The sequence below is a fragment of the Gavia stellata genome, chromosome 13 (assembly GCF_030936135.1).
Source record: "Gavia stellata isolate bGavSte3 chromosome 13, bGavSte3.hap2, whole genome shotgun sequence".
Classification (NCBI taxonomy): domain Eukaryota; kingdom Metazoa; phylum Chordata; class Aves; order Gaviiformes; family Gaviidae; genus Gavia; species Gavia stellata.
The window spans coordinates 4,060,177-4,170,516 of record NC_082606.1 but is presented as its reverse complement, the minus strand read 5'-3'; the positions used below and the strand labels follow the sequence as shown (position 1 = coordinate 4,170,516).

At 42.2% G+C, this 110,340-nt stretch overlaps 2 protein-coding genes across 2 annotated transcripts; both read left to right on the top strand.

Annotated features, from left to right (window-relative positions):
• Positions 1–14,797: 14,797 nt before the first annotated feature.
• RCN2 (reticulocalbin 2) lies at positions 14,798–28,317 on the top strand. Its single transcript, XM_059824109.1, has 7 exons — positions 14,798–14,914; positions 15,095–15,200; positions 18,058–18,254; positions 20,797–20,898; positions 22,065–22,161; positions 24,432–24,574; positions 27,530–28,317. Exons 1-7 carry the CDS (start codon positions 14,798–14,800, stop codon positions 27,680–27,682), a joined length of 915 nt encoding a protein of 304 aa, XP_059680092.1. The 3' UTR covers positions 27,683–28,317.
• Positions 28,318–38,919: 10,602 nt separating this feature from the next.
• PSTPIP1 (proline-serine-threonine phosphatase interacting protein 1) lies at positions 38,920–95,644 on the top strand. The gene is made up of 15 exons (XM_059824010.1): positions 38,920–38,952; positions 58,617–58,717; positions 62,306–62,380; positions 76,354–76,388; positions 77,479–77,585; positions 79,476–79,538; positions 80,552–80,650; positions 82,403–82,448; positions 83,302–83,381; positions 86,154–86,252; positions 86,904–87,000; positions 90,116–90,200; positions 91,744–91,814; positions 93,421–93,521; positions 95,513–95,644. The coding sequence occupies exons 1-15, from the start codon at positions 38,920–38,922 to the stop codon at positions 95,642–95,644; spliced, it is 1,224 nt and encodes a 407-aa protein (XP_059679993.1).
• The last annotated feature ends 14,696 nt before the right edge of the window (positions 95,645–110,340 follow it).

Below are 110,340 nucleotides of genomic sequence, written 5' to 3'. Positions count from 1 at the left end.
CGAGATGCATAGGAACTCAATGACAGATGAAGGGCATTACCTGCTAGGAATTTACTGAACTTTAGAAAAGAACAATAGTGACCAAAGATGATCATCTCATTAGCTATTAAGTTGCCAATATGAAATATATAAAGTAGCAAAGTTTTGCAGCATTCAGGGAGCTGCAGTTATATTTTACACTTGAAGTCCATTTCCTCTCTGTCTGGTAATTAAATATGAAGCATGCAGGGTTTATGATTTGTGAAGACTTCCTGTCACAAAAAGCTGAGGTGCTAATATCTCAAAAAAAAAAAAGCCATTGATAAACTATTTTCAAAAGTTATTTTTTATACTAACAATTTCTCTCTTTTGGATAGTTTTGTTGATATAAGAAATGTGGGAATCACCTTTAAATTTAGGAATTAATAGCAGCCCTCATGTCTGTTCTCACTATGGCAGAGATCAACTGCGTATGTTGTTTCAGTGCCTTTGACACTTCATCATCAGACCTTCAGCAGGAATGATAACAATTTTCAATTGTATTTCTTTTCATCTCCTTGAATCAATGTGAGGATACAACCAGGTAAGCATTCTGTTGTTTTCCTCCAGTTCTTATACAGTGTGAGAAATCTACTCTGTCACCTCTCTTCTTCCATGCACCTATAAAACCTGTAAGACAGTCAGTCTACATGATAGTGCCACTGCTACCTACAATCAGTCTGTACTCCAGAATCTACCTTACCAGTCTGGCTGGTGCAGTTGTCCATCTTAAGAAACACTTTTGCAAAAATGAGGCTTGGATAAGACCGCGTTGCCTGAATCTCATTTAAAGTAAGGCAGAGGCATCTGAGGAACCATATGAGACTGGTTATTTTTGACCTCTTAATTGAGGAAGCATATTGAAGTTTCTACTATTATTATAAACCGTACCTTTTTTTTGAAGTTTGTAGAGCAGTAGTAGATACGATTTTTCTAACCGTACAGTGCTAAGGATCTGGAGAAATTACTGCCTTCAAGCATGGATATAACCAAAATTCTCCATGTTTTTCCACCTCCGGATTGAATTACAGCAATGTATTTTGTACAAAATTACTTTTGCAAATCACTGTCACTGCCTCATCCAGAATATAATGGCCCTGTATTCACCTACCAGCACCAGACTGGATTCCCATTCATCTCAGTGAAATTCAAGGTTTGAAACTTATGAGCCTTAAAGAATATCCTTCTCTTCACGTTATATTCTGCCAGTTACAATCCGAGCCAATGTTTCTAGGGCTTAGACACAATGTTCTCAGTCATGACTCTTACAACTTCCTTACTTGGCCAAAGAGAGCCAAGTTTCATGACTTTCATCACATACTGCAAAACCTATTTACTCCATCAGGCTCTTGCTAAAGCAGTAGATATACTGCAGGCTGCCCAAAGGGTGCCAGGTAACCTTCAACCAATAAAATATGTTTCCTTACCCTGAAACACTTAATCTACAAATGAATTCTACATGGTGAGAGCCCAAATGTTTTTAAACAAATAGGAAATAAGAACAGTTACAAATAACAAGTTTTTCCAATTTTTTGACACATCTCAAAGTTCCAAAGATACCTGACCTTCTATTAATATTTAAATGTCAAACCTCTGGGATGTTTTAACTGTTGCTAATATCATCGCTTAGATTTTGTAATTAAATTTGTGTGTAGTGCTTATCTGCATGCAGTGCCTCAAATTCCACGCTAGGCATATAAAATCATTGCAAAGGAAAAAATTCTGAAATCCTTTATTAGAATGATCACAGCTTTCCAAGGTGGGCAAGATCTTAGTGACTGCACCAGGCGATTGGTGGCCATAGGTTTGGAATGCAAATTTAATTCTGGAGACAGAACATCAGACTAGTGAATTTTTCACGGTTATAAGACTCTCCTCCTAAGACACAAAGTCAACTGTACTGTTACTTAGTCTCTCCAGGAGAATCTGCTGCATATTAATGAATTCTGTGAAGGAGTATTTTAATTTCAATAGTTGAAATGTGTTAACAGTCACTATCTCTTCTAGACCATTGCCACCATGTTTTGGATTTTCTCATGTCATTGATCTGCATTCACAACTAGAATTTCAAATCTGACATAACAAGGGTGCATGCTGCTCTAAAACATGTAACAGAAGTGCCATCTACCATTCCAGAAATCTCTCTCCTTTTTAATGAAATATTTCTTATTGACAGGAACTATATATTTCCATTAAGGAATGAGAAGGTTTTGACCACAGTTCTTTTCATTATTGTTCTTTTACTCATGTCCTCTATATAAAATAGTATTTCAGAGGAAAAGTTAAATGGTAAGAAGGACACAAGCACACAATTTTTAAAGGAAATAGAAAAAGAAAGGATACAAACTGAAAAAAATGAGTGCAGCATTTTAATTTATCAACCCTCTATAACACTACCACTAGTAATAGCAAATGCCCATAGCCTCACTGTTTCTGCAGTAAAATAAATAAATCTTATAATGAATAACAGTATATAATATAAAATGCTAAATCACACACTGTTACTGCCAAAGCAATACCTCTGAACATAACGAGCAGAAGAAACTGCTCAAAGACAAAATTCTGCTTTGTACAGAAGAGTTGCAGGATTGGCTCAGGCAACACGAGCCTTTGGCCTGATTTACACAACCCCTGAACGAGTTAGAACTGTCCTAATTCATAATATTGCTGTATCATTCCTCAGGGACAAAATACATATTGAAAGATCAGCACAAAATGAATCAGAGCTCACTGACACCAACATATATGCCCTCTATGCCAAGACAAGGGTCAAGAGATAAAGGACCTGGCTCTGCCAGACTTTCATTAGCCACAAGTTCCTTTCCACAGGGAAATTTTCCATCAGGCAATTATTATCAGATCCTTTGCATTGTGCAAAAAGGTCAGCCTATGATTTAATGAAGAAATTTTAAAAAGAAGAAAGCACCAGTGACAAAAAGTTTAAAAATTACAATGGCGTTAATACAACCAAAAGAAGGAAATTAATATAGCTACTTGGATTTTAATTATCATACATAACAACTATTCAATGAAGGCTAAAAATTCACTTTTACATTCATTCTTCATGTTTTGGCAGAAAATGTTAGAGCAAATATTCATCTACAATTCACATACACTCATTTTTAAGGAAAAAGCCTTACCTGAAAGTTTCAAAAAGAGTATTACAAGCCAGGTAGTATTAGAAAATAACAGACTCCTTAAACAGAAACTGAATCAACTCACAAGTAGCTCAAAAATACTGTTAGAAATACATTCCATGTTCCTTTCGCTTATACTCACTCATATGACTACCTTCCCCAAAAGTGTAATTCAGAATCTATAAATACTTTGGGCCCCAATTCTGTGCTGCTTAAATGACGTATGTGACCAGTCCAATAATATCAATGGATCTACTAACATACTCAAGAACATGCAGGCAAATGTAAGACTAGCAAATAGATAAACACATCTTCTGGAGACAGATGTAAGTGAAGCTGCCACAAGAACACCAAACCAGCCCACTTAAAAATCCACATATTCATGATAATAAACTGAGTTGCTGCTACATGTGATCCAAAGCTGGGAGGTACGCATTCTACTTGGTCACTTTATGCTCAAGTCTTAAATTATTTCCATTTTCTCTTCCTACATGTAGCTAACAAAGATTCACAGTACATGTTTTTCTGCTGACTAGTTAGTGCTTACTAAAAATGCCACTACACAAAACGTACTCAGATAGCTGGGACAACACTGAAGTAAAAGGGTCAGAACCTGAAACCAAAGCTTGTAAATGTGGACACTTGTAATTAGGTTTAGGGTGTTTAGCTGACAAACATAAGTTAACGGTCATTCTGCCTGTCACTGTTCAACAGGTACAGCTATGCTTTCTGCACTGAATGACATTTCCTTAATGAAACATATACAAATGTCCACGTACAAACATCTAAATAGGTTTTCAAGCAACTCATTGTCTTCTGTGACTTTAGACTTTTCAGCTTTAAAAAAAAAAAAAAAAAAATCACAAATACACCTTAATGCATAAAGCAAGCCGAAGACAGTTGAAACTTTGCTTCAGACACAGGGTTAATTATCTTGTAACTTAGACATAACTTTTCATAGAAATATCTTTTCCACTGGCAGAATCACAGAACAGCTGAGGTCGGAAGGAACCTCTACAGATCATCTAGTCCAACCTCCCCGCTTAAAGCAACATCAGCTAGAGCAGGCTGCCCAGGACTACGGCCAGTCAGGTTTTGAGTGTCTCCAAGGACCAAGATTGCCCACAGTTTCTCCAAACAACTTGTTCCAGCATTCAACCACATTCACAGTAAAAAAAAAAAAATTTACTTTTAGACACTCTTGCCTAAGTCTCAAAAGCAGCAGCACCTGCACAAGGACGTGAGAGCTACAAAAATACTTGAAATGAAGTCCTCAAAAACATCATTCTGACATCTGGAACAGCTTGAGCAGTATAAAAATGAAAGTCAATTCCTGGCTCCTTAAGTCTTCATACCTCAAGAGAATATTACAACAGTAACAAAACTGTTCTGAAGACTTGCGTTACGGGAAACAGTCCCCGCATATCCTCTTCCTTAAAGATTCTTCACAGATGTTTACCAAAGACTGAAGTGATACCAAAAGAAACTTCCAAACTTATTTGTTTTAGCGCATAGAGAGCAATTTGTTGGATTGTTCTAAGCCATCCCTACAATTCTGAATTCCCAAGTTACAAGAGATCAATTTAAGACAACATTATTATATTACACAAGTGTCTTGATAATATCAGCAAAAGAGAACAGTCTTAGACATTGTTTACAGGCAAAATGAAAACAGTTTTTAATTTGTCACTGTGAAGGTTTTATAACATGATCTGTCAACTGCAGTGTGCATTTTGGAAAAAAGCTTTAAAATTAAACTATATACGCTAAACATAACCGTTTCTTTTTTTATAGAGAAATCCTATATAAGAAATATGTTTCCAGGTGAGCAACTCCAGTGACAAAGGGATGGAAGTGGAAATAGCTGGTGGGAAACTGTTGAATACATACCATCATCTTCTTTATTTTCCAGTGGAACACTCCATGCAATTAGGTTCCTTGCTGTACGTCCCTCTTCTGCAACTATTTTCCTCACTTTGTCATGGCTATTAGACCGTTGGAAAGAAGCCTGAAAACAAGAAATACAGGGATGGAAAAAAAATATAATTTGTTTGTTTGATATGTTAATTTCATCCAATATGTGGTTAAACCATGCAAAGTGGGGCGCGTGGGTACTGAATTTTCCCCAAATATCCGAAACAGGTGTACTTTCTCATTTTCACAACCATTTTTGTGCATGATAAGCAGGCTGATTCATCAACATGACATTAGAGTTACTACCCAGTCCTCAGTATGGGTATGTCTACACCATACATTTTTAAACTCCAACTGTCAACGCTGCTAGAGCATCACAGTAGACTTCACAAACATTTTAGTTACCTTGTGTTAATCGGAACTAATTATTCAAGATAAAAGCTGCATGACACCAAAATACATGTGTTAGCTGACTGGAGAGAGTCTGGAGAAAGGCACGAGATTTATAGGAACTATCTGAAACATGTAAAAAACCCACCTCTCTTTCACTGAGAAGAGAAGAACCTGGAAAGTATTTCCTGGCAACTAAAGTAGGCTGTTATTTACTAGAAAGCATCAGCTGTTCAAAGACAGAATGAGGGACACTGAGGATGAACTTCATTCACCTAATAAACATATTTCTTTGCACTTGCAAAATACACCATCGCAAGACCTTTGAAACTAAATATATTAAGAAATATTTGTATCAAGTGACAGATGTCAACTAGATAAACTCTTGCCTCTTCCACAGTGTATCAAGTTATTCCTCAGAAAATAATGTGAAACAAAGCCAAACTACATACTGTAATGCTAAATTTATGTACCGTGATAGCACAAAACTGCTGACCAAGTTATCTTTAAACACTGACAAACTTAACCACAAAGAAGTTACATAAATCTAAACCTTATTTTAGGCATGAACAGACTGATTTTCTACAGCATTAATCTGAAGATGCATTTTTCCTCTTTTCGTTCTTACCGTCATATGACTAAGCCTGCAACCACTTTGTTTTATAGTACTAGTACATCTTTAGAAAGAAAATATAGTAGAAATGGACATAGCAGATGAGTGGCTATAATTTATTCAGGTAGTAGGAAAGGCAACACAAATGAGAAACTGCTTTTACTTCAATGCTTATATAACAGTATTTAACTTAGGTTTCTCTCATGCAGATGTTCTCAACTGCTTGTTTCAAAGCCGCAGTGTGCCATCTAGTGCTCTGCAGACCTACCTAAGTATATCACCATGTAATACAATGAAAACAAAGAAAAAAATAGCACTGCTATAGAAATGAACTTTTGGAACACCTAATGAAATAAAGCAAATTATATATTTTGGCCCAAAGAAACCCAAGCAAAGCATGTAAAAAAACAGGATCTGTACTAAACTGGTTCTAGTCTTTCCTTATTCTATATAATTAATTGCCTATTCTTGTTAGGAATTTTTAGTGAGAGTGACCATTTCTGCTGAGTCAAGTTTGCTTCGGATTTTTAATCCCTTGTTGCTTAACAACACACTTTCCATCATCGATCTAAGAGTTAAAGATCCATGATTGTCACATAACTGTTTTAAAATCACTTTAAACTATTGGATAAACTCCCAACGTAAATACTTGTGGTAGCTTACTTCAGAACAGAGTCAACTTAATCGCCTTTAACTTAATTGCCTCTGAAATATGTCTGTCTTAAACGAAAAGAAGAATGTTCAGACTGCATTTTGCACTAATTTATTCTCAAATCTTAAAAAAAGACCCAAACACTCACCTTAGCTGGAAGTAAAGCTTATCTACGGCATCCCCAACTGCCAAAAATGAAATAAGTAAACAAATAAATCTTTCCTCATTTATTCCATCTTTTCTTTCAAATCCTCCACCAGTAAACAGCGTTCACTTGGCACAACGCACGTAATATTTAGCCATGGCTTTCCTACAGCATAAGCCCACTCATTCTTGCCATACACAGAGGTCTTGGAAACTATCTGAATTTTTGTCTTTCCTATTATTTTTTATGCTTTTATGTTCCATTTCATCCTTCGTTGGTCCTCCTGTCTTCCAGGCTTACCATCCCTGTTCCTTTAATCTTTTTTCTCATGTTTTCCAGATCTAAAGTTTTCTGAATCTGAGCACTTACGGTTTTCTCTTCCAGATTGTCTCCAACTGATTCACATTTGTCTTTGAAATACAATGTCCAATAGCAGATACGAATACTTCAGTGAAGACTTTCACAATGCTGAACACTGTGGACAGGTTATTCACATCTTACAGATGATACTCCCAATTAGTCATCTCAGAATGATGCATGGAGGTTTTTTGCAGTATGATATTACCTTTTCATCACTTATGATATAATCCTAACACATACGTCATGACATATCACACATAAACTAGCACAGCTTACACAGTCACAGAATAACAAAGCCTGGAAGGGACCTCTGCAGGTCCAGTCCAATCCCCAAGTCCCCGTCCCCTGGTCAAAACAGACCCTACTCTTCCTAACACATAAGCAGAACCTCTCCTGTTGCACATACGACCTTCTATAATCCCAAGGTTCCTTTCTGCACAACTGCAGCCAAGACAGTTGTTTTCCGTCTTTATTTCTGGAGATCATTACTCCCATGTAAGTGTGAAACTTCGCATTAGTCCACACCAAACTGACTTTTTAAATTATTTTATTCATTTTTTTATAAGCCAGAAAGGAAAGCAGAAGTATCTCAACATGACATTTCCAAGTACTTTGTATCATGAAACTAGAGCCTGTCTTGAAACTCTAGTCTCCGTAACTTAGATGTCAGCCAAAAGAAAACAACAAACCCTTAAAGGAGGTCTTAACGGGACAGTTAGCAATAACGAAGTGTACAGCCACAAAGAAGTGTAAACTATTGTGCCAAAGGCCATAGCGGGTATCGACAAGGTCTTTTCATTTGACTAGACAAGAGCAAGCTTTAATACCCTCCTTCATACAAGTGAAGTTGTACTGATGCATAGGTTTTTGACCGCTTCCTCAACATGAACCCCTCCTATTTGCCACTTAACTATGCAAAGAATTTACATGCTTCAAAGTGCTCTAGATACAATCATCTGTTAGGCAAAAGGAGTGACTAGAAATTTGTTTAGCCTTAAATAGCAGATTTTTGTTACTTAGTCTGTACCGCTTCTTTGCATGGCTATGAATATTAAAAGACCTTTTATGAGGATTCTTGTTTTAATGGTGTTCATATATATAAATACATTGCTGTAAACAAAACCACCAGTTTCATCCATTGCATTCTCAAAGAAAATGACTTCAGCTCTAACCTCAGCTACTTCAAAGAACACCACTCTGTTAGTGTAACCAACCATTATGGTCTTACACTACAGCAAAGGTGGTTTGAAAGCAGTTTAAAATGGGAATCAGCTGAAAAGAAATCTTAAAGTCCAAAAAAAGGATATACTAACATAACTAGAAATTATGCAAAACCAGAAGAACTACTCAGATTTCTTCTACAGTAAAATTCATTTCTGAAAGTATCTCATCGTGGTGTTAATAAATTAAACTGATTCAGTTTCTAGAATCAATACGTTCAGAGAAGGTACAAATGAACTGATTTATCAGTGAATCCCAACATGCAAATTTAGTTTTTCCTGCAGTAGGAAAAATCCTACCACACTGTTACAGTAGCTGAATGTCTTACCATCATGTTATAGCCTTCCTCCGCATCAACAGGCTCACTTATTACATTTTTGGACGACCCCATTGAGTTTTCATACCTGTGTCAAAATAAATGCAATTAATCATTTCCACCTAAACCACTTCTAAAATTAATTTCAGCTTCTTAGCAGCATTTATGTCATGGACATCAGATGAACACAGTAAAGTTTTCAGAAGATAGTTTTATTTGTGAAGTGTTTGCATTGCTCCTTATTAAAAGTAGCCAAAGGCCCAAGAAGGAAACAAAAAGAGAATGACCCTACAGAAAAATGTAAATGTATACGTAGTAGGATAGTAAACAGTGCAAAGACTATTAAAACTTCAAAACAAATCATTGCATGGACTGCTCTAGAATAGTGAAAGGCAAGAAGAATAATCTTTCCTGTGATAGAGGACCGAGCAAGTTGGTTATTAGCTCAGAAAGAAAAATGAATCAGAGAGATACTAAGAATTCAGTATCAGATAATTAGTGGCGAAGCAAAATAAAATGGAAAACTTCTCATTATAAAAAAAAAAAAGCATGTGACAGTGCCTGTAGAAGCCGACTCTGAGAAAGTGAATACTTTTATCCAGTTTTGAACTACAGAACCATTGCCACAAATGCAGAAGTGCACAGGACTAAATATTTATAGGTTTACCAAGAACTTCCTGAACAGTGATAGCAATTCAACCCTTGGCTTCAGGGTTGAAATAAATTCTAGCCAGCTACTGATTAGAGTGCAAAAACTCTCCTGCAACAGTTCTTGTTCTTCTGAGAAATCAGGCGTTAACCAGAAGTTAAAGACACTTGTACATTATCAGAAATTAGGTAACAGAACAAGATTAACCTTTAATCAGATCCAAAGTGGGATTTTGTTGGTCTCTATCATTAAGGATACTGCTTGAAGTAGGCTGTTCCCTTATTCACATGTTACATCTTGTACTCCTCATAAATTACTCATTTTTCTAAAATCAAATATCCAAAACCTATGTCACCAACTGGCAGTTGTTAAGATTTGCACTTGTTTGTATGCTTTATGACGACCTACTGAGCTTATGAAAACTGAAACATTCTGCAGCTGGTTGAAGGAAGCTGAGTTTTTGAAAACAAAGTAGGATTGTATTTCAGCATCACTTCAGACATCAGGATAGGCCCAGCATGAGGAGACTTCAAACACCGAGGTATCTTAGAAAACTGTGCTTTTGCCTACCAAATTAACTTGATTATAATCAAGGTGTAAGAAAAGGTCATTAAATTGACATCTATATTTGAGGAAAAAAACTGAGGGACCAAGTATTTTCCCAGTACTGCAGGCATTTGGAAATAATTTAGAAACAAGAATCTGTATTTAGAAAAAAGCGTAGAGAAGGCAAACCCCACCCGAGCACGCTGCAAGACCTACTGTACTGTCAGCTTTTGTAACTGTGATTTTTCTCTCCGACAGCGAAGGAATGCCGTCAGTTTAAACTATGAACATCATCAACAGTTTTTAAATGCAAATACTCATACACCTCATGGCAGTTTTTCAGCGTTTACAGTGGTTTTTCTCAGTAGGCATGCCTCTCCCTTCCGTACAACTTTCACACCGCAAGAAAGGTGGGCCTGCGCAACCCAAAGCAACAGCGAGGTGTACGACAAGCTCAGGACCCTCCCTCAGCCTGAGCCATTCCAAGTTTCCTCACAGACTTTCTTCACGACGGCGGGCTCGGGCAGGAGGGACGGGGAAGAGACTTATTGGGAAGGGACGGGCCCCTCCCACCGCCAGGCTGAGGCAGGGCTGCCGCGGGGCACACCGGGGGCTGCGGAGCCCCGCTCCTCGGCAAGGCGCCCGGCCGAGCTCCCCCACACGGCAAGGCCTAACCGACACCCACCGGGCCCGCTCACCGCCACGGGCTTCCCGGTTGCCTGTAGCAACCGGCCTCACTCCCTCACCCGGGCCCGCGCTGCGCAGGGCAGGGCAGGGCCGCCCGGGAAGGCCGAGGGCCCGGAGCCTCCCTCAGGGGCAGCGGCTGGGGGCTCGGCGGGGCGGAGGAGGGCTGGCCCGCCGCCATCTTGCCCCGCCGCCGCGCCCCGCGCCGCTCTGCCGCCGCGCCCCTCCCCCGCGCCGGGGCGCGCGGGGCGGCCACTCACGCTCTCCGCCGCGCCGCGCCGCACCGTCCCGCCCGCGCGCGTCCCGCCGCGGTGATGTCATCGCATCCCGCCGCCAGCGGCCGCCCGCCGGCCCGCGCTGCGCTTGTTCCCCCCTCCCGGCCCGGCGAGCCGCGCATGCGCCGCCCGCGCCGGTGAAGGCATTGCCCTCACCTTGCCCACCCACCTCCCGCCTGCCGCGCGGGCTGGGCGCTGAGGCGGCCGCGGGCGCTCCGCCTCTGACATAGGGCTGGAAGGGGTTCCCAAACTGCGTACCGGAGGCACCTGCAGCTCCCCGGGCTGTGCCAGGCCGTCCGTCGCTTGGGGCTGCCTTGTCAGCCCTGTGAGAAAGCCCCGAGGTGCCTCTCTTCGGGCTTCCCGGGCTGACGGGACAGGTGAGGTGATGGCGGTCAGCCCCTCAGCATCGAGCCCTTTCCCTAGCAGCGGGGAGCTGGAAAAAGGAGAACATCGAGTATGTGCCAGCCAATAAATAATTGTGTACAATACAGTGGGTGTATGTGCAGGCAAATAGCAAAACAGGACCTAATCCCGGCGTTTTTAACGCTGGTGAGGCCTGAGTTAGGGTACTGCATCCAGCTTGGACACTGCACTTGGAGAAAGATGGGGCTCCTGTGGAGAGGCCAGCCCATTTCGTGGGATCTGAGGCCTGGAAAACATGATTTCTGAGGAAATACTGGACAAGTTGAATCTATTTAGCCAAAAGGGGATGTGGTAGGAGTGTTCAAGCATGTAAAAGCACGGTTGTGAAGAGAAAGAGAATAATCCACTTCCCCCACAGTGACAGGAATGATGGGAAGTAAGAGGCCTAAATTGTAACCAGGACAATTTAGGTTGCCATCTCTAAAACATTAAAAATAATACAAGGATTGGAATAGATGGCTTGGGAGATTATATAACCTTCAGCTGAAGTCTCCAGGAACAGCAGCACCAACATCACTCAGAAACGACGCATATACTTGACTCTGGTTCGGAGCACTGAGCCAGGTGGCCCCTGAAGGTCCCATCCAATCCCTTGTACTGTCATTGTTCGATAACAAGCTTGTTTATTATTTATCAGGCAGTTGTCTGAGTTTCCACAACTGCCTCTCTGGTCTGCGGCTGAGCTGAGCACTGCGGTACTGTGCCTCGCATCAAATCCTGCTATTCTGGTTCGATGCCAAATCAGATACTGCATCAGGAGAGGGTCATTTTATAACCTAATTCCTCAGATATTAATAACTGCACTAAATGTAAAGAAGTAGAAAAACAGGTCGGTAATGTCTGCGGAGTCTGAAATACTTCAGGATACTTTGTGCAAGGTGTTATGAAGCAATTAATTAGAACACTCAGAAAGTCGTATTCGGGTACTAATAAAGCAAATGACTGCCATTTTGAAATCCAAACACGGGGTACTTGAACCCGATTATAAGTAAATTGTTGCTCATTTTTTTCCCTTACTTAAACCCACATGCCAAAATCCAACAACCTTTATAATGGAAGAAGGAAGGATAATCTTTGCATGCAGGTCTTAGATGCACTTAACTGTCTCGTATGCAGCTTAAAATGTTTACATGTGATAAAAACAAAATTAGGAGAATGTGTCAAAATGGAAGCCGATCTAAATAAAACTACTGTAAATCCATTTATTGTGAAAATGTATAAATGTCATGCATTAGAGTAAAGAAAATTAAGGCTTATTCAAGTTGGGCAGTGATTTATAAAACTAAAATGTAAAAATGTCAAAAAACTGTAGTAAACACCAGATGGATAACTTCGCTTGCTAGAAATAACTGTTAAGAAACTGCTGTGTTTGTTGCTGGACAACTGATCTCATGCTGACAGTTTAACAGGAACAGATTCACATTTGGAGATCTCATAGAGAAGAAGTCGTGTTGAACATGACCTTCTAACATTAATTCCTTTGTGTCTGAAAGAACAGCTCCAAACAGATTTGTGAAAGACTGTATGCAATTTGGCTTGAGGGAAGGAGGGATTTTCTGGAAAAGGCAGAAAGTTCAGCACATAAAAAAGTTTTTATATAGCATGACTTGTATTCTGATTTAAAAATAGCTTCACTAATACGCTCTTTTTACTTACAAGTCACAATAGTGATGCATTTGCTGTGCACTTGGTTAAAAATATCGAGGGAATATGAAAGCCTCTCTCTTTTTTTTCTTTCCCCACCCTGCATCCTTACCAGAATGATCTTGAATTTTATTATATGACTGATTAACTGCGTGCTGGGAAGTGTCTGGATTGTATTTCGACACAGGCTAACTACCAAGAGAAGAATATGATTTCCTATGCTTTCCCTCTTGCTGAGCTTTAGATTTTTTTCCTAACATATAGGATACGATGACTTTTGGGTTATGCTTGCTTTATTGTTCCAGCTATTTGTATTTCCTCCTCCTTCTATCTTCAGTCATCTTGGCATATCAACGTATTGTTAATAAACTTGCTCTTCGCACATCTATGTTGCATTTGTTATTTGGAAGCTATTACAGTTGTTCAGGCATCAAAATGTATAATCCGATACACTTGTCAACCCTTGAGGTATGCAGCAAAGAGGTTTTGTGGAGTGTTAGTAATGCATTTGATAAAGAAGACAAAGCATTTTCAGTAGTATTTCAGAAACCAATCAAATCTGATTTCTGTTTTGATTGCTTGTAGGATTTGCTTTGTCTACACACGCCACGAGTAGTATGACTTAATTCACATTTTGTGTTTGTGATTTATAGAAATACTGATGGGAAATTTGACATTTAAACCAATAAAAGATATTAGACTTAACTCACTATTAGATTTTTTAATAGAAAGACCTTTCATACACAGGCAGGAAATTGCAATAACACATTTACTGATTTATTGCAATATTTTACTCTCAGATCTTCAAAATGAACTGTCGTAGCTCTTCACAGTTAATAGAATTTGAGGTTAACTGGGGAGCAGTACATCGCTATCGCCACGGAAGGGACAGGACAGCACAGCACAGCACAGCAGATAACCTCCATTAATTGAGGGCCCTGCTTAAACCTGGCAACAATTGCGTTTCTGGAAATCCAGGTGGGTTAATCTCACTCCTTTCTGTTTAAAAGAGGAGTTCCAGAAATACACTAATATTGAAAGGAGCAATAACAAATCTAACGACGGCCTTACGTAAATCTCAATTAATCCAGTAAGAATGATTAATTTGACCTCGGGATCAGAGCAATCCCAATTTCACGTGACAGCTCTTACGAATGGTATTCCTGGGGAGGCCCCCTGCTCATTCGCTCGATGCATTTTTAGTTTGAGTGGTCAGTGATGTTAAATTTATTTTACAGCTTTCTTTTCTATTATCTGTGTTGAACAGTTACGAAAATTTGTATCGATCCACCTTGTTAACTCATTTATAAAGCATTGCTTCTCTTTGTCTTAGAAGTGTTGTTTGTGAGTTGGGTCCTCAACCAAGGGAAACGTTTGTTCCTTTTTGGTGCAAAACTTTTATACTGCTCGTTTCCTGATAATCTTCCCTCATGCCAGGGTTTGCTGGTGCTTGTCTGAAGTTCTGGGTTACCAGAACCGGGTTACCAGTCACTTCAGCCTGCCAGGCTTCGCTGATGCTTCAGATTATCTCTGTGTCTCGATAGTATTTGGTATCTTCCAAAGGGAAGGACTGGGCAAGAGAGGAGGATAAACTTTCCTGTCCCTAACGAAGCTGGACGTGTTTCGCGCAGCACAGACCCAGGGCCGGGTGCACCCCGCGGGCCGCGGCGACCCCGCCCGCCGCCTCCGAGGGGCGCGGGGCCCACCCTCCGCGCAGGCGGCGCCCCCGAGCCCCCCGCCGCCGCTCGGCCCGCCCTCCGCCGCCCCGCCCTCCGCCCCGCGCCGCCGCTCCCCTCCTCGGCAGGGCGAGATGCGGCGGCGGCGGCTGCTGCTGGCGCTGGGCCTGGCCCTGGCCCTGGCGGCGCTGGGCGCGGCGCAGGGGCAGCACCGCGCCGACTACGACCGGGAGGCGCTGCTCGGCGGGCAGGTGGGCGGCGGCGGTCCCCGGCCCGCGGGGACGGGAGGCCGCGGGGGCGGGCGGGAGCGGGCCGATCGCGCCCCTTCCCGCCGGCGAGGCCGCGGGGTGGGCGCTTTCCCCCGCGGCGGGCGCCGCCGGGCTGGGAAGGCTCCGAGGCGGCGGGGTGACGCGCGGTTCCCTCTGCCGCAGGAGGAGGCGGAGGAGTACGCGTGGCTCAGCCCGGAAGAGCAGCAGCGGCGGCTGAGGGCCGTTGTGAGGAAGATCGACTCGGACGCGGACGGCCTCCTCACCAAGGGTAACGGCGGGCGGCGGCCCGGGGGCCGCGGGGCTTGCTGCCCCGGAGCCGAGTTGGCAGCACGCGTGGGGGCTTAACCGGGCGGGGACTGGGCTTTGTCCGTGCCCCGGGTCTGGCCCAGTGCCCTCAGAGAAGGAAAAGATAACGCTCTGCCCGTGACACAGCCGATGGCTCTTACGCTGAGGAGAATCTCCATGAAAAACGTAACGACCCTCTTGCACAGTGCGCCAGAAATACCAAAAGACTGTACAGAGGATACCCCAGTCCCTGCGGTTTCTGTTTTACATGGTGAAAGAAGTGAGGGCCATCAGGAGCACGCAGGAGTGAGTTAACATGAGAGCAATGCTCACTTGCAAATACCAGCTTTGCACTTGTACCTGCTCCTTGCACGTTTGAAGCCACTTTGAATCAAATGGATTTCTGTGTTTGAAATCCTGTCTGTGCAACTCAGAGAGCAAGTTTAAGAGGCAAAGAAAGTACGCTGCAGCCATAATACTACGTATATGCGCTTCAATACCTGGTGACACTTAAGTGACACTGAGGGATCATACATTCATTTCATCACAATATAGTATCAAATGTCTCTTCCCAGACGGGTTTTCGTCAGTCAAACTTGTGAACTCCACAGTAAACTCAGGCCCTTCCTTTCAGCACATCATCATGACACTTACTTAATTTAGTTTTTCAACTCATGATGAAAATGTATTTTTGTTGTTTTGCTGTGATTTCAACAAAAAATCAAGTTTCTCACGTGCACACACGCAGAGCAAGTAGAATCCTTGTTCAAATACCAGAACGGTGATGTTAATATGATATTAAACATGCAGGAAGCTTTCTAGGTGGGAGAACATGGTTTTAAAGAGGAGATCAACAGCATCTCTTGAAATGTCTTTCACTTTGTATGCTGAAACTAATTGACTGCTCACTTATTTCAGTGTTCCTGCATCTGACTCTGTAGAGGTGAGATAGTATATAACTGAAGCATGATGGTTAATCCCTGTAATAAACATCACGCAGTTCACAACGTGAAGGCTATAAGGGAAGAGGTCTATTTTGAAGTATAGACATTCCACCCGTACTTCATCTTCATGGTATATATTGCATCTGGTTCTCAGTCTAATGGAAACTTGCCTTCCCCTCACTTCCGAAAGGAAAACTCACAGTGGAATGTGTTTGTACACTAAGAAACTTAGGGTATTTAAGCTTTTTCAGCTCAGTCTTTTCTCAGTGTATTGCAAAATACTCTGAGAACTTTTTCCTTAGTGGTGCCTCCGTTTGCAGCCTAACAGTGAAAGAAGATGTGGTATATTAATACCACACTTCTCTAATGTCAGAGCATTAAGTATTTCTGATTAATGGCACTGGACATTATCTGTTCAGATGGCTGTGCCTCGTGCTAGGGAAATGCTGGGAAATAAACCATGCTATAAATTATATGTTGCCTGTCTTTAAGAAATCAGAGATTCTTGCAGATTCTTGTAAGGCAATGCTGGTTTTGTGCACAAGCCTTGGTGCTTACAAAATGTGGCGTGCATGCTTCCATACGTTCAGTCGATTCACAGAATCTGGTATAAAGTTGGTTCCTTTGATATTGCAAATTCAGTATTAAAAAATGTATTTTTAAAAATCTCTTTCTGCTTTTCAAAGATACTTAAGTAAACCTAGAAAGTTGTATTGACACGTCTGCCAAGAAGGATAGCATGACATACTTCAGTATTTAAAAAATGCTATAAGATTTTTCTACACCAGAGTAGTAATTTCTGTAGGATTTTTTTATTAGTGATGAGTCTTCAGAGCAGGATTTCAGTTGAGTTCATTTAGGTATATAATTCTGCAATGCAGAGAAAGTTGTCTTCCCCTTCTGGGCACCTGAAAATAACAGGATGATACTGAGAGAATACATTCTCCCAATCTTCTTTAAATTCAGTAACTTTAATGTATTTGTGTGAATTCATCTGTATATTAAGCTTTATTTCTTTTAGCCACGTTTCTATAAAAACAAGTAGCTTAAAAGCATTTCCAAAATATATAAGGCTTGATTGCAGCCCCAAGTAAAGGGAAGGAAGGTATCTGTTAATATTTTGTTTTGGGTAATTAAGGCAGTGGCAGTGAATTTAGTTTCAAAAGAAATCCAAAACTGATAGGAACAATGGGGTTTGTTGGGTACAAAGTTATGTTTAGTGTTGTCTGTATAAACCATATTCAGCATCATTTTCATAAAGCTCTGAAGAAAAAAAAAAAGGTGAAAGGATGCTACAGTGTTGGTCGGCTCCAGCTTTGAAAAGGCACACCACATAATCATTTCAAGCTGACATTAATGTGTCAGTGGGCACCAAAAGAGGCAGGCTTCTTGCTTCCATTGTTCAGGTCCCAGTGAGCTAAATAAGGATACTTTCTCAGCTGAAAACTAGGAATCTTCCTTCTTAGGGGATAAGTTTTCAGTGATCCAGTTCGCTGTGCAGCTGTATGAAGGCTACGTGTAATCAGTTTTTCCTACCACTTCCCATGTGTATCAGAGCGGGATGCATCACACTTTTTCTGGCAGCACCAATATAAGCCGGATTAAAGTAACCACGTAACTCTAGCCTAAGGGTATCAATGGAGAACTGGTACTACGAAAGAAAAACAGAAGGCTGTAGCTGTGATCTATTCTCTCATTCAGTTAACTTGAAGAAAGCCATAGCATAAAGGAAACAGATTGTTTTGCTTTAACTAACCTCTTGCCTATATGCTCACATGTGAATTGCAGAGTATATTCCAGACTGAATAGACCTGTGGTATCTTTACAGTTTTTATAGTGCAGATGATTGTGATTTTTTTTTTTTAAATTTTATTATTTTTTTAATGATTTTCACAGATGAGCTGAGTTCCTGGATACAGCAGTCTTTTAAACGTTATGTTACGCTAGAAGCTAAGCAACACTTCAACAACTATGACAAAGATGGTGATGGATTAGTGTCTTGGAAGGAGTATAATATGCAAATCTATGATCGTGTAATTGATTTCGATGAGAACACTGTTCTGGAGGATCAAGAAGAAGAATCATTTCGACAGGTAAAATGTTTCAGCATCAGTTTCTGTAAGCTGTTGGCAAAAGGCAGCAATGTTTGCTTATTGTGACGGAACAAGATGGGTAGAGAAACCCGAGCAGCTGGCACATGTTTTAACACTTTCTTCTATCTGAGATAGGGGAGTAATTAAAGGAAAGTAATGGAGTATTAAAGCTGCTATCAACAAAACAAAGACAGAATGAAATCGTACCTCCTGAGTATGTGGTGCTAGCTGAGTGGAGTTTTTAAGTCTATTGACAGTCTTAGGGCACAGTCTCCAGCCTTCGTCTTAAAACAAGAGGGCAATCTGTTAGATCGGGTCTGTAGCCTAACTAGTGTCCTGCCTTCGGCGGGGGCCAGTACCACTGGTGTGGAGGTAAAGAAAACCCTTGTACTCCTTAACCCCCTTTTTTGCACTGTTCTGTCTACTTTTTCAGTTATTTCTCAAGTACCCAGTGTGGGGTGTCAGCATTGCCTGCTTTAACATATTCTGTCTATTAGAGACCCACAGAGAAAGCAATAGCAATTCAGACATTTTTAGCAATCAAAATGCAACTCTGATAGCTAAAACTGGATGTATAAACAATGGAAGTTATGGATTAATTTCATATATGAAAGCAAATACTTAAAAGTGGAAAGGAAAGAGGCAAGAGAAGCAGGGAGGGAAGGTTCACCAAGAATTGCCATGTAGCAAAACTTGTTCTCTCTCAATTAACACTTTTGTAAATACATGTAAATATTTCCCAAAAAGAGAAGAAGTGAGTTTTTAGGCTATTCTGACCTGAGTTTTGTTTTTTTTTTTTCTGTGAGGATTGCTTTTAGTAAAGTAGTAGTAGATCATATAGGATGTTGGCAGAAGTGAAGCTAAAATAGACAATGAGCAGGGGATTTTACACACTGAAGAAACAAACTGTAAAGCTTTGGAGGTCACTTAACTGAATAATTACATAGCTTTTAAATAAAACAAGACTTCAAATGGAACTACCGGTCAAAATACTGATCCCATATTTGAAATGTTGCCATCATAGATATATATGCTGAGCTAGAACTCCTACTCACTTATTTATGCTATAGTTTGTTTGACTGGTTGCTAGGTTTTCCTGCTTTCTGACTTCTTTAAAATATATTGTAAAGAGGAAAATGAGCAGCATTGTACAAGCATCATACGTCAGCCATCTTCAGCATTTTTAGTACTTTTGGAAATTAGTGATCCTTCTCTAATCCAAACGGAAGAGTTAGGGTATCGATTTAGAATTGACATCAAGTAAACATACGAGTTTACCAGAAGGTGGCAGCCTTGTTCATCACTTCTCAGAAAAGCACTGAAGAACAGACTTTTTCCCTCAATAGTTCAAGTTTATGTTGCAGTCTAGTACTTTCTGTAGTCAGTCGTTCTGAACTGCCTTCCTATTTAAACTCTCAGCTAAGGTCATCTTTTCTTTAAGAGTACATTTAATAATTTTGCACAATAGTTAAGATCTTATACTTTATTTGTTACATGTTACGCTCTGTATTAATCAGCTTAGCCTGATTTTGAGAGAAGCATCAATAGATAGGATATAAACCAAGAAGTACAATTTCAAATGGTTATTTTTAAAGTATTTGTGATCTCTGGTTTGCTGGCCACTCCCTTATCCAGATCAGACTCACGCTGATAGCACAACACACTTGATCATGGGATTCCAAAATTTTTATAGCTCACATCTCATGCAGTTTGAGTAGAGATCAGTTATCAATGGTGTGGTTCTTTATTTTGTCTAAAGAGACTGTACAAAATGAAACAAGAAAAAAATACAAAAATTTTTGTGCATTTGGAATACAGAAAGAGGAAGTGCAAGACATTGAGAAATAAGAACTTGCCTGCTTATTGTGGATAGTATTTATTTTTAAAAGGCATGCTAATATTTATATTTAAAACAGGTTAGAGAAGTGACTTTGCTCTGAAATATGTTCAGATGTAATGGACAACAGTGCATTATTAAAGGAATCGGTCTAATCCTTCAGCACTTAAAATGGCTTCAGAAAAGACATTTTACATATATGATATTTCAAGACCTTCTTTGAACTACAAATAGCCCTTGATATAAATGAGATATAGCTCCAGAAGGTTGAATATCCTTAAAATATAAATTTGGGAATTTGCAATGGCTGCCATTAATTAGAATCATTGTACTCCACTAGGTTAGTTTGGGAATTGGTGACGTATAGAAGAGAAAGCATATGTGTAAAGACAAGTATTCTTGGTCTTTTAATTATTTCCCTTTTGTGTTTTTGAAGCCTTGGCTAAGAGCGTGTTTTAAATGTCTCCTTAAATTAAAAAACTGGAAGTTTTTATGCAATTCTTAGAATAAAACTACCTCAATTAAAAGTGCTGTTCTTGTGGCTCTGGATGAGCTCTTTTTAGCGAAAATATAACATCAGTATAATACGAGTAGGTAATGTGAAACAGTTAATATTCTAATGAGCTTACAGCCAGCTACTATAATGTTGTTTTTCCTTTTCATTAAGTGCTCTGACTAAATCTATTTTCTAAGCTTCATTTAAAGGAGAAAAAGCGTTTTGAAAAAGCTAATAGAGATGATAATCCTGATCTAAATGTGGATGAATTTGTTGCTTTTGAACATCCTGAAGAAGTGGAATATATGACGGTAAGATTTAGGAGGGTATCTTTATCAGCCTGTCTGTATAGATGCAACATCTTTTTAATGCATGGGCTTAGCCCCAGTACTACAGGAAGTGTGCTTTTGAGCAGTTATGTGTATTGCTTTTACACACCAAATTAAAAATCAGATAACGTGTTATGGATCCAGTAGTTCAGTGCGTTTCTTCGAAATCTGTTTCAAGAACTATTATTGCACAACTGTCCCAAACTTGTGGGATTGGGCTGACATAGCTCTCTCTAAACTCTGTTCAGTTGGAAATATATCAGTGAGATTTTAGCTTGAGGAAGTTTCATGCCTAGTTCACAGTTCAATTCTAGTTAGGGGGACCTACAGGGAAGATTTCTTTGTGCAGGGAAAGGTCAAGTGCTGGTTACTCTCACTTTGCTTAAAGTGACACAATAGTCACTTTTCTGGCCAAAAAAGAGCATTCAAGCCCATCTGAAGCTTTAATATTGCCTGTACTACAGTCAGAGTTTGGGGGGAGCACTTTGTCCCTGGTCATCGATTTCATCCCTGCTGTGACTGTTGGTGTCATTCCAGCTCAGTATCGACAGTCGACACCAGTTAAAAGTACCTTGGTGCTTTTCTACAACAGAGCCTTCAGTTTTGGCTATCTGATGCTGCAGAGCCAACAGCCAGGAGGAGCGCCATGCAAACAGAGCCTCTGTTTGTGTTGACGTAACCATTGACTATGGACAAACAAGAAAAGACTGAACTAGCAAGAACAGGCACACTGGCTTCACAGGACCGAAAGACCAACCAGTTGTCCTAACAATTTCATAAAGTTGCAGAAATGCAAATTAGCGAATACATCACATGAAAAAAGAAAAGTGAAACGAGATGACACAGCTTGGTACAAATTCATGTTTCTCAGCTACCTGTGTAGTTTTGAATTACGTTGAAGGATTCACCTTTCAGATTTGGTTTTCATAAAACCTGACATCCTAAACTCTTCAGAACAGGTCTATTTTGTGGCACAGGAACCAATTTTTGCACTAGTCTGCATGAAACAGAAAAGCAGATTTGAAATGAGTGAGTCTTTACTTTAAAGAATGCCTTACTGCTCTAAAACAATTTATTGCTGTTTCTCCTGATTACAAGATGCCAATTTTTCACAAATTGATACTTTGCTTTTTGTATGTATGCAAAAGGACTTTGTCATTCAGGAAGCGTTAGAAGAAAACGATAAAGATGGTGATGGATTTGTTAGCCTGGAAGAATTCCTTGGTGATTACAGAAGAGACCCAAGTAAGGAAAAAGGGCAGGGGCATGAAAGAAGGAACTGAACAAAAGCTTTTGCAGTGGGGTGAATTGTATGCACATTTATTTTCAGCTTTTTACATCTCCACCTACAGGTTCTGAGTAACGTTATCCTGTCTTTTAGCATAATTCAGTTTCCTGGTACTGGGCATAGTAGGTCATTATTTCAGTCTGCCCTGTACGTATTTGGCAGTAGTTTGTGTATAGCCCATTTTCTCTGCTTCCTCGCAAGTTGCTTCTTGTTTTCCTGAAGACTGAAGCATATTCCTCATCACTAGGTACGCAGCTGAAATAAGATGCAGATTTGCTAACTGAACATATCTGCAAAACCAGCCAGCGTGAATGTAAGGTTAAACTTTCCTGGTCTTTATCAGCTGAAGAAGGCAGCTGTCAGCCTTGCTTTAGAAGGATTGAAGCTGCGTGTGTTTTAAGAGAGGTGGAGGGAAGTGTAAGGAGTTCCTTCACTGTACCAGAAAGCAAAAGCCTATCTGCTTTCACTTTTTGTGGGTTTTTTTTCACTCTTGCCCTTCCTTAAACTTGCTCTATTCCTTCTATAACAAGAAAAAGGACACTCACCTGGTGTTTATCAATGCTTTTCCCTGGCTATGTTGCTAATTGATAAATATTTTATATGCTCTAATTGATTTGCTACAAGATAGGGCAAATAACTCCTCCAGTTCCAAAAAGACCAGTAGCTTGAGGCATGTGGGAAGTCTGCTTGGTCCTAAGGAGTGCTAATTCTTAAGTGTGGACTAGCATCCTAGCTGGGGAAAATGTTTAAGCTGCATGAGGATATGGAGAAAGAGGGGAATAATCAGTTTTTCTTCACTCCAATCAACCATCTGGAATTTCGCCTTTTATTACCACCTTTGTTTGCCAGATCCAGTAAAAACAATAAATCTCCCATGCAACTACAGGGTTCTTTGTCTTTTTCCTGCTCTGACTTGAAAAAAGCTTTTCCAAGCCAGTCTATTCGAAGTTGTTAGAAAGGAGTAAAATTGTCGCTAGGGTCCCTGCAGTAATAGAGAAGATAACAGCTTTATCATTAAAAGTTTTTAGCAAGAATTCAGGATCAGCTATAATTGCAGAAACTACTTCAACTTTTCTCCAAATGGCCATCTCTTCTGCAGACAGTGTTCCTGCAGCACACTTTAAAATGACTAATAAACTACCTGGTGGGTCTGGTTTCATAATTGTCTTGTAGTTTTGGGCAACAGTGTATGGTGAACTGTGACATTAAGGGATAATCTACTTGTAAACTGGATGTCAGAAAGGAAGGAGAGACACTTCACTCTCTTTCTTCTTTTAGACTAGAAACCTAATTATTTTTAAACTGTTATTTATCTGCTTGGGATGTCAACTACTTTTGACTTCCATAAGGTTTAGGCAGTCTTAATATCTGTTCATGCTTATCTGCAATGTTTATCAGTGGTGAAAGATTAGTTTGATGAATTGCTTCTAAATTTCTTGAAGAGTTAGAGACAAGTTTAAGATGGCTGGCTAGGTTGCAGGATGCAATACCAGTGCATAGGGTAAGTATAAGTCAAGTATACAAATAAACAAATAAATAAAAACAGCAAATGGAATTGCTTTGGATATATTCCAGGTATTTTAGAAAACAAATAAAAAATTAGACAGTAAGCTTTTCCCTACTTTTCTCTGTTAAGTGCTGAGGTGACCAATGTCTGAGGCCTTTAGTATTGCTCATACTGCTGTCGTATGATACTCTCAATGGGGTGTCTGCAACATGATTGCTATACATTAATGGGAGAGAGTAATCTTAACTCAGTCAAGGTAAATACTGCAAATGTAAGATATCTCTGTCATCCACTTCAACGTTTTCCTACTGATAGGTCAGCTGTCCCAGGAAGTAGGAAACCATCTACTGGGCAGCACATTCAATATAAAGTATGCTTTCTCCACCGTCAGTCTGGGTAATTGTGGATATATTAAAATAAACAGTTCAGCTGATGATAACCCTTGACTTTCATGTCCACTTAGTTGAACTGTAAATCTACAACCTTAATATTACCTCAACTTTAAATTCTGTTTTAATCTCTACAAGTATTTTTTTTCATATGTAGACAGATGCAGTTATTTAATCTATTGGGACTGGTCTGTAAGGCTTGTCTTTGTTTAGTGAAATCACTTTTATGTTAAGTTTTGTTGAGATTAAGTGAATTGGCTTAGGAGAACAGGTGAAAACATCTGCTTTAAGGTAAAGAGTGTCTTTAAACTTGACAAATATGTCTTACTAGCTGCAAGGGAAGATCCAGAATGGATACTTGTTGAGAAGGATCGGTTTGTGAATGACTATGACAAGGATAATGATGGAAAACTCGACCCTCAAGAGCTGTTGTCTTGGATAGTACCTAATCATCAGGGTATTGCACAGGAGGAGGTATGTGTTTTGACTGCTGTTTAGATTTTAATCAGTAGAATTCTGAAGGTATCACAACAAAATGATAGATGCATTCAAATTTACCATGTCTTAGGAGTTGAAAAAGAATGCTTGGTAGATCTTTGCATGTATTTTTAACCTTTTTTTCAGTTTGACAAAGAATGCAGGTCCTCTAACTGGATTAGGCAAATTTGAAGTTCCTGTTAATTGTGTGAATGTTTGTAAATTAACAAAGTGCTTTTCTACATGTTTAAATAGCTTATCTGGTTTGACTTAAGGGTACAGAATTTTAATCAGTTATTTTTTAGTTATTGTAGGGAAATCTAATAGATACACTGCTCAAAGAAGCTGTAATGTACTGACAGCATAATTCTGAAAACAAAAGTCGATCGTGATTCTTCTAACTGGATAAATCACCATAATTTGTAGAACTAAAAACTTGTCTCTTCATAAGTACAAGAAAATGGAAGTATTCTATGATTCAAGATGCTGTAATGCAAACTTTGATGATAATTGAAATGGTTTAATCAGGGGTAGAATGCCATGATAGGTTTAAGTGGATTCCCATTTTAGCTGTCTTTAGTTTATTTTTTTGTAGCAGGCAGTAGAAGCACTGAGTGTTCCAGAACAATCTATTTTAGTAAGCAGACTTTACAGTTGCCGACTGCAGTAGAGAGGATTTCTGCCTTTCCGCTAGTAACCTTTTATCTTAATTCGTCCAAATCTCTTTCCTTTGCACTGGAGGATTTTGGTGTTCAGATTGGCAGGAACGACAGGTCTTCCCATCCCTCCGTAATTCCTGGTGAAGACAGGAGACGCCTTGTGTCAAACAGCATAGCCCATCTGCTGTGTTGGACCATCTCATCACTGAGGTCGCACCTCTTTCTTTTTCAGCTCTGTTGGTGACAAAAAAAGCACCGTGGCTAGCAGGGAGCACTGAGTGCTCACGTAGCTAACCTTGTAGGAAGCTAAGCTGTTAAATTGCTCTGGTATTTTTGTAAATGTGGATCTGTGCCTTTGCACAGACTTTTTTTAACACCTGACTCTTGAGGGTGGTTGGTTCTTATTTCACAGAACCAATACTGTTCTAACTGACATGAATTCTGTGTGGTGTTGAGTCTATTCATACCTGTGCTGGTTTGCTTGGTTGGGTTGGGTTTTTTTTAGCAGTTCTTTATTTGTTCAGATTTTAGCTTTCAGCAAGGCCATGCTGTAATAATAGCTCACTTCTGCAAGAAATGGGGTTTTTTTATTTGTTTCTTTAATGTGCTGCTTTTTTCCTTCAGTTAATATAAGGGCTTAGCAAAGTCATCAGTCCTAAAGAGACTGACTTAAGTTATAAACTGCTGCTTGAAAGCTGAATATTGCCGTTTCATTTTGGCATTGCAAAACGACTTGAGAAACCTGGTAGCTAAATAACATAAAACTAGAAAAATTACTATACATTCCATTTCCAGGTATTGATACGTGTTTACCAAGATGTTTGTCTGAATAATCCTTTAGCTTTTGCCACGCAGAGTGCTTTTAATACCTGCTTGGCTGACGTTAGTCCCTGTTATTTTCTTCAGTCCTTTTTGGTGATGTAGTCAGCTTAAATGTAAGTAATACTTAATTTAAAAAAAAAGTCAGTAAGCAGTTATATTGAGCCAAACCAATCAGAAAAAGTAGGAACAGAAGGATTCTCTAAATGATTGTATTTGTAGATGTTTAGCAAATAATGACAAAAACCTGGTAATACTAGTACTCCTGTATTTCTGAGAAAAAATAGGTGCAATGGAGTGACTGTACTAGCTTGTTCACTTTGAGCTATGTAATACTTGTGAATAAGCTACGACTAAAATATTCTGCAATTGTTTTTTTGTTTTACTGCTGAACCCTCCTTTTATAATACATAAATAAGCAAAAATCTGAGAATTGTTTTAACTTGCAGTTTCATTTGACATTGTCATGACTCGGTATTTAAAAAGTTTTTCAGAAAAGCAAGGTTTTGCTTTCAGGAAATGAGGGAAAACATTAATCGCTACCCAAAGTTGAAGTCCCTATGCACAGATGGCTTATCTTGTCCACTGCTGAAGGTAGAAAACCCTTTTTCACAGTGCACCTCAAATACTTCCCAGTTAACATTTTAATCATGTATTACAGCCATGGCGCATTTTTTTGCAAATCATAAATAGAGACAGACTATCCAGCTGCAAATCTCTATCCCTGCTTACTTTTTTTTTTTTTTTTAATATGCACGTATGATGGAAAAGTCAGTGTCCACAGGTTCAGGAAATAAAAAATGGCGCAGCGCAGTAGACACATCCAGGGTTGAAAGCAAGCGTGCCTACAGCTTAACCTGAGAGCTGTAAACGATGCTTATCTTGTCAGGCACAGGGTAAATACCTGACTGAGAGGTAACGGGTGCACACTGCTGAAAGAGAATGCTCGACTTGAAGACTGTATTGGCGCAAATCCTGGTGGAGGTCCCACACATCAAGGGCTTGCTAGTGTAGCTGTCATTCAGCGGCTGAACGTCCAGAGGCGCTCTCTGAAAACACAGGCTCTCTAGCTGACGTGCCAAGCTTGCATTTTCTGCAGATCGTGCACTAAAGACGTGTACTGTGCTCGCCTGTGGATTTCAAGGAGTACGGGTACTTCCAGGAAGATGATTAATCTGTGCTGGTGTAATACTGTCTTCTGCCCTCAAAGTAAAGCTATGGGTTTGACACTGATGTGTTGCTTTAGAATTGGTAGTGAGGGTAGAGATTTGGTATTATGATTTTGCTACCAAATGAAAGAGGCAAAGGGAAACAAACAGAGGAAAGAAAGGCTCTGTTCAGAATGTAAACGTCTTGTCTAGCTTGTTACAAATAATGGTGTTGTGGCAGGACTTTGACAAAGCCAATCCAAAAGCTTTATTTATAAATGTTCATATCTATTAACTGTGCACTTAGTGTTCCATTTATTTTAAAGGCTCTTCACCTTATTGAAGAAATGGATTTGAATGATGATAAAAAGCTTTCTGAAGCAGAAATTCTTAAGAACCAGGATTTGTTTCTTAACAGTGAAGCAACGGATTACGGTAGGCAGCTTCATGATGAACATTTCTACCACGAAGAACTTTAGATTATTTATTTTGTAATCATTTGGAGCTTTTGTTAAAAGCACCCATCAGCTATGTTGCAAGTTTTTTGCTGTAATTACAGTACACTAATGTTTGTGTAAATAATTTGCATTCAAAATTTAATTGCCCTCCTGCAGACTTCCTTGGGCCTCTTCTAGCCTTCAAAATTAATCTTAAATACTTTCTTCCCAAATTCTATAGCGTTGGGAAATAAATTACTTCAGGGGTAGTACTGTATGGTGAAGAGTTGTTCTACAGTACTTGAAGAAAATGGAGAATCTAAATGATTCTGAAAGAATGCAAAACATAGTAACTGAGAGACTACTATTTTTTCTAATCAGTTTAATTAGGGCGGGGAGTGGGGAAGGTGGGAGGATGTTTAGAGTCAGTATTAACTGTGTTTTATTTAATACGTTTGGAGAAACACTTAGATTAATGCCTCAATTGTTTAAGAGGTTTCTACTTAATTTTAAATGGTTTCTATACTGTGTTTTATTGTATCCTAAAACTTGCTATTTTTACATCTATAGACAATAATTGTTTTTAACGTACAATTCTACAGCGTTAGCAATACGATGGTATTTTACAGTGTTAAGACCCTCTTCATTTGTTGGAATAAAACTTAAAATATCCTGTCTATCTGTGTTTTGTCCATTTATTGCCTACCGCGGGTCACCCACAGCAACTCCCTGAGATGTGAACAATGTATACAACGTACATAATGCACAATGGCAACATTCTTAGCTTTTATAAAGCGAGGACACGTCATCTCATCTAGATGCTAAAGAAGATTCAAAAAAAGCAAAGTGTGCATTTAGCATTTTCTGGACAAGTTTGCAAAAGCAATTGTGTTTGGTTTTTTTTAATTTGCGATATATGGAACTCTATAAAGCATCAAGGCATTACATAATATTTGTAGTAATAACCTCTGGAAGTTAACTTTGGTTGAAAGCTCCACAATTACCATTCATAAAAGTGAGTACTGGCCCATTATGTGATTATTTGAAATAGTCTGAAAGGTTAATGGCACGACAGATTCAGTTTAGGAAAGTACATATATTCGCGTGTTATCTCCTAGAAAGTCACAGATACTAGCCAAGTGTTCTAAACAAAGACAAAACTTCCAGAACAGCTTGTGTAGGGTGCATTAGGGTTTTTTTAATTCCTACATAACTAACTCCTGCAATGCTCCTGCACTGTTCTCCTTGACTAACGTTTTCCTTCCTCCCAACTCTCCTTTTATTGAGTAAAAGCAACTTGTTCTGCCTTGGTTTTTTCCCAATATGCCATCTCTTAATTATTCACAGAACAAACAGGAAATTCCTTTTGACATAAGTGCTGAAGTATCACCATCAGAAGGCTAGCACTTTTGATTCAGAACACAACTACATATACTTTTACTGTATTTTTTTAGATATCAGAGTGATAAAAATTCCAAATGCTTTTTCAATTTTAGTGGTTGCGTTTTTTCCTACCCATATTTGTTCATTTTGGTTCCTGGGTATGTGAGTACAACTATTGCCATGTTGGTGTGGGATCTGATTTAAAAAAAAAATAAAGTATAATTAAACCCAGCGTGTCCAGGAATATTAAAACAGCTGTTGGCATCTTTGTTGGTTTGAAATATACCCAAAGTTGCCCATTTGTTATTATCCTTTATGGCATTTTTTAACAAGTCTTAATGAGAGGTTCAACTGCATACTCCGTATTAAAAATGTCATCATCAGCTTGGAAAGTCCAGCTTCCAAAAGGAGGAGAAACAAGAAAGAATGCCTTTGGAAGGATGCTGCTGCCCTTTGCTCTTTGACTCGGCTCAAAGTGATTTGCTGGATTGCAGTAATTTGTGTAATCCAAGAATGAGAAGAGGTATAGCAAGGCTAGTAAAATACCGAAGAGCGCAGCACTGACATGGCCCGCGTCCTGGAGCCTGTGCCAAACAGCCAATTTATCGCTTATTTTAACATTTCTGTAAGCAAATCCTGTCGGGTATTATTAGAGCTTAGCTCACTGTAAGACAGCAATAGAACTACAGCTTTCCTCACTTTGCAGCTCTTAATGTAATTTTATGGGCACAGAAGCCCAGTACTTCAAAAGGAAACAATATAATTGTTAATGTAACTGAAATGCGGATTTGGAGAAGTGCTAAACTCAATCCTTTAATATTGTTGTTGTATTCTGTTCAGCGTTTCTGTAATTCCTAGAGTAAATTAACGTGGACCTCTTGATAATGTTTCTAAAATCGGGCTTCTTTCACTTCAGGATTAGAAGCTTAATAGTGCTTTCACAATCTTAGAAAGATTTGTGGTTTTTGATAGTTTAATCCAGCGTTTAGGCTGCCCAAATTGGCAATCCACCACTTGCATTCAGTGCTGTCTGTGCAAGTACTCTATGTGAGAGTAGCTCCAGTATTTTCAGGGTTATGCATTGACAGAGTCCCTTACCTCACATTTTTTTAACTATACTGAGAAAAAGTGCAATGAAGCAAAAGTGTCTCTTAGAACTTATACCTATTTCACTGTAGATAGAAATTAAGTAGAAACTTTAGTTCTAATGAGACAGAGCAGAGATTTTCAGCACTCCAGCGTGGCATAATTTGTTCTATATAGTTACAGAAGGAGCTACTGGTACTGAATCAGGGATTACCAGAGCCTGCAGAAGTCATACGCAAAGTAAACCAGGTTAGCCTGGTCTTTATGCTTCCTCTTGGCCCTATTCATTGTAGAAAAATCAGAGTTTCTCTGTTTGGTGAAGGCTGAGAGCAGCGCCTGGTGGCTCCCTCCCCCCTGCCAGGTTTTACAGAAGTTTTGGCGCAACACCCAAACTTTAGCTATAACCACATGTGCTCAAACATGAAGATGTTTTGGAACAAAGGATTGTGTCTTGTGCTGTTGTTCTGTCATGCAAAACTGAGGCTTTGTTTTGAAAAAGCCTCCAACCGCTGTATCCTGCAGACCAAACAGACCTCGTAATGGCCTACTAAAGAATCCTGTTCTTCCTTAGGCATCTCCATGCCTCCTCCAGCGACACACACCGCAGAGACTACTGTGATAGCCAAGAAGACAGACTTTGAGAAACTAGGGGACTCTTTGTGCCTTCTTTCGTAGGGACATAATACTTTGGCAGTCTCTCTCTGTTCCTGTCTGTCTCACCGCTATCGGAGCTTTGATTCTTCTCTCATTTTCTCACTGATCACAAACCTCACCAAACAAACACGAACAGGCTGCAGGGATATTTTAGAAAGCAAGAGCAGATTCAGCTAATGTGACGTTTCATCCCAGAATCCCCTTTTTTTATTTTTTATTCAATTAAGCTGCGCAACTTCTACCTGCAGAAGTTTTAGGAGCACGGTTCAGGTTATGGTCAGCGGGAACAGCTCAAAACAGCCAATCCGAAAAAACCCAAAAAGATCAAACTCAGAATTGAAACCTTAGCTGTGACTTACAGGAAGAATAAAAAGAGAGATGGTGAAGGTGAAGGCGGTTTGAGGTGAAGAGGCATCCTACTTCAGCACGTTGCACTGAAGGTCTCTGGCCTGTTAATCTGATCTCACTTTGTAAGCAGCACGGGCAGAATATTCCCAATTCAAATATCAAAGCTAGTAAAAGCACTTTGTCTCCATGTAATAACCACCCAGGTTTCTTAGAGAGAGGCTGAGGAGCATTCTTGTTGGCAAGGTAACCTTGTTCTCATCCTCAAAATTAGATAACCCTAATTCAGAGGCAGTCCCCAGCTCTGTAGGAATATGCATTAGGATGATTCTCTGAATGATGTCTAAGTGAGAGAGACTTTCAGAGGAACAAATACAAGCTAAACTCAATAAAGAGAACAGAATTCCTCTGCTTATTCCAAAATCCTTCCATTTATAAAATCAAGGATCTAGCAGAATTTGATTTCTAAACAAATATTGCATATAAAAATGTCAGGTGAACTGGGGACAGGGAGAATAATATGATGGCAAGTAGATGAAGTTATCAATATTAGGGAGCTTAGATTTGCAGAGTTTTCCAGACCACGAAGCAGCTCATACATGTAGTATCTACAAAAACACATCTTAGCAAAAGCACAGCTTATCTCAGGGGAAGTGGATGGGTGACAGAACAAGCAAAATTACATTGCTGCTATAAAGAAGCCAGACTTCTCAGAGGTGCACAACGGAGCAACAAGAGGCCACAGTGACAAGTTCCAGCAAGGGGAATTCTGACTAGAGGAAGATTTCACAGTAGTGGTCGTTAAGCAGTGAAACGGGCCCAGAGAGGCAGTGGAAGGATTTCCACCCTGGAGGGAGACAGCTCAAAAAGGTCCTGGGCAATGTGATCCAACTTTGAAGCTAGCCCAGCCTAGAGCAGGAGGTTGAAGGGGAGACCTGCCTTGCACAGACCAGGAGGCACAAATAATCCTGTTCAAAGTGATCTATCTAAACCATTTGGCAAGGTGTGTTTATTTCTCTGTATAAGGTATTTTGAGCATGCAGCATTTCCAACTCCAAGCTACCCTCACCTCCTCTGTCTTAAAAAAACCCAGAGCTTGCTAGAAGTAACAAGAAAAACCTCTCAGAAGGTGACCACTGATCTTAATGTTGGTTTTAAGGTAGAAGTTATTCTTGTTATAACATGTATATTAACACATATATACAAATATACCTTCTTAGTGCCCCACGTGAAGTGCTTTGTGCCCTTCTCACAAGAAGAAAAGTCACATTAAAGGGTAATCCCACAAGAATTTGGTCCTTAAAGCAGAATCCTTTGTGCTGCATAAATGTTGCTCACATGGATGTGTACCAACGTCTCTGAATGGAGGCGTAAGAAATACTTCATGAAGAATGTTATTTTACCAGCCCTGCTGATCTATCAAAGCAAAAAGGAAGAAGCTGAATAAACAATCCACAAGGAATTCTCTATAAGCAAAGAAAAAGTTAAATTGTTCTGAGAAAGCCCGTAATAAACCTTTCTTTCGATAGTAACAACAGTGGAAAAACAAGACTGAGCAATGTTAAACATCGGCATAATCACTTAGCTAGCTGAAGTGTGCGTGGGCTTCAGCTGACCAGTGTTTCTGGCACTTCAGGTCTGCAAAAAGCACAAACGCTACAAATGCTTTTAGCGGTTCCCTGTTCCTCTTTCTAGCTATTGTGGTAGGAGTATGCGGCAAAATATCTGAGTACGCGTTTTCTCAAACAGGTGGAGGATTACAGTGCTAATTGAGACTAAACAACTCATTTGTCTGGAAATTAAAACAGCTACACTTTAATATTTCACACTGTTTACAATAATAAACATGCAAACAATTTATCTAGGAAAGTTTTCCTTTTTAAAGATTTTTGAAAAGATCTTTCAGACGTTTGCTGTTGACTTGCTAGTTTTGCATTCGTACTCAGAAAAACATTTATAAAACAATTGGTGATGTTTCTAAATGAGCAAATATTCAGCATACCTGCTAAAATATGCTGAAGGCATCTAAACTGTTGCCGCCCCCGATGCTAAACAATTCACTGTGTTACGAAAGAAGGGACATTTTGTACAGAGGTGGACCTGCTGGAGATGCAACATTTTGGACAGAGGTCCAGTGGTTTGAGATTAACTAAAAATGCCACGATTTTTCACAAAACATGAAGTCTTTGCGAACGCCAGTCTGAGCAGCTGTTGCCTGTGTGTGTACCCCCTGCAGTCGCAATCAGGTAAGATTGCTTTTTTGCAAAGCATACCCTAAACTTCTGTCTAATGTTTCTGTGAACTTGAAGCCTGCTTTCTTTCCCGAACCGCAGTATTCAAAGAGTCCTTTCCGAGAAGAGGAAACCTCTTCAGCACTGCAGGCATTGCCTACTTGGCTAATGAATATGCAATACGTGCAAATGAATAGCGATTTCCTTTGAATTAATGGGATGGAGAAAGCGTGTTGGTAAAACATACAAAAGATGTCAGAGAAATAAAAAGCATCTTTCTGCAGGCACCTGAAGTTATGACAAGAAGGGGAGACAGAAACCCCAATCTTTTCATTTTCCCTTTCACAAAGTGGTTATACTTCTCTCTGAAGAACTACCAGATACTGTTCGTGTTAATCGAGCCTCCTGTGACACTGCACTTTCCCACAGTTCCTCTTCTCCCTTTTTTGTCTTTGAAACGCTTTCAGGGGTAAGGATGGTAGCTAACCATGTTTAAACACGTACCAAGCACAAAAAGACCCCACATTTCTGTGATACGAACAGTAATTTTAGGGTATACAGAGTATCATGATGTTAATTTTAGAGGAAATCTATTCATGTTCTCATAATTATGGTGAAGACTACAATTATCTCTCTCTTAGGTAAAAGATCAGGGACTGGGTCCACCTTTCAGTGAAAAGGAAACTGCTATGAAATGCTAGATATCAGTTAAGAACGTAGTCTATGCAATTAATCTTTAGCTTAGTTGTCAATTTTACTGAAGCAAAATGCCAGCAGGACCGTCTTGCACTGTGAAACAGTGCTTTTGGAAGGGTGTTCAAATAGTTCCTGCTAAAAGAAGGAAAGGGAGCATGTTTCAGGACCAAACAGAGCTGATGTCGTAGGGTCTGGAGCACCCTGAATCAGCTTTCAGCCGGCAGCCATAGATGGGTTCAGAGGAGTTGTAACAAACCGAGCCGATGCTCGATGCTCGGCGGCTGCTGTTTCTGTTTCCATGGGAACAGAGACTGGCTCCTCACAGAAGGCAAGGTGATTTAAAAATTTTTAAATTGGCACCATTGTGGATAATTTGAAAGCCCCTAACATTTCACGCATTGAAATTCGGATAGCCGTTTGTATGGAAATAGAAACGGCAGGCGCAGCTAACCAGCTAAAACGCTTGTATATGTTAGCTGCGGTTTTCCTCTGGAGGTGGTTTCATTGCTGTTGGTGTCTCCAGGCTTTAGGATCAGTAAGACACCAGAGGCTGGACTGGTTTAATTTTGAACATGACTGTATAACAGCAATCGTCATGAAGCCGTATCTCTTAGATGTCATTGTTAGAGGGGCTTTGAAGGACTGCAGAAGTGCCTTCTATTCTCCGTTTACATTTCACAAACAATGATTCCAAGGGACCACAACATACCTGAGGAGATTTGAAAAATACAACCAGCTTAATACCTGAATTATCTGAGTATTCAGCATCTCTTTATATACTGCCTTAATACTTTTCATAGACTCCCTTACCCTGTTCCTGTGTAGACTAAAAGCTTTACTGTCCACTCCATCAGACTACCCAAAAGCAGAAACATTAACTGTGAAGAATGTCTTGCTTGAAGCCCCGGATGAGCATGACCCTGTTTGTAGACGCTATTTTCATATTTTAACTACTGTCAGGTGCAAAACTGCCACCCAAACCCCTAATAAAAAGTTTTGCACAAGTCAGTATATAGTTAATAAAAATGAAATGAAACTTCCATTCTGATGCACGTCAAAATTTGAGGGGTTTTAATATGAACTGTTTTTAAAAAAAAAAATCAGACTTTTCATCACTTTCCACTACAGAACAGATTCCAATGGTACATTCTGCTGCCAAACAATTTAATTACTGGGAAAACCCCCCTGGCCTGAAGACCGATTCTTGGACTTATCAAACAGAAAACCTGATTTTTAACCTTTCAGAGCAGCGGTGGGAAGGGAGCTGCAGTGGCTGTCGGGGAAGTGTTCCACTTAAGGCTTCTTACTGACACTTCGGAATTTCTGAGTGGAGCTGTATGCAAAGATTAGACGAAAAGCCACGTTAAAAGGCTGAGGAAGGGGAGATGAGAGGCCCTGCAGGTTTCCAAAGCATCCAGCCTGTCAATAACCAAATAGATGAACAACTGGCTGATGATCACTTGTCATTGCCACCCTAGTCCCACTCGCTATGATGACAATAGCCTAAACCCCTCCCTCACCCACTGAAAATGCTTCTGTTTGGCACAAATGTATCTATATAATTATTTCGTAGGGGAAAATTCCATCAAGTTCAAGGTGGTTTCGGTAGATAGCATTATAACAGACAGTAGCGTAGCAAGGTTCCTTGATTTTACTCCCCTTCCCTCAGCCCCGCAGAGCTCCCTCCCGGGCTCAGCCTTTCTGGCCTTGAGCCGCTCACATCAAAATAATTACCCAATCATGAGATACAGCATTGAAGAACTGAGCGCCGTGTTGTCTTGCTCCTATTCCACGCGCAGCATTCATTGTGAGAGTTTTGTAAAAGACTCACAGGACTACCCCGATACATTTGGTTGGGAAAGGGACAAAGATGAGCTTCTGGAGCGGTCAGGAGGCTGGTGTGTCTTATAAGTAAGACAGCTAGCGGGAACTGCTATTTCTGGATGCTATTTCTGGGTATTATTTCAAGCTCTGCTAAATGATACAAGCTTACAACAAGTAATTGCATCCTACAAACCAGCAGTTGTAGTAGACCAGCTCAGCATAAATTTAGTAGATGCCCACTGCAAGGTATCTAGGTATTCTTTGGTGCTTCAGCTTATGGGAGAAAAGGAAAATAATCCTATACCAGTTTCCTTGACCCCAGTCACGGCCAGTGCAGCAGGGAGATTCACGCAAGGCTCTGCAGAGAGCTATTTACCAGCTGCAGAGACAATGCTTTTATACCTTGGCCAAGCAGAGGTGGTGTGGCTGCGTGCAGAGAGCGTGCAGCTGTGGATTCTGTGCCCGATGCCGGCACGGCTGGCTGACAACGCATTACTCGCGCCTCGGCAGCTGCGAAGCACAACCACCCGGAGAAGGCTCCCTCGTCAGCATCCCACTAACCCCGTCCCGGGCCTTCACCTCTACCACTGACATATTTGCCAGGACTGTTTGCTGTAAGTTTCAGTTTCTTCAGCTGCAAAATTGAGGTAATTTTCTCCCTCTTCCAGAGCCCTGCAAAGCCTGACTACCCCTGCAAGGCACAGCACCCTCTGGACATAATCCAGCAACACTGGGACGCGTGAGCAGTGACGGCTCCACATCAAGTGTCTGCCCAACAGCTCTGCTTCGTCAGAGCCAGGGGCTACCACTCACACCAGCTAATTTCCAACAGCTCATCAAAATACCTGAACTAGGAACACAGGCTCTTCTGCAGCCAACAGTAAGAGATAAACGCATCCACAGCGCAAAGCTAACTGCCCGTGCTTATGGTGTATAGAGGCATCCCTGGCTGCTCCCAAGGGAAGTGACTGTGCTACCCCCAGTGCTGTTGGGTGGGACAGTTGCAGGCACAGAGCTCAGCGTGAGATTCAATCAAATCATTGGCTTTTTGGTTGGAGGCCAAACTAAAAATAATGAGAAAGTAGCGTATCATTCTGGAGGGCCAAAATGCACGCAATGCATTTTTATGAACCCCAACAGCAGCAAAGCTCTCTGTTTCAAAACAAAGCTGTAATTTGGAAATAGTAAGAGGAAACGTTTAGTTTTAGAAAGACTGAGATAAAACATTCTTAAAAAGATTCTGGTTTTTTGCTTACAGATCAAGTATTATGACTAGTGCCCATGCCCTCAAAATACATTTTTTCAGAGAATTTTCCCTTCTTGAAGAAAGCTTCACTCATTCCTCCTCAGCCCCCTCTGCGAGTGAATCCTCACATTTCTCCCTCTCCCGCTCTCACGCAGTGATGCTTTTTTCCTGCTGCTCATGACAATCAAAGCAGTTTCACACCCCTGGCCCTGCAAACTCTCTCTTTTGCCCTCCTTTGCTCGCATTTCATTTTCCCTTTCAAAGTCTGCACATTCCCTGTCTTCTTCAGACCACCAGGAAGGAAATTTGCCAATTCTGTAAAATACCAGCTACAAACTGCTCATGGCGTGACTACTGATAACTCTAGCCCCCAGCTGCTGCAGATCTCACTGTGCAGATCTCGGAGCTCAGTGCAGTTGTGAGACTTCCTCACCACTAAATAATCTGCCCGTGTGGCTGGTACTGCTGGGACAGTTAGAAAAAGCAACAACCAGGCATCAGGAGCAACGTTAGTTAGTTATAGCTAAGTAAGTCCTGATGCGTTCTTGGTGTGGAAGGAAACATTTTTGCATAGGCAATCACGGCAGGAGTTTTTTTCTTTTCTTTTTTTCCTATCCTCTGAAAATGCCAGTGAGCATTTAAAAACACATATTTAAGAATCCTAAAAACATCCTAAGGAGGTGAACAGAGGCAACCTCACCCGTAGGACAGGTATTTTGAAAAGGGTTTCATGGAAGCATTAGACATATTACCTTATTATCGATTATTTGCAGCTGCGCTGTAACAGATGGGTTAGCTTATTTAACTAGCTGTCGGAAACACTCGATGTCGGCGGTGTGCTGGGTGTGGTGCTGGGCGCACTGCCGGTTCAGTTGTTTGTGAAGCTTCACTTCAGGGCCTGGTGCGTACAAACTCTTAGCTCTCCTATCACTAGTTTTTTCAAGGGTTTAGATTTTACTTCTAGATTTCACATATCTTGCTTATTCATATAATCTTTCACATGAGGGCATGCAAATGAGAAATTTTCTCTATATAGTCATACAGGTATCTAAAAGCGTGCAGACACCTGCACGCTCGACAGTGTTCTTCATTTAACTGGAGTCCCGAAAAGCCTTTTCAGTTGCAAAATGCAACTTTGAGCTACGCTTCCCACATGCAAATACATGGGCCTCTGCCAACCCCAGAAGGGACTGGAGAAATGTGGCACATACATTTCTTTTGCTTCTTTCTCTTTGTAAGACCACAGCGTTATAGGATAATTTGACTCTAATTTCCTCCACAGCTTATCTCTGTATTGTGCTGGTTTCCTGTGCATTTTAGTTGCTCTCTCTCCTCCTGTAGCTGGTCAAATAGTATCACTGAATTTTACTACTTTTTTTTCTCTCTTTTTTCCCTCTCTTTTTTTTTTTTTCCCCTCTCTCTTTTTTTTTTATTTGCCAGCCGCTCACATGCAGGCACGGCAAGGAGCAGCCTGACATCATTTGACATCTCCTTGCTTCCTCATTTCAATATTAACTGTTTACCAGAAGAGAAACAGGTTTGGGGTTAGGGTGCTGAGTGCATGCATGTCTCTGTGTGTGAGCAAGAGCTTTTTTTCCCCTCTGTCCCTTCGCAGCCATAGGTCATCATTGCTGCCTGGAACTGCCCAATGCTATTTTTCACCAGCTTGGCTTCCGAAGAGACAGGTCTGTGGATGTGCTTCGCTTTCTGCCCTGGCTGGGGTATAGCAACGAGGCTCAGTGCTGTGGCTGCTGCTGCTCTCATCCGAGAACGAACTTGCTGAAGGATTCCTCCCCCTCCACAGAGTGATAATAATGACACAGCTGCAGTTTAAAGATGCATTTTGGGTAAGTGAGCATTTCCTATGTGTTTCCTATATTCAATATAATTGTATTTAAAAATATTTTCAAATACAGATTGGTTCTATATATAGTTTAAAACTAATTTAATCCTGTTCTGTGTTCTAAATTTACTTTAGTAAAAACCCGAATTTGTCTCCAAGCGAAAACATGCTGTTTGGTAGTATAAGCCTTTGATCCTAGGCAGAAGGATGCATTGTAAAGAATACATCCAGTCCACACAAAACGATTGACATTCCCAATTCCTGCACTAGGTCCAGAAACCACTTCTGAAAGGGACATGGGTTTGTCTGTCTCATAGTCCTAAGAGCACTTGCTTGCAGTGAGTGTCCTCAGTTTTAGGAGTGGCTCCCCTCAGCAGGTGAACTGTTGCTAATGGCAGTCTGAATTCTCTCGTGTTTGCTCGTAGAGCAAAGCCAGCCAGCTGCCTGCAAAACGCTATTGCTCAGCCACCTGCAGAGTCCATGCCCGCTTTTAGGTGCAGAAGGGCATGCACGAGGAGTGCAGGCCCCCAGGGGTCATACAGCAGCACAGGTAGAAAGAACGAGCAGTGACTCTCGAGAACTAAGCCTGAACACTCACAGCTGGCTTAAAAACAGGGAATACTAAAACAAGTAGTTCTTGTTACCTGACTTTTGGTTGAAGAACCTTTTGGTGTCTTGTTTTCAAAGCTCTTTCTCCACAGTTACAAGGTAAAAAGACCCTAGTCATTTCTCCCTCAAGGGTAATCTGAGGTTCCCTTGCAATTGCTTCTGGAGTGGAGGTTTTAAGGAAAAAAAACCAAAAACCAATGACAAAATTCTAACATTGCAAAGTTGGGTAAACAGGATGTTACATGGTTGCCTCTTGTCTGGGCAATCTTTTTTCCAGCATTGACTTAAAGAAAGACATGAAGACATATGAATTCTTCCTGCCATTTTCCTATCAGGCTGAGTAGAACAGCCCCTTCACGGCATATTTGCTGCTTGTGCTTTCTTTCTATCCACCCGCCCTTCACGGTAAACCCTTTCTTGGTATGAAATAGATGGGCAGATGCAGGAACACATTTCAGTGAACGACCTTCCTCCCGACACTTCCAGGAAGCCCTCCCCACCCCCACTCTAGTACCAGATTTGAACAGTTAAAATAAGAAAAAGTAATGAGGAAATACACAGTTAATTATGATGTTAATGCTAACTGTGCCCGACCACACCTACACGAGATTCTCCGTGCCTCCTCTTGTATACAGCTACTAACTGTATAGTCTAATGCACAGGGTGCGACACAACTGCGAGCCAGTGCTGCCCTGGGAGCTTCAGCTTTTGCATTTCTGGGCTTCCTTCAGAACCGTGCCATCTGACTTTTAAAACTGGTATTCGGTTCTACCGAATTCGGTATCTTTACTTTTCAAGGTCTTGGTCTTCAGCAAGAATAAATCAGGCGTACTCCACAGACTCGAGTAGCGTTAAGGCAATTAACAATCTGGCCAGGTCAGTTCTTTGCGGCTCTTCTTCCCTAAACTTCTCTCCTGCGCTTAGTCACGTTACCAAGACTATAATCCTTGCTTAGCTTTGAAGCGAACACCTTCCTTGAAGGAAAGCATCTTTGTTTTTTATATTGTTTGGCTGGCAACATTGTATCACCAAACTTGATTAACAGGGCAGAAATATATCCGGTTGCAGGATGGTAGTTTTAGCTCTGCAATAAGAAGTCTTGTAAAATGAAAACTTACAGGATATTGCACAATGCGGCAAAAGCGTACAGCTTGCCCCCCAAATGACAAGATCAGCAATTATTTTTGCATTCATAAGGCTCTGTCATGCCCATTAGCGAGAGGGAAATGCATTTGAGCTGTTTGCTTCAGTGAGCAAGCACCTCCTTTATATTCCCTTTGTACTCTGAATGGAAACTGTCCTTATGATTAAAACCCAAAAACTATATTTGCACCATAGCAGATCACTCAGTACAGATCCCTGATCTCTAAGACCTGCCTGCGGACACCGCTGCACCCCCTCCCTGTAACTCACCCGGACGAGGTACACCCTAAACAACACCTCCCTGCTCTTACCATCAGTAAACTTATGGATAGGCAGAAGGTTCTTCAGTACCTATCGCAATGTAAAATATGTAAAGAAACCCTAAAAGCAGCAGATCTTCCCCAACAAGCAGAGAAAGAGCACCATTCATTCCTCCCCAAAGTTCCTCAAACTTCATAAGAACAGGGTGTCTTTCAGGAAAACGCAAACTGTTCCTCATAACAGGTATAAGTTTTAATTTCTCTTTTCTCCTATTAAATGTAGCATTGACTTAATCTCTCTTTTCTCTTATTAAATGTAGCAGTGATAGTACTATACTTAAAGTTTCACGCTTGTGCTATTTTTTTAATTTTCTTTGTAGCATGGCCTGGGCTAAAACCAGTATCTTTTTAAATTAAAATTTTTGGTTTTATATCCTCCACACACTCTGTAATGGTTTAAGGCAAAGTTGCTCAAAGCCTCCATTAAAATGAGCTTCTTCACAGAAGTTTTCTAGCCTCTGATAATATCTTTTGGAAAATATTAGTGAGATGAAAGTACAAAGAGGTTTTGGTAGCCAGCGCAGGCCAGTTGCTAATGGATTAATATTCTGCTGGGTTGCTGTACAAATGTAACAGACGTTACCTGTCTTCTCTAGCACCACATTAGACAGGTAGGTAAACTCCCATGTTGATGGGGAGCACGTCTGCGATACCAGCTGAGTTTCATGTTAACAGGGTTATGTTAATAGACAGAGATCTGAGCAACATTAACTTTTTTTGTTACAAAAACCCACCAACCAAGAAAATCTTTCCCCATCTGTCACAAATACGGAGTCACTTCTATGTTCCAGTACTCATCATTTGCTTTTCCTCTGCAATTCTTGTTATTGCCTTTTCCTTCTATTTTGTTTTTCTCCAACACGCTGCTCTACACTCCAGTTGCAACCTTGTAAAATGCAGCTATTTCAGTAGGTAGGTGCTTACTGGCACCATTTCCTGGCTTTGCCTCTCCCACCTGGGAGAGGGGAATGAGGAAGACTTTCAAAGGAGGTGTTTGGTTTTGAGGCAGGCTCCACAGTGCCCAGAATTGAGTGGGAGCAAATCTACTCCCTCGGGCAGCTTTGACTCAAACTCAAAATTCTGAAAATGTGTCATGGGCTCCTAAGGTGCTTAGGATTTAAAAAAAAATAATGCTGTAAAGTGTGAAGTGCTTGTTCGATCTTAGCTGTGGGATGAGCTCAGGGCTTGTGGATTCTCACCGCTCAGATTTAAAAGTGTGAGTGAGCTGGAGATACGGGCCAGCAAATACAGTGCAGGCCTTGACCATGAGAGAGCAAGACTTGCCTCCCTGCCCTGCTGTGGACTTCTCGTGAGCCACATTCCTGCCTATGCCGTACCTGTGATTAAGATCAGACACTACAGCAGTTCGAGCCACGGAAGTGCTTAAGATAAAAAGCCTGTTACAAACAAAATGCTTTCTTAATCTTGTTTTGACTTCAGGCTATATTCTACATCAGGTTCAAAGCAAAGTTGACTTCGTAGGTGAACCTCTCAGCTGTTACTGTAGCTTTTTCACACAATGGTGTATTATATATGCCAAAAAGATGTAATTAGTTTCATAAATAATTTAACTCCTGATGAGACTCTTAACTGCAGTACAAGGGTGCAGAGATGATCATAAAAGTCACAGTAAAACTGTTTCCTAGACTTACTAGGCAATGTACTGAAGAAATACAGTATCAACTGTTCTACTCAAAAAGGGAAGTCTTTTTTATACCGGGAGCTACCCTGCTTTCCTGTAGAGGTTAAGTTTTGCAGGGCCTGTTGTTTTGAAGCAGGTCCGTGGGAAGGAAGTGAGCGTGGGCAGGTTTGCCAGGAGGGAGGAACCTGGGCTGGGGAGGGCTCCTGCCAGCCCCTGCGCCCGAGGCACGGCTGAGCTCGGGCAGGGAAGGATGTGGCTGCCATACCTTTCGTGCTGGCATCTCAGCTTTGCAAGTGGTTCCCCACCGAGTTTCATTTGAATTGGATTGCGCCAGTTGCATCTGTATCTACTGACACAAGGCAAATTAAAATAAATAATCTCACCGCACGCGGGCGCACAGCCAGCCAGGCTCTGTTGTCGGTAGGTACTGCATCCCTCTGGACTGCAGAAAGCGTGACTTGAGGCAGATGTATGGCTGTGGCCCTGCTTACATCCAGGGCAAGTCATCACTGGTGGATGTGTGTGGAAATGGGGAATAAAGGGGAAACCAACTTGGAAAAGTTGAACCGATTGCCCAGCTGATGTCTCTGTTTGTTGCGAGGTCAACTTCACCTCCACGGAAGCGGCTGCACTATTCTTTTTTTACATGTAATTTCTTCCTATGTTCCCCTAGCCTATCTGGGAAAGACACTTAGCTCACTGGGGCAGTGAGAAGCACCTGTGAAGGGGAGTGCAATCTCACGACAGTCATTGAAACCATAGGAAATCACAAGTAGAAAACCTCATGAATTGTGGCTAAGGAAACACTGGTGCTTCACAAATCATTTGTGAGCAGAGCACAACAGCTAAAATGAAGCTCAAATGAACTAGCACTCCCAGCAGATATTGATAGCGAGGCAAACACATCAATGTTTTCCTAAAATAGCACCTAGGAGGGTCTGTGAGGAACCAAGTACAGCATTTTCGAGGTGGTTCATTTCCTTGGTGAGGAGCTCAAGTGGAAGGACTAGACTTTTACGTTCACAACTTCTGGTTATATGCTCAGCTATTGCCTGCATGTGGCACATCAGGCTGAACATCTTCCCTACAAGGAGGAAGAGTATCTGGGGGAGGTTTAAACACAGTGGGCTGGTCCTAAGGCCACAGAAGGCTTTCCAGACCAGGCAGATTAATGGGTTTCCAGAAAGCTCATTTTAGGTCAGTGATTGAAAATAATTAGGCAGGTAAGTAATCACTTTTTATTAAAATTTTCTGATGACCATTCTGCAACTAAGTCCCTTATCTAGGGGTTTTGATTGCTTAAACTGACTGATTGATGAAGTCACTGTGACAATTTCGTTAATATTTTTTACACAGATATGTCTGGTTTGTTTTGATCTGTCCTGCTCTGCAAAAGTTGTTTGGTTTCACTTGGGCTCAGAGAAAGGAGGATTCTTATTTATGCCAACTTTAACTGTGCCATGAGTACGCATTTTAAATATGGAATAGGTGAGTCATCGACTCTCTTTTCACCCGCACGTACACAGACACGTCTAATGAACACCACCTAGAGTTAAACGAGTATTTGTCATACACGGCTTGAAGCGGATCCTGTGGATCTGTAACAGCACTTCACGCAAAGATCAAAGAGGGTGTCCTCTGGTTTGCTAAAGCAGCCTGTTGAGGTGCATTTTCTGATGGTAGAGTCACAAAATAGCTGAGGCTGGCAGGGGCCTCTGGAGATGGTCCAGCCAACCCCCTGGTTGGCACAGGGCCAGCTCCAGCAGCTCACCCAGCACCAGGTTTTGAGGATCTCCAAAGATGGAGACACCACAACCTCCCTGGCCAACCTGTTCCAGTGTCTCACCACCCTTACAGCAAAAAACCGCCTTCTTATGCTTAAAGAGAACTTGAATTTCTATTTGTGCCCATTGCCTCTTGCCCTGTCACTGGGTACCACTGAGAAGTCCTGGCCCCGTCTCCCCTACTACCTCCTACCAGGTATTGATACACGTTTAGCCATGGCTTCTGCAGGCTGAGCATCCCAGCTCTCTCAGCCTCTCCTCCCACAACAGATTCTCCAGGGTGAATTTCAGATTCTCCCTGTGAATATTACTTCAACATATTTTTTCCCTTGCAGGACTGGGTGATTCACGACCCATCCCTTTCCTCCCACAAGGCTTGCGCTCCTGCAATGCATCAGAGCAGAGCTGCACCGCTTCTCTTTCTTCAAAGTTTACAGTCACTGACTGGGGACACTGACCTTGCGCTGCTTTGCAGGCACAGTGGAAGACTCTGAATTTCAATCCAGTTACACTCACTGCATACTTGTATGGAAGGCAAATTAGGCTGCTTCATAAACAGATTTTTTGTTGTTGTTGTTGTTGTTATTGTTCAGCTCCTTTTAGCTCAAAAGGACCCTTTTCTGGTTTTGTTTTCATGCCATACTGCAGCAAGGTAGATTCTGGCTGGCAGATGGTACAGAAAATATTTGTTTCATCTCCCGTTTAATGTAGGTTTTGTTAATACAACTTTTCTCGGCAAACACAGTTCAATAACATACAAAGTTCACTGTGTTGTTCAGTAAGAATTTGGGGATTTGAGGCTGGGATGAGGTGAGGGCTGAGCCGCATGGCTCTGCACAGGGATCACTCAGTGTTGCTCAGGGTGTCAAGGTTAAGAAAAAATAATGAAATGTTGAAAATATGCATCTAGAGCCCAACAGCTTTTCAGTTCCCCAAAGAATTGCTCCCTTACTATAAATGGAGTTAGTACTTCTTCAAAGTGGTGGAAAAACATCACTGAATAAGATTGAGGAATTGAAAAGTTCCATAGCTCTTGGTAAAACACTCTTGGTGCAACTTCATTTTTGCTTGCCATGAAAGGCAACAGTTATTTACTCTTAGTCTTAAGCGAAAACTGACCAGCTCAGGCTAGCTTAGAGATACCACTTCTCTTCCCTTCAGAGCAAATAAATAAATAAACACAAATGATTTTTTTTTTCTTTAAAGTAACAACTTTTCAAACCAAGATGCTATTTGGTGCTGCTCTCAATTTGTCCAGGCCTAATTAATTCCTTAAAGGGGGGAAAAAAAAAAAAAAAAAGGGTGGGGGCAAAGGAAAAAAGAAAATAGGTGGTCAACAACACTGAGGTCTGAGTCTCATCGCTTCATCCTATTTGCAATAGGTGCTGTAATTACTGAAGGGTTATTAACAAGCCAGGACTGACAAACAGCCCTGGGGGCTGCTGCTCAGCAGGATGGAAATCCCCAGGAGCACCAGAAGGAAAGGAGGCACCTGCCATTGAAAGATCCCAGCCCCACATTTGGTTAGGACTCATGTTTTTGACAAAACCTTTTCTGTGGGAAAACACAGTTTTACTGGAAGTAGGGGAGGTGTTTCGGAAGATAAAGCTGGGTTTTGATGAAAAAAGTTCACATCTGGTGAAGGCTTCCTCTGGAGATAGAGGTTTAAGGTGAAATTTCTAACCAAAGAGGGGAAGAGGAGACCAGACTCATAAACCGCAGCCCTTGGCGGGGCTGGGAGCTCGACAGAGTCTGGAACAGGAGCTGGAGATTTCATTGCCCTACCTCCAGTCCAGGAATGCCTTCCCTCCCCTCCAGTAGATTCATCCACAAGTAAAACAGCTAGAGAAAGGAGAGATGAAAATAAAATTCCTCTTCCCTCTATAGACAGCAGATGGTGGATAGCATGCCAGCTTAGGCAGCGGAATGTCTCAATCGGATCCGCCTGATTCAGAGCAAGTTTCTTCTTTATATCAATGTGAATGTCTTTTTTGGTTGTTTTCTGTTGCTGTTGTTGTCAAGAGGTGAAACGCAGACTTTTAAAATCTTATATAAATTTGCAGGGCAGCAAAACTATTTCCCACCCCCTGCTCTAGCAGTTCATTTCCTAAGAAAGAAGCTCATGAGAGCATAAAACGCTCCTAAGGCAGATAATGCTGAGGCTCTTTGTGAGTGGAACATGAATTTTATTCTTGCTGGTTAAAAGACAAGGCAGTTTCGAGTGAACGGACGCTTTGTGCATGACAGTTGGGCTGATGCAACAGTTCTAACAACTCAGAGGGCTCAAAAGTAGCTACGCTGGTACAATCCCTTAGTGTGCACCCACTTACATAAAACTTGCCCGTTTCCTATACCCTAAGAGCTGGCAGCAGAAAGGGGGTAAATCCAGCTAAAGACCTCATTGATTCAGCAATTCCTAAAAACCACAGAATTAATCCATTTTTAATTAGTTTTATGTATGGCAGGAGAGACATTTATGCAAGTGGGAGCAAACACAGAGAAATGTCTCCCAGAAGGAAATGTAATACTAGCACGGTCGTCCCACCTGGACAAACTGCTTGACTTTACTTAAATGAAACCCCCACTTTTAAGAATTTCTAAAAGCCTGAAGTTGATTTTCTTCTGTTCTTCTGTTGGATTTCCCAATTCCCCAGGACTTTGTGATACACCATACTAACGGAGTGTAAGAACGTGTTGCATCGTATTGAGTAACAGGATATGTTGAAAATTATTATTTAAGTGGTGAAGATCTCTTGTAAAATGGAAATGGTAATATGCAGCTTTCAGAATAATCCTCACTAAGAAATGAAGTAAATCTTTAACTCATTCCCCTTGTACAGCAAGACTCTGGGAAGATTTCCTGAAGCTTTACCCTTCCCTACATGCCAGGAAAGACCACCAACAAAATGCCTGGCTCATCTTACAGAGGAAGCAGAGAGCATAGGTGCAGCAGTGTGTTGTATTTAGTGCCTTTTTCAGGACTAACAGGAAAGGATTCTAAGTTTTCTAAGACAGGCAGGAGAAAGACATAGTTTTTTTTAATAAATTAATGTACCAGCTAAGCAGGTGAGGTTCCAGTGGCTCTATATGACTTCTGAATCCTGAGCAAGTCAGGATTGTTTCACATTGCTCCGCTCACAGCGGTCTGGGACTGAGCCCACAGCGTTTGCAGGAGGAGAGGAGGTCTCTTATGAAAGAGGAGAGACCTGGAAGTGGGTGAACTAAAGAGGAATAGAAACCAAAATAAACTCTGACCATTATTTTGTATAAAACAGAAGTATCCTCTACTTTAAAGATTCTATTTCTCTTTATTTTACTTCCAGTTTCTCTTGGGTAGCTCATATTATTCAGTAAGAAACTGAAGCAACATCTGATTTCACTACTGATACATTTATCTATCGGACTCCGGAAGGCACGGTGGCAAAACAGTGCTGTGCCTTATGAAAGGCAGGTGCAAATGCTCACATCAGGCCTCTCTGTTGGCTCCCAGGAAGAAGCCACCTTACTTTATGGATTTAGCTGTTGTCTAAAGTCACCATGTGGAGAAAATATAAAGGGATGCCGCCACCTCAAGCCTGTGTCATAGAGCCACATCAAGCTCTGATTTAAAACTAGTGAGGGATTTTGCTTCCTCCTGTCCCATTTCTCACTATCCCCATCACAAAGGTGTTCCAGAAGTTTGCTATATCCAAATTTCCTGAATGGATTCCGAGCTTTTTGTCACACTATTTCTTGTGACACACATCTGTCTGCTGGCCCCTTTCTCCTTTTCCTAGCACAGAAGCATCAGGGGTGTGAACTGCTGCGCAGCAGGAGCATGCCACGTCCCGAAGGTGGTCAGAAACATCCTGAGACCCCCACCTGCAGGAACTTCAGGTCAAGGCTGAAATCAGTGAAAACTAGTGGAAATGGGCAAATAAAAGCATGATCTCAACCTGGTAGAATATGTGCAATTCAAGAGAAGGTGCATTGTTTTCCTTGGCTGCTTTAACAAGACAAGACACTTGGGATAAAACAATAAATGACAGCATCTCAAAATTAAGAGAGATGCTTTTCTCCTACTCAGTACAAAGAAGGTGGTGCTGTGAAAAAGGACGGCACAAGGTTTCCATTTCCTGACTTTGCTCGTGCCCTTTGTGGAAGGTTCCTGAACTGAGGCATTATGAGAGACAGGCAGATGGGCAGCTGAAAGGTGGTGATACTGTGGCACATCTCCAAAGCTCTATTTCTGCCTTCCAATAGGCAAAGCTCCTTCCATGTAATGTTTGAAAGAAGCTGAAAGTGCAGAGATCACTGTCACATTCTCCAGTCCTCTGGGTAAAGCTTGGAGGACTGATTTTGTGATTAATCATGTTATGAGATGTAAAAACACTGCTACGCAAAGAAAAAAAGAACAAAACAAAGCCATCATAAAATCTTGCACTCTTTACAAAGACAGCACAAATTACGTTACAGGTTTTCTTCCCTAGGAAATGCTGCGCATTCTCAGAATATTATTTAATTAAAGTGTGAAGAAGGGAAGCTAAAATGGAGGTAATAAGTACAGATTCCTTTTATTAGACTATAATCGAGACTTTCCAAGTCTGTTCCCTGTGTACCATTAGCCTGGCAGCCAACAAACCACCTGCGAAAGTTAAGAAGGCTTTTGTGCAGCCATCACTTTGTAGCTATGCAAATCATGGGGTGATTAAAACCTGAAGAGAGCCAAACAACATGCCGTGACTATAAGAATGCTTAATACGTAACACATGAGCAGTCCAGGACGCCAGTGAGGAGGGCGAGGGCTCAGGAAGCTGAGGAGCAAATTCCTCTCGTCAGCAGAACTCTATAACAACCATTTCCTTCTCGGAGAAAACCCACAATGTCACAGGGAGCAAAAGACCACTGGGAAGCTACTGGTTTGCTCAATGTCACCAATTTTGCAATGCTACCATGAAGTTTGTGAAATCTCCATTTCAATTTATTTCTGACTATCCTAGCTGCTGCAGAATTGAAGTCTGCTGAGAATCTCTGCTTTCATTTGAAGTTCTCTAGCCTACCTCATTACAGGGGGAAGCGCAAGACGGCAATCTAGCAGCTCAACACTTGGAATGCTACAAATGCGATTTTTTTTTCCTTCTGATTTTTGAAGGTCCCATTCAAGGTTCACATCTATACTATGTCTGGTAATAAATACTGTTTGGTCCCCATGAAAAGTACTGCATCGCAGATTTAGGTAACAGGCTGCAGTGAAATTGCAAACTAAACCTCAGGTTGAAAATGCCCGAGTCAACTTCTGAAATTATCACAAAAAAGTCCCAAGGTAGCCACCTACACCCTTAGCAAACATTTATGTTTCTAATGTGCGAAGAGTGAATTTACAAGAAATGACAGAAATGTTACACAGCCAGCTTGCTTGCTTTTTTCTGCTTATGGGGAAAACCCATATAATTAAAAAAAAAAATTGTTTTTTTTAAGTTCATATAAATTCTGTAGTCAGTTCAATCTTGGAAAGCACAAGCAACCATTGCATTCCCGTCCATTCCAACCAGTTCCAGCCAGTAAAAAAAGGAGCTTTTACACAGTACAGGAGTATGCAGCACGGATGTACGCTTTTAAACTCATTGACCAGTTTGTTATCACTTGAAAATTTATAGAAGAGGACTCATATCACACCAAGCATTAGTCAAAGGAGACTGTTTTGGTTAGAGGCTTCCGCTGCAATGCCGCTCTGTTCTGGACACCGAGAGCCTTCCCCCGTTTATGTGCTCACCTCTTCATTAGGTTGCACAGCTGGGTTTTCAGCTGCTAACACATTTCCAGGACAAGGCAGCAGAGGGTCAGGTTGAGAACTGGGGTATTGTTTTGAAAAAAGGCTCTTTCATGTCTCACTGGTGTAGAGCAGAACTCGGACAGCATTTCATGTAACGTGAAGCAATACCTAACTGCTTCTCATCGCACCAGGGCCGTGTAAAGCCCAGGCACCCTTTCTCAGTATCACAGCTGAGCTGGAGTGGGGATTTAAACAGTCACTTGGACACCAGATACACAAATCAGTGGTGCTTACCGCTAGCCTATTTTATTTCACTATTTCAGTATAGCTTGAGCGGCACAGAAAAAAGCAGTAAACTTCCTAAAACACCTGTTACAATGTGAATACGTTCCTAGCAATACTAGGAAATTTTAAAGCATCCCAGGGGGAAAAAAAATACCAAAACCCACAACACAAAGCAAGTGATTCACTTAACAGTGAAAGACCATGACATGACAGAAAACATCCAGCCCAGTCAAATGTACTTTGAGATTATAAACCTTGTTTAACTGTTGGCTATTAAATCTATTTTGTTGCTCACCTACAGTAAATACTCAGCCCTTGATAGAGTGCTTGACAAGAAGACTAGCAGATCAAGAGATCAAGATGGAGAAACACTCTTTTAAAGCAGGGCCAATACACAGTGGTATGATAAAATGATACAATTCATTGATATAACTCAGTCAGAACAACCTACTTTCAATCCAGGACTGAGATACCATGTATGATACAACTGTGGAGAGAAAGGATTTCTTTCTGACAGCTGAAAAATATATTGGCAGAATGATGCTTGTTCAAAACTCACTATCCCCCGTTCTCTCTAAAGTCCCTCCTCACACCAGTAGTTATTTCATTTTTGAACCTGGAAGAATGAATCTTTTCTTTGATTGACTAAAATTGTCAAGGGCTTACCTTAACTAAACAGGATCAGCAATGATGGAAAAAAGTTTGATTTTAAAAAAGTTCCAAAGAGACTCGTAATGAATTCAGTTTCAATTTTTTTCCTCTTTTGAAAATCTGTATGAATACTTTATTTAGGTGATTTAGCAACATTTGCCATTTTCAGTCCAAAACCCATCTTGATAATACTTCTGATAAAAGCCTTGGGAAAATACCATTAAGAACAAAGACAAGGAAAGCACTTTTATACCTAAATATTGTCAAACTTAAGAGAAAGTGGGTTTTTTAAAAGGTTTTTTGAATATTTACAGAGAATACATTTCAAATAATTCCTAAATGAAGGATCATTAGGCTAAAAGAATGCCTGATAGCTCTGCTATAACTGTCAGTGCTCATAGCACTACTGCTTGCAGTCAGGCCCACCTTAGATGTGCAAACCAGCTGACGTGCAGGTTTTGATACTATCCTTATCCCCAGGGTAGCTCAGCACCATCCCGCCGTGTACCAAGCAATGCACCAGATGTCTGCTACATAGCTTTTTCTTTTCCAGCCCTTCTTCCCCTGTCAGGGTAGCGTTGTTGCCGTGCTGTATCCTGGGGGTTACTCTCCCTGTGTACCACCTAGGATGTAGTTCCTTGCAAAAAGCAGGTGAGCAGGCTTTGCAGCTGGAGGCACTGGGGAAGAGGCCTTTTTTGCTGACAGCCAGAACTGCAGCTCCCCTGAACAACGCAGCAAGCTGCAGCGGCACTTACCAAACAGGACATACAACTTCAGCTGCAAAGAAGCTGAGATGCTAAGCCGCTGACAAGCCAGCTCATCCTGCAGGAGCAGGTAGAGGTATGAATTGTGGTAGGTAAACTAACTCTAAAAAAAGTTCTGGGTGGGCAAGCCAGGTCCCAGGATGGTGTTAGAAATGCTCCAAGAAAACCAGCCACAACAGAAGAGCTCACAGTTCCTACAGCACAGCCGGGATGACTTGATCAATTCACATCACTTTCTGAATATTAGTAGGTGGACATGCAAGGGCATACAGTTTAGCGAGCGCTTTGGACACAAGCCTGGATAATTTTGCTTCATTTCAGACCATTGTAATAGCTATTTACCAAAACCATGCTTCAGTAACTAATAAAGCGTTTTAGTCTTTCCTACCTGACATTATTGCAATAGTACCCTCATGACTTCAAAACGGAGACGCTTGCTTTTCAAAAAGCCTTGCAGTACCCTCTGAGCACCCAGCAGCACACGGCTCAGAGAAGAGTTGTGCTGTAAGGCTGATTCTCAGCTAGTTAAAGACACAAGACTTCGCACAAGGTTATTCAGCTTTGTGCCACCAGGAGGTAAGAAGAAATGATGTCACCCCCCAGCTATCTTCGTGCTGAACTTTCTGCCCCCTGGACAGGGAACTGACACCATCAGTCTCCCCGCTTGCAGCCGTTGGTTACCAAACCAAAATCCTCCGAGCCTCTCCCTCACGGCTGCAGAAACCATCTCAGAACCAGCCGTGAATAATCTCTTCCACAATGGACTCCTGATGTTTACCTGCGTGATTGCCTACGGAGAAACTTCCACCAGATGGAAAAGTGCAGTCCCAAGGCACCTATCTCTTTAGAAAAGTGCTAATGTGAGGGAGCAGCATCATTAAGCCTCGGAGGAAAAAAGAAATGGAAAGAAGAAAGCGCATCCCAGTGTGCTTACTGTCAACACCTCTGCTTGCAGTCTTCCATGCTATTCTGTCTGGTTAAACGAGAGCATAAAATCTGTGGTTTTCAGTCATATAGTCCCTTTCACATTTCTTTCATCTCTGGAGGAACAGTGTTGCTCATTTCACTGGAGGGAAGAAACTTTTGTAAATGGGAAGAGGAGAGGAGATGCTGCCTCTCCATTAGCTGTGATTTTCCCCATGAGAAGAAAAACCCCAGGCTCCAGGGCAGAGACCAATATGCATGTGAAGTGTTAATGGAAGAATCTCAGGACAATACGAATCTGCCTGCAACACTGAAATCCCTTTGTCAAGCACTTTCGTACTAGTGATTATAGGTCTGCTGGACAACGCAGATTAACTAATCTTTTTTATTAAACTAACAAGTAAATCCTCCTTCACAGCCACACACGCTTTGACTAAGTGGAATCACTTTCTTGGCAATGAGACAAATTACTGGTGGTGATTCAAATCACCCTCTTCCAGGCAACTACCTAGATTTTTGTTATAAACAAATGATGTTTTACACATTTAATGAATATATTTATTATCTAATTAAAACATTTTTTCTAATTTCTATTAAAAAAAATAGTTCTTTGACTATTCATTAGTTCTTATAATCACCACAAAGTCCCAGCTGAGAGGTGCCCAAGCACTAGCTGAATAGTGTGACTTCAACAGCCTTTGCAAAACCATTCGATGGGAATGCTAATTATAACACAAAACAGTAAATGGAAAATAGAATAAAGGCAAGACAGCTTATCAAGGCTAGACAGTTGTTTAACGTGATACAATCTTGCTGTCTTGATTGTCTTCACAAAGAAAATGTGGGGTCTGTTATGGTGCTACACAGGAAATCCTTAAGAAACTAGAGAAGAAAACCAAAACAGGACTGAACGGACACAGCAGGAGAAGAAGAACTGTAAAGAGGGCAAAGACACTGTTCTGGGGCAGACGCTGGTGGCTTGTGCCGAAATGGAAATGCCTGAGCTGGAGGAAGGGATCTCGAGAGCTGGTCTCAGGATTAATTTCATTCAATATATTCATTGGAGATACTGGCATAAGACATTAAGAATGGGATGGCAATAGCTTTTGTTGAAACAAATAGGTAGAGTGAAATGTTGTACAGGAGGTATTTGATAATGTTCATGCCTGGGGTAACAGAAAGCAGATAAAGTTTAAAAGTGCAAAATGAGAGCAAGAGATCAGTAGCAAAATGGTCCAATACGCTCTGGGACCTTGTTAAATAAAATTGCAGGAGAGGAGAAGATTGCAAGTATATCAATAAATTGTAGCTCAATTAGGTGCCACTGGTATGATTTGATAGTGGGAGAAGTCAAATACGATCCTCTGATGTACCAGAAGTGTTTTTAGAGAGCAGACATTAATGCCACGGTACAAAGCATCAGTTAGTCTTTACTGGAGTAGTAGAGCATCATCCCTGTCCAACAGGGATTTATTCAGCCTTGAACAGGTACACACGGGAATCAATGGAATGAAAAAACAGTATCTCGGGAAAGGGCAAAGGAGGTTTGTTTGGATTCAGGAAAAGGTTGAGAAAGGACGCAGTTGTACAACACATGAAAAAAGAAAAAGAGCTGTTGAAATGAGAGAGAAACGTTTGTGTAAGTAAATTTAGGCGGCTATATTGTGTTTGGAAATTAAGAAGCAATGTTGCAGGGTGAGTGACCATAGCAGCCTAAACTTGTCTAAACCTGGGCTGTCACCTGGTTACATTTCCTCTCCCTCCTTCCTGTAGCCTGTGACACGTTAGTGGCACATGTTATTTGGACCACAGCCAGATCTGCTGCCTGGGAGGCTGCGGCAGCCCTGGTTCATATTTCAGATGCTGTGGTTTCTGAAATATGGCTTCCACATTCTTCAGGAACACATAGTGAGGACAATAAAGCAAAATTTGAGATGGATCCCCCCAAAATGAAGAAAGATTAAACGAGTGCCTGTGGTAGGAAGTCCTTTTTAGACCTGCATTTAGCTGGAGCCAAATCCCTCTACAAGAGTCAGGCACAGGGACAAAACCCAGATGAATCTAGCAGGCAGGAACTGATGCCTCCATCAGAGCAGATTCCAGCTCTCCTTCAGATGCAGCTGCAGTGGCTCCATTTCTAACAAGTTCAAGTCTTACTTGTGTTATCAGGCAACAGACAGAAGGCAAAACTGTTGGGTAAGGCACTGGCTGTTTGCACTTGGCGTACACATGTGCGCAGAAGCGCACAGAATGAACGATGAGAACACTACTCCCATACCCTGCTTGGTAGAAAGACTGCAATCTAGGAATGTGCAAGTGCTGTTATAGATTTCACATTTAAACAGGTATCTTGCCATATGCATTAAAGGGCTAAAATATTCCTATAGTTATAATGGGCAAAGTTTGGCTTTTGCACTTCTAAATTCACTGAAGTAAGGAAGTAGGAATGCGAAAAGACGGAGCACAGAATCTGTCATGAGCAGTGGGGAGCAGCACTAACCTGTTCCCTTTGCATTAGTGCCAGTAAAAATGCTGGTGCATGTCCTGGAGGCAAGCCTGTCTGCAGAGCTCCAACAAGACTGCACGGCTGTGCTGCCCAGGGCAGCGTAGCTTACAAAGGCTCCTTTAACTCAGACTGTGAGAGTATCTTCTTAGATGTGCTGCAAAATTAATTCTCTTGGTCACCAAGGCAGAGTGAACCTTGATGCAGTTTTTAATACGGCATTGCTTCTTCCCCTTGCATTTTTATGGCTTAGAGCAAGACATCCAAATGGCTGAATCGAGTCCATTACGTAGTTTTATCAGGTCCCTAGAAGGGTCGCTGGTCAGCAGGTTGACACCCAGCACACTGTTGTGTTTGTGTGAGTGCTTTTGGGTTGATAACGAGTTGGTGCTGCATTCTCCATTTAGGGAATTTAATAAGCAGTTCTCTCAGACGTACAGAATTTGCCATCCTTTCATTACAGCAAGCAACAGCATCCGTTTAAGAGAGGTGGGGGAAGACACTAAGTGAGTTTTAGTATTTACTAAACAGATTATGTTAAACAGAAACAGTGGAGTAACTTCACAGTGTGCTTACCATTTGTTGCTTGTGGCAGTATGCCTGACTGCTGGGGTGATACAAACCCATACGATATTTTCCCTAACCTCTGGGCAGCATTTCTGGGACAAGAAAGCTGTGTACACAGCTATGGGATGTAGTTAATTGCATCTGGAAATATACAGTCAAAATTTTTAGGCTGTAAGTTGGTTGTGGAGCATCTCACCAGAGTGGTTTCTGCCAGGCAGATGGAGTAATTTATTGGAGTTTTTTACAGCAGCAATGCCTTCTGCCATTGAGATGTCCTCAAAAAAAAAAAGGGAGAGGGGGAAGTGACAGTCCGTTGCCAGGGTATCAAGAAGAACCTTTTCTACTTTCCTCTACGAATGGCAAAAAACTGCTTCTTTTCATTTATTTCACAGCAGGATCCCTTCCTGGGATGCGTGTGTGTAACCTGCCGTTGGAAACATTAGGAAAACTGACATTTTGGTTTTGAGATCCTGTTTCTTAAGGGGTGATCACGTGCATCAGCATATGTAATCCTATCATTTTCCTGTGGTTGCAACAGTGGTAACAGTGGATCCATGGCACTCTCTCAATCTTCTTTTATCTACATTATTACCTTGTCCGGCTCTATTGTGCGGACACTTTGCTGGTAGAGGCATTTGTCTATGTCTCTTGTGAACCATTATCCTACTGTCTTTCCTTTCTCTCTACTGCTCACGATAAGAGTGTCCGTTAAGGAAGAAGGAATTACTGCTGTCAAGAAACTGTAGCACTGGAAATGTTACTACAACCTGTAGGTTTACAAAGATTGTCTGCAGAAATTTATCCTTGCTCTTGAAGAAGCAAAAAAACCTGCTCCCAGGTCTGCACATCTCCACAGAAGCTGTGGGGCCTGAGGGAGCAGCACAGAGGCTGCCATCGGCCAGCACCATTCAGCCCCAGAGCTCACCCCATTCCTCTCAGGTCCCAGCAATAAGGAGGCAAAGCCACAAGCTCAAGTGTCCAACAGTTGCTTGCTAGAGGATCCTTCCCAAGTCCCAAAACTTAAACAGCTGTCTTCTTCACAGTCATAGTGGAAAGCAATAAACTAAGGCATTTATTAAATGGTAACGGCTTTGGGGACGGTGGATAGATGTATAAGCTATATTCAGTTTGTATATAAGCACTTGTATTGTACATAAACTGCTTGAGGGAAGGAACATATTCATTCTCTTTATGGTTACACAGTCCGTGATTTTACCATAATGCTATAACATAAAGCTCAGATAACATTCACCACTACGTTTTCCATAACCTTATCAGTATGTACTGGTTAACTGAGACTCTCAAAGTAAAAATGGCTTGTCCTGATGGTGTTGTGAGTCAGAGGGAAGACCAGGAGTAGAACCCAGAAATTCTCTCCCAGGGCCACTCTCAGAGCACATTGCAACTTTAATCCCTTCCCTTTCTCCCAGGGCTCCCAGCACTTCCTCAGCAGCACTGGCTTCATTGTGACTCTGATTTACCATTGCTGCAGTGCAATCTGGAAGTTGGTAAAAAAATGGAAGAAGTGCAAGACTAATTGTTTTTCTTCTCATTAGTCAGCTATTTTTGTCTGAGATGCATGGGGGGGTGCTCTGATGGATCACGTGGACAGGGATAAGACTGACGCATGGACTGGTGTGATGGGGAGGGAACCACAGTCCTAGACCAGAGCAGAGGAACATGGCCCTGAGCCGCAGAGCCCTGGTAGGAGATAAGAGCCCTGGCTTTGGGGCAGCAAACTCCACCCAGCTCCATGACCTCACCTGCCTAGTGTGGCTGGCTGGAAATCACAGATCGCCTTGGCTGGCTCCATTTGCCACGTGGGGTCATGGAGTAGGACAGGCTGCAAAAATACCCAAAGGCACAAGTGAACCCTCTGTATTGCAGAGGAGACTGGGTGGTGAATGCAAAAGCAAGGGAAGCAGCACTCATTGGCAAGCGTCTCAGAAACACAGACTTTCAATTTCCTGCAGATCCAATGTCCACATTCCTAAGCTCTCCACGTGCCTGTCTTCTACTTTTTAAAAAAAAACACCTCTGTCATGTTGAATTTACACCAGAGACAGACCGATTCAAACAATGAGAAGGTTTGTTACAGCAATCCCACAGGAAAACCTAACAGCACACCAAAACCCAAGTATCGTCTAACGGCAAGCTGTCCCCCTGTGCTACGAATCCTCCCATTAAAACACCCACTACTAGCTGGGTGGCACAACCACCACCCTGTGTATCGATATTCATACAAGCACAAAATTTCTTCACTTCTCCACCTGCATCTAGACAGCGGGTCACTGTCTTACCAAGAGTCCAGCAGCCGTGAGTTGACTCTGACCATTCTTTTTAGGAAACATAAGGGAAGAGGAGCTGTTGTCCTTAAGAGCTACTATACACCTCTGCTCTGCAAACATCCCACACCCAATGCTAAATGTGACTTCCCCAAAAAGATAGCTAGCGCTGCTTTCCACACAGCAAAAGTTGCAACCCATTTCACTTTTCAGTATTAAAAACCGAACCTGATTTAATAAAAACTTTTACAGATTTTCACTTTGGAGAAACCTCACCCATACCTCCACCCTTAGCCCTGCCTCAGCTGCCATTGCTCTAGGCAAATCTAAAGGTCCATTTGGATTTTCCAGAAAGTTAATTTGCTCCATATGACTGACAGTAGGTGTCTGGTAAACTATGCACAGAAATCAGCTCAACTCTTTATCTTTCTGTCTTCAGTGCAAGGAGTTCACCTTCCACACTGGCTACGAGGTACTCATACAGCGGCTGTTGGATGGGAGGAAGATGTGCAAAGATGTGGAGGATTTGCTCAAGCAGAGGTAAGAAAATCAGAGTGAAAAAAGTGTGAACAGCCTCCATTTTCCCTCCTGTTTGGCATCTGGAAAGGACCAGTAGCCTGTTTCCAAATTTGGTAGTGATACTAGTTTACATAGAAAAGCCCGAGTGATTTGAATCCTAGCCTTTTACCATCGTTTGTGAAGGTAGATAACAAATAGAAATTTCAAAGGTTTGGGAAGAGAAGAGAGAGGTGAAAGAATCAGAAACCCAAAGCTCTGTTGAGCCTCAGGTAGTTATTGGTCCAGAACCACGCGGTAGCACATACATCCACAAGTAGCATTACCAAGTTTCCCCTTTCACAGGGAGCATTTTTCTTTCTCTTTGAACGTACTTTTGCCACAGGCACTGTTTCAGTTTCCTGCAACTACCAAAAATGAGCCGTTTTTCAAATACAGACAAAGCTACATAAGATATTACCAAATGCCTTTCCCAGACACCCAAGACAGCCCACATTATTCACTGACCATACTAGACTGTGAATAACAATGTTGTGGTTTATGTCCATCCTTTACATGCTTCTTGGGGGGCCCTCAGCAACAGCTATGGACAGCTGACACTTTCGTGGGTGAGAAAATACATATTACACAGCTGCTCTGACTCCTTTGCCATTCATTTTTGTACTTCTGACTTTAGAAAAAAAATCTGAAATTGGTTCTGTTTTTAAGTGGCTGGGTTTCAACAGTTTCACCATGTAGCATGAGGCACATACATGCTCATGCATGACCTGTAGGAAAGACGACACAATACGGATTATATATTCAGCAGGTAACCCTAGAGCAGTTCATGTCAGAACTGTCTCCTTATGAATATTGCTCTACCTTCCTCACTCACAGCCTGCTTTTCTTCTCATGCTGTCCCCTTCTAGTTTTCTGGTTTTACGTTGGTTTTCTGAAGGCTACTTTTCAAGCACTGGGACTTACAAGGGGGCTGTGAGCTGTCAAACTGAAAGTTAACTATTTCACAGAGTGCGAAGCCTCCTGTCAAAATCTGAAGCTATTTTAATTGCTTTTCTTGACCACCGGTGGAAGCGTATTTTATCACCGCATGTCACACAGTCCTGAAGTCACATCTGTCTGATGGTAGCTTAGCTTTAACTGTTTAAAATAGCTCCTTTGTGACTCATAACTTACAGAGATCAGAATTACATTTCAGGCTTCAGGCAGGCTCTGCACTGCAGCATGCATCTGATGCTATATATGCTTGTCTTTCTTTCCAAAACATATTAGAGAGGTTTCTGCAAGTTGCAGGATAAGGTTCTTCCTGGTTTGTGGCGGAGGCACAGAGGACTTTCCACAAAGAAGAAAAAAAATACACGTACAGTCATTTTGCAGATCTGAAAGCTACAAGAACAAATGTTTCCATGAACTTTTGCAAACCGTCAAAAGATTCCAGTGAGCATGCATATGTGCGTATGCTTGTGTGCGTACATGCATGCTGGGGGAGGAGGAAGAGGAGAAAAGACAGCGGGCACTGAGTTGCAGAAAGAAGATATGATTTGCAGTTTATTTCTGGAAGATGTTTGTTTCAGCTTGTCCTTATGCTGTTCACGGGAATGACCTAGGAGGAGATCAAAGCATGGGATGAATCTCTGTTCCTAGAGGCTGCCCATGAAATCCTGGCATCAAGCCCATGACAATAAGGACTCCTGCAGCAGCTGCCCTGAGTCCTGAAACCAGCTGCCCTGGCTACACTAACACTTTCATCAGTTTTCCACCCAGGTCAATTACTTTTGCTCACAAATAACTCTGCCTGGTCCAGAGGAGGGCCTGAGAGACTGGGGAGTGAGAAAGCAGTTGTATTCCAGAACAAAGCCCCAGATTTAAAACACAAAATATGTTCCAGCTCTTGATGGCTGCAGGGAAACCTAGAAGCTGTGTGCAAGAGTACCAGAAAGCGGGAAAGGCAGCACCAAGATGTGAAAAGCAAAGTCTCTGACGCAAAAATGTTTCTCGTCATTAAAATCAGAAGAAAAATAATTTATTCTGCTTCTGCAGCATTATGTGTGTCTGGAGTATATTTCCATTTTGATGAAATTTCATTCCTCTAACATGAAAATGAAGTAGTACCTCTTTGTGGCTTGTCACCATATTTTGCACCCCGTTCTTCTAGGAGGAATCCCAAAGCAGTGACGTAGGAACGCCCCACTAAAACGCAGCAATTTCTAGTGCAGGATGATAGCAATTAGCCAACCACATGTGCAGCGTTAGACACATGGGAGAGGCCAAGAACAGCCTCCACTCCTGGCTGCGGCGACTGTACGCTGCTGTACGACCAGCAGTGATATTCCACCAGTCTGACAGGTCTCCTTGGACTGGGGGAAAGTCCCCAGGCTGAGCCTGCCTCAGATCACAGAAGATGGTTGCAGACCAGTTAAATTGCACCGGAGCCACCGGTACGGGCTAGCTACAATGCAAGGTGCTCACAGCTATCAGACGCAGAGGAACAGTCGAAAGGGCGGTCAGATAGTCTCAAACAGAGACCCACCCCAACAACTGCTGTCAAACCGCTGGAACTCAGCAAAGAGCAATAATAAAGCACGGCGTGGCCGAGTGGGAAGACGGATGTAAGAACAAACCAGCCTCGCACCCGCATCAAAATTCCTTTCTTGAACAAAGAATATGTTTCTCTAAGGTGCCAAGTCTCAGGCTCAAACCTGTTTGAAATACTCTGAAACCCCTCTTGAGAACTGGACTTAGCCCAGACAAAATCCTCCCCCCTAAATCCTAGCACCAGTCTACCTGTTCATTATTTATTATTGACCGTTCAATAGTTTTTAGCAGCTACTCAAAGGCTGAAAACTCAGTTCTGCCCTGGTCTTGCACTCAGGAGAAAGGAAGTAACATATTTAATACAAATACTTTTTTTTTTTTTTAAAAAACAGAGAATAGAAATTTCTTCCAGAGCTGGGGGAGGGGAAAACAGCAAAGAAATAATTGTATTTCTTTATTAACCATAGAAACAGAACTACTTTCCTGAGTCACTAGTTACAGTTCCCTATTAGGTGAGACATTGCATGATATTGTCCCCTCACCTTACAAATAGCAAGGCTCCTTCCTCCTCCGCCTCCACTGCAGCTGTTCAAGCAGCACTTCATGTTTCTAATGGATAGAAAATTTCCTGCTATTCCCGGCTCCCATTTTTTCACAACCTCTCTTAAATGGATCCTTTGGAACTTAGTGTTGACTCCCCTCCCAGCCTTCATTGTGATGGATCAGGTCAGCCGTCATCTTTTAGGTTTCTTTTGCAAAAGAGGCTCTCGGTTTCTGAGCATCTTCACTGCACTTCTGTACACCTCTTCTTCTAATTGAATCCCATTTTTGGGGACATAGTTGTACGTAGCACTCCACAGTAATCAAAGCCACGGAGATGGGCTTCATTTTCCCTCATTTTTTCCAGACATAGCTCACCCAAAATATTTTAGAGGTAACTAATAGCACTAGGATGGAGGAGATAGAGAAATTGAAGAAATTGTGTTTCTCACGTTTTGTACCTCGGATGTAATTACAAGATTTGTGTAAACTTGATCCTGCTACCACTAAGAGAAATTGAATAAGTTTTTCTTTTAACAGAGCACAAGCAGAAGAGAGATATGGGAAAGAACTGATTCAAATCGCCCGAAAAGCAGGAGGTCAAACAGAAATCAAGTAAGGAATTCTTTTATTCTTAGTGCAAATGAAAGTGCTTTAGAAGCAATATCAGACTCCCCTGTTTTGCCTATGAATGGGGTCATAAGCTGCTCTCTTGAGTGCGTTACACAGCACTTCACAATATACAGGGAAAATGGGGAAAAACCATAGTCCTTCAAAGCAGGACTCACAAAATCGCTATTTGAGAATCGCCAGCAGGTCTTTACTGAGAACTTTTTAATTTCAGGATTCCTCACAATGTCTAATATTTGCTTCCAAAAGCAAACTAAGTGATGGGGAAAAAAAGGGCAAGGAAAAGGTTGTAAAATGTTCAGGATGGTGGCTTGGCAATTCTGAGAAGCTGGTGGACACTGAGAGACTGGGACAGAACAAACGCAAAGTGCAAAGACACCAAAAATTAGCTTCTGCACCAGGAAAAAGGCTTAGCTTAGGAATACAAACTTTAAACCTCTTTGAAGGGACTTCATCTGAAACAAATCAATGGGGCTACTGAAATACACTAAAATGACATATATTTTTCTCTGTCTCCTCTACTACTATCTTAGATCACGTATAAATTGTGTTGGGAGGGGAAGATATATGTTGGCATGGAGTTTAACTCAATAAACACTGCTGATAAACTGCTGCTATTATTGATGGTAGCAGCAATAATGAGACATTCTGTCATTATTGTAACAAGTAATAATACAGTAATAAGGTGGCAGAGGATGAAGATTTGGGGTCACAGAAGACAAGTCTGAAACAGAAGACCTCAATCTAAACACAAAACAGCTCTATTGATCCCTGGGGCCTGCTACCCTCATCCATCCCATATCTCATTTCTTAATTGCAGTCTTCTTTTGACGTCGATTTATCACTCTCAGGGTGAGTGTCATTTCCTGTTGATATTTTATGGGAAAACTTGACCTGAAACCCTTGCACCACCGTGGCATGCAAGTGCCAGGCAATCACCTGTAGCACTTGCTATTGATTCGGTGGTGGCACATCCAGGCTGACAGGGAAACTGATGCGTTAACCCAAGCACCTGATGGTGCGGGGAGCACTGAGGCTCGCTCCAGAGAACGTGCAAGCCTCTCCTCCCCTAGTGCTCCATCTCTCCCTTGCCCCTGAGCAATGCAGTAAGGCTCCTAGCAAAGGCTGCTGGAGATGGCTTCTACCTTCCTGGTGTCTCAATTCACAGACCTAATCAGAGAAAAGGAAGGAGAAGAAAAATTATTTTGAAATTAACCTAGCAGATTAAGGATGGATGGCTTCTTCCCAAACCAAAGGCTAAGATCAGCATTCCAGGATTAATGAAAGGCTCCATCTAAACTTCTTTACTGGCAATGCAGGGCAAGCAGAGCAAATGTGTTCAGAAACAGACAGCTCTGGCTGCCCTTCTGTGACTTAGTGGATAATTCATGGGTCTGACTTTTCCTAAGAGGTTATAAGAGCTTGATTCAGAGGCAGAGCCAAGTCCCAGAGTCAGGATATGGATCCAAGTTCCCCTCAAGTTGGGGGAAGTTTGGACTCAGGCCCAGCTCCACTTTGATCCAGCAATTTTATAGCTTGGCATAGAGAGAAAGCTGAATATACCAACAAAGCATGCTGCAGAGCTGATTTACTGTTTCCATAAACCCACGCCTGGTCTGGGTAGCAACCAGCTTTGCGCTGATATTTTTATCGGAGCAAATATCTCACTGTAACTGTTCCGAAGCAGAGACAGGACACTTTGCTTTCTGTCATTCAGCATCCTCTGGTTGTTTAAGGAGTTACACAGATGGGCAGTGAAGGGCACTTGTCCAGAGCGAACACTTTAAAAATCAGAGAAAACTAGAGTCTATTCAGGGCTGGAACAACTCACAAAAATGAAATATTTGGTTTTAATGCCTTAAAATTTTTGACACAGTGTGAAGTTTCTGTTTATATGACATTGATTGCTGACAGCAAGCAGTTCTGCTCCCAAGGTCAGTCCTTTAGAGAGACCGGAGGGAAGGAACCTATGTACTACCTATAACAAGAAAAGCTTGAAAGGACTATGCTACAACTATCCCCATGCATTACTCCAAGTGCTTCCTCTTCATAGGACTCCCTATTATCGACTAGCACCCTGAGTCCTAACAGTATTACAAACACTTGACAGGCTGAACAACGCTGTTCACCTCTTTGAATGCAGCTTTGGGTAGCAATATTTCTCAAATGAAGTCTAGGAAAGGTGTTGTGCAGGGATTTGTACCTCAAACTTGCATTTGACACTCGCCAGAAAAAAAGTAGATTCCCGGTTTTTTTGCAGAACATTTTACAGAACTTCCCGTGCCATGCTACGTATTGCAGAGGAGCAAGAATGACTAGTTTTAGATCACTCACTCATCTTCTTGCTAATGCAAAATTATCCTCTGGTCTTAAATTCAGTCATCTTAAACATCTCAGGTACTAAGGCTTTCTGTCACTTCTCCTGGGAAATTATTTCATACCCAATAGTTCTCAATATCAGGAAGGTACCTGATACCCTTTCAAAAAGTTGATAAAAAGAACAAAGAAAATCCATCTGCAACAACCACCTAAAAACTTCCAGTGTCAGAAAATATCCAGAAGACGTTAAGAGAAAGAACTTCAAGGCCAATTAATTTTGCTTAGCACATTATAAACAACTTCCAAAACTAATGAATTGGCTGCAAAAACCTCCCATCACTCCATCAGGTCAAAGCGATGGTCTCTCACTGCTATGGAAAGCAGAGCAGGAGAGAAGCAGCACAAAGCCGGAGCGAGCAGCAGTCCCCGTGCCGGGGCCTGTTGGCAAAGCATCTGTGGCAAACCCACACCGCAGCCAGCACCAAATCTGCCGAACTGGAGAGGGTGGCACCACTACCTGCGATGAGCCCAGCAGGGCCTCACGTGCTTATATCCTCACAGTAGCAGAGTGAACAGCTCTCTCCAACCCCAGAAATGCAGGCCCTGGCAGCCGCTCAGCTCTCCTAATCTCAAATCTTTGGTGGTAAAAAAAACGTAGAGAAAAAACCCACCACCTTTCTGTTGCTTCCTGTGCTTGGAGAGAAGAGAGTCTGCTCAAGGGAGAAATTAGGCAGCGGTGGGGAGGTACTGCCCAGGTTGTTATTTCAGCACAATCAGGACCGGCATGAAACAAGGCAAAGAGAATAAACACGATGAGTAAATACAAGCAAAGAGGGAGAAGCCTGGAGAAGTCTATGGCACACTGCACCAGGCAGTGGCCATCACTGTAGAAAACGGTTCTTTCCCAAGCTTTCCCCCTCTTTTAAAAGTTTTTAGTTTTGAATCAAAGAAAAGAACAATTTCAACATTTTTTCAGGCTCTTCCCTTCTCCCCCAAACTTTTGCTTCAGCTGGAACAAATTGCTGAACTTGGCTAAATGTATAAATAGATTCAACTGCCCATTTTTATCTACTGACAGACACAGATGAAGAAATATGCTACTGACTTGAAAGAAAGATAGCAGGGAAGGCTCACTGAAACGTAACAGCACTTCTGGGACCACTCTCCATCGCTTTGAGAAAAATCTAGATGACAGCAGCCATCAGGTTTCCACCCTGTATGCTGTCCAGTGCTTGTCCCCTCAGCATGGTTACAGCTCCTCTGATGGAGAGCTGACCCCTCAGGGCCTGGCACTGCTCCTGCTTGGCAGACAGCTACAAGCCAAGACTCTACTAGGACACGTCACTACTGAGTGTCAGCATTAATATAACATCATGAGCTGGGGAAAGAGGACAATGTTGTGTCTCCACCTGCAGACTCCTTAGCACCAGAAATGTGAGAAATCACTTTGACCTGAGAGCTAGCAGGGGACAAGGTTTCAGCACTGCTACTAGAGGTGTGAGGACTTCAGTGAGGTCCTCGCTGTTCTTTTTCAAACCAGTATTGGCCACGGCCAGCATACAGCTGTAGAAAAATTTCTAACAAAACTAAAATCAGAGAGGCAGACATGCCGCAGAGGGAGGTGTGCTGCAACAACTTTTAATTTTATTTTTTAAAAAAAGCAAAGACAGGGTTTCTAAAAGAAGCTGGTGCTGGTTACCATGGGCATAGCAAACAAACACTCCAGCCTCCAGCTCAAGAAATGAAAGTTCCCTATAAGTGTTGCCTAACAGCCAAAGCACACAGTCATTCAATAGTCCAGCCTGATTCAAGCAAATTGAGGCGTTCTGGCTGCTTGCCCTTGCCTCAAACACTGCAGCTGGTAGAAACTACTTCCTATAGGGAAGGGAGAGCTCCTCTTTCCAACCCATGACACAGATCTAACTCAGCAGTTGCTATAGGCCTTGGCACGTTCATCCTAATGTACAGAAGGATGCACACACTTGAATCAAAGTGCAAGATTGCAAGAAGGGTCACACAGGCTCAGACCAAAATCCCTTCAGCCAAATATTGTCCTCAACACTAGATCCCAAGGGAAGAGTAGAAGAACAGGGCAAGCATATGAGGATATTTCTCCTAAATAATCTTCTGCCTTAGCAATTGGTAGTTCAGGGGCTGCCATACCAGCAGAATGGGTGCTGCACAGAAATGGAGCTCTGGAGCTCACCTGTCACAAGTCAGGGCTAAAGTGTATTTTTAAAAAATTTTCATTCCTACCTTACACTAATTTTAAAGCCCTGTTATCCCACTTTTTTAATTATAATAAAATAATATCTGAATCACAATTTCAGAGTCTCTAATCATAAAAGAAATTATGAAAAAGATGATTATAAAGCTACAGCCATGTCTTCTTGGCAAATGCCACGTTACACCAATACCCAGTGGGGGAGAGGCAACTACATGTCATGAAGTTTAAACTGCAGTATAGTTTTGTACTCTCCATGTCCTGTGTTGCACACATGGGAGAGGATGCACAGAAACTGGGGATTTTCAGCTGAGACCAAGTTTGCAAGTTTGTGCTGGTAGCGCACACAGTAATGATGTCTTGACACACTATAGATGATTCTCAGCAGAGCTCATGCCTTTAAGAGGAAACACCTTTCAGGCTGCAAGATGACTGGGAATTTCCATGCAGTAGCTTTGGGCAACTCTTCAGCAGAACAACATGAAACCAGAATATACTACAGAGCCCAGTTTTCAGCTACATCTTCAGCTGAAATAGAGCCTCTGGGAACTCAGTTCTTCTGTAAAATAACTGATGTAAACACGCAGTAGCTGGTTAAATTCTGCCTAGTCTGACAACAGCTATTTTTGTCATTTGCTCTGCTTGTCTCTTCTTATGTATATGATTTCCTACTTTTTTCCTTCCCTCTTTTCCACTACCATCTCCTTCAGACCTCCAGAAAGGGTAGTTCCTTCAAGCCCATGTCTGCTCTGCCCTTCTCTGCAACGCCTGAAATAGAAAATTTCAGTGAGCGTGAGGTGAGGGCATCTGTAACGAAATGCCAATTGCTGCTTCCCGTGTATAAATATAGTGCATCTGTCACTTAATGTACAGAATCCTCTGTATTATTCACACAAAACAGGCATTTTTGAACTGAAGCTAAAAGTCATTTTGGAAGGTCACATCCTTTCGTGGTTAGTTATTCTCCACTCAAGTGTACTGAACCTGCACAGAATTTATACGCTTGTATTTCAAATCTTCAGTACCCTGTGAAAACAGACCCAAGCACATACTCTGAAAGACCCATGCCTGTGCTCAGTTCTTGTTAAATCCAGTCTAGACAAGCTCTCCAGTGATGAGGATAGGCATTTTTGAGCAGTGCTGCTCTTTTTCCAGGAGACATGAGGAAATTTAGTTTTATGTCAAAGGTACAAAAGTTGTTTTGATTGTTTTATCCTTTGATTTGAACGGCATAGGTCAATCTGGAGTCAAAAGGGGTCTAATTTGTAGTAAACGGGCACAGATTTACAGGGAAGAGAAGGTACATGGAGATGCCATCTCATTTGCTCCTCTGCCCCAGCAAAGTCTGGGGTGCTGTGTGTGTGCTCCCAGTAACCAGCCCTGGGATTGATGATACAGCTCCCTTCCCATTCAGTTTGAGGCTGCTTCTGCTTTTAACACATATCTGAAAATATCCAAGCATCAGAAGCAAATTGCTTATGGGTAAGGATGAGAGGGAAGGCCAACAAGGCGGATATCCTGCTGGGGGTCTGTTATAGACCACCCAACCAGGACGTAGAAGCCGATGAAGCGTTCTACAAGAGACTGGCAGAAGTCTCACAGTCGCAAGCCCTTGTTCTTGTGGGGGACTTCAACTTACCAAATGTCTGCTGGAAGTATAACACAGCCGAGAGAAAACAGTCCCGGAGGTTCCTGGAGTGTGTGGAAGATAACTTCCTGATGCAGCTGGTAAGCGAGCCTACCAGGGAAGGTGCCCTGCTTGACCTACTGTTTACGAACAGTGAGGGTCTGGTGGGAGAAGTGAAGGTCGGAGGCCGTCTTGGGCTTAGCGACCATGAAATGATAGAATTCTCAATTTTTAGCCAAGTAAGGAGGGGGGTCAGCAAAACTGCTACCATGGACTTCCGGAGGGCAGACTTTGGCCTGTTCAGGACACTGGTTGAGAGGGTCCCTTGGGAGACAGTCCTGAAGGGCAAAGGGGCCCTGGAAGGCTGGATGTTCTTCAAGAAGGAAATCTTGAAGGCGCAGGAGCAGGCAGTCCCCATGTGCCGTAAGAAGAGCCGTCGGGGAAGACGACCGGCCTGGCTGAACAAGGAGCTTTTGCTGAGACTCAGGGAAAAAAAAGAGAATTTACCACCTCTGGAAGAAGGGGCAGGCAAGTGAAGAAGAATACAAGGACCTCGTTAGGTCATGCAGAGAGGGAATTAGGAAGGCAAAAGCCCAGCTAGAGCTCAACCTGGCCACGGTCGTGAGGGACAACAAAAAATGCTTCTATAAATATATTAACAACAAAAAAAGAGTCAATGAGAATCTCCATCCTTTACTGGATGCGGCGGGGAACATTGTCACGAAGGATGAGGAAAAGGCTGAGGATACTTAATGCCTTCTTTGCCTCAGTCTTTACTAGCCAGACCAGGTATCCTCAGGGTATCCATCTCCCTGAGCTGGAAGACAGGGATGGAGAGCAAATTAGGCTCCCCACGATCCAGAAGGAAGCAGTTAACGACCTGCTATGCCACCTGGACACTCATAAGTCTATGGGGCCTAATGGCATCCACCCAAGGGTGCTGAGGGAGCTGGCGGAGGAGCTTGCCAAGCCGCTCTCCATCATTTACCAACAGTCCTGGTTAACGGGTGAGGTCCCGGACGACTGGAAGATTGCCAATGTGATGCCCATCCACAAGAAGGGCCAGAAGGAAGATCCGGGGAACTACAGGCCTGTCAGCCTGACCTCGGTGCCGGGGAAGATTATGGAGAGGCTCATCTTGAGGGCACTCACGGGACACGTGCAGGATAACCAAGGGATCAGGCCCAGCCAGCATGGGTTCATGAAAGGCAGGTCCTGCTTGACCAACCTGATCTCTTTCTATGACCAGGTGACCCGCCTAGGGGATGAGGGGATGTTGGTGTTGTCTACCTGGACTTCAGCAAAGCCTTTGACACTGTTCCCCACAGTATTCTCCTGGAGAAGCTGGTGGCTCGTGGTTTAGACAGGTACACTCTTTGCTGGGTAAAAAACTGGCTGGATGGCCGAGCCCAGAGAGTTGTGGTGGATGGGGTGAAATCCAGCTGGCGGCCGGTCACAAGCGGAGTCCCCCAGGGCTCAGTTTTGGGGCTGGTCTTGTTTAATATCTTTATTGATGATCTGGATGAGGGGATAGAGTGCTCCCTCAGCAAGTTTGCAGATGACACCAAGTTGGGCGGAAGTGTTGATCTGCTTGAGGGTAGGAAGGCTCTGCAGAGGGATCTGGACGGGTTGGATCTATGGGCCGAGGCCAGTTGGATGAAGTTCAACAAGGCCAAGTGCCGGGTTCTACACTTTGGCCACAACAACCCCAGGCAATGCTACAGGCTTGGGGACGAGTGGCTGGAAAGCTCCCCCGCAGAAAAGGACCTGGGGATGCTGGTTGACAGCCGGCTGAATATGAGCCAGCAGTGTGCCCAGGTGGCCAAGAAGGCCAATGGCATCCTGGCCTGTATCAGAAATAGTGTGGCCAGCAGGAGCAGGGAGGTGATCGTGCCTCTGTACTCGGCTCTGGTGAGGCCTCACCTCGAATACTGTGTTCAGTTTTGGGCCCCTCACTACAAGAAGGACATTGAGCTGCTGGAGCGCATCCAGGGAAGGGCGACGAAGCTGGTGAGGGGTCTGGAGCACAAGTCTTATGAGGAGCGGCTGAGGGAGCTGGGGTTGTTTAGCCTGGAGAAGAGGAGGCTGAGGGGAGACCTTATTGCTCTCTACAACTACCTGAAAAGGGGTTGCGGAGAGGTGGGTGTTGGTCTCTTCTCCCAAGTGACTAGCGACAGAACAAGAGGAAATGGCCTCAAGTTGCGCCAGGGGAGATTCAGACTGGATATTAGGAAAATGTTCTTTCCTGAGAGAGTGGTGACACACTGGAACAGGCTGCCCAGGGAGGTAGTGGAGTCACCCTCCCTGGAGGTATTCAAGGAGCGTGTGGATATGGCATTGTGGGATGTGGCTTGATGGGCATGGTGCTGTGTGGTGTGGGTGGGTTGTTTTGGTGTGGGTTGTGGTGTGGGGTGGTTTACAGGTCTTTTCCAACCTTAGTGATTCTGTGATTCTGTAAAACACGTACACAGACACAGCACTAGAGGAACCCTCCACATTTGTTGCTACTGTCTTGAAAGATGTGCTACATCCAACCTGACACTACGCCCAGCCTGCTGCACAGTGCAGCCTCCCATAATAGCTGATATGACTAGTCATGCTAGCTAGTGCCTTGCTATCGCTAACCTATAGACAGAAACTTGGACTCCTGTGGTCAGAGAAAGGGTGCTGCTCATGCCTTTCTTCTGCCACAAGTGCCTTAGACATCACACCACAGCTGGAACACAGAAATCTTTCCAGCTGCACTGAGTGGCTTTGCTTTTGTTTATAGTTCCTCTGAGAACAAGAAGAAAACATCCCATAAAAATTGATTCTTTGATGTTTTTACCACATCCCCACTAAGCAATGTTAGACATGATTCTCATGTGAAATACTATGCTATGTGCCTGGCCCAGGACTTGTTAATGACTTAGTTACCTCCCTGTTAAAGGAGCACAACACCTCCACCTTCTTTTCTTTTTTTGCAATGCAGACAGAGTCCCAGGTGCAAATTATTTGAGACCAGATGCTTCTGAACTCCCACACCTTGCTACCACCACTGGGCTTCACAGAAAGAAATGTTGGTAAAACCACATTGGGTCTTCCCTGTGTGGCAGGAGGAAGGACAGATGTTAACCATGGCCTCAGAGGAGACTGGTATTGGATTGGTTTCATAACCATATTATAGGATCTAAGTTACTGGAGGCAGAGGATGAATAGGATTGCTGGAAAGTGGTCTGTAGAGTTCATCTGGCAGAGACTTCTCTCAGTTTCAGAAAGAATATTTTAAAAAATTACAATAAGAACAGAACATTGTAGATCATATTGACGTTAGAATGGAAACCTACCAGAAAGGAAGGTGGGGTTATTTCACACTTCTATTTACTGCACAAAGGTAGAAAAGAAAGAAAATTAAAAAAGAGCTGTGGTTTTCCGGTTAGAAGAGCCTGTTTTACCTTCCTGTGTACAAGATGTAAAGGGACTCTTTGAATTGCTCAGTTAACCGGTCTCTAATTGAGTGAAAATGCAAAGTACTGAAAAAAAATGCCCAAACCATCAAGCCTCCAGTTGCAAAAGAAAGAGTGTGGTGCAACAGTATACGTAGTGAGTATACCTGTGACCTAGGCACTGCCACTGGTAGAGCTCTGCTAATTACATTTCCGGTGCCATAAAATTCAGCTTTTGATGACTGTGAAGCAGAAGGTACCAGAGCCCTATCTACAGTACATTTCCTGGTGGCCCTTGTATCACATAAGACTGCCCAGCACAGCCTGCTCTCTACCAACAGCCCAGTTCTCTAGCAAAAACAAGGTCCAAAGACAGAGAGAGAAAGCAAACTCAGAGAGCAGCTAGGCCAAGTTAACTTTGGAGTGCTGTCATCCCATGCTGTTCCAATCGAGTCCCCTTCCTGAACCAACTATAAGATAATTTTGCACAGTGAGTAAAATGGATTTCTGATCAGATGCATTGGTTCCCCACTACTCCTCATACCTGTACTGTGATGGTGGGTGAGTGTCAAACAAGGCACCTCTGCTCAAATACAGGATGCATTTTCTGCCTTGAAAGCAAGGGACAGGTTCTGCTGGGAGAAAAATCAAACCACGCTCTCAAACGATGCATTCTGTAAATGGTTATCCCATTAGAGGAGAGCCATAGGGACTAGTGGTCAATGCCCTAAAGAGACAGGGTTGCCTTTTCAGCTTTGGTGTGCTGGGTAAATTGAGATAAGTTCACTTTGGAAAGTATTTTGCAATCTACAGAGCAAGAATGCTAAACAATGTGTGAGCTTTATTGTAATGAGCTTCTCCCCTTGGTTCCCCTGTTCCTCTGAAAGCGCTGCTATTCTCCTTCTCCCCCTCCGCTTGAAAAAACAAACACTGAAAGGTGCATATTTTACAAGAGCAGCTCAATTCCGCTGCGCTCGAGTAGCGGGAGACTGCAGCAAATGAAGGCAGCAGCCAGGGTCGGTACCCCCGAAACCAGTAAGAATATTTTATCCACTAGATGGCAAAAATCACCAGGAGTTGCTGCAGCGTGGCTGTTGCACAGGCTCTACCTGGTCCCCCTTATTCCAGATTCAAAGTCAATCCTGTTTCCACCAGAAATTCATTTTGACAAATCCGATCTTTAAAAGTCCAAGCAGGAGTCATTTAACAAACATGCACAGTATATTTCTGTCCAACCCTATTTGCAATGAGACAACTGCAGGAGGCTTCACATAGGGATGCCCAAAGGGAAGGCTGGTGCTCTGTCTTTAGCTGGAGTGGTTTAACAGTCTTCCAGAATTTACATGGAAATGTCAGAAGTGAGCAATTAGAAAAAAAAATAAAAATAAAAAAAGATAAGAGGCAAATCGCAAATTTTCAGTTTTGCTTGAACTATTTTCAACCCCAGGTTTTCTAATTTGGCCACAGAACAAACAAACAAAAAAATCAATTACTACCACAACACTAAGCAGCATGATACACTGAGAGGATAAAACACTCTTTTAAAGTGTCCATGAAAATGAGACATCCTCACTTTGGATGCTTCAGAATAAAGCCCTTATCAAGCCTATTAGAAAGTCAAACGCACCCAGAAGAAGTAGGTAATAGGTACCGTACATACAAAACAGCACAGACAAAATTAAAACTTACTTGTGTGTCTGCTACACGAGTTGCTTCCACTAAACCCTGCAAAGCAGTGAAGTGATATATTTCACTGATATAATCAGAGCATCCAGCAGCAACGAGGAGCTAATCTATAGCACTGCTGCTGCAGCCAGCACATCCCCGTAGCCCAGAAGTCATAAAGGAATACCTGATGGATCCATGGGTCAAAATTTGATTTATTTATTCTCTCCCACACATAACTTGGCACAATGACGTATTTGCTACTCCCTTAAGCCCCATAAGGATGAGGGATCCAATTCACTGATTTTAGAAAATTATTATAAAAATAAGGAAGGAAATGGCTTAAGTCTATTTCAATCTACTTATGGACTGTGGCCTTGCCCCACTCAGCAGCTGGGGAACTGGCTGGACAAATCTTTCATACAAGAAGCAAAAGGCCAGAGCTATCTCAAAAGGCCATTAGAGACTGTGCAGGGGGCAAACCAGTCTCTCTCCAGCTCGTAGCCAGATGCATTATTATACCAGAAAACACACTCGTCCGTACAGAGAGCCAGCAAAAAGGAGAAAAGCTTCATGTATGGCTTATGATCATGAACTACTGTGGTAGCTCAGATGCCCGGAAACCAAAAAAGCAGCAAATTGCTTTTGTCCCTGATATGTATTTTTCAGTATCCACTACAGCAGTTTTGCACATCTTTGCATAACCTGAATCACCAACAGCAAAGGAAAAAAATCTCTGGGAGCAATAGTTTAACACAGCGTGCAAACAGTATGTGCAGTTTGCAAGTGCCCTCCATTTTTTAAATTCCAGTATTTACCTATTTCAGGCATGAAGTTGTTAGCACATTCCCCACTCCCTATTGGAAAATCGACACTAAAAAAAGCAAATTGTATTCCTTGTACATATTTAATTTTTCAAAATAGTCCATTATAGCTTTCAGGTGAGAAAAAGCGATCTCTGCTGCTGATATTCAACATGTCTTTTAATCTCAAGCTTTTAATTAACTTAACTGGAAAGAATACTGTTTCCTTTGTGTTGTGAAAATTTAGTTTCCATCAAATTTTCACACCAGACTCATTTTTTGCAAAATGAACCTTCAACTTGTTCAAGTATTATTAGGACAATACTGAAAAATACTCAATCTAGCATGTTTTCCCTGTCTTCTCTCACGAGATTCTCCACAACAAATCTAGTTGAAAGCGCAAAGAATCGAACAGTTAGCTCAATACTCATCTTTTCTGGCTGAAAGTCTTTTCCTTGTATTTCTACAAATTTAGATTTGGAAATGGACTGCAAGGCAGTTATTGCTGAGGACAGGCCCAGCCTTTCCCCTCGCCTGTGCATTTTTCTTATGCCTGGCAAAGCAGCCTTGCTACTAGGAGAGCAAGCTTTGATTAGGAAACAGATGTCCAGCCTAAATTAACACAGGGCAATTAGGATCCTTCATGTGTCTCTTAAGACTCTTGAAATGGCCCAAGAGATACAGGATTTCCCTACCCATCTGCAGCTGCACATGGCTGGGAAGTGATATGCATCCTCTTCTGGGCTCTCCTAGTAGCCAGGCTTCAGCCAGGGAGATTTTAGGGTCCTCATCGACAGGCTTTTCCCCCGGGGCTCCCACCTGGGGTAGACCAGGGCTCCATGGAGATCCCAGAACTGTTTCCTTCAGGGAACAGCACGCTCCGGGTCTTGAAGAGATGGTTTCTAAATCTGAAAAACCTCCAAATCACACCACAGCCCTGGTTTCTGTGTATACAAATGGCCTGCCAGGCTGCAAACTGGGAGCTAGAGCAAATTATTAAGTTGAAAATGCCTCATACAGACTATGCTCTTTCCTCTCCCATCACCTCTATGCTGGTATCTCTGCTGCTTTCTTAAAATGGACTCTAGCTTGCCAAAAAAACAGGACATCAGGCAATCTGTCATTAGTTACCCTTGCATGGCCTTCCACTACTCTACATTGAAGGACCACTTAGTTGTGCAGGTCCATCCGGACGAGCAGCATGACATCTCTTTTTGCTCATCTCTGTGCTGTGCTTCACAGCCCAGTGCCGAGGTCTGATTTCACAGCACTGTTTATTCATGCTGTGCTTCTGGGATGTTGAAAACCCCTGGGAGCATCCGAGTTTCAAAGCCTCCGTAGGCTCTCTCTGCACCATTTGTGAGTCTTAAAGGAGAGGAGCTGTACCACACGGGGGTGCTCGGAAAGCATGCTGTGGAGGATGCTGCATAGCAGAGCTGCTCTAGCTTCAAGGGTGAAAGGAGGAAAAATCTGCTGGTGTTGCATTCAACATAGAGGGTGGAGCTGGTTTCGCTCTACGCTTCAGACTAGTACCCCAAAACCCGATTCCCCTTGACTGTCTTTATTTCACTCAGCTGACTCGTCTCCATTGGCAAGGTGCAAGAGTAGAGAAACGTCTGTTAACGCTCACAGTCACAAATACAGTGGGATTAAAAATGAGGATGCACATAAAGAGTAGTGCAATTCCTTGCTTCATGGAGCATTTTATTGCATTTCCTGATGGTAACAGATTGATGCTATTGTGCTTGTTAGCATGGTCAACTTTTATTACAAGACTATCAAGAGTTTTATCTCTATGTGGATCTTTGAGATTCTGAGCGAAAGTTTTTTCTCTAGATTCACAACCCATCCTTAGAAGCCTATACTAATAAAGTGCACTTGTTTCTGCCTCACAGCACACTGAAGGCAGCATTTGAGAGGCTCAAGCAACGTAAGTATTTACATCTTCCTTTCTGACCTGCGTAAGGCAGGCACACAATGTGTTCATCCCCTCTGGGATCTTTCATCCCCCCTCTATTTCCAACTTTTCTATCCCCGTCTGTAGTGTGGAGAGTGGAGGGAAAGGATACTCACTGGGAGTCCTCCAAGGCTGGGCACTCAGTCCACTCTCTGGTGGCAAAGAAAATGGCTTGTTCCTCAAGTTAGTTTTATCTGGATCAAGTCACAAAATATCAGCTCTGTTCCCTCTTCTGCAAAACGCTGACATCAAACCAGCACACTTTCTCACTGTGCCCAAGGCGGAACAAAAACCTTTCACACACAGAAAACGCAACACCATCATAGCCAATAGGACAGTGTACCTGGCTACTGGCACCTGCTGTTTAGATACAAACACCCTTTTGAAAAGCAGCTGGTGAATTAAAGTATTTTTAGAGCCTGGGTGGGGGAGCCTAACATTTCTGGAAAGTGCAGGGTTCCATTTCAGAGGCACCAAAGCCGACAAATGTGGAGAAGTTACCAGTCACTTCAAACAGCATCAGCCAGGTGCTCTGAAATCCAATCCGTCTTTCCTGACCCTTGGAAATTCTCAGCCTGCAACCTCGTCTAATGACATTTGTGCAAGGCTGGACACAACTGGCAAGCAGCTCCCAAGAGCAATGACAATCCAGCAGCATAGTGCAGGGAAAGCAGACACGGGGGGTGATGATGGAGGTCAGAGCTCCTTCCCGCCCTCTGCACCACAACATCAGACTTCCAGCCCCTGAAGGAAGAGGGGTGGCTGGGGTAAATGGGGCTATGAAGAAATGCAGCCAGCTCTGCACTTGCCACTCAGTTGGTGCTCCAATTCTGCAGTACCGTGCAACTTGCAGGCATTGAGAGGACCTGCAATAAGCCCTATTCAGGTTGTGTGAACCCTCGGCAATGTCCGTGCATGCAGAAACATAGGGAGGCCTTTTTTAAGGCTGCCCTGTTCATGACAAATCATACAGCAGCCACATCCCAGAAACATCTCCTGAAAAATGTGTCTTCATATTTAAAGGCCTTTCCACTGACTGTATATGAATTCTGATTTGCTTTAGAAATTGAAAGTGTTGGAAACTCTCATATCCAGCTGGCAGCAATGCTGAAGGATGAACTGAAAGGAATAGAGGAGTTCCGAGAAAGACAGAAGGAGCAAAGAAAAAAGGTGAGGAACTAGAGAAATGTTGAAACAGATTGGGTCAATGCTCCATGCTGATGACCTGTCTCCAGCCATAAACTGTGAATATTGCAAAAGATAATAAAAGATGCCCAGTGTGCCCTGTTCACTCCATATGCTAGACTGTGGAAGAAAATCTCTTTCTGATCCCAGCTGGAAATAAAGTAGTGCTCTGAACTCAGGAGGCAGAGGCTTTAGTCACTTTTACTCTCCCCAGTGTAACTGCAGATACTATTATTATTCCTGTAAGAACTTAATCCTTCCTTTTCTCTTTTTTATACTCTTGCTAATTGGGTTTCTTTGGTATGATCCTGCATGATCTCCAACATGCACTAAATTAAAGGGGTAACACAAACATTTAAAAACATAAAAGCAAATTAATATTATGCTGAATGCAACACAATATATGCTGAATTACAAATATGTGGAATAAATAGCATCTAGCTGATGTTGTATAATAAAAATTTGAGTGCATTTAAGGCCATTTAATCCCCTATGTTCTTAACAAGCTCTAAGTCCCTTGAAAAAGTAGCTCTCAATAGAGACAACAGTGGTCACTCTTACACCTTCTCTGGTTCCATGGGGTTGAAGACAAAGACGGGACAGTCACTTAACACTGAAAGCACTGATTGATGGAGGAGTAAAATAAAATATCCAGTTCTTTGTTTATTTTAAACAAATGAAAATGCATATGACCAGTATCCATTGCCACAAAAATCTTTCGTCTACAACCCTGACACACAGGAACTTGGAATAGCAGAGAACCCTGAATATGAAAGTAGGTAAAACCAGTGCTGCTAGTGAGATTTGAGGTCCACAGTGATCTGAGGAAGCAAATAAGGCATATAAAGACAGACAGCGTGCACCTAGTTCATCAGCATTTGTATTCCCCCTCCCCAGCTTTGCCACTAGGATTTGCAAAGAGAGAGGCTCTCTCTCCTGTTGAAAACAATAAGCCTATAACTCAACTGGAAACCATTAGAGGGGCCTAGAAAAAAGGGAAAAACTGCTTTGGAGTCTTAGGCAAGCTTGTTTTCTCCGTCCAGCATGCGACTGTGAGGAAGTCAACATTAAACACGCTAGATGGTGTGAGCATTTTTGGTAACCTCCCAAAATGCTGTGATTTGTGTTTCGCTGTAGCTGCTTTCAGGACTGTGATATTATTTAGCCCAATGTGAAGCAAGCCTCTGGGTAGCCCTGGACAGAGTTTTGCTTGAGCAGAATATAAAGATTAAAGGGCCAAAAGTCCCACTGAAGAAACCCATACCCTGCCAAGTAGGAGCATATCTCACTGTCACATAAGGCTGGGCATATCACAACTAAAGCCACAAAAGAGAATTCAGCACTGTCCTTCCAACGCTGACCAGATGATGATATGGAAATCAAATTGCAACAAGCATAAATTTGCCAGAAACAATGGAATATAAATTACACAGGAATTGTGTTTAGAATGGACAACTACCCTTGCTCACGTGGGTGAGACAGGGATTTGGTCTGCAAAGATGTGGGATCAAGCTCTTGAACCAGTGAAGGAACTCTGCTGGCAGAGCTGATGGGCACTGTGACTGGGTGTTATGCTATTTAATCTCCTTAAGAGGAAAAAAAAAAAAGGGAAGAAGAAAATGAAGATCTACATCCTCTCTGCTATTAATGGTAACCACTGAAGCAGAATTATCTTGGATTATTTTTTTACCTGGCACTTTGATGCACTCTGTATCATTTGTAAACCTGTCATTTATAAAAGCAGAGTGAAGACATTTTCCACATAGGCACGTGGCTTATAGAAAGGCCCTGACAATGGCTTTCCTAATCCTGCCACTAAAAAGGGGAGGAAGAAGTCCAAAGCAAGAAATGCTTACTTCTCTGTATTTCTTACAGTACGAGTCTGCAATGGAGCGCATGCAAAAGAGCAAGTTGTCCCATTATAAGAAAACAATGGAGGTAAGCAAGGAGGTTTTGTGCAGATTTCTTGATGCAGACTGGCTCCAGTTTGAGACAGGGTGAAATCTAGATCACATGTACCTGTATTTAAAGAAAGGTCAAGAATGCGTGAGTGTGCAAGAGTGTGTCTGAGAGAGAGGATGTGATTCCTGCTACGAGGAGGAAGCTAATCTTCCCTGCCGCACCCACTGAAGAGTCTCCAAAACAAATACTCAGAAAGTTAATGTGGAATGAACAATGCCCCAGGTCAAACAGGATTTCATTCTTTCTAGGCAAGGATACTTACAGGAGCAAATGTAATTTTTTCAGTCTGTGTAAATACAATTTTAAAAACGGTGGGGGAACCTTGTAAACAGGAGGAAACCTCTCCAGCTGGAAAGCTTGCAGGTACAGGAAATGCAGGCAGCTGGTTTCGATTTCCAGTGGGCAATTGCCTCTAAAGAAAAGTAGTTGCAGACCCGTCAGTGCTACAGCTGGAACTGTACTAGCAATTCTTTTTTAAATGTGGTTGTTCTAAGTGACTCTCTAAGACAGGGTGCAAATAAGGATTTCTTTTGCTTCCGAGGACTACACTGAGACTGCTACCTATGGGGTGCTGGCTCTGTCTCACAGCTTGGAGCAATGGGCAAGGCAACACGCTGACTTCAGCCACCTGATGCTCCAAGTCACACTGGGGAAATGACAACCCATCCCCACTGGCACCCTGGAAATGTGGGCTCCTAATTTTGTCTCTACACTGTAGCTCGGACAGACGCCTGTGTATTTGTGACACCCCTTCAAGGAGCTGGCTGCAACTGTACAAAGCAAACAATTTCAGGGCTGCAAGAAGACGACTTGATTTATGCTGCCAGCCCCTATCCCAATTTTTCAGTTCTATTTTTCTGTGGCTCAAACTTGGGCACTGATTTGCTCCCCCAGACTGCAAAACAGAAAATGTCTACAACATCAAGCTGGAGACAACCCAGGCTCATTCCCTAACCCAAACCCTCACATTTGATTTCATTTCAATACAGTCAAAGAAGTCGTATGAACAGAAGTGCAAGGAGGCGGATGAGGCCGAGCAGTCCTTTGAACGGATAAGTGCTTCAGGCAACCAAAAGCAAACAGAAAAGGTACCTTAGCTGACAGTGCTATTTTGAGAGAAACCTGTGGTTTTTTCCTTTTCAAGGTACAAGAGAATACAACCGAACAACCCATTCTGCAGGATGCCAGGGGCTGCTTTCCCTTCTAATTAACCCCTTAGAATCAAAATTAAAACAAAGCACCTTCCCAAGAGGTCTTCCTTCACAATTGCCTTTGGTAACCCTGGTCTTGTTCTGCAATAGGCCAAAGGTTTTTAAAAAGGCTGGGAAGGGACTAAGTTATCTAACTAATTTATCGCAGGCTATGATCTAATTGCTCTATGAATCCTGAAGGGAAACTGAGTGAGATTTTTCTCCGAAATTATTCATAAAAAGAAACAAGTCAGAAGTACGTCATGCAGTTAGTTTTGCCTTTTGGTCGCTTACATTTAGTAGGCATAGTATCTTACATTAAAATGCATATTTTTCCTCAACATTTTTCTCCTTATGGTTAGTTTAATTTCAACTAAATTTACAAACGCAAAAATAAATCATTGGAAATTAAGGCACTGCAGTCCTTCATTGCATCGTCTTGATACTTGTAGCTGACAATTCATTAACTTTTAATGGGAACATTTTACAGCAGAACAGATGGAGAAAACAAAATAAATGAACTCCCTTTGGCTCAATAAAAATCAGTGCAGTGTAAGCAAAAAGGATCAAAAATCATCTCAAGGAGCGGGGGTGGGGTGGGGGTGGGGGGTGTGTGGAGACTCTAAAAACAGCATCAGAACTTACATTTTATTTCCAGCATTCGCTAATCTTTGATGAACAAACCCCTCCAGCTTTGCTGTAAAGAGGGGATGAAATCCTGACCCAGGTCCTTTCATGCAGAAGGATCCCAGGGTGCTTCATTGCCATTGCTTCCACACACATGCCAGCGCATTTGAAATGCACAGAGGCATCTCCCAAGAAACATGTCAGCTGTTTAATTCTGCGCAGCACTCGCTAACAGTTTGGGCCAGGAAGCAAATAAGAATGAAGCTTATGTTCCCAGCTTACTACACATTTTCCAACCAGCTGTGATGAGGAATATGGTCATAAGAACCCCTACCTGAGCCTTGTCTTGAAGGGCAGAATGGAAGAATGTGTTATGCTGATGTCTAGAGCCGTGCATTAATGTACTGTCATAACCATCTGTGCAGAAAGACCTGGGAGTACAGAGCTGTCAATAATAGCTGTATTTTCATTTGTTAAAAGCTGCAGGTTTTTAAAAAAGTTCTACTTAGAGTGAATTTTCCTTTTAGGCTTCTGAGTTGTTATGGGAAATAATCTGGCATTTGCAAAGTATTTTAAGGGCTGTGTTCTTTTCATCTGTATATTACATGAGGAGCTTGGAAGATGAAGATTTTTAACTGCCATTTATTTCTGCTTATAAATATCTATTAGAAAAGCACATCAAACACTTGAGAAAAAAAAACAACTCAGCCAGCAGACACAAACTTCAGGCAGGATCACGCCAGCACTGAGCTCCTATGGCAGGGATGTCTGAATGGAAAGCTGTAAATTGCCAGATTTCCCTTGAAGTCAGTGCACCTACGGCTGCATCTATGAAATTCTGGTCCCTTCTTTTCCATACCACACATTCAACAGAACCATGCATAAAGACTGGACAGCCAAGAAGTGTTTTCAAGTTTGAGCCTTTCCCCTAGAAGGGGAAAGGGAGCAGGCAGCAAAAAAACTGGGGCAGAAGCAAGTAATATGGTCCGAAATTAATTTGGGATGTTTCTTTTCCTGTTTCAGAGTCAGAACAAAGCCAAGCAATGCAGAGACGCAGCAAATGAAGCAGGTGATCCTCTATTTGCAACTGTACTAACATTTTCCTCAGCGAAGATCTACCAGCACACTGATTTTGATAGAGCATCATTCAAATCACCTACGCTGGCTCTGTTTGAAGTCAGGTTTCCCAAAGTCACCTCCCCAAACATAAATGTAGAGGTTTCTAAAGAACGGCAACCTGATAGTCATCTACGTTTACTTCCCTTTGCAGAAATGCGAGTTGCCTGCTTTCATTAAAGAATTTATAGAAGGCCTCCTTTAGGGGCTTCACCCAGGAAAGAAAAGCTCTTCTTGAAGCAAGTTTGAAAGCACAAAAGAACGACACTCAGATTGCCCCCAACCAGCCCAAAACAGATACACAGTCCCCAGGTTCCCTGTACACGAGCACGGTAGCATTCTCCAGCTAGAAACACAGTGTATTTCCAGAAGGACAGGCCAGCAGACGTCTGAGCTGGTTCATGAGTTCAGACTTGTCCCTCACTGCTCATGTAAAAGTTTACACTAAATAACATGGCTTACCTGGCTGGGTCAGCACAGACAGAGCCTAAGGATGCTCTGTGCCCAAGCATGGTCCAGGCTCTTCATCTCCAATTTGCATTATCCCCACTGTAAAGTTTATAGATGATCTGCAAACCATGCAGAAAAAAATCCTTACTCTAGTGTAAAGTTGCAAAGAAAAAACCCAAATATCCTCTTGGCCCACCAGTTTCAAGCTCACACATTCTTGTGATACTCTAGCAAACCAGAGGCCTGAAGTGTAAGAACCACAGCAAAGTCCTAATAGGAGGAAAAAGAGAAAGGCTGTATCATTTTTTTTTTTTTCCTAACTGTTGGGTTTCTATTATGTGTGTCTGTGTTCACAGAGAACGTGTACAAAGAGAACATTGAGCAGCTGGATAAGGTCAGGACAGAGTGGGAACAGGAACATATCAAAACCTGCGAGGTAAACATTGACTTTTGCAGCGATGTATTTGTGCACTCTTGATTTTATCCTACTTGCAGATAGCAGTCTAAGACCTGAGATGTCATCCCAAGGGTTATGCTGTTTGCTTTATGTCGAGTCTCAGTAGATGTCTTTGCAAAAATACTGCAAAAACTAGAGTTGATTTAGACATAGCTGCTAGCTGTCTCGCTTACATTCTCCTTGCTTGTTCAGCATATGCGTGTAAATACAAAGGAGGGGAATAAGTGCAGAGGTGTGAGAAGCGGAGCAATATATGAACTGGTACAATCTATTTCCAAGCATTTGTTGCCAGTTTTCACCCACAACTTAAGAATCCACTAGCTTTAGGGATGATCTTCCATCACAGCCAAGATAAGGTTGTTTCTCAAATAAGTGCTTTGTGACAAATTGTAATTTCAGTAGGAAATTAAGAGAAATGTAGACATGAAAACTCATTTTTAGTTTAAAAAATGAATTTCAAAATTGATACAAGAAGAATTCAATTAATCCATTAAAGACACAAAAGATTCCCTTTAGATTGTGTTTTCCAAGAGGCTTCCAGAATGGCTTCTCGTTCTAATGCAGGAGAGGTTTTTGTGTTTGTTTCTTTTTTTTTTTTTTAAATCTCACAAGTTCAATGGAGATTAACAATAAAATTTTGTTGCTAAGCTAAAAAAGTATGTTCTGTAGCATTCTGAGAGCAAAGATAGAATCAGAATCTTTATTTTGCATAGTACTTTATATTTATCTGCAAGAATATTTGCCCTCTGCCATGGAGTAATCTTTCAACTGAAAGGTGGTGGTGGGAAAGTCTCTCTTTCCATTATGCTGAGGAAGGACATGGAGATTTGCACTCAGCTAGTAAGATTCACACAATTTACAGGAACTGGTTGACATCCAAATCAGCCACACGTTTGGTCATATTAATCCTTCAAATACGTTTGCCCATCTGCTAAAGTATGATTTTGCTATGTTTACTTGTTGCTGGCTTTGTTTCCACATAAAATAAAATGCCAGGAGCATAGCTTTCCAGTTCTCTGCTTCCTCTTAAATATTCCCTATCTGGGAGGACTGGAAAGTCCCATGGCTGGCACAGCAGACTTTCCACAGAAATTGTGCCAAGCCTTAATTTTCCCAAGACGCACATTTCCCCCCTTCTTAAAAAGCCAACAAACAAGCGAAGTGTTCCACAAGCTAAAACAGTTCATTTCTCCCACATGGCTAAATTCTGAATAGCCCACAAAAGTGGCCTGCCCGCTGCTTAATTCAAACAACCATTCATAAAGGAAGGGCATCTTTGACACCTTCTTTTAAGAGTGCTTGTAGATAGAAGAACTGACAGATTTTTTGAGGCATTTAAAACTAGTAACTAGTACAAAAGCAGCTTAAGATCCCAAATTTCCGGCTACATAGCGGGGAATCTGGAAGTGCCAAGGTCGCTTAAGTCTCTAGCTGAGCGCTGGACATCCATAGCCCGAAAATCTTGGCTAGCAAGTGGCAGCACTGGGATGACCTTCATCACAGGGGCTGTGCCATATTCTTTGGCACGAGATACCCAGGTTCTCTAGCAGCCTGTCACACAAGCCGACAGGGCACGAGGGATGTGTCTGATACAATGCCTAGCTGTACTGTGCAAAGGGCTTGACAAGCCAAGAGTCACTACGCTTCCCTCTTTGATGAGCTGCATTTCACGACAGGACACCATTTACCTGGAAAATGCCCAGCCGGCTCTCACGCTATTTCAGCAGCCCCCGAGGGGCTAGGCTGCAGCCATAGGCTTTTTGTTCAGAATGGATATTGAAATACTCATTCTCTCTCTTTAAAAGCTTTTTCTCTCAGAAACTGATCCCAACACCAGCTGACTCCCTTGACGGACTCTTTTTTCTGTTTTATTTTAGATGGTAAAATATTAGATGGCAGGCAGCATACCCAACTGAACGTTCTGCTGAATATTGTATACATTTGTGGTGTTCTGGACATAATTACTAGCAAGTGGAGATGGAAACAGATGGCTGGAAGCATCTGAGCTTTTCACACCTCATAGAAAACCAAAAATTTATGTTCTACTTAAAACAACTTAGAGATCAGGGTGGTTGTTTTGTTTTTTCTTTAAGTTTTTAAAGAAAGAGTTTATCTGCCTCTTCCCCCAACTCGGTTCACACTTCTCCTCTCTCTTCCCCCTTCATTCTTCCCAAGCTGTGCAACAGCATGAGAAAATCAGACAGATGAGGGAAGGGAGTAAACCCTGAAGAAAGAAAAATGCCTTCTCTTTACCATGAAAATAACCTTAGAAATGAACAGAGGCAACTCCAGATCACCTCAAATATTTTCAGAAGAGAAAAGTGTGGAAAGAGATTTTAGAAGGCAGAGAGGGATATTTTTGGCTCTAACATAAATACAACCCTTTCATGAGAGTACGCTACTGATCTGTTAAACACCAAGATTTCAGTGCGATGGGCAGACAGGACCCTGACTCTGAAATCCTTGGCAGCAGAAGTAGCAGTCAAATCCAGATACCTATTCCTTTCCCCTGCTTTATTTTTGTCTATAAAACATAACTTTAATTTGGTGCAATCAATTAAAACAAATTCTTGAGCACGCACAAGTAGATGCATTTTCTCCAGTAGCTGAAAAGACATCCTTTACAAAGGATCCTTCAGAACGGTTTGCAGACATATGAACTTGGCCCAGAGGAGCCCCAGCCCTGTTGCTGCCTGCAATGCAAATAAATAATTACCATGAGGCCACCTCACGTCTCCTCTTTGGCTTTAGGTTTTCCAGCTCCAGGAGTGTGACCGCATCACCATCCTCCGCAACTCGCTGTGGGTTCACTGCAACCAGCTCTCCATGCAGTGTGTGAAGGATGACGAGGTAGGGGCATCTGCCAAGTAGCTTCATGTGCGGAGGAAGAAGAGGAGGAGCAAGAGTGCTCTAACAATACAGCACTAGCTTGCCCTACTCTGTGCGTGCTGACTGTCTCCAGCAAACCGCCTGTTGCACATGTTCAGTGAGGGGGGAGTATTCTCAATCTAGTTTGTTTCCTCTAGATGTAAATCAGATACATGTCTGGATGTAGACAGCCTGTGTCACTTGGTGACACTTGCAGGTCTCCTCCCCTCAGTTTGCTAGAGAATGCCTCCAACTACCAGATCACTTGATCGAGTATATTTGGGCTCAGGCACAACTTTCAGAAAGGCATTCAGTCATGGTCTCAAAATGGGAAGACATAAAGAATACACTAGTTTTGACTTTGAATGGATGTTTCCTGCTATTGATTTCTTTATTACCTTGAAAAGCCCTGGACTGACTTCATCCTCCCCTCTTAAAAGGATATCCAGAGCACAAATAAACAATTATGTTTACAAGAATGTTTGTAGAGGGGACAGGCCAAAGATCCATCCAGGTCAGACATATACCAAGTATAAAGTGTCTCTTAAGGGGAAAAATATTAGAAGAGCATTAATCGTTGCTTCAACATGAAATGTTAAAAATTAAATTAAATTCTTGGATTCTGTTTTGTAGCTGTATGAAGAGGTTCGGGTAAGCTTGGAGAACTGCGTTGTAGAGTCAGACATAGACTACTTCATTAAGACTAAAATGACAGGAACACAACCTCCAGGTAATTATTCCTATTGGTCTTGCCAGATGAGTCACCCATTAGGCTGAGGCTGCAGTTGTGCAGTAGACCTCCTTTGGAGGTGAAGCCAGCTGGAGGAGTTTCTGCTCCGGCTATTCATTCCCACCCGTTGCAGCTCACTTCCCCCTCACTGTGCTGCCATTGCTCCTTGTGCGGCTCTAAATGGGATAGCCGAATGATCCAGGTTAAAAATAACCCTCCAAAAAAGAAAAAAAAGTTGTTTTGGTTTTTCAACCAGGCTCATTTCACAGTACAGCTGAACTGGCACTGCTAAGGAGGTGGCAAACTGCCTTGCAGAGATGGCAACCTCAATTTCCTGCAGTGATGACAAGTCAGAGCCAACTTACCATGTAACTGCACCCTGGTGTCCCCTTGACAGAGATGCTGCCTCTTCATTTGCAGCACAGAGAAGACCAGACTGTGTATTCTGTTTTGTTCCACCTACTCAGTGGGGAATAACATCTTTTGTCCTCTCAGGAAGTTGTTTGTATAAGGGCAAGACCCTAGTCGGGGGGAAATTTGAATGAAATTGGCTTTGCTCCAGCATGCAGAAGCGATGTAAGTTCACAGACTCTGTCCATTCAAGCCAAAGCAGCCTTTTCATCAACTTCAGTGATCAAAACCTTGGGGCTGAAATGGAGACTGGGACAGCAAGAACTAAGATCAGTTGTAAAATGAAAACATGCTGCTCTAGGGTAGGAGTTCTCCAGATACATCACTGGAAAGGAGTCTATCTAACATTTCACATTGCCAAATACAAACCACACCTTCTTACTTCAAAAAGCAATACAAGGTATTTATAGACTGAGTGAATGCTTGCACTTCTGTGCAGCTGCGGCAGTAAACAAAGATTCACAGCCTTTGTAAAAGGAGAAAAATCCTTATTTAATCTCTTCATTAGCTGATGATACATATCTATGCTGAAAAGATCTCTTCCTCCACATTTTTTTTTTTTTTTCAATCTGTGCACAGATACTGTTTCACTTCCACTCTCTGCTCTAACACCATATTGCTATGTCAAAGAGAAAATCCCCTTCAAATGCCCTCAGCAGTATCAATAGAGCTTACTTCCATTCAGAGTGGGGAATAAGTTATACTGGCATAAGAATATTTTGCACCGATAAAAACCTTCCATGCTAGGAATTGTATAGGTACAAACATCAGCAGTGTGAATGGCCTGTCCCAAGGGATAATCATCTTGTACAGGAACGGCTTACACCCCTTTGATTTCATCACAGAGCTCAGAGCTGGCAGCAATTCCACCCTAGGAACTTCTTCAGCAGAGCTGGATGCTGCCACTAACTCAGCACTGAGCTATCTGGGGCCTGTTTTTCACTCAGCCTTTCTGTCATTACACCGATGATGATTAAGAATTGGGATTTGGGGTATTTTTTTAAAATCAATATATTGATACTGGTGCATTGGATGCCATTTTGCTGCTATAGTTTATTCTTCTTCACATAGGGGATTTAAATTCACTGATAGAGGAGCATTTACCAAGGGAAAAACTACATTTTCACTGGTAGAAGGGAGAACTGTGCCTTGCAACAGTGTGAAACAACTGTATACTAAGAAATTTGTAATTCTCAGCTAGGTGTGGTTTGTTGTTTTTTTTTCTGTGTGAGATTTCTCATTCTCCAGTTGCCTAGGCAATTTTCTGCAAACAGTTCTTGGCTATGTCAGGACTCATTTCTAATAAGAAATAGGTGGGAAAAACCCTTGAGAGCTTTATGAAAGGCAAAGAAACCACTGACTTGCTTTTTTGTTGGTTTTTTTTGCCATCTTCTAGAAGGTGACATGTTCTGGAAGTAACATCCTAGTATCTCCACAGCTATGGCTAATGAGTTCGCACAGTAGCACATGGTGAGCCGTTGATCTGTTTCATTATTTGCAAAATGCAGGAGGAAACCCACGTGTGGTTTTGCATTGTGTAGCAGGAGACCTTCATCCTGACCAAACCTTTTGGTTTCTTGATGCTATGGCTCATTCCCCTCTTCTACCTAATCTTACAAGGCAGTATAGACTAGAAACTATACCAAGGCGACAATGTAGAAAGGTAATAGGAGACCCTTAAATTGGTCAGAAAAGTCCCTAATTACTGAAAATCTTACTTGTAAGGATTCTTCACACTCACTAGTTGAACATGCCTGCCCTGCTTATGATCTTGGCTGACCCAATGTGAGAAAGTCAACACAACCTTTAGCCCAAGTCCAATGTCTTTCTTAATTTGCTGGTACCAGAACTGAGATAATACGGTATCACAGACTTCACTCACGTTTGTTTGGCTTTAACACACAGAAGGCACAAAGGGTGCGTGGCCACCAGCTCTGAGCAACTACTCTGGGAGCTATGAGATGAAAAATAAATAAATCCATCTGTAAGTATTTCATCTGTAAAGCTTGACTTGGAAATGGTCTCAATTTCACCCTTAACGACACCATAGGGGAGAGTGAAGGAACTGTAACATAAGTGTGTTTGAGAGAACAAAAAACAAATATCTCTGGGTAAACAGCAGATCAGCTCTCAGAAGGTGGACAGGGGAGATATGAAAGGTAGGGAGACACTCAAGCACAAGCACAGACCAGGAAATTGCTCATTATTGCTGCTGGCAATAATATTCAGAAATCTCCCCAGCTCCAACAAAAATTCCTGACTCAAAACATTAAGAAAAAAATAAAGAAAACACACTGCAGCCAACTGTATCATGAACGTGGTCCCAGGCTCACAATGACCATGCTCTGCTCCCTTAAATCCTGAGCTTTAAGGCAACAGAGGAAACAGTCACGGAGGAAACTGCCTTCTTAATTAGGGTTAGCCACAGCTATTAGAATGGTTCTTCAGAACCTTGACTGTGCTCGTCTCAGGTCAAGCATGCCTTTCTACCAAGGACAGATCTGCTTACAGTCACTTGAATGGCTTTTCTCAAGTCCCCAGGTCCCCCTGTGCTGTGCCAGCCACATGACAGGCGAATTCAGATAGATGCTGTATTGCAGTTTGCTCCAGCAGCCCCTGATGGTTGCAACTGTCAGTTGCATTCTGGTGGGGAGAAGAAAAGTTTTGCCTCTTTGAACATCTCGCTTATATTGCCTTGTTGCAGATGCAATAGGATATGAGAACTACTACAGCAGAGAACCAAACAGAAGCAACTGCAGCCCAACCCAGTCTTGTGGGATGATGAAGAGGTGAGTGGCAAACTTTGGTTCCCAGAATAGGTGTTTCTCCGTATGAACGGCAATGTATGATGACAGGAAACAGGACCTGGAAAGCTGTTACTTCCTTCATTGTAGCAAGAGACCGCTACGTATCAATAAATACAACTTGACAGAAGAAGTAAACCTATTAAAACCAGTCAGAGTAATTTTGCCATGGCCTAGTGGGAAGAGAGACAGGGGACGAGTTCATAAAACAATTAGTTGGCCAGCAATGGATAGCATTCACCTATTTCCTCTTTCCTAGTGAGTCACAGCACATAGCAACAAAAACACTGTGTTCAAGGGAGGGCAAAGGTGAATCTTGCTGGGAGCAAAGGCTGGGGAGAGCTGTCTTTTTCGGCAGTATCTCCTGGCTTACTGCACCGCCCAGCTGAGCAGAACAAAGAGCTGCTCTCTGTTTCTAGACCAAAGGAAAAAACACTTAGTGGAATAACTGTGGTGATTAGGGAGGCGATTTTTCTTTTTCTGATCCATTTATGCTGGTAAATGCTGTAACATGGATGCAGTTATATCAGCAGAAGAGCATGGTAAATCTATTGGTTTAAATATTTTATACTAAAATGGCTAATTCACAGTGGGAATGGCATCATATTTAAAGCAGAAGAGCTTTATATTTTGACAAGCCTTATTACATGGCAAAGACAAGGAGCGGGCTGTGATCTCCCATTTAAAATGTGGTCCAGGCTTGTTAGTGAGCTGATAAGGTTTATACACAATATTGTGTTTTTCAGTCGGAAACCTATCTTCTAGAATAATGAATTCTAATGCTGCATCCTGTACAGTTACAGGAGACAACTATACTGCCATTTAGAATACAGCCGTGCTCTGCATGGGCAAGCAGTCTAGAGAGACTCAGTCTGAGTTTGTCAGAAACTGTTGAGTTTGGATGTCCGTTTTCCAGAAACAGTGAGCATTCACCAGCTGAAAAATCAGACCTTTTAAATATGCCTTAAGCATGCAATGCTATTTCTACCTATGCTTGAGAGTCCTAACCCATATTCTCACTTTACTTACTCTCCAGTACCCAGCTGTGATATAGAAAATAACTAGGGATAGATTAAAAAAAAAATTTCACTTAAATTCACAGTTTTTAGAAAGGCTGATTATACAAGCTTTGTATTTTAAATGGTATTAAGAGTTTTTCTTAAAGACAAAGAGATGGTAATCTCTTATAAACAACTGGTAATTCTCATCATATTAATACTGTGAAATAATTGGAGTTTTGCACGATGAGCATTTGGATCAACAACAAAATACTATCTGATGCATTTTATGCACAATTTAGTGATGGCTGATGGTTCGGTATTCTGCTGCATTTTTTTAAAAAATATATTTTTAACTGAAGATAAATATATCTACAGCACAAATGAAAACAGACAGCCACAGGAAGAGGTGACATCTACCCAGTGCTGCAGCAGATGGAGGGAAGGTTGAGTCAGACAGCTGAGACGAAGGAATGCTCATACCCAGTCCTGTTCACTCATTTTGTCATTGGCTTCTCTCGGTTCTGCAGATTCTCCGGGCTACTGCATGGAAGCAGCAAAAACAACACGGAAAGTGCCACTCCTTCAGCCCCTCCTCTTGGTATGCCTCTTCAGGAAATAAGTTTACCAGATGTGTTTGTTTTAGATCACATTGCTATATCAAGCTTTGACACGGAGCAGAAATGGTACAGCAGATATCCATGTGTTGGCAGTCAAGAGCAAGAGTAGTATGGAAACAGATTTAGCTTGGATGTGTATTAAATAAATTTCCCAGTTTGAAGTGCCAAATAATCCATATAATCTTCAAAACCTCTGTATAGGCAAGGGGGAACTGTACATTCAGAACAACACAGTCTGACCTAGATCATAGTTTTCTCCTGAGGTAGAATACACTTCCTCTAAAAAGCCTGAGAGAATACCTGAAGTTTTTAACAGACCAGGTTCATGCCTTATGAATGCAAATACCCATCTCATTTCACAGTTACACTGTCTTACTGTAACCCTCACAACTAGGCATTTATCAGACGACATTTAAAACAGTATTTTGACTATGCAGAAAGTAACAGCTTATGAAGTTTTTATTTGTTTGATTTAAAACAAAAACATTTTAACTGTGATTCTTGCCTAAAGAAAATAAAAAGCTGTTTTAGAACAGCTTTAGAACATATCCAAATCAATTTCCTTGGTCAGGCCTGCCTGCTTGGGCACCCAGAAACGAAGCCCAGGCTCTCTTACTTGTTGCATGTGGTGCTCAGCCAGGGGAGACTCTCCAGTGCTATCAACCACCAGCTGTACCTGCCGGGCACCAGCTTGGGCACACATAGAGCAATGCAGCATCAAGCAGTTGAGGGTAGTCACTCCTTCTGAATTTCCTTAGGCTGGGGACAGGAGGGGAGAGCGTTCCCTGGACAAGACCCTCAGGAATGGCAAACGCTCTCTGCGTTCAGCTTTTTCAACTGCTCCCATCCTTGTCTTTCAAAATCTGAAAAGTCAAGGAGCTGACAGCGCTCCTTAGAGCAGGACAACTAAACCAAGGATTGACTATGGGAAAGTACAGGCACCCCAGTTGCTCCGTGCGCTGTCAGAGCGCTGTCATCCCACCGAGGAGTCATATGTGGGAAACCTCTGCTCGCCTCAGCGGCAGGGGAAGCTCCAAGGCAGAAGCTGGGAAGGAGTAAGAGGGTTCCCTAATTATGACAAGCTGGATTAAAACAGCATCTTCCAAAAAAGTTATGTCAGCGACAAGTAAATTACTGGAAAATGTCTCGTGACCCATCAGCACAATATTTTCCATTTTTCTCAAGGGAAAAAGAAAAGCTTTATGTGAGTCACTGAACTGCTAGACTTTCATACCACCAGTAGCAACCATTTTAAACCAGTTTAATCACAGCATTTCCCTCTTTGGACAACTTGGATTGTGCTTTAGCAGGGTAAACATTTTTCCCAACCTGGATGAGGCTGAACCTAGTTTCTGACTGCCCACAAAGTTCAATGGGTGTATTGTCATCTAATCAATGGGACACAGTTTTTGTGCAAGACTTTACCTACAGTTCACAGCAGCTTTTCTATACATGTACATCTCCAGGCAGAGAGAGAACAGAAACCCTTGTATTTGTGAACTCTTGCATATGATCCCATGCATTTATAAGCAACTGAACTCTTTGTTCCTGTGTGTGGTGGGTTTTTTTGTTTTTTTTTTTCCTTAGCAGAGAAAACAGACTGCGTCTATGCATCCATTTTTGTAAATGAACAAGCTGGAATCACATCATCACAGGACTACAGAGTACTTTATGACTACACAGCCCAGGTAACGAAAGGCTTCAAAATAAATATTTCATAGTATCAGATTTAAAATAGATGATGTTGATCCAAACATCTTGAAAGTGTTAATTCTGTGAAGGAGGTGTTATCTTCACTTTACAGCCAGAGACACTTAGAGAATTCTTGGTCAAGGTCACATGCAGAAGCCAGGAATCCCAACTGCCAGTTCTTGGCACACATCACTAGACCATGCTGCCTCAAGATGAAACAATAAAATTTTTTGCAAGAGATTACACATTAGCATGCTGCACCTGAGCTGTTACAATCTCCCTCTAGAGATACAGAAGACTGCAAACACAAGGAAAACTTTATTTTTTAGGGGATGATGGCTCAGTTTGCAGTATTGTGCATTCTGAACTTACATCTCTTGTGAAATGTTCTCCTAGGGAAAATGGCTACAGATTCGTCACGTAAGAATATGTGACAGATGCTTATCTAAGAACTCTTCTCCATTTGATCTCACTTACCATCTGGAGAGTCCTGCTCCAGCTTAACACACTGGCTTCAACTGAGGCGCTCTCCATGCTGGAGAGGACCGAATCCCCATAAATGACACTGTTTCCCTGTATTTCCATGTTGCAAGTTGCAGAATTACAGTGGATGTGGTCCATGTACCAAAAGATTGTTATAAAGAGCAACCTGCATCCTTAACTGGGATATTGAACTCTCACTGGCTTCAGACCTACATAGGCATAGTACCATTAGTAAAAGGTTATGAATGGACTGGTTATGAATGTTTTCTTACTCAGATGGACTCCACAACCTCTTGGACTCTTGCTAAACCATTAGCCTCCCCTAACAGGAGTGTCACAATTTAATTACATGTCAGTTTAAAGGTTCCTTTTATTAGCTTTTGATTAGCAGAAGCAGCAGCATCCAGAGGTCTTATGCTAAAGCGCACAGAGACCCTCACAGCAAGGGACCTACCATCAATAGCTAACATTGAAGAAGTGCTGGCACGTGACAAAATCAGATAACCAGATAAATTATGAAAACAGAGAAAGGACTGGAAAGGAATGCTTTCTCTTAGGTACAGCAGCATTCTGACACCTGTTACTTTCTTTGTTTTGCTTTGTTTTAAATCCTCTTTTATTATTTGCCTGAAATTTCATCCAAGCACAGCTGAAAGTAACTCACTGTTAGTGGCAGTTCCCCTGAGGAGACTGCTGGATCCCTTTGTCAGATCCTTACTCCAGGAGTTGCCTTAAAAATATGACACACACGGATTTTCCCTGCTGAGAAAAGAGCCTGTTATTACTTTTAGTATATTGAGGCCTCTCACTTTTTGAGTCTCTTCTTACCTACTCAGGTACATTAAATTTAGATTTAGCTGATGCATCAAACATATCTGGAAGCCTCTCTTACCCTGTTTTCTGTTTTACTACACTGCGGGTAGCAAAGTGGTTTCCTATGGAAAATAGGACAGCACCACTGAATGGACCGACAGACGCCTGAGAGCTCAGCGATAGGTAACTTTTATCTGCAAGACAAATGGCATAGTTGCAAGTAAGCTATCTCAGGAAGAGTTGCTGTACCTCCACTGGTCACTGCTGTTCTGTACTAACAGAACCAAGAGACCTATTTAAGGCCTGGATTAGTAGAGACACTGTTTTTATCTCCCTTGGGAATTAAGCTGTGCACTGTTTTATTTATTGACACCTGCAGACTATGAAAGGGTCATGGTTAGCTGGTTTAGGAGAGTCGTATTTAACCCTTTCTGGCCTTCCCCAGTGATACAACAGTCAAGTTGCTCAGGAGGAGACATCATGGAGACTGGGGAAATTTGAGGATCTTAAGGAAATAGCCAGCTCAGTAAGTGCTTAATACCTCATCGTCTGGTGTATCAGGCTCATTCCCAACCCGAAGGACACTGGCAGACTGCTGATGGAAGGCAGGGTAAAAAACCCCACCAGATACATGCTTGGGCCCTCCTGTGCTCTCAGGCTAACCACATTTCCTTTCCCTGTCTCCTTTCAGAACACGGATGAACTGGACATCAGTGAAGGAGACATTGTAGTTGTCATTGAAGAAAACGAGGATGGCTGGTGGACAGCAGAAAGGAATGGGCAGCAAGGCTTTGTGCCAGGGTCTTATCTTGAAAAGCTTTGATGAAAAGAAGCCCCAATCCTCAGACTTTAAAAATATTCTATTACTGAAAACAAACAGCACACAAGGTCTGTTTCAGCTGACCAAGGGAAGCCCATAATACTGTCTTCGACAATTACCAGTCAGGAAATAACCAACTGACCATGCTTTCCTCTTCCTTCCTCCTGCCCCATCCCAGCACCCTCTGGCCTACACTGTCTGCAAGAAACATCTTCACCTCAGAGAGACTAGGACTTGTGTTTCTTACCACAGTTCTTCCTACCCTCAGCTCGCTGTGCTGCTATCAGTGTCGCAAAGCTTGGCCAATCTGGGAAGAAAATCCTGCCCAGAACTTAACTGCAGTGAAGGAAGAAGATCAAGGAAGCAAATGCTGTTTCTCCAGGATGGAGGACCACCTCCAGCCAGTCTGTGAGCTGCTCTCATGGTTACAGCAGCCATGTTCTCTGCCCCTCCTCTCACTGCACAGGCCATGCAAGCATTTTTGACAGTGGGTGGAAAGCACACTCAGAAAGTAGATAGCTTTGATGTCGCAGGGTCTTAGCTGTACAAAGCAAGGAAGGAGCTCTCTTAAGTTCCTTTTAACAGCCCCCTTTCAAGTTCCCCTCACAGCATGTGGGTAACCAGAGAGAAAGGTGGGGAACCCTCCACTGTTCTTTATCAGAGCCACTGAAGAAAATACAAAAAAATGAATGAACGCAGCTAGAGAGGAGCACCTGAAGGACCGAGACACATCAGTAGTAAGAAAACATAAGGCACTCCCCATCACGGCCATGTCCTAATACAATGAAAATCATGCTATGCATGGCTCTGCTTTGCACTGGGTTCTGGGGCAGCAAAATAAGGACAGATGATGAGCCCAAGGCTTGCTTTTGCCTTGGTTGGATGGTTTCTCTGACACCTCCCTGGGATTTTTCATGTTTAAAAACCCAGCAACAAAAACAATAAGCAAAGCCTCCAGCAGTGCTGTGCTGCCCTGATCCCTCTCCTCCGAGCACCAGAGAGAAGTGCCAGTTACTTCCTCATGCAATCTGCGTACCCATGTCATCAGAGCATTTTCCTTTCAACTCTTCTGTCCACCTAGCTGATCCTCTCCTTCTCCTCTGCCCACAGGCTTTTCTGTCTCTAACTGCTCTCTACAGCCTCTACACCTCTGGGTTTGCTGGCATAGACATGTCCTGGTTCCTTTCCCGGCACTTTTAACATGCTTGTTCTTCAACAAACCCTTTTCAGAGAAGTTGCACTGTGCAGGTTCACTGTATGTCAGAGATTTCAGCTCTATCAGTCTTTCTAGTTTAGTATTGAAGAATGTTTCCAGCTGCCACTGTACTTACCAAGGGAACAATAGATACTTTCTGCCACTCCTTCCTTTTCAGTATTTCAAGACGGTTAAAAAAAAATAAAAATCGGTGATTTAATCTGAAGCAGAGCGCGCTATTTCTGGGGGCAGAATGACCTTGTTTGCCAAGGTTTCAGGTCTTAAAACTGAACCAAGTCAATAAAAATAAATCAAATTGCTACCCAAAATGCATGGAGCAGGGAGGAACTGTTAGCTAGGACACAGCAGGAAAGACAAATCTGGACAGAAGAAAAAGCCATAATGGTCAAAGCAATTATTCCTTAAATGAAACAGAACGAAGGGCAGAGGCATTTGCAGTACCTTATTCTAATTTCTTGATTCAAGAATGGAATAAAAGTTGCTGCAGGCCCTTTTTCTTTAGTTCCCTCCAGTCCTTTGCGCAGGCACACTTGTCCTTCCCACATGTCCTTCTCCAAGATATTATGCAGAACATCTGCATCAGTGCTGAAGGGCTCTTAGTACCTTGCATTAGCGAAGGCTCAGAGGAACTGCAGGAACTTGAATGACATTTAAGGCACTAGGTTGTATGAACAGTAGCGCTTGCTCAGGCTGAATATGTTAATGACAGGTTTCCGTGACCACGCCTGAATTGAACACTGATACAAAGATGGTCTGCAATAGCCTTCAGCTAGGCCACCGCACTGTAAATGGTAGCTGTCAGAGACAACTACAATATCGCTCGTTATGTACAGCATGAGAGGAAACCTAAAGTATGATAGATTTAATATATTTGCTTCTTGAACACTCAGTCTTCCACAAAGAGAACTGTAATAAACCAATAAATACTTAAATAAATGTAGGTAGATATTTTACAGATTATCTTAATTAAAGAGGAAAAAAATAAACCATTGAGATGCATCTCCTCTAATTATGTGTGACACACGGATTTTGCTAAGACTCCTCGCTTCTCTGGGGGCCCAGACAGCCTCACACAAGCCACTGCAGTACCTAGTCCTGGTTACCCTGAAATCCTGTTACAGACCGTCTTTGCTTAAATGTACCACATGGCCCACATCACTGACAGACAGCTAGTGGAATGGTGACTGCTGTTGCCACCCCATCAAATCATTTCGTATTTTCGCTGTTAAACTCAGGAAACAGGTTTCTTTCTACTTATCTCTTCTTCTGTCAAGTAAATACTGTTGTAAGTGCAAAAGGCTATAGATATTTCAAAATCTACCCAGTGGCATAGCATTTGGGTCCCACATGCTAACTCCAGACTGGTCAGGAAATTAAAAAGCAGCAGCAAAAATGTAAAGCTCGGTTTTACATTGAAGAATTCGGCTGATAAGTAGTTACCACGCCATATCTAGGCAGTTTGCCCTATCAATGTGGCAGTACTTGTCAGAAATAGAACAGAGATATCAAGAAATACCCACACCCTCTGAGTAGACCCACATTTTAGGTGGCATCCACTCCCCGCCAGTAGGAAAAGCAGGAGGGTCAAATGTAGGTTACCGCCTTAATAATATTGCTTTAATAACAAGGTTTCCGTTCCAATAACACTTGGGCAACAAAACTGAGGCATTCAAGTAATCATTTAGCTTTCAGGTAAGAGGGAAAACCGAAATGGGCCCTTTCCAGCAGGAGGCATTCTTAAACTAAACTCCAACACTTTTGGTTGAAATTCTTTTTGGACAAACACTTCTAATAAGCCTCCACTTTCATTTTGACTATATTTTTTGGCAAGGAAGTGCCAAGCAACATGCAGGGAAAAAACAACAGTGGCAAACAAAATTGTGTGTTTGTCAAGTTAACTCTTATTTCATAGCACACTCACAATAAGTAGACTGCCTCCTTACAGACACTGCTAGTGCTTGTCTCTGGATGGGTTCACATACAAGAACATGCTTTTGCCAGCTAGTCTGCAAGGGGGGGGAACCTCATTACCTGCTTATAGCCTGTGGCTAGTATGTAGATAGAAACTAATTAAAGAGAAGTTACAATAAAGTTAAAGAGCTGTTTGGACTTAGCACTGCAGGAATTCAGTTTGCACAACAGAAAAGAAGTATTTCATGCTGAACAATTTCAGACTTGTAACTGTTAACTCTAGAAATTTTGAATAGGCCATAAGAAACAGGCATCATCTATCTATTAAATATAAGCAGCAAGAAAGTTTGGGAGTCATTTCCCTCACAAAGCACAACAGAATGAAAGGGACTGAGGTTGACCCCTGCTGCTCCTCTAGATGGATTTTGGATTTGAGGAACATGGCCATGAGATTGCTATGAAAAAGCGTAGCGGTAATCTGTTCTATTACTCCTTTAACCGCAACAAGAATTCAAGGTTTGGAAGGAGGCAATCCAGCCCAACAGTACCCTTAAACTAGACTCAGATATGCACATTATTTTCTTTTACCATGTTATTACTAAGGAGAAGAACAGGAAAACCTGTTTAAAAATAACATTTAACCAACAAGAACCATATATAATTAGGAAATGTCTACAAGAGCAGCACGAGGCCCATCTCTGCACAGAACAGATTTCAGCTGCTGCTACACCATTAAGAGCCCACAAGCCAGTAGTAAAACTTGGTCAAAGTAGTGTGAGACTAGAAACAGAGATCCAGGCGACCCAGCTCAAGGAGAGCCAACACAGTCAGTACTTAACCACAAAGGACCTCCTGCCAAGCTCACAGGTCTATTGCTACAGACAGCTAGCTTCTAGCATTTTTTACAACTGGTCAGCTGAAAAGAAGAAATCACACCCTTTACAGCTGAGCTGTCAGCAACAGCAGGAGCAGAGCGGCTGTTCAAGGTTTGAAGTGTTTGCCACCTCCTTGAGGACCTTGGCCTGAACTCTGTATTACAAATAACCCCGGCATACTTCAGCCAAAGTGTTGGTAGATAATATACATAAGACATAAACAGTAGCAACTCTTACCTTGGATTCCTTCTCGTCTTGCTTCTTCAAGAGGTGCATTTGAGGTCTGAATCTCCTTTCCAGAGGCAGTTTTGTAGGTAAGGACTCCAGACTGCAGCTCGGACCTCACTCATTACTGAATGCAGTTTAAGTGGAAGCACATGAATGCCAAGAGGAGATTCATTACAAGCCAGGCATCAGGTGGTGTCTAATAGGAGCCTGATTGGGTATTAAGAAACATCTAACCTAAGCACTGGTGGATAACTAACACGCTTTCTTCTCTGGTACCGTACAACCTCTTGGCTGTATCATTGCTAGCTAGCTTAACCATGCAGGCTTAGAGAAACCAGGGGACTTTACATCAGTACTATACACAGTCTGCTGCATTGAAAGGTCACCGTTAGCCTTCAGTATGGACTGGCAACAACTCTGCACAGTACAGGACAAACTGTAAAGGCCTGAAAAGCAGCCTCTGCTGCTCAATACCATCTCTTTTGCCTTGCTTTGTTGTTCTCCAGCTTGCAGGGCTGGGGCATTGAAAGCAAGGGCAGTTACCAGCCATGTAGCTACCAATACTTCACATGTCCTCAAAGAGAAACTACGTTCATTGCTAGTGAGCAAGGAGAGCAGGAAGGTGCCCTTAGCTTGGTCTTCACCCTGAGATCCAGACCTCCTTGCTGGCATGGGGTTATGGGCATAACCGGGTGGCCAAGCCCCTAAAGTAAAGCAGAGTTGGCTGTTACAAAACAAAACTGAAAACAGCATTAGGGTCAGTCACTACCATCCACCAGCTTCCTAAATTAATGACAGTACCCATCACAGGTGTTTTTATAGCGCAGCTGTGAGGTGTTGGGCATGCTCACTATAGCTGAGGCTAAAGGAGAGACAATAGCTGGGGTTTTGCTCCCCAGGAAGAGGAAGGAGATGAAGTTGTGATGCTAGGTCATGTCAGGCTTCTGGAAAGTAAATGGCTGCGAGGGGCCTGCAGGGGCTGATGGACTGTTTTTTGTAGGGGAAAGGATACTTGTGCAGAGTAACTAGATTTTGGAAGAGGAACAGGAATTAGTGCCCTGCCTGTGACTTGGCTATGAACAAGATGACAATGCCCCACCTACTGAGGGAAAGCTGAGCAATGGAGGGGGCAAAGAACTTTTAGTCAAACTGTTAGCCATTATCTATTCTTTGTTAGCAATTACCTAATTTCAGTGGCCATCTCATATTTTGGATGAGGGAAGCTCAGAGCCACAGTTATCTCCAGATTTGTGCATTCCTGGATCATGCACAGTGCAAAATTATCTGTTTCTAAAATGGGCAGATAATCATATTTCTATCAAATTAGCCAGTGCACATGGTACAGTGCTCATCCTGTCCTTCTACCAGCTGTCAAAAGACAGCTGACACCTGATGTGGCACAAAGCCATGTGCTGCAACACTGAGAGCACATTTACAGCCTATCACTGCTGTGTGCCATGTGGCTGCAGCATTTCTGCCTGACCCAAGGGCCAAAAGGCAGATTTATTGTGTTGTCATATTCTGACTGAAAGCACAGACTAAATCTTGCTTTTTAGATATAAAATTCTAATAGAAATCACTGAGACGTCCCAGAAAAATAAGGAGATATCAGACTCGACATCCCTGAAATTTCTAAGAGGAAAGACAAAATCCTCCAAAACCACCAGGTGAATGGAATTGAGCTTAGAACATAGCTACCAGTTTATAGCCAGGAGTTTCCACATATCATCTTGAGGATAAAGAGGGTACAAAAACAACTGGGCAGGGTGAAAAGGGAACAGATACCCTAAGAGGTTCTTTGAAATCAGAAGGAATTTTACGTATCAGATCTAAAAGAGCCAGCATTGTACAGATTTGAAAACATAAAACAGCACATGTAATCCCAGCTTTGCCGCCCTTACCATAATTGAACTAAACCATCAAATCAAGGGCAGACATACAGAGAAGTAACAAGTGCGTTAATTGGTGCAATAATGAACGAACTACAACTTTATCAGTGGTGTTTGGACTTAAATTATCTTTGACTCGGAAATTCTGGCATTTGCTGCTGTCCCTGCTGCAGGGTAAATGGACACAAGGTACAGTTAAAGAAATTCTAGCCTACACTTGAATGAAATTTCCTGAGTGTGGGATTACACACTTGGATTGTTCAAGGAGCCCAGGCTAAACCTTTTAATAAAAAAGTGACTGACTTTGTGAAGCAAAGGTATGACTTTGGAGAAGTCATACCTCATACCTCAGTTTCCCCATGCATCATGAGGAGTTCATAAAGCACCTTGACATCATGAGCTGAAAATCCATCCGGCACACCGTTATTTTGGTGATTTTCAATCCTAGACTCAGCCTAAACAAGCTAGCATCGGGTGGTGGTCAGATCAATATTTGCAATGGAAAATCTTGTACAAAAGGACAAATTATATTGTGTACACAGTGCTGTTGCTTGTTTTGTAATATGACTGGATGGCTGTTGGGAAGGGGGGTTGCAGACACGAGATAACACTCACACTCAATGCAGGGAGCGTGGGGGGGGAGTTTAGTACATTCCCTTCCACTTTGCAAGGGCACAAATGCTCAACAGCTGCATCTAAGAAAGAATTGTTCTGAAATTTTAAGCCAAAAACAGTCCATGGAGGAACTTCTTGGGAAACTGGTGAACTTTAACCTTCCCAGGATAAGAATGTTAACATCAGTGTGAATGGGAAAGCTTTCAATGCACTGATAGACGTGAGAAATGCTTTGTCTTTAGAGAAGGGCTACACAGCCCTTCTTGTGTCTGAACCCTTGTGAGGAAGGGAGACATGAGCGACAGTGACTTTGTCCTGCTAAGTGGCAGCTAAAGGTTTTACTACGGTCACTGCTCAATTCAGCAGCCATGGGGGGATTCAAAACCAAAGAGAAGCTCTTATTCTAGGGATAGAAGGGATCTTGAGAAATGCATCCTCCCAGCTCTGCAGGGTCCTGTGCCAGCTTTTTTACCCAGAGCGCTTATCAGCACGGGTCCTAAATTTAACTTACGTGTGCTCAGTCTGTGTACTGTATCCTTAGTGCACCATTTCTTGATGCTGACATCTTTGTTTACCATCCACATATGCTAACACTGCCAGGGAAAATGGTAGTTTTAAGCTTTTAAAGTGGACATCGCATTAAAAGCACAAGAGCACTGGACTATTAGCAACAAGCACGTTTCCCAAGGATGGGGCATTCTCCAAGTCCTGGAAGTGCCAGGCATGCCTAGTTCATTTCCTGCTACATACTGTAGAAGTCTTGCCTATTGCCTGTGAGGTGTTTGGTAGAGGCCTGGCACAGGACTACACAACGCAATCTTTGCCAGAGATGACTTATCCTTCTTACTCTTAGTTGAGAGTATATTAACACTACCCCCCTTTACTTGATTCGCTGGCAGCCTCATTAAGTGGCAAGCATGACTTAATTTCATAGCTTACTGCTTCCTTTGTCCAGGGGGGAGAAAAATTTCAGAACTCTGTTCAGAAGCAGTTTTCTAGACCGATTCCTACTATGGTCTACGAAACAGACTGCTTTCGCATGCAAGGAATCCTAGATGCTCCCAAGCCCCCCAAATGTCAGTGGTTTGCTTAAGCTTTTTATTTGCATGAAGAAAATTAATTCCAGTTCTTCAGTCACAGCCTGATGCTAGCAAAGGTCTGACACACACCACAGTTATCCTGGAAAAAGGTGAAGTTATTGTGAAGTGGGGAAGGAGCCCATCTGGTGAAAGAGGCTGTTGCCTGAAGCACCACACATCCAAGATGAAAGCAAAGCTGTCCATTCTCTGGAGCATCAACAGGAATAGCCCAGTGGCCCCACACTGCTGTGGCTCACCAGTTACCAGTAGTAACCCATGGTTGCAGGCTTCCCTCTGGCAAAGAGAGAAGAGGTTTGAACTCAAAAGCTTTGATTTGAAGCATCATATCAAGGGGTCGTGAGAAGCAAGTGAGAGCAAAATGTGTTGTCCTTTGCATAGCGCTAAAAAGTTGAAACTTTGCCGAAGTGCTTCTTCGCTTGCTCCAGCAGGATGACTATGCGAGTCTCAGTTAGGTCGCCAGACTTGAGCTCGGATAATCTCTCATTTGTGTGGTTAAAGTTCACATCCAGGTTTGGTCTACAAAACCTGGCCATGTTTTCAGGTTACAACTGTAAATACACCACACAAAATACAGCTGAACAGCTATCCTGGAGCCTAGACATGGAGGGAAAGAACAGCTGCCGCCAGGCACAGATGCAGCAGAGGTTATTGCAGTCACTGCAAGAACCAAGTCAAAGGTATATGCCTGGACTAAATATGTATCATGAACACAAAACCAGTACCATGAAGGCAACTGCCATGGTGAGGAGGTAAAGAAACAGGTGGGCAAACTCCACATCTCATGTCTACCTCTGTTACCCCAGCCAGTTGTCAGGCCATTAGATCTGCCTGGGGTTTTAACACATGGCCAAGGAGCAGCGGTACAGCTGTGCTTCCCCAGCACTTCTTTCTCCTACATCTAGTAACAAGTAGCTTGCGATTTAGCCTTATTTTTGAGTGCTAATCCTTGTCATATGCTATACAGAAGGAAACATGACTTGTTGCAGGATTACCTTGGCATTTTTTTTGCAGATATTCCTTTCACCTGGAAGTAGGGGAGAAGGGCAAAGTTTACACCTACTGCTATGTAGGGCACAGGCAAACTATGACACTGCCCCATCAAAATCAGATCAACCTAGGCTTCCAAAAAGGAGCAGCAACATAATTCTGCTATATGCCACTGATTTTGCTCTCTCCTGATCAGTCCCAATACTGAACAGTATCAACAAAACAGAGATGGACAAACAGCAAAGCCAAGAAAGACAGCCCTACAATAGAAGTGAAAGATCAGTGCTGAAGCAGTCTAGAAATACGAGAATGATATGCGAGACAGTGGGAACAGGGTAAGAGTGCCAGCGTCTTATCACCCAACAGCTATGCATAGCCTATAGCAACCAACAAATACTGCTGCCACTTTATAGGTCACTGCATCAAGTTTAGCAGTTCAGCAGACAGGGGAAGCTTTGTGCTAGCACCAGTTTAGATGTACTATAGATGTTAGTTTGCTCTTGCCTTTTAGCAACATCCCAAGCACACATCGTGTTTTAAAAGATGCTGCCCCCAAAAGACCCTTCCATCTACTCAGTACAGTTCCAGAGGAAACAGATCAGCTATGAGAAGGTGCAGAGATCAGCAAGGAAAAGATGAGCAAGTTGAGTTTTAAAAAAGGATGTGGAAATGGAGGTAGGCTTATTAAATGTAGAAAGGGCAACTGCTTCAATCAGTGATGGTGGCACTGAAAAGCAAAAATTAAAAATATAGAGGCTCAGGTGGCAGTCTGTTAGCACTGCATCCATCCAAGTGTGTGCTTATGCTACAGGATATAGTGCACAGGAAAACCTAAGATCCACTGCACTTAGAGACTTCTACTGCATTTCAGTGGGACTCACCTCAGACCTAAGATTAAGTCAGTTACAAGATCCACTAACTCTGTATTGTGGAGGCTATCACTACCACTATTATCACAAGTGCTTATCTCAAATCTCATCTGAAACTCCAAGTACTGAAAAATTTCACAAGCTGTCCTCTTCTTGCTATCAAGACAGGTCAGTTTTGTGTTTTTTTGGTTTTTTTTTTTTTTTTTTTTTTTTTACAAACTTTGTTAAATTGAGCTTGTTAGACCATTATTTCCCCCTGTTTAGTAACACAAACACACACCTGATCATGTCTTACTAGACTACAGTCTGAATGAGAATCTTAAATTCTCATGAGCCTCATACTAGGTTGCTGAAAGGTAGTAAAGCACGGGACTTGCACTGCTATGTACTTAAAACTCATTTTAATAGCAGCAAGAAGAAATAAAGCTCAGTTAAAAAACACCTTTAAGGCAATTTTAATCCCATGTGTTAAAAAGCTGGATCAGGTCAGGCTCACTGCTGCAGCAAGCTACACACTTGTGTACTCCACAGCTACGGTAAAGTAAACTCACTGATAGCTGTTTGAAGCTGGAAATTGAAGTACTGTCAAGCAACACAAAGAACAGATCTAGCCACTACCTTAAATAAAAACACAAACCTTTCTCCCTCTCCAAATCACCCAGTGTTGCTAGCATTAACAGCTTCACTGGCTAAAGTAACACTAGAATAACTGCTGGAAAGAAGTGGCTAGACTTCATAGATAGCATTATCAGCATTTGACAGCGTAGTGAAACATGAAAATGTAATCAATGTACTACAGTGTAATCAGTCCTACAGAGCTTCAATCAAGCCTATCAACAGGGTACCAAAAATTATTTATCAGTTCTGTACTTCCTATGCTGTAAGATCTTGCTGTAACAGAGCTGAATTTTGGTAGACTCTGCGTTACAGAAGATGAGTTGCATCAGATTAAATAGGGGGATAGGAACATCCTGCATATTGTTTACTCCAAAAAGTTAAATACACAGAAGAAACCTCTTGGGAGCAGTCAGCTTCCTCTAAAAAAACTAAGAAATGTGACATTTTGCTTGCAAAAGTAGCAGGATTGCCTTGTATCCAGCTACAAGATAGACAAGAAGAGATCCAAACAGGAACTGAAAATGTCAGACACAGGAGTCAAGGAAAAAAGAGCTGGAATGAAAGTAAGTCATCACCTGTCCCCTAAAAAGCACTAGCAGATATGAGCATATTAGAAAGGCCAAATTACAGCAACACCAACATTCCTGTCTAATGCAATCCAAAGCTTATTCATTCTTCCAGTAAGAAAAAAGTATTTCCTATTATATCAACCTTATTTCACTTGCTGCAATTTAAGCCCGTGTTTTTTTCTTTGAACAGTCACAGAAAATATATTCTTCAAATACATGAATGATTTGCCCAATGAGGAAGGGAAGAAACTTAATATTCCCCTTGCTAGAATGATGACCTTCAAAATAGTTAATACATACGGATTCTGTGCCTGAAGAAAGAAAAAGGCAGTTAATCAGTGATGCTAAAGTTGAAAGAGAAATTAAGAATTCATGTTTAAAGTGTTAATGAGATGCTTTCCAAACTTAAGTTTCAGGAGTGTAAACTAGCTAGGAAACACAGGAAGAGGGACAGTGAGAAAGATAAAGGATCATAGCACAGACCAGAGATAGTGAGCAAGTCAAACTCACACATGGCTTGGATAGAGTCTACACTACAAAGTACAGCACTATTGAGCAAACCAAATTTTTCAGTACTGGAAGCAATGGGCCTGTGGTACTCCTACCATTAATTAAGCACAGGTTGATTTATGGTATTTTTCTCACTAATATCAAGTAGCCCCTACGAAACTGCATGCTGCCATGGCTCAATTACCTTTGACACTTGAGCTTCTCTTGAACTAGCTAGCGGAGGTAACTTTATGCTACAGTGCAGGTTAAAGTCCTATGCTAAATAGGGTTCAAGAGCAACAGCTAGAAAAACAACTAGCAACTGAAAATGCACTAGAGGAAAGAAAGACTCTTCTATCTTGCTCACACCTAAGTTTTTACGTTTTTGTTTTATTTTTTGTGTTGTTCATTATGACAAAGTCGTCCACATCAGAAAATATTGCTTTGAATGTTTACGGGACCCTGAATTTCATTACAATATAACTTCATTTAAGAGGAAGGAGTCCCAATATAGGTAACTTAAAAGCTGAAAACCTACTTACTAGAGTATTACTTGATAGACAGGCCCATGCTGTTCAGACTTTTCCACTGTTCTTTAATACTAATGTGGTTCCTTGCTCAACAGCAAAAAACCACTCTAAAACTCAAACCAAAATCTCAATCCAATGCAAACCTTCTGACACAGGTGAAGAAAGAGCGAGAAGAAAAAGCTAGGATGCAAACCTTGCTTAGACTGTTTGGCAATGAGTGAAGCAGAAAGGCATATGGCTTCACCAGCTTGCTAAAAGAGAAACAGTTTGTAATAGCACTCTTTCACCCACAGGACAGAAATCTAGTCTTCTACTGTCATTTTTCTTAGCACATGAATAGTTTGCTAAGAGCAGAGTTTTATTAACAGCAACAGGCAGCCTGGATCCAGCATACGTGGGAATTCAGCCAGAAGATACGCAAGTCAAGAAGCTCTTCTCAGACACAAAACAGGCTTTTGAAAATACATATACTTTAGTTCTAGGAGGAACCACAGGCCTTTAGGTAAAAGCAAGAAATATTGCTCACATGGACAGCAAGAAGCTCAGCATATCAAGACACATTTTAATACTAGTGTTTTAACATATTTATAATGAAGTTCTCTCTGTATATTCACCCAAATATAGTGTTCTACTATAAAGTTAAATGCTAAATAGCCACAATTTCTATTGAAATAGGTACACAGAACAGCACTTCCATGAATGGGTGCAACAAACTACACTTGCATTTTTACAATCTATAATGCACAGTAACAGCATCCCCTTGAAAAGCAGAACAATCTGTTTTGCTTTCATTGTTTAAAGCTTTTAACAGGACACAGATGTATGAACTGTGAAATGTGTTCATCTGATTCGTGTCAATATGGAACAATGCTAGGGCCGCATGATGAAATGTGACTTTCTGTCCTACATACCCTTGTTAACCATAAGCCTAAGAAACACAGAGTGGTTAATGTATATAGTTCTTGTATCTTGCAAGGGTTGCCTGACAAATATTCCAAAACTGGTTTTGTTGCTAACCGCATAGTATTAAGCAAAAGAAGTCTAATGTGAGGGATACCCCCAAAAGCGATTTTATGCGAGTGTGATTTGGATTTCGATCCGAGTGACTATAGTCACTCGGTGGATAATGTGGAATTTGGATAATGAGGTGGGATTCCTGTGCACAAAGAGCTGTTAAGACTGCCCTTGCTATCTCTTGTGCAACCCAGGGGAGTGAAGACTCGCCTGGCTAACACAGGGTGCAGATAAGGAGGGGGCCCTGTGGAGGCAGGATAGCCCTGCTTGTGGTCAGCAAAGACAGTAAAATAACAGGAATGTGAGAGGTCCTTTGTTCTTCGAAAACGCTTCGTGTCAGATAACTGACCTTTGCTTCATTACCTGTGAAATGCATATTACAACTCACACCCCTGCATATGCTAATGAAGATTATAGAGGTCATGCTAAACATATATGACTATAGCACTCATCTCTCCACCCAAATCATGCTACACGTCACATATGGGGGGGGGGGGGGGCGAACGACCTAATTCATTTACAAAGACCAACCTTTCCTATGAATATGTAGCAGCAAGGGAAATATAAACCGAAAACAAGAACTGTACGGTGTGCGTCTTGGTGGAGCAGAGACTCCCGGCGCACCCAGCGCTGTTTGCTTGCCTCTATTCATTTAATAAATTGTAAACTTTAATTGCAATCCTATTTGGGGTTGAGTCATTTATCACAGAACTACAGCTAGATAAGCCTCACATTTGTCATCTGTCTTTAATATCAAACTGTCTCCTTTGCTACAGGACTCAAGATTAAGAAGTTCTTCTCCAGGGTTATACTGGGACTGAAGACTGAATTTCAGAAGCCTGCCAGATCAGTTTGCAGTTCCAGAATTCTATGCAAAACAGATTTATAGCCAATCTGAGGCTTTTAGTATTATGGCAATATTCAACATCAAACAGGCTAAACTATACTGAATCAGTAACAAATATTTAAGCTGTCTAGCTTCTAATCACCTTCAGATTTCAGAAGTCTACATAACTGGAAGTGATGACAGAAGGTATGGTGGCAGCAATCAGTGTTATCTCAATCCCTATAAGAGAACTTGTGTACACCTCATTTCAGGATTCATCCCACTGTTTGCACTAATTAACACACAGCAACCCAAGCACATTTACAAGACAGGATCATTCAAAGACTGTCAGAAGTAAAACCAGTCAGCTCATACTACAGCTGTATTCATGTCTGACTACTAAGGAGATACCACTTGTTCCCAACTTCAGCGAGTCATACAAAACGCAGTGTGCTAGACCACTGCAAGTTTGTGTTTGTTGGGTTTTTTTGGGTTTTTTTAAACACACCACCATAACTCTATCCACACATCCAAGACCTACTGACAAATCATGCAAGGCAGACACCGGTTCCTAGAAACAAACTAATTCACAACAGTTAAAAGTTTGGTTGGGCTTTGTTTAGATTGTGTTTTACACCAAAAAGAGCTGTGAAGTACTTATTGAGTAGATACAGGAAAAAGTTTCCACATTCCAGCATGAATTCTCTGCATTTTCTGAAGCAAGCAGAGACTTCCCTGATCTACAAGTACTTGGTGCTATACTGTCAAGTCATCTCTACTTCAAATCCATGTCTTCCACCAGGATTAACAAGTACATGCACTGTAATCTCTCTATAACTATCCTCGCTTCAGAGAGGTATGTTCAGACGCTTGACTGCAGAGCTTATTTCTGCCTTGTGGCTAGTAAGAGCTGACTACTTTTTGCAGCATCCTTAGCTTTGTGCAACACAAGTCTGTTTTAAA

What these genes read in the sequence shown, in the direction of transcription:
- RCN2 (XM_059824109.1), top strand. Translation starts at nt 14,798, where the DNA reads ATGCGGCGGCGGCGGCTGCTGCTGGCGCTGGGCCTGGCCCTGGCCCTG. An exon ending in AAGAAGTGGAATATATGACG is followed by an intron (nt 20,899 to 22,064) that starts GTAAGATTTAGG and finishes TGTATGCAAAAG; the next exon opens with GACTTTGTCATTCAGGAAGC. An exon ending in TGATTACAGAAGAGACCCAA is followed by an intron (nt 22,162 to 24,431) that starts GTAAGGAAAAAG and finishes ATGTCTTACTAG; the next exon opens with CTGCAAGGGAAGATCCAGAA.
- PSTPIP1 (XM_059824010.1), top strand. Translation starts at nt 38,920, where the DNA reads ATGACACAGCTGCAGTTTAAAGATGCATTTTGG. An exon ending in TCTTGTGGGATGATGAAGAG is followed by an intron (nt 90,201 to 91,743) that starts GTGAGTGGCAAA and finishes TCGGTTCTGCAG; the next exon opens with ATTCTCCGGGCTACTGCATG. An exon ending in TCCTTCAGCCCCTCCTCTTG is followed by an intron (nt 91,815 to 93,420) that starts GTATGCCTCTTC and finishes TTTTTTCCTTAG; the next exon opens with CAGAGAAAACAGACTGCGTC.